Source organism: Hemibagrus wyckioides, linkage group LG08, assembly GCF_019097595.1.
Source record: "Hemibagrus wyckioides isolate EC202008001 linkage group LG08, SWU_Hwy_1.0, whole genome shotgun sequence".
In the NCBI taxonomy this organism is placed as follows: Eukaryota; Metazoa; Chordata; class Actinopteri; order Siluriformes; family Bagridae; genus Hemibagrus; species Hemibagrus wyckioides.
Window position 1 is genome coordinate 4,169,033 of NC_080717.1, and position 140,963 is coordinate 4,309,995.

General features: G+C 39.3%; 15 protein-coding genes, 1 non-coding gene and 1 gene segment (V, D, J or C); 6 read left to right on the forward strand and 11 right to left on the reverse strand.

Annotated features, from left to right (window-relative positions):
- LOC131357740 (immunoglobulin kappa light chain-like) overlaps positions 1–1,461 on the forward strand; it is a 3,456-nt gene extending 1,995 nt beyond the window's left edge. The window contains exons 4-6 of the mRNA XM_058397002.1: positions 1–88; positions 964–1,007; positions 1,098–1,461. The exon at positions 1–88 is cut by the window's left edge and continues 29 nt beyond it. Coding sequence (XP_058252985.1) covers positions 1–88; positions 964–1,007; positions 1,098–1,220 — 255 coding nt within the window. The 3' untranslated portion in view covers positions 1,221–1,461. The remainder of the gene's footprint in view (positions 89–963; positions 1,008–1,097) is intronic.
- A 9,082-nt stretch (positions 1,462–10,543) lies between these two features.
- On the reverse strand, positions 10,544–12,462 carry LOC131357748 (uncharacterized). Of its 6 annotated transcripts, none has more exons than XM_058397015.1 (6): positions 12,316–12,462; positions 11,812–12,192; positions 11,508–11,567; positions 11,277–11,399; positions 11,147–11,184; positions 10,544–10,910 (listed from the first exon to the last, which is right to left on the reverse strand). In XM_058397015.1, the coding sequence occupies exons 1-6, from the start codon at positions 12,356–12,358 to the stop codon at positions 10,776–10,778; spliced, it is 780 nt and encodes a 259-aa protein (XP_058252998.1). In that variant the 5' UTR covers positions 12,359–12,462; the 3' UTR covers positions 10,544–10,775. The 6 variants fall into 6 exon arrangements, with proteins under 6 accessions (XP_058252998.1, XP_058252997.1, XP_058252996.1 ...); XM_058397014.1 differs by having other exon boundaries at positions 11,277–11,402; XM_058397013.1 differs by having other exon boundaries at positions 11,508–11,624.
- A 12,309-nt stretch (positions 12,463–24,771) lies between these two features.
- On the forward strand, positions 24,772–35,076 carry LOC131357738 (uncharacterized). Of its 2 annotated transcripts, XM_058396999.1 has the most exons (6): positions 24,772–24,888; positions 25,621–25,962; positions 27,094–27,429; positions 27,806–27,925; positions 34,164–34,207; positions 34,329–35,076. In XM_058396999.1, the coding sequence occupies exons 1-6, from the start codon at positions 24,813–24,815 to the stop codon at positions 34,455–34,457; spliced, it is 1,047 nt and encodes a 348-aa protein (XP_058252982.1). In that variant the 5' UTR covers positions 24,772–24,812; the 3' UTR covers positions 34,458–35,076. The 2 variants fall into 2 exon arrangements, with proteins under 2 accessions (XP_058252982.1, XP_058252983.1); XM_058397000.1 differs by lacking the exons at positions 34,164–34,207; positions 34,329–35,076 and adding an exon at positions 29,200–30,631.
- A 1,146-nt stretch (positions 35,077–36,222) lies between these two features.
- LOC131357741 (uncharacterized) lies at positions 36,223–40,875 on the forward strand. The gene is made up of 6 exons (XM_058397003.1): positions 36,223–36,283; positions 36,423–36,770; positions 37,425–37,778; positions 37,981–38,097; positions 40,484–40,527; positions 40,609–40,875. The coding sequence occupies exons 1-6, from the start codon at positions 36,241–36,243 to the stop codon at positions 40,729–40,731; spliced, it is 1,029 nt and encodes a 342-aa protein (XP_058252986.1). The 5' UTR covers positions 36,223–36,240; the 3' UTR covers positions 40,732–40,875.
- Positions 40,876–42,693: 1,818 nt separating this feature from the next.
- LOC131357746 (uncharacterized) lies at positions 42,694–44,774 on the reverse strand. The gene is made up of 6 exons (XM_058397011.1): positions 44,691–44,774; positions 44,158–44,535; positions 43,862–43,975; positions 43,627–43,755; positions 43,488–43,525; positions 42,694–43,106 (listed from the first exon to the last, which is right to left on the reverse strand). Exons 1-6 carry the CDS (start codon positions 44,731–44,733, stop codon positions 42,960–42,962), a joined length of 849 nt encoding a protein of 282 aa, XP_058252994.1. The 5' UTR covers positions 44,734–44,774; the 3' UTR covers positions 42,694–42,959.
- Positions 44,775–50,313: 5,539 nt separating this feature from the next.
- Positions 50,314–52,192, reverse strand: LOC131357744 (uncharacterized). Of its 2 annotated transcripts, XM_058397007.1 has the most exons (6): positions 52,061–52,192; positions 51,521–51,895; positions 51,267–51,383; positions 51,056–51,145; positions 50,937–50,974; positions 50,314–50,544 (listed from the first exon to the last, which is right to left on the reverse strand). In XM_058397007.1, the coding sequence occupies exons 1-6, from the start codon at positions 52,116–52,118 to the stop codon at positions 50,398–50,400; spliced, it is 825 nt and encodes a 274-aa protein (XP_058252990.1). In that variant the 5' UTR covers positions 52,119–52,192; the 3' UTR covers positions 50,314–50,397. The 2 variants fall into 2 exon arrangements, with proteins under 2 accessions (XP_058252990.1, XP_058252989.1); XM_058397006.1 differs by having other exon boundaries at positions 50,937–51,145.
- Positions 52,193–56,713: 4,521 nt separating this feature from the next.
- LOC131357749 (uncharacterized) lies at positions 56,714–58,802 on the reverse strand. The gene is made up of 6 exons (XM_058397020.1): positions 58,708–58,802; positions 58,152–58,529; positions 57,855–57,947; positions 57,649–57,741; positions 57,520–57,557; positions 56,714–57,300 (listed from the first exon to the last, which is right to left on the reverse strand). The coding sequence occupies exons 1-6, from the start codon at positions 58,748–58,750 to the stop codon at positions 57,154–57,156; spliced, it is 792 nt and encodes a 263-aa protein (XP_058253003.1). The 5' UTR covers positions 58,751–58,802; the 3' UTR covers positions 56,714–57,153.
- An 11,683-nt stretch (positions 58,803–70,485) lies between these two features.
- On the reverse strand, positions 70,486–72,570 carry LOC131358119 (T-cell receptor alpha chain V region RL-5-like). The segment is given in 5 exon segments: positions 70,486–71,075; positions 71,295–71,317; positions 71,630–71,722; positions 71,897–72,277; positions 72,476–72,570. Coding segments are annotated over 5 exon segments (687 nt in total).
- Positions 72,571–77,361: 4,791 nt separating this feature from the next.
- Positions 77,362–79,229, reverse strand: LOC131358170 (uncharacterized). 2 transcript variants are annotated; one of them, XM_058397736.1, is made up of 6 exons: positions 79,141–79,229; positions 78,596–78,976; positions 78,325–78,402; positions 78,088–78,216; positions 77,948–77,991; positions 77,362–77,860 (listed from the first exon to the last, which is right to left on the reverse strand). In XM_058397736.1, the coding sequence occupies exons 1-6, from the start codon at positions 79,181–79,183 to the stop codon at positions 77,732–77,734; spliced, it is 804 nt and encodes a 267-aa protein (XP_058253719.1). In that variant the 5' UTR covers positions 79,184–79,229; the 3' UTR covers positions 77,362–77,731. The 2 variants fall into 2 exon arrangements, with proteins under 2 accessions (XP_058253719.1, XP_058253717.1); XM_058397734.1 differs by having other exon boundaries at positions 78,325–78,426.
- A 7,391-nt stretch (positions 79,230–86,620) lies between these two features.
- On the reverse strand, positions 86,621–88,442 carry LOC131358282 (uncharacterized). The gene is made up of 6 exons (XM_058397933.1): positions 88,347–88,442; positions 87,811–88,191; positions 87,512–87,628; positions 87,287–87,403; positions 87,146–87,189; positions 86,621–87,024 (listed from the first exon to the last, which is right to left on the reverse strand). Exons 1-6 carry the CDS (start codon positions 88,387–88,389, stop codon positions 86,899–86,901), a joined length of 828 nt encoding a protein of 275 aa, XP_058253916.1. The 5' UTR covers positions 88,390–88,442; the 3' UTR covers positions 86,621–86,898.
- Positions 88,443–95,432: 6,990 nt separating this feature from the next.
- LOC131358279 (uncharacterized) lies at positions 95,433–96,995 on the reverse strand. The gene is made up of 5 exons (XM_058397930.1): positions 96,911–96,995; positions 96,383–96,757; positions 96,121–96,213; positions 95,889–95,984; positions 95,433–95,792 (listed from the first exon to the last, which is right to left on the reverse strand). Exons 1-5 carry the CDS (start codon positions 96,942–96,944, stop codon positions 95,713–95,715), a joined length of 678 nt encoding a protein of 225 aa, XP_058253913.1. The 5' UTR covers positions 96,945–96,995; the 3' UTR covers positions 95,433–95,712.
- An 8,895-nt stretch (positions 96,996–105,890) lies between these two features.
- trnah-gug (transfer RNA histidin (anticodon GUG)) lies at positions 105,891–105,962 on the forward strand. The gene has a single exon. It is a non-coding gene; the product is annotated as a tRNA-His (tRNA).
- Positions 105,963–107,910: 1,948 nt separating this feature from the next.
- Positions 107,911–115,934, forward strand: rufy1 (RUN and FYVE domain containing 1). Its single transcript, XM_058397179.1, has 17 exons — positions 107,911–108,201; positions 109,403–109,576; positions 109,667–109,784; positions 110,622–110,723; positions 111,077–111,200; positions 111,288–111,349; positions 111,730–111,865; positions 111,956–112,057; positions 112,144–112,260; positions 112,368–112,535; positions 113,392–113,489; positions 113,585–113,704; positions 113,852–113,981; positions 114,427–114,521; positions 114,606–114,654; positions 115,119–115,196; positions 115,275–115,934. The coding sequence occupies exons 1-17, from the start codon at positions 107,940–107,942 to the stop codon at positions 115,413–115,415; spliced, it is 2,076 nt and encodes a 691-aa protein (XP_058253162.1). The 5' UTR covers positions 107,911–107,939; the 3' UTR covers positions 115,416–115,934.
- Positions 115,935–117,935: 2,001 nt separating this feature from the next.
- hnrnph1 (heterogeneous nuclear ribonucleoprotein H1) lies at positions 117,936–129,132 on the reverse strand. Of its 5 annotated transcripts, none has more exons than XM_058397181.1 (11): positions 128,454–129,132; positions 123,268–123,353; positions 123,031–123,186; positions 122,809–122,952; positions 121,559–121,697; positions 120,187–120,362; positions 119,869–119,972; positions 119,567–119,702; positions 119,077–119,151; positions 118,866–118,964; positions 117,936–118,608 (listed from the first exon to the last, which is right to left on the reverse strand). In XM_058397181.1, exons 2-11 carry the CDS (start codon positions 123,350–123,352, stop codon positions 118,505–118,507), a joined length of 1,218 nt encoding a protein of 405 aa, XP_058253164.1. In that variant the 5' UTR covers position 123,353; positions 128,454–129,132; the 3' UTR covers positions 117,936–118,504. The 5 variants fall into 5 exon arrangements, with proteins under 5 accessions (XP_058253164.1, XP_058253166.1, XP_058253163.1 ...); XM_058397183.1 differs by lacking the exon at positions 128,454–129,132 and adding an exon at positions 123,991–124,595 and having other exon boundaries at positions 117,936–118,612; XM_058397180.1 differs by lacking the exon at positions 128,454–129,132 and adding an exon at positions 123,991–124,593.
- On the forward strand, positions 126,389–134,409 carry eif4ebp3l (eukaryotic translation initiation factor 4E binding protein 3, like). Its single transcript, XM_058397188.1, has 3 exons — positions 126,389–126,777; positions 130,140–130,313; positions 131,503–134,409. The coding sequence occupies exons 1-3, from the start codon at positions 126,645–126,647 to the stop codon at positions 131,532–131,534; spliced, it is 339 nt and encodes a 112-aa protein (XP_058253171.1). The 5' UTR covers positions 126,389–126,644; the 3' UTR covers positions 131,535–134,409.
- On the reverse strand, positions 134,243–138,771 carry hnrnpaba (heterogeneous nuclear ribonucleoprotein A/Ba). The gene is made up of 9 exons (XM_058397185.1): positions 138,621–138,771; positions 137,924–138,145; positions 136,821–136,989; positions 136,555–136,713; positions 136,304–136,459; positions 136,126–136,219; positions 135,609–135,770; positions 135,440–135,523; positions 134,243–134,969 (listed from the first exon to the last, which is right to left on the reverse strand). The coding sequence occupies exons 2-8, from the start codon at positions 138,127–138,129 to the stop codon at positions 135,453–135,455; spliced, it is 1,017 nt and encodes a 338-aa protein (XP_058253168.1). The 5' UTR covers positions 138,130–138,145; positions 138,621–138,771; the 3' UTR covers positions 134,243–134,969; positions 135,440–135,452.
- A 1,969-nt stretch (positions 138,772–140,740) lies between these two features.
- The window catches only part of nme5 (NME/NM23 family member 5), a 4,763-nt gene continuing 4,540 nt past the window's right edge, over positions 140,741–140,963 (reverse strand). Inside the window, exon 5 of the mRNA XM_058397186.1 lies at positions 140,741–140,927. Coding sequence (XP_058253169.1) covers positions 140,844–140,927 — 84 coding nt within the window. The 3' untranslated portion in view covers positions 140,741–140,843. The remainder of the gene's footprint in view (positions 140,928–140,963) is intronic.

The following is a 140,963-nucleotide window of genomic DNA, read 5'->3' on the forward strand; positions in this document are numbered from 1 at the left end:
CTCACAGTAGCTGTGGCTGTGTGTGTGGTTGTGATCTTCACTCAAGCTTTCATAATCTATAAAATAAGAAATTCTGACCAATCCACAGGTGAGTCCATAAAATTTGGAACTGTAAATAAGTATTGATTTTTTCCTCTACCTCAATTTTCTGGAATATTTTGTGTAGATTCATGACACACTGTATAATCCAAATTAAGTTCCCATAAAAGTGAGGGGAGTGAATACTTACTATAGTAACTATAGTTATAATAGTTACTATACCAGGTTTTTTTTTTTTTCAGATTTGCATACTTAAATGATATATATAATTATAATTTCATCTGGACAGTAACAAAGGTATCCAGCCCTAGATTTTGGTGCCCCGATCAAGCATTAAAAGTTTTTCCATTATTGTAGCAACTAATGATGCTGATATAAAAACTGCTCATACCAGTAGCTGATAAACTGTTAATTAGTTCATGATGTGAAATGTTAACAAAGTGATTATTTTCATGGACAATGAATATTAGAGGTAGTGCTAACAGATGTGTAAAACATTGCAAAAACAACAAAAGGTGAAAATTGCATGGAATTTTTTAAGCAAAAGAGGATAATTTTATTATAAGGAATATTTATTAAGATTTTTTTGTTGTTGTTGATTTCCTTACAGTGATGTTACCTTGTGGTTGATAACTTGTTTTAACACGACCTAAGCTGCATCATAATTATTATACAGTATATTGCTTCAAATTTCCTAAATATTTGGATTGTTGTCTACTGCTAACTAACAAACCTTTGAATTTGGAATTTTGGGGGTTTTGACTTCATCAGTATCAGTGAAAATTGGTCAAAATATATATATATATATAAAAAAAAAAGAACTTATTAAACATCCAACTCAAATAGTGTAATTAGTGATTAAATATTACCAAAGAAAGCACATATATTTGATATTTATGAATATGAATGTTTTTTCCTCAACAGTGAGACATCAACAAAATTCAATGGTAGAGAAGACACCCAATCAGGTAAATAATCACAGTGACAAAGAATTCACTCTCATGATTCAGAAAGCTTAAAGTTAATTTTGTTGTTCATTCTTATGTTCATTCATACAGGGACACGGTGCAGTGGAGCTGAATTACTCCAAAATAGTTCCAAAGAAGAATTCCGAAAGAGTGACAAGGAAGAGAGACCAAGCTGCAAACTGTGTTTATTCTGAAGTGTTGTGTACAACTTAGAGTACTATTAATGTCTGTCACACATCTTTAGTCCAGTTTCTCATGTTTATTACTAAAGCAGTGTTAAAGCTTTGCTTGTAATCAGATGTGTTTCTATGAAACAGTACATGTGATGTGAAAAAAATGAGTTAAAAATGAGTTAAAAATGAGTTAAAAATGAGTTTGCTCTGGGTAATCAGTAAGAAAACATTTAAGTGTAAGTTCACTGTTCACTGGTTCTTTCCCTAGGTTATTTTATGAATCTGCATTGTATCTTAATAAATTTTATCCATCCATTTGTGTTCAGGATTTCCTGAACCAAAAGGTGTTTCTCATTTGTACATTCACTCCAAATTCACTTCATTTCACTCCAAAAGTGAAAGCAAGAAAACTGCATTTAACAGATTTCATTCCAAATGCTACACAGACAGTTTAACTGCTGGTATCTGATTACAAACTGCATTGTTTAGGGTTTCATTGCAGCACCCATAGTAGCTATCCAACAACTTGATCAAAGCCTAGCAAACCTAAAGTCGTTTCTTGCTATAGGCAGGCCCCTTGTGGTGTGAAAAGAGAAGAAACTGTGAAACGTTTGATAATCTTAATATTAATGACAATATACGTGAAACTGGAATATAGAAGTAAATTGTGACAACTATCATAAGTTAATGAAGATAACTAGACAGACTTGCTAAACCTAAGCCAGAAAAATTATAAATCTCTTGGGTCTATTTTATATCTTTAATAGTCAAAAGGTGTCAAGGTGAAACATTTGTCTTTTCCACTCCATCAGAATCATTCATGCACTGCTGGGACTTCCTCACAGTCCTGGTACAATGGGAACAGAAGTGGTACCTTGAAAAACAGGTAACTATGTGAGTCAACATGAAGTACACTTGATTGGGGAGGTGACAATTAGGGCCACAGGGCTGAAGTTCCTGATGAATCTCCAATAATACTTTGTGTGAACCCAAGGAAGCACTGACATTTGTGTGATTTTGCATGGTACTCATGTTACCTTGCATCATGTTATCATATTCTTGCTATATACAGTATGGCTAAACCATATATAATCATCACTTAGTCATTGTGTCTCACTACTGTGGAGAAGATGTTGCCTGTCTTCCACTTATCCCTTTCTGGATGCACAAGATAATGTTAGAACTCCACAAGTCAAGTTTGGTGAGGACTTGGCCTCCATACAATAGTTCCATTGTTGTCTATACCAAAGGCAAGGGATAGTCAAATTTCTTAGTGACCTGGTTCAATATAGTAATCAATATATGGTACAAATCCTCTGTCCTTTTTGTCTACCGACATAGCTAACAGCTTAGGATAAATCTACCCCCTGTCTAAGGTGCTCCTTCACAGCAGCAGACACTTTAATAGACAGAATGAAAGATCAAGTGTGTAGGAGCAGGAGCCCCTGGCAGCAGGTGGATAGTACAAACCCGCTGCATGTTTAGTGGGATTTTGGCACATTCCATCCTAGATGATGGTACTCTGTTGACATATTCTCCAGTTCCTTTGCTATATAACACTTATTTTTAATGTTTATGAGTGTGTGTTGTCCACCCAAATATATTATATTTTGCTTTGTACTGCTTTATTTAGAAACAAAAATAATGAATCTTAATTTTTATTTGGTTTCAGCAAACATTTTATCTTTTTCCTTTAACTTTAATGATCACTTCCAGTGGCATGATAACTTTCAGGTTATGGTGCACCATTAAGAGACAAAGGTTGTTGAAGTTCCATGGAATAGCTTCACAAACACTAAGCTTATTTTGTATGGTGCATGAAATTTATGTAAAAGTCTACATCTTCAAAACTTTATGTAAAACTAAAAAATGCATGCATTCACGTTACATAACAGGGAAAATTAGAAGCCAGACTCATGCACTAAAGGAGACAGTGATAACTACAGAAAAATATAATTACCCATACGGTATATAATGGTATAAAATCAATCTGATATTTTCATGCACACATACCTGCCTCATTTCTAGACAGTTTTCTGTAGAAGCATTTACTATAAATAGAGAAACACACCTATGTTTTTTTTGTTTTTCAATCGAATAACAAAAGTACTTACATCTGTAATTGTCATTAATTATTCTCCTCAGTATGAAATAAGTGAGAGAAAATAAGACAAACCCAAAAGCCGTTCCCAAACCGATCACTGTCCAGTGTAGTATTCTGATCATTTCTGAAACAGTTATTTCACCACATTATGTTTATATTAGTGCAAATGATTTTCTATGTTAATTTTACATTACAGATTTAGGATAATTAATTAATGGTGACTTATAAACACATCTCACCTGTTTTGTCTTGTGTGTTCATGTTAGTGTTGTTCCCATGCAGTGTTTCTTCAGACATAACTGAATTATTACTCAAAGCTGGTTTAGATGTTTCTGATGGAATATTAACATGCTCACATGCTGTAATGAAGCACGCGAGGCTCGTGTAGTAGAATCCATTCGCAGATCTGGAAGTCGGCAGGCAAAAGACGGTATCGATATGGGATAGCTAAAAGGGTCAAAAACCGGAAAGCAAACAAACTGTAACCGAAACCAAAACACAAAACCGAACTCGTAGTCAATAAGCAAGGCAGGCAAGGCAGGCAAGGATCATACACAAGGTGCATTAACCCAGCAACGTTCCTCAGGACCGTAACCCTCCTAGTCCACCAAGTACTGGAGGCGGTTTCCTCAATGACGAGAGTTGAGAATGGCGTGAACCTGATAGGCGAGGGAACCGTCAATGTCCAGGGGAGGGGGTGGTTCATGGGCAGTGGAACTCGTGGTGTGGGAGTCATGGCAGGGCTTCAGCAGTGAAGCATGAAAGGTGGGTGAAATACGATACGATGCAGGTAGCTCTAGGCGATACGAGACAGGGTTAATCTGGCGAACGATTCTGAAAGGGCAAATGAATTTGGGGCTGAGTTTACAACTGGGTAATTTCAACTTCAGGTTGCGTGTGGATAGCCACACTTTCTGGCCCACCTGGTAGGCTGGGTGTGGGCGTCGCCGGCGGTTGGCCTGGATTTCCTGTCTCCGAATCTGAAGGCACACATGGGCCCTTTCCCAGACTTCTTGGCTTCGCCTATACCAGTCGTCTACTGTGGGAACGTCAGAGGGTTCCCCGGACCATGGAAATAGTGGGGGTTGATAGCCCAGCACACATTGAAAAGGTGTTAGACCCGTGGAGGAGTGGAGCAATGAGTTTTGGGCATACTGGGCCCAAGGGAGAAACTCACTCCAACGATGCTGTTCGCGGCTGCAATAAACCCTCAGGAATCTTCCCAACTCTTGATTCAAATGCTCGGCTTGACCATTAGATTGGGGGTGGTATCCGGAGCTAAGACTGACGTTAATACCGAGGTGCCTGCAGAACTCCACCCACACTCTAGAGGTAAATTGTGTGCCCCGATCTGAGACGATATCCTCTGGGAGGCCATAGTTTCGGAACACGTTCTGGAAGATGGCTTGGGTGGTCTCTTTCTTTACTGAAGACTTCTTGGAGATCACTATACTCTTTGGGGAGTGTTATTGAGGGGGATGACTCTGGACTCTCGACGGATGTAGATAAGCATTGGCGTGATAAGTGCATGTGAAAGCAGTTCTCTCGACGGAAGGTGGACCATTTTCTTAATTCCCCCTCTTTCCAGGAGATAACAGGGTCATGTAGCTGTAGCCAGGGAAGGCCTAAGATGATGGGGTTAGATGGTTAAGTGATGACAAAGAATCTTAGTTTTTCACGATGAAACAGTTCGATTTGGAAGTCCAAGAGTGGGGTTTGGTGAGTAAGGAGTCCTTCTCCAATGGGCTGATCGTTGATGGCGGTTACTTTCAGTGGTGGGGTGCATGGAATGGTGGGTAAGTGGAGTTCATGTACCAGGCTGCTGTCTATGAGGTTGACTGCTGAACCAGAGTCAATTAGCGCAGAGACTGAGAAACGAGAGTCATTCAGGAACATGAATGCTGGTAGGGAGACTTTAGAAGCCACTTTAACAATCTCTACCTGTGATGTGGTAGGTCTCACTGGGCATTGAAACACTCTGTGATCAGGCTGTCCGCAGTAGAAATATAACTGGAGCTGTGTACGACGCTCACGCTCATCTTTAGAGACACATGACCTCCCTAGTTGCATGGGCTCAGCTGTTTCTTCCCTGGGGCTGTGGAATTTCATGAGGGGCATGGCTTAGAGTGTGGCGTGAAGGCTGGAGGTCGGTGCTGACGTCGGAGGTTGTCAAGCCGAATGACAGTGGAAATGTACTGGGACAGTGTCACATTATTCTCCTTATCTCTCCTACTCGAAAACCTCCCTGATCAGACTGGTGAAATAATCAGCCGAAGTTCTGACTTGATCAGAATCCCAAACAGCTGAAGCCCAGTCTAGCACTTTGCCCATCAGTAGAAAAAGCATGAACGCACACCTGATGGTTTCGTTGCCGTAGATTTCCGGCTGCTGCGCGAATAAGTTATCACACTGGCGTAAGAATCCGCGGCAGCGATCGGTGGAGCCATCAAACTTCTCTGCTAGGGAAAATCAGGGTAATCCACTGTGTGATGGTGCCGCTGGTTCTGGTAAATCGGCAGCGGCTGGAGACTGTTGCTGGAACTGGGCATTGGCGGCTTGTAGCTCTGCCACCTGATCCTGATATACACGAATCATGTGTCCCTGGCAGACGATGGTGGCGCAGAGATCCGCTGGATTCTCGACTGGCGAAGTATCCTGTAATGAAGCATGTGAGGCTCTGTGTTCTGGCTCTGTGTGGGTTGTGACACATGCTCACATTTTCATGATTCACTTGAGAAAGCACACATGAAAACACATTTAGCATTTCACTTTATCTCTATTATTTGTCTTGCAGGCTGAACATGGAAATAAGGAAAATATCACTACATTAATCCAGAAGCTTAGTAAAAATTTTGTGGCAATCTTACCTTCAATTTTTAAATAAGTTTCATCTCTAAACACAGTGTTTAGGAATGTGATTGCACAGAAGTACACGGCTTCATCAGACTGAATGATGTTTAAAATGGTCATACTGAAGCAGTTTGAAAATCATTTTATTTGGAAACGAGACTTTCAGAATCCATTGTAAAATGTTTCTCCAGCAGTCTTAATCAACTATAAGTTTTCTTCCTTTTATTTGCTTAATCCACGCCATGTGACCAAAGTCTCTTTCAGAAATAGAACACCGCAGTAACTGAGTCTCTGATATCCACAATGAGCTCTTTATCAGGTTGATAAACTGATGATTCTGTAAGGGATTGTGCAGTAACCCAGCATCTACCAGGCTGGACTGTATCTAGAAAAAAAATACATTTATTAGGTGGAAAATGTAATTCAGATATTATTATACAAAATGTATTAAAATAGAAATAGTATTTGGAGCTCCTTCTACATAAAATTGCAAGATAGGAATAATTTGCTCATATTACATACACATGGTGCTAAAGGTCATAAAAAAGATCCAGAAGCCAGACATTTTCAATTTATTAGTAATTCCACTGTGTTCGTATCTCATTTATGAATATTATATGAATGCGCTTGAAGCGTGCTTTAAAATGTATATTTACGCTACAAGCAGGCTGCTTTGAACACACCCCAGAATTTGAAAGGACATATGAGAAGACATGCTAAGGATGCACAAGGTGTACTGATCTACCTACATTTACACCACATATTTACATATTTCTGTTTTGTTGCTGCATGTCATGACATGTCATGTGAAAATAGAAAATTCATGTACATTCATGTGTCCTACACACTCACATCTCATTGGTGTTTATTTTAACTGCACTCTTAAAGATATGATCATCTGGCTCAAAGGAGAGCAGAATACATTCAAATGTTGCCCTATTACAGGCAGTTGTATTACTAAAGTTTACAGGGTACTTGGATTTTTTAGTGACCTAGTTTTGTTCACAATTTTCAGTGCATTGCTGCAAACCCATCATCCCAATCCTCCATCCAACAATTGCAGGTCGAATGGACCCCTTCCTGAGGCCATTTGGAGGTTCTCTTCCATAGCAGAAGTCTGTCTGATTTACATAAGTTGAATGATGGATCCAGGAGGAGTTGCTTCTACACTCACAACAACATAAAAAGTGGCTTTCACGGTGATGCCGTAGAAGAACCATTTTTGGTTCCCCAAAGAGCCTTTCAATAATAGTGCCATAAACATTTGTGTAGACTAAAGAATCTTTTTCCACTACAAAGAACCTTTTCCACAATGGGAAATTTCCATAGATGTTAAAGGTACTTTATAGAACCGTACACAATAAGAAAGAACCATTTAAGAACCATTATTTTTAAAAGTGTACCAGCAGTTCAATATTCACTCTGTGGTTAATTCAGTGGCCAATTGTTTGTCAAAGACCTCTGCCCAGATGATGGATCTCAATGGGCCCGGTCTCCATTCCCATTACATCAGGGCTTTCCGTTGAGTTGGACCATCATGAAAACTCAAGACATCATCCCATCTATAGCATCACTGGAACATCACTAACACCCACATCAGGAATTTAACTCCAGCCCTGTAAAAGAGCATGCAGAGAAACTACACCAGGTTACTCATAGGCCTGGGTAATGAACTCTACTACCCAGTGTGCCAAGCACTGCTTGGAGACCAGATTGCCTTTGTTCCGGTTCCAAAAGCAGATGAAGAGGGAGGAGGACTTGTGCCACAAGCTCGAGCAGTGGACATAAGTTCTCAGGGCCCTTGCCAGGCAAAGCAAGTGCAGCCCCTCCTGTTCCACTGACTCATGGGGCGGAGGACAGAAGGCCTGTAAGATGACCAGATGACCAGCCATCCTGGGAAACTTGGTGACATATTACACCCTTGGGTGCCTGATAGCCTTGGACATGCCAGAGGCAAATTCTAAGCAGGTGGGAGTGACTGGTAGAGACTGCAGATCTCCTACCCTTCTTAGGCCAAGGCTAAGATCAGAGCCTTCTTTAGGGTCAGAAACTTCTCAAAGTTCTCAAAGTCTCAAAAAATCTTGATGGGAGACAAGGTCTGTGAACCAAACCGGAGTGGGACAGCAAGGAGTCACTAAAAGAAGGTGGACTCAATTGTGGCGCAGTCTGGCTAGGACTTCTGGTAGCAGAGCAACTGGGGAAAGGTGTACAGGCATAGCCTCAGCCATTTCTGTACCAGAGCAACCAGGCCCACAGGGACTGGGTGAGAAAAGGAATACCATAGTGGACAGTGGGTCGACTCCATGGAGGACCTCCTGTGGAGGGACGCCACTCCCTGGGCCTGCCTTAACAGGAACTCTGTCCATTTATGTGCCCTGGTACGAAAATCACTCTCAGCAAAAGAAACCTGGTCTCTGTCCAGTTCAGAATCTGCTGTGCCAATCTGAATAGAGGGCACGAATGCCCTGAAGATTAATAAAAGAAACTAGTGTAGTGCTGTCTGTGTGCAACAACACATGGTAGCCAATGAGGTGAGGGAAAAAGTGTTTCAATGCTAGAAACATGGCCCTCATCTCCATAAGAAGGGTATAAAGCCCATGGCGCGTAACCCTTCTGGCACTGAGGGGATGCCTTTGGGGATGAAAGCCCACACCCCTAAATCAGAGCTGGATGTGAAGCAGACCCAAAGGGATAACGTTGGCTGCTGCCGGCATGAGGCCTCAGCCACAGAGAGGCTTTGGTCTAGCTGAATAGCTTTCACAGCTGACAGTATGGAAGCCTCTTGAGCAGGAGACAGATATGCCTGCATCATGGTGGAATCCCAAACTACCCCCAAGAAGGTGGTTCTTTGAGAAGAACAAAAGACACATTTCTCTGAGTTCAACTTGAGTCCTAGAAACCTTATATGACACAAGTTAGATGTAGCCCCCTGTCTTTCTTGGAGGAACGTGGTTTGGTGTTTGGCAACAAAAGAGGCAACAACACTCCCTGAAACAGAGGAGTATGGGTGGCAAACTGGATCCTGTACACTTTTTCTATGATATCTAGGACCCACTGAGAGACACCTGACAGTTTTCATGCTGCCAGGTTATCTGAAAGAGGTGTCAACTTCATGCTGAAAACGGGGGTGGGGGGGGGCACGGATGCACACACCTCTTAAAATTCTTGCTCACCATAATATCTCTTTTTTTTCTCTTAGTCTTTTAAATATCTTTGTTTTTCCCTAGTCTGGACAGACAGAAGAAACAATAGACACACAAACAGAGTGCTTCCTAAAGACAAAGAAGTTGGAGTAATGTGATGTAGATTCCCTTATATGGACTTTAAATTGGCGTGTGTGCACACAGGGCTTCAGACACAAATTCCTCAATGAAGCGTTCCCATAGCGTCAGTCATGTCACAGCGCTGAGTTCCCTCAAACAGGAACTAAAGCTTCTATCCATCCTAAGCACGGTCAATTTAATTGGTATCATATGTTTATAATAATATGGTGGTCAGATAAATGGAAAGAATTCTATAATTAATAAATAAATGATTGTTGAATGCAGTGTGAATTGGAAACCCCAGACTTCACAATCATTTTTATAGCTAAGTTCCTGGGATTATTCATCTGTGTTGTCTGTTGATTCACTACAGTGAAGTGTTCAGGGCACCAGATTTATGGAAAGAAACTAAACTTAGAAAAACTGTAGAAGAAAGAAACATCAACAACAACCAAAAATCTTGGTTAAAAGAGGATGGAAGGAAGTTTTCTCACAGACAACATCAGGTGCCCTTGTTGTATTTTTACTGCTGATTTAATATACACTGTTAAACTTAATCTCCACCATGGGTGTCACTAGGCAATTTTTAGGGGGGTTTTAGCATTTTACATTTCAGATGAAAACGGCGGCAGACTTTGGCTCCTCCCCGTCTTTCAGTGCATTCTTCAATCAGCAGACCGCGGCATCGCAGAGTGAGGATCAGAGGACAAATGTGTGTGTGTGTGTGTGTGTGTAAGACTCGTATTTGGTTTGTTCAGTACTCAAATGTTATACACATCTATGCAATACAGTGGAATTCTGCAATAGGTTTACCATCCTACCCTGTTAGTCAAACCTTTATTTTATTTTATTTTATTTTATTTTATTTTATTTTATTTTTTTTTTTTTTATTTTTTTTTTTTTTTACTATTATAGCCTCATTGGGGGCTGAGTCCCCCTTAAATGAAAATCCTAGAATCATCCCTGATCTCAAATTTTATATTAATAAACTGTGATTTTTAGATTCCTTTCACTAGTGATATAATTGTGAGCATAGAGGTGGGTGAATAAAACAAGCCCCATCCTCAGTTAATGTAGATTACAGCACCTTTTTGGAAAATACACCATGAAAAATTGGAAAATTTCTTTTATTAAAATTCAGAATTTTGTTTATTTGCATTCACTGTGTCTATGAAAAAAGACAAAGTCATACAAATGAGGCCACAAAATCAGTCATACAAATAATAAATAGAAATAAATAGTAGTTGGGGAAAACATACAAAAACACACTAAAACAAAATATCCTGAACAGAATATATTTATATTTTGTGTGTATAGTCATGATATCTTCATTCTTCTGGCAGTATAATGGCATAGTACCACTTGTGTTATGAAACATCTATGTACATCTGACAGTTTTCTTCACATCGGAGTACACACACTCATCTGATGAGCCAGGTTTTCTTCTTTCAACTTTGGCTTTCCTCTTGGAGAATTGCAAAGCTGCATAATTCAGTGATTCAGCTTCAAATTCCTAAAAAATAATAATAATAATAATAATAATAATAATAACAATAATAGGAAGAAGAATAAGATGATAAAGAAGAAGAAGTCCAGATCTCAGTAATAACTATAAATAAATAATTACAATATGAGTAACTACATTATACACACTAACTACACAGAAAAAGGAAAGCATAGTGAAATCTATAGAAAGATATCTACAGAGTACATAATAGTGTAAAAATCAGTTTTTTTGTGTACACACACCTGCCTTGTTCCTGGAGAATCTTCAAAAGAAGCGTTTTCTATGAACACAGAAGCACATCTATTAGTGTTTTTCATTTAAAAATAATAATAAAAGAAACTATAATTATTATCTCATGACAAAAGCACTTACTTTTATCACGTTTTCTTCTCCTCAGTATGTAATAAGTAAGACAGAAATTCAGAAGTGCGCACAAACCTAAAGCCGTTCCCAAACTGATCACTGTCCAATGTAGAGATCTGATATTTTCTGATTCTGCTATTTCACCACATTATATTTATGTCAGTACAAATGATTTTCTATGCAAATTATGCTTTATAAATTAAGGATAGTTAATTAATATTGAATTATGAGGTATCTTACCGGATTTGTGTTGTGTGTTCAAGTTAGTGTTGTTTCCATGCGGTGTTGGTTCACACACCACTGAATTATTCCATAAAGCAGTTTTAGATGTTTCTGATACAATAGTAACATGCTCACCTATAAACATTTATCATGATTTACTTACTAAAAGTTTGTATCTCAGTGATTGTGTTTGGAAAGAAAACACAGTTGGCATTTCACTACTTCACTACTATTTGTCTTCCAGGTTGAACATGTTAATGATAATAAGGAAAATATCACTATATTAAACCAGGAGCTTAAACATTTTAACTCAGAATCCTACCTTTAATTTTTAAATAAGTTCCATCTCCGAACACAATGTTGGGTCTTGTGAGTGCACAGTAGTACATGGCTTCATCAGACTGAATGATGTTTAAAATGGTCAAATTGCAGCAGTTTGAAGATCTTTCTATTTGGAAACGAGACTTTTGGAATCCATTGTGAAACGCTTCTCCACTACTTTTAAATACTCTTACTATAATCTGAGGTTTTTTTCTGTTTGGTTGCTTAAACCAGACCATCAATCCAACTTCTTTTTCTAAAATACAACACTGCAGAGTAGCCGAGTCTCCGATATTCACACTGAGCTCTTTATCAGGCTGATAAACTGATGGGTCAGTGGGGGATTGTGCAGTTACCCAGTGTCTATCAATCTGAACTGTATCTAAAAAAACAGAAACATTAATTAGGTAATGAATGTAATTCAGATGACTTTACTTTAGAAAGGACATCTGCATATAGAGTAATATATCAAACAAGATGGGAATAATTTGATAAAATTACTTACACATGGTGCTGAAGATCAAAATTAATATCCATAATACAGTCATTTTTCATTTCTCATGAATTGTAAAGTGTTTGTTTGTTATTTATCAACAGAATATGAATGTGTGTGAAGCATGGTTTGAATTCATATTCATACTGCAAGAACTCTGTACTGAACACGCCCAGAATATGATGTGATTGGTTGTAAATATATAAAAAAAGGCCTGATATTCAGATGGTCTTCTGATCTGCCTACATCTACACCACATATTTCCATATGTGTATTGCTTCTGAGATATCACAAGAAAGGTGATATGACAATGGAAAATGTGGGTCTTACACTGAGACGTGCCTACACTAACATGCCCCCCTCTGAATTCATCTTCTTTATACAAAATCTTCCTTATTTAATAACATTTGGCCCAGAGTACTGTTTTTACATTAATCTGTCTGATACATAGATAGTACAGTATTATTGAGTAATGTATTCCAGTTTCAGTTTCTGAAATAAACTAAACAGCATGTCTGTGCTAGAAGATCTAAGGGACCAGGCAGCAGTTTGTGGAATGATAAGAGCTTTTACTTTGTGAAGCAGTCAACACATGCAGGTGATGTGGGAGTCTCAGATGTAACCCTGCCTAATGCCCTTTTGGCTCTACAGCAACAAAACACAATCCCAGAGTCTGTAGTGTGGGTGTTTGGTGGCACCTTGTTTGCTAGAGACTGCCCAGATGATGGATCTCTGTGTGCCCATTCTCCATTCCCATTGCTTCAAGGGTTTCTATGGAACTTTATCCAAATGGAAACTGGAGACTGAGCAGCTCAGCTGATTATGTTTGGGATAGCAGAATGTCTGGTTTAGTCAATGACCAAAAAGCTCATTTTAAGGCCAGAGGTCAACCATGCGCCATCCACGGCCTGGTCTCAGACAGGAAGGGAACTGGGTCTCTACAAAGCTGTCTATCGTCCTAGAGACAGTGTCTGCAAAATATATAAAAATGTTATCCCAAGTCAGTCACATTTTGCTAATACCAAGTCTTTCAAAGCAGCTAGAAAGCTAGCACCCAACATATGTGTCCAGCACAGACATAGACAAAGACATTTCTGTATTTATCTGACATGTTCCTATTGGGACAGATGTGTTTGGTCCACCAACCTAAAGTCCCTCGTGGAAGAATTTGTTTCAAATTTCAGTCAGTGAAGTGAATGAATGACACTTGCTCTCGTAGGAGATCATAGATCGTACATCAGATTGAGAGGAAAACAAGAGATATTTAAAACATTAAAACAAACACCCCCCTAGTTTTATTGGTGAATCACTAAAAGCCCTTATCATGAATCACAGGCACCGTAAAACAAGAGCATGTAGAATCATCACACTTTCTATCCATAGTAAGTCTCTTCTGCCTATTAGCATCTGGTAAGAGGTACTGCAACATTTCAGCCACAACCAACAGACTCTCTAACAGCTTCTTTTTCCAGGAAGTAACAGTCGTAGAGATGAAGCTTTCCAGTCTCAAAAGCAGATATACCACTTAACCGTTTTTATATGATGTCCTTACAGATAGATAGATAGATAGATAGATAGATAGATAGATAGATAGATAGATAGATAGATAGATAGATAGATAGATAGATAGATAGATAGATAGATAGATAGATATGCAAATTGCATAGCAAATTAAATTAAATAATAATAAAATAATATATTTTGTAGAGACAAAAGTAAATATTATTGCACTGGTGATTTTTTTTTCATTTATATTAGTTTTATTATTATTTATATTAGTTTTATATATTATTATTATTGCACATCCATTTGTTGCTTTCCATTTACTATAAGTACCATACAGTATTTTGGTTTTTTTATTTATTTATTGTTTCAATTATTAGAAAATGAACAACTAAGAAATCTAGTAAATAAATAAATTATGGAAATCCTGGACTGTCTGCTAAATGATTATGGCTCCATTTCTGAAACAATTTATCTTTGTTGTTTGATGCTTCACTTTGGTTCAAGTAAAATGTGTCTGAATAAGTTTTACTCGACCGTCAATGGTGAAGAAACTTCTCCGCAATTAGGAAAACAACATACACCTACAATATGAAATAAAACAAAAAATAATGACACTCTTAAAAGAGTTTGGAAGCCGATGCTGCACAAGCTCGGTAATAAGATCAATACATCAGTAACCTTTGTTATATTTTTATTGTTGATTTAATAATCCTCACTGCATTCACTGGATTTACTTATACACCAAAATAAAAAACTCCAAAATAAGTTAAGTTTCTGCGTTCTTAGCAGTGCTTAGTGCCAGAAAGACGAGCTCAGAGATAAGAGAATAAAACAAGGTTTAATAATAATGTTGACCCACATCCTTTTTAAAAATACACTAGCAATGAAACAATGCTATTTTAAGTCACAAAAAACATGTTTTCAATGGGATTGCTTTTTACATTTATTGTGTCATTACCAATAGTTACTCATACACATGAGGACATCAAATCTGTAGAGAGCACAATACAGATGTGTTACAAAAAATCACAGAACAAAAAACAAAAAATCCAAAAAGTTTTTTACAGCTTCACTGTGACTGAAAGTTAATACTTCAACACTTGAATAAAATAATAGATTACAAAGCATAAACATGAGTATGTCCTTTAACCATAAATTCTTTCTACATCTACATTTTACTAACAGCACTTGATGGGTTAGAATTTACTGCCACCTAGGGGATGATAGTGGTGTTTATTTAAATCATAATTTGGTCTGAAATGCTTTGTGTATGTTTGTTTCAATTGCTTTTTGTATATATACATACATATATATATATATATATATGTATATATTTATTTATTGATTTATATATATATTTATATGTATGTATGTATGTATGTATGTATGTATGTATGTATGTATATAAACCATTCAGGAACTGCATACATCTATGCCCCCACTACATTACAAGGGACAGCGCTTTGCGGCAGGCCAGCCATCGGTCATTTCCACATGGTGGTCCTGAAAGGAATCCTAACACCCAATGGCTAGGGCTTCTAGGGACATCCCTTTTGGACGTCTCCACTGCTGCCTATCCCACCACCTCGGTGCTTCAAGGTTCAGCCATGCCCACCCATGCTCCTGCTGCTTATGTGTTGCCACCTCCTGGGTTAGCCACTGCCAGCTCACTGTTTCAGGGCACCAGGAGAGGTGAAATTAGTGAAAGATTAACCACCTGGCAGGTGTGTACATGTAAACATGTCATAGGTGTCATAATCCAGAGATGCAATGGCAGAAAGTTGACTGATGCGGCGGATGAACTCATTGGTGGCCGTGGTCAGGTCCTGAAGGCATTGCTTGTGCGACACAGAGGTCTGGGACAGGAAGTCTAGAAGGGCTTGCATGCTTCGGGGGTCTGCTGGGTCCATAACTGGCCAGATGAAAAGAATAAGCAGTGCACAGTAACAGTAAAATCACAAGAGAAGGGTAACACAGCATGCAGTATAAAATGATCATCAACTGTGTGCACAGTTGACAATTCAAAGTCTTTGGTCATAGGGTCAGAGTAACAAACAGTAATCCAGAAAACAAGGTGAGCAAAAGCAGTGTCGACACAGAGTAATATACTGGATAGGAAAAAATATTGGAGTTCATAAAGAGTAATCCACTAGGCAGGTGAAACACAATAGCAAAGTTCACACAGCATAATCCAAGAGGCAAAATCCACCCACAGTCCAGGCAAAACTCATACAACAGGCTGAACTCAACATAGGGGAACAGGAATAGGCAAGGTCAAAAGCAGAGAAATAATCAAACAAAATGGCAGGATGACTTACAGGGCACAAGGCCAACTGAAAAGACCATCAGGTGAAGACACATAGCTAGTGGTGTGTCGTGTCATATGCATGAACATTAACCAGGTTCAGGCCTCATGTTTCATTGACAACTACTGAAATAAATCTTGTGTGTTTATGTTTATGAAATTCATAAAAACTGTAACAGTGTTATAATCAACAGAATAAAATATGTTCATTATTTACCCACAAAAATATTTTTTTGATTATGATGTAATTAGTTGTACTAAAAGAAATGGTATAATACACAAGCACATGGTTTTCTGATCTGCCCACATCTACACCACATTTTTCCATATTTGTGTTTTGGTGTTGCACAGAGATATGTTGAAAAAGATGTTATGACAGAATGGAAAATTTGGTTTACTTGTACACTAACATCTCACTGTTGTTCATTTTAATTGCTCACTATGTTCACAAACAACTCAACTTGTAAGATATACAACTAATCTGTTTTGGGCTTGTTTTATATATTTATATATGCTTTCAATTTTATAAAGACTTGTGCAGCAAAATAAAGGAAAGTAGTGATTAAGATCAGGTCACTGAGCAGACAGTAATTTATTTAGCTGAGAAAATCTACTAGGAAATGTAGGTTATGTTAATAGTTTCTTGTTGACTTGTTGAAATCAACAATTCTAACATTCTCAAAGAAATTCTGTGTGTAAAAGTAAGCATTAGAGACTGGAGATGCTGTGAATGTACTTTACAGTGGGTCAAAATCGTTGTTGGCTGTCAGTTGTGGTCAGAATTCAAACTGTTGCTATTGTTAGTCTTCCTGTATAAGCGCAGCAAAGCGGCAACAGGTACTTCTGCAAAACACTGTAGCTGCAACAAACAGGATGTACTAATACTTATAAGTGCGGATGTGCACTCTATCACAGTAATAATGTTTGAAATTGAGGTGATGGTGCACTCTATCACGATGTTTACATGGCACCACAATCAGGAAAATATTTTTATATACAGTTATAGCTCAGTTACCTTAATAAATACTACTGCATTCACTGGATGTGTGTGCCACAGTCCCTGATATTTAGGACCAACCCACATTCTTTCTAAAAATGCTCCTCTTTCTGTTTCCAGTAGAAAACTGTTCTTCATCCCTTTAAACAATGCCACACAAGCAGTAGCAGAGGATCAGCACCCTGGACAGCAGCGCTGTCAAAGTGCAGCAGAGGTACAGCACCACGCCACTAAATTAGAGGGAGTGGCCAATCAGGGGCGCCACTAAACTCCTCACCCCCTGAGAGGAGCTTCCAGCAGCTTTCCAGAAGCTTTCCCCTTCCCAGAGTGGACGACCTGGTGGACCTGTCAACCCTGGACCTTAAGAAAGGATACTGGCAAGTGGCCCTTTCAGCAGATGCTGATGCTAAAATGGCCTTTAGCACTACCAATGGCTACTGACATCACTGGGTCCTTCCCTTCAGCCTACACGGGGCACCTACCACATCCCAGCACCTCATGGACATCGTCCTTCGGCCACACATATCCTTTGTGGCGGCCTACTTGAAAGATGTGGGAGTACCCCCTGCTGACTGCAAAGAAACAGGTGTGTGCTTTTTGTTGGTGGGCCATCGAGGAACCACATTACGACACTTCACCCCGGTCATCATGCTATGGATGGCAAAAGAAACCAATGCACGGGTAACTCAGTGGTTTCTTTCATTGCAGAACTTCTCGTTTCAGGTCCAGCACAGAGCCGGGAGCCAAAACGGCAACGCCGACAGACTCTCTTGGGCCCATGCCCTCTGGTGACCATACCTGCCAGGTGCAAGCTCAGAGTTAAGGGGAAGGGCCCTGTGACAGCAGTGCATGCTCCACCGCATGTTTCCAGTATAAAACCACTCTTCACCCCTTCAAAACAATACCACACAAACGGCAGCTGATCAGCACCCTGGACAGCGGCACTGACAAAGTGCAGTGGAGGTCCCGCACCACCAATGCCACTAAATTAGAGGTTAAGGCAGGGTAGCCAAAAGACCACTAAAAATGCGCTGACCAATCAGGAGTGCCCCTAAACTCCTCACCCTCAGAGAGAAGCTTCCAGCAGAGAAAAGCTAAGGTGGGTTGTCTTAGGATAGGGCTAATGCCTGGTGTCTCTTTGTCTCTCTACCCACAGATTCATAAGGATAAGCCACCTTTCTTGCTGGACCGACGCCAGTCTGCCTCAGCTCCTGGGCCGTTGCCGCCTCCAACACCTGCAACCAATCCCTCCAGCACTTCTCCCAGCCCTGCAGCTTCGGCCCTCTCCCCGCCACTAGATCAGGCCTGAGCAGGCTCCCTACTCCGCAGACCTCAAAGCCAGCTAAGCTAAAGACTCAAGTTGCCATTTTCTTGCTGCCTTTTTTTTCTTCCTGAGTCACCTTTGCTCCCTGTGCTGGCCATACCATACAGCTTGTTTTTTTCTTGGGTTTAATGTTAGTGAAATATAAAATAAGGACATTTGAAAGAAGATATATATCTTTGTCACCATTTTTCTCAGTATATATATATCTAAAGGTGCTATTGACATGATATTTTCACCAGATTGACAACCCATGCAATCCAGATATGCAAAGAAATCAAACCATAGCTGTTCATTAAAGTTATGTGCAATAATGTGAAACAATATGGGAAAAAATATTGAACACATGAAGCAAGGGAGGTGCAAAAAGGCATGGAAAGCCAAGACTCCAGCTGAAATCAATCAGAACGCAATCCTGCCCCTTGTCAGTGGAAATTAATATCAGCTGTTTCAGTCCCAACCGATGGCCTATAGAAAGTTGTCTCTTTACCAAGGTGTCACAAAAGAAACAACTCATGATGGGTAAAAGCAAAGAGCTTTCTCAAAACCATTGCACCCTTATTGTTGCAAAACATACTGGGAGCATTGGATAGAGAAGGATTTAAAAACTTCTGAATGTTCCAGTGAGCACTGTTGGGGCCATAATCTGGAAGTGTAAAGAACATCATTTCACTATAAACTGGCCACAACCTTGTGCTCCTCACACAATTTCTGACAGAGGAGTGAAAAGAATTATCAGAAGAGTTGTCCAAGAGCCAATGACCACTTGCGAAGAGCTTCAGAAACAGCTGGAATTAGCAGGTACAATTGTTTGAAAGAAAACAATATGTAATGCACTCATTTAAAATTCCATGTCAAATACACTGTGAGAAATATATATATACAGCTCTGGAAAAAAAATAAGAGACCGCTGCCCAATCTCCAGATGTGAACCCTATTGAAAACCTCTGGAATGTCATCAAGAGGAAGATTTATGGTCACAAACCATCAAGCAAAGTTGAGCTTTTTGCTTTTTTGCAAAAAGAGTGGTATAAAGTTCCCCAACAGCAATGTGAAAAACTGGTGGAGAGCATGGAGCCAAAATGCATGCAAATCGGGGTTATTCCATCAAATACTGATTTCTTAATGTTATTTAGCCAAAGCATTAACACTATTTGTTTACACATTATTTGCATTTTCTTTTATTTGAGTTATTAAAGCTCTGCAAATACTGCAGGATCTTGGGTTATTTTGATGTGTTGTCATTTCCTTTAAATATACACTCTAAACAACAATAGTTATATTTTGAATTTAGGAGAAATATTGTCAGCAGTTCACAAAAATGAAACAAAACTGTTCATCTCTCCAATATATGAACCTGGAAGACAAAAAAACACATAAGAAACTGATTATTTGAATGTTTTTTTCTTAGATAAGTAGTCATTCTAGTCTGATTATTCGACAAAACTCGGAAACTTGCTACATTTGACAAAATGTTAAAAACATTCAAAAATGTTAATTTTGGTTATTTATATGCTTATACATTTTAAAAAAAAAACTTAAAGGGCTCGGTTAAATAAACATTTTGGAACATGATATAAAAATTTTTTAACACACTATATTTCAGCCTTTATTGTTTAACTAATAATTTAGTTAATAAATTCCTCACAGATTTAGCTTTCCTTGTTTAACTGTTATTGTTCAGCATGGTGTTGGTGTCTGGTCATAATAGTAATTACTCTAATAAAATATGAGAATCTCCACATATTTACTTTACGAGGTCTTTGCCTGTAGCGATGTTGCAAAACCAAGAAAATGAGTACTGTGTCACTAGATGGAGCCAGTGCAGTGTGACAGGGCTCATAGTTTAACAGTCTGACATACAAAGGGATAAAAAGGTCACATGTTTACGTGTAAAAAGAGTACTGAGATGAAGAAGATGAAGCATGCACTTACAGAAACACAGCACACTGAGGTCCATGAAGGGTTACTCTGGGTTTGGTGTGTGGTTACAGGGTGGTGCTGTGGCTTTAAGTCGTGTCAAGACAAATCCACATTACTTCTCAAGGAAACTGATTTTAGTATTTGAGTAAGATGAATTTTCATGCCTTGAGGACTACAGCACAAGACAATACATGTGTTCTAAAGATATAAATAACTGTGAAAACCACGCAACAAGTTTAAGACAAGAGTACACACACACACACACACACACACACACATGCAGGTGACATGTTACAGGAGTAAAATACTTCAAAGAATTTAACCATTATTAACCATTTATTGTTGTTTAAAGATAAACATAAGAGGAGACAAGTGTTCCTAATAAATGGCAGCTGCAGATGTTTATTGAGATCAGGAAAACTGAAGAACGGCTCTGTGGAGACTCAGCAGTTAAAGAGAGAAAAGGTTCCGCGTTTAATCTGGTGGATTATAAGAAGCTCCACCTACAAACCTCTCCTCAGGATGTTCAGTGCAGGTTGTGATGAGCTTCTGCTGGACCTCAGACTGATATGTGGAGGATGTGAAAACGTTAAGTGTCTGTTTTTCACTTAGACGTGAACAGACATGTTGGACATCAGGAGTGTATTTTTATATTTTAGTATGTTAGATACTGTTGTTACTCCCTAATATTCTTTGATGTGTGTGTGTGTGTGTGTGTTTGTGTTTGTGTGTGTGTTTGTGTGTGTGTGTGTGTGTGTGTGGTGAGAATGAGAGTGAGAGTGAGAGAGAGAGAGAGAGAGAGAGAGAGAGAGAGTCATACAGAGAAACGTACATCACACACTCACTCCCACACATACACATGAGCAAAACTGTTCAGTTATTCACCCTTGTGGACACATACACACACACACACACACACAAACACACACACACACACACACACACACACACACACACACACACACACACACTTCTATACTGTACACATATAATCTTACCAGTTATATGAGGAAAGACCTGACCCTGACTCACATGTCATTAATCTTCAGTTAAACAAATGTAGATTTTGTGTAACTACATAATTATTAAGAAAAATGACAAAATTACAAAGTACATTTTTAATGGGTTTAATATTGTATTAAGAAATAGAGAAAAACCCTGAATATCAGTTAAAAAGAAATTGCATTTTTTTTTTCAGAATGTGATAAATATTCTGTAATAACAGACATATCCAGTTTTGCTTTGAGAATCTTCTTATCCTCAGAACAGTTTTTATTTACAAAGATTTTGTCTAATATTTATTTATTTATTTAGTAATGTTGTATTTTTTTATACAATTTTTTTTCTATATTTAGAATTTACAAATATATTTACTTTGCCTTGATTTTTGTTTTTATTTATTTAGTTAGGCTTTTTAGTTTGTAAAAAGTGAAAAACAGTGTACCAGTGTAAAAACCTACGACCACGCTCTACACCATAAGCAGCTTGTTAAGTGTCACTGCTGCTCGTCAGATGCAGAATTCACACACAGGTCTGAGCTGGAAAGTTAAAGCTGAGAGCGGTGTGGAACATTTCAGTGTGGTTTTAGCTCGCTGTACCTTCCTGTTTCCCCGAGCAGAGAGCTTTACACTGCAGAGCAAACCAAATCACAAGCACACACTCATAATGCATTCACACATTTGATTAGAGTGCAAGCTGAAAGAACTATAAATAAACATGTTGTTAAGTCACTTTATTTGTTTGTTATATATCGGTTATATATATTTCAGAATAAAATCTCAGTTAAACTGATTTTGTATTTCCAAACTTTCCACATTTTAAAAAATGTTTTTGTAGCTTAATGCATTTTATGAGTATGTAAAAATGTGAGAAAATAAAGCAAACTAGTAAACTATGACAATAATTATTCAGTACAAACTAAATTAAAAAAAAAAAAAACACGAGTGAGAAATTTTCACCCATTAAGTCTGATTTATAAATGTTTTTTTACACAGTCTTTTGAAGAGTGTTAATAACTTTAGAGTTAATTGTATGAATTCAATGAGCATGATGATAAATTACTAGATTTGTGTACTTAGTAACTAGCTCAGTGTTTAGAGTACGGATAATGATCAATAATTCATAAATAAAATATAATCGAAAGCACAAGAACTTCCCTGAAGTTGTTTATTTTCCTGTAACAGCATGAGTTTGGTTACTCTTAGACATCAGGAATTAATTTTAATTTATTTCTATATAATTTGAATATACTGAAAACTTTCCCTGATGTCAGAAATTATCATCAAGCTGAACTAAAGCTGAGTGTAAATAAATATAAATATATCTGACAGCTAACAAAATAAGCAAACACGCTATTGTGTGTTTAAAGCAGATTAATTTTGCATTGTGTCTGAAAAAGACAAAGAAAAAAATAAAGGTGTGGCCTGAGACAAACAAGAATAGTTACACATCCTGTGGAAAGTTTTTGAGAGGTGAGAAACTTCTGAGTATCTGGGGTGGTCAGAGTGGCCTGCAGAGATGAAACACTCAGATCTGCAGTGTGTGAAGGGGCAAAGAGACAAACAGAAATACAAAACCACCAAACACACCACACACACACACACATGCACACACACTCCTACACACAAACACACCACACACATGCACATTCACACACATCTCCCACACACAAACAAACACACACACATGCACACACATCTCCTACACACAAACAAACACACACACGCACAGACACACACATCTCCCACACACAAACACACCACACACATGCACATGCACACACATCTCCTACACACAAACAAACACACACACGCACATGCACACACATCTCCTACACACAAACAAACACACACATGCACAGACACACATCTACATAATGAAATATTGTAAGAAAAGTACAGCATATTATATTTAATATATAATTATGTTTATTTAAACTGTATTCATTTAGATTGATGAGCATGATTTCTTGCAGCATAAATATTAAGTAATTTATTATATTTCTGTGTATTAAACACTGTTTAATTCCACTTTTTTCATTTTCCTCTTGTCACTGAAACTCATTTCCAGAAAAGGTTTGAAAAGTTAATCATGTTCTATCTTATGACACACCATTTTAATATTTCTGTTTTAAGTCTTTGTGTTAAGGCATGGTGTTTCTGAGTTGGGGGCGGAGAGAAAGAGAGAGAGAGAGAGAGAGAGAGAGAGAGAGAGAATGTGATTGGTTAGTGTCACACTGTAGTGAAGGAGGAGTCACATTAAGGCCTGAATAAAACTCCACCTACATCCACACAGACCTCACAGATATTCTCATGATCATGAATCAGAAAAGGAGGCATTAGATATTCTTTCCTTTCAGAGAGAGAGAGAGAGAGAGAGAGAGAGAGAGAGAGAGAGAATAATCATTTCAACATTGACAAAAAACAGAAATCCTGGGGACTTGGAATTTCTATTTTTTGCCAATGTTAAAATGATTATACTTGATTTTTTTCAGTATCTTGAGTAACACACTTTTTAGCTTTAATCATGCTCTAACCCAGTTGTGCTTCACCATAAACTCCACAAGTAGCTTTATGTCTCATTAAAATTCAGTAAAGGCTCTTGTCCTGCCATCGCTGCCTCCTAGCTTCATCTTCATATATCAGATTCAAGTAATTATTAACATACTAGTTATCCTGAAACCATTACACTATTAGTGAAAGAAAGAGGTCAGTTAGGAAAAAGGGAGCTTTGTAGTTCAATGGCTTGTAGTTAAAGAGTTCTTCAAGTGATCTTCCTAAAACAGACACTGTTTGAAACACTTTCTGCTTGTGGACACCTGACCATGTGGTTTTTCCCCCAAACTGATGTCTCAAACTTGGAGGAACACAATTGTATAGAACATCCTTGTATACCGTAGTATTGACATTTTCTCTCACTAGAAATAAGAGACCCAAGCTTATTCTTATTGTATAATAATGCCATTGTGTAGGCCAAACTGTGGAAAAACTCAAACAGCCTCCTCAGGGCCATAACCTCAACATCTTGGAGATGATTTGGAGGGTTTACTGTGCACCAGGTTTTCTCAGAAGACCACACTACCTGACCTCACTAATACTCCTGTGGAAATACCAACAGTGATGTTCCAAAAACCACAGAAAGCCTTCCTAGAAACGGGGAGAATAACTGCAATGTTCAAGAAATGCATATGGGTGTAATGGTCAAGTGCAACATGCTTTTGTATACACAGTGTACTACTTTCTATGTGGTAGCTCATCACCTCCTTACCTTCCTTTAGTTTTTTTTTTTTTCTTGTTGATGTTTCATTTCCTATTTGAAGTGGAAAAAGGTTTCTACAAAAAGGTATGAGGAGGAGCCACAGTCTCCTGACAGCTTTCTGGTATGTGTACTAATACACTGGAAGTCTGTGAGGTCACTATCAATTTTGCCACAAAGTGACATGTTGAGAAAGAGGAGACATGCTTTACCCAGACCACAGACTGAAGCTGCTGCTGCTGATGATCTGGATTATAGTGATACTTTTTAATAAAACTGGTAAGTGTCCTGGTTTTGTATGTTTTTGATTATAAATAGGTTTCCGTAATGACACAAATGACACAAATAATCTACAGTTCAAAGAAGGTTATTATAAGGGCATCAAAGTTTGACCTTCCATCTCGTAAAGATCTAAAATTCTGAGATTCTTTATGTATCCAGCAACTAAATAAATAAAGTTATTAGTAATTTTTAACAAAAGTCATACACAGATCAAATGTTTTTTATACTGTAAGATAAAATTCGGTTTGGTTTTATAAGTTCTACCAGATTTTTTGTTAAATCACTAATAAATCGGAACTATATAAGATTTTATTAAGGCCACTTTCTGATCCTAAGTTTTATTTCAAATCTAAAATCCAGGCTATTTAATTTCTATTTAATCTGAACTTAAACAAGTTATTTTAAATTTTATTGTTAAGTGTTTAACAATATTAACTTACATTAGAACGATATAGCTGATTTCAGTCCTGGTTATACTGGGAAGTTTAATGGTTATTAAGCACAATGCGTGTAGCTTGCTAATATTTCATTTAAATTTTATTTGATGTTAGCCACAATATTAGCGTTCCACCACGATGAAAACTTTCTAAAGTGCCAGAAAACATTTATACATTTAAAACCAGTGAGTGCACTAAACCTCTACTATTTTTTATTTATATCTATGATATTATAGTTTTAGTAAGTTTAGGTGCATTTGTTCATGTTTCTTTCTTAATTTCTTGATATTAGATTCTACAGAGAACAATGATATCTCTCAGCCTGACCCACTGATCGCTGCTGATGTTGGTGATAATGTGACTCTGCGCTGCTTTACACTGGAAAATGATATCTCTGGATACATCATTTGGTATCAGCAAAAAATCGGACACGAGCCTCGCATAATAGTTTCAGATCAACATGAATACATATATGAAAATGAGTTCAAGCCACCGAAATTCAACATCGAGAAAGAAAAAAGGAACTACCATTTAAAAATCGCTCACGTGGAACCATCAGATGAAGCCATGTATTACTGTGGATATAGAACATTTTTAACGAGGTTTGGAAATGGAACATTTTTAGCAGTCAGAGGTAAGAATTTTTCAATGTATATAGTCAGTTTCATTTATATTTAATTAAAGCCCTGAATCTCAAGATGAGACATAATGTCACAATGTTTTGACTTCAATTTCAACTTAATACCTTATTCTGTATATCCTGTATAATATATTATTCTGACTTGATTAGTTCTTGTTTCAAGATATTATGTTGCTGTTTCAAGATGTTTGACCAAATTTGGATGAATTTATGTGAAGTACCATCATTAGATACTGTAAACGAGCTAAAATGCTGTAAATGAGCTAAATTTCATTACAGCAACGTCTTACTTACTTACAGTCAGGGAAGCAGCATACAAAATGAAAATGATAAGCTGATATCCATAATTAAGTCCAAATTACACTGATTTGTGGAAATATTAAGTCAGAATTAAATCAAACTTAATGTTTAAAGTTCGGGGCTTCTGTATGATATAAATTTTCTTATTAATGAATTCGAGTGTTATATTATTATTCTATTCATACATTTAGATAAACCGTGTGTCCTACAATGCTGATGCGTATCAATATATACTATTATATATATATATATATATATATAATTTTATCAATATATAAATTATATATATATATATATATATATATATATATATATATATATATATATATATATATATATATTAATAATTTTATTATATTCAATTCCATACAATACAGTAAAACATCATGAATTCATCAATGCAGAATTTTTGTCTTAAGTTAATTTCCTTTGTTTTGTTAGAGATAAAAGACTTCCAGGCTTATTTCATCTTTATAAACTCAAACAATAAAGTATTTTGTTGTGATTTCAGTACAGTTTAAACAGCATTCTTATTTGTGTCTATGTACATATACAAACGTGTATTTGAATATTTTATTTATTTTTTAAATTATTATTATTATTATTATTAATAAAATTAATATTATTATTAGTTACGTATCACGGATCTAGAGTGCGATATTGAACTTGGTTCATCTAAGAGAGTCACATATTGTATTTTTGTATTTTTACTTATAGTTTCAAATCTTTATAATCATTGAAATATGAAATGGTGTGATATAATTCATGAACCTTTATTATAAAGTTTCAAACTAAGACTCACTCTGTCTATATCGCACTGACCAGGTAATGAAGATGTAAATGTCACAGTGAGGCAGCATAGAGTGTTAGACCCGGTTCCTGCAGGAGCCTCAGTGACTCTGCAGTGCTCGGTTCTCTCTGAGAGCAGAGCAGCAGAACTCCAAGTGCTCTGGTTCAGAGCTGCTCCACCACAATCCCATCCTCAAATCATTTACACTCATCACAACAGCAGCCATCAGTGTGAGAGCGGCTCTTCTACACACACCTGTGTGTACAACTTCACCAAGAACATCCTCAGCCTCAATGATACTGGAACTTACTACTGCGCTGTGGCCCTGTGTGGGAAGATCGTATTTGGGAACGGGACACAAGTACAGCTGGGTAAGAAGTATTTATTTATTTATTTATTTATTTTATTTATTTGTTTATTCCAGACTACATAACAGTTATTAATCTATAAATTCTGTGCCTTGTACTGGACCATGCAATAAGTTCTCAAATCATTGTTTGCTCACATTTCCGTTTTGAAGAAATGTGTTGGTGTAACATAGAACATCTGAATTCATAGGGAAACAGATTATAATATGAATGTTTATTAGTCAGGGCTGTGTATTAGTCAGGGCTGTGTATTAGAATTTGCTTGTTTTCTGATTTCTTTAACTACTTATGATAAGTTGAAGCTGTAAACGTGTAAAACATTACTAAAATAGTCACATATTGTAGCAGTGTTTATATTGTGATGTTTACTGTGTGACAGTGAGATCTCCGGATCCTGCAGTGATCTTCCTCACTGTAGCTTTGGCAGTGTCTGTGGTTGTGATCTTCGCTTTGATCGTTGCCCTAACCCGTAAAAGGAGCACAGGTGAACAACACAGTGGTAAGTCTGCATTACGACTATTATTGAGGTTATTAGATTATCAGAAATCTGTTATCATTTTAGATTATTTCTATTGTATACTCTGAGATACTAGGTCTCTATCTAATGTCATGAGAAAAGTAACTACAGAGTTACTGTTGATGACTATTTGTCTTATAAAACCACATCCTGGAGTGTTTGTCCTGCTTATACCACAGTAATTGGCAGAATTTTCATTATGTAAGTTACATCAGTTACAACACACACTTACATTGCATTAGCTATAACATTCATTCCCCATTCATTCCCTCCCAAGGATGTTATTACCTTTAATAAAGAAAAAAACTATTTTTTACTTCAAGAGCCCTGACTCTGACTCAACCCCACTGAACACCTTTGGGATGGAACACTGACTGCACCCCAGACCTCCTCACAATCCCAACATCAGTCTGATCTCACTAATGCTTTTGTTGATGTATGAACACAAATCCCCACAGCCATGTTCCAACATCTAGAGAAAAGCCTAGACCCCCCTGCCGTCTCTCCCTGCATGTGTGTGTGTGTGTGTGTGTGTGTGTGAAACGGTTAAATATCATATTTTTCTCAAAAATAAATTAAAAACTAGTCTGTGGTCAAATTTCTGCAATAACACTAATTTTGCTTCGTATTGGCCACCATCACACCAGACTATTGTGGATTTTTTTGTGTAATTATGTTTTACTCCTTACTTCTGGAAAATAGTATTTAAAAGTGTAATAATCGTACTCATAATGCTATGTTTAGTATTAATCTCATTAATTGCAAATATTAATTATTTAAAAAAAAAAAAGACCATTGACAATATATCATTGTGTAGGCTGAACAATTAATCTGCAGGCTCTTTATTGGTACCTAGAATAATGAAGACTTTTAAGAGTTTTTCTTACAAAATCACGCCATTATGAAACAGCTTTTTAGATATTTTAGGATCTAAGATTTTGGGCCTTGCTAGAAAATAACAGATTTGGCTTGAAAAACATATCTTGAATAAAACATTCATGTTCCTTATATATAAAAATAAATAGATGAATGAATTTCTTAAAAGCCTGCCACCAAAAACACACCTTCTCAGAAAAGGTTGTGCAGCTTATTTCCTTTTTTTCCTGTTGTTAAAAAGTTTAAATTCCTATTTAAAGGTTCAGAAAAGTGTGAGGAGGAGCCTCAGTCAGTTATTTACTGCTCTTAGCTTGGTAGTCTAGATGGTATGTGGAACATTCTGTGACATCAGAGTTTCACGTCATAAATCTTTGCCACAGAATGAGATGTGCTCAGTTTGACCTTAACAAAAGGTTTAGCAAGAGAGGAGACATGCTGTACACAGACCTCAGGCTGAGGATGCTGATGCTGATATGGATTACAGTCGTGCTTTATAATAAACTTGGTAAGTGTGGATGGTTTTCATGGTTGTTAATCATGGTATCACATAGGATCACAGACATAAATACACATATTATAACTGATTGATTGTTTTATTGTTATTATTATTTTAAATCTTGCTGATATCTAAGTTAGATGTTTTGTTCTATAACTTTTAACAGCAGATTCTGCACAGACAAACCTCATCAATCAGCCAAACCCAATTATCACTGCCCATGTTGGTGAAAACGTGACTCTGCACTGCTTTCGACTGGGAGAGTGTTACGACTCTGGCTGAAATTAGGTCTAGGAATTTAAAAGTAGTAACACTGAGGTGACCATAAGAAAAAAACCTAAGGTAGAGGGTGGCAAGGGAAACGCAAGACACCAATTAGCACCAACAAAGATTTATTTCTCCTAACGAATATTTACAAATGTATAAGTATGCACAAAAATAATGAAACACTAATACAACCAAGAAAAAAGGGAGAAGGAACTTAAAGTGGTGCTAAAATCAAAGAAAGAAATATAACAAAAACATCCCACTAACTCCTCCCAATTCTCTAACTAAAAAAAAAAGAAAAGGAAAAAGTCTTCAGCGCAAATGCGCCCTGAACTTACGCTACCTAACAAAACAGAAATACAGAATCAGCACACACCACTACCCTAGTGTGTCTAATACAAGATATATCCTGTGTGTGTGTATGTATGGCACGTGCCCTACTAGGCTGTTCCTGGTCTCCCTCTGCTTGTTACCACGCTGTTCCATACATACATCGGCATCAGATGCTAACTGTGAGTTTTTCAATCCACACCAAATCGTGACAGGACTTCAAAGCTCAGCCCCCCCCCCCCAGCTCTCTTTAGCCGCTTTCATTTTTAAAGCTTCCCACGGAAACATGATTGGAGGAGAAAGGGGACGTCATCGTTAGATAAATGATGAGTGACAGCCGCGTATCCAGTAAGAGTCGTTGGTGGGTGGTACCTAAAATCAAAAGGAATTGGAAGAGAAGACAGAACGAAGCAGTGGTTCCACTGTCCGTAACAGAGAAAAAAATACAGAAGCCGTTTATTGGTTTGAGCAAAAAATCAGACATGAGCCTTGGGTAATTGTCAAAGCCAATCATGACCTTACGAAGATGAGTTCAAGCCACCAAAATTCATTATTGAAAAAGAAAAAACAAGTGGGCATTTAAAAATTGTGAATGTGGAATCATCAGATGAAGCCATGTATTATTGTGGCATTTTAAGCTATGTAAAAGAATTTGGAAAAGGAACATTTCTATCAGTGAAAAGTAAGAATTTTAAGGTATACAGATAATTTAATTAGTTTAATTTATTGTTATAGTTGAATATATATTTTTCATTTTATTAAAGTCAACAAATTTATTAATAAGTGGCAGGGTGGCTTAGTGTTTAGCACATTTCATTAGCGGTTTCCTCCCACAGTCCAAAGACTGATTGGAGTCTCTAAATTGCCCGTAGATCATACTTGGGAAAGGGACATGAATACAGATGGGTAAGGATTATGAGGTTTTATCAATAATCCAAAGGACATAATATATATATATATATATATATATATATATATATATATATATATATATATATATATATATATATTTATGTACTTCATATCTATTAATTTGTTTAATAATTTCACTTTTTGTTTATTAGAGCATATTAAATTTTTACAGTTTCTTTCATGTCTACATGTATAGAAGTCTTTATATTGTAAAGACTTGTTTAATGTTTAGCAGTCTATGTAGGGATGCCCAGACACTTCCTCCAACTCTTCTGGGGGGATTCCGAGGTGTTCCTCTTCCCAGTGGGGCATGCCCGGAACACTTTCCCAGGGAGATGTCCAGGAGACATCCAAAACAGATGCCTGAGCCACCACAAGTGGCCCCTTTTGATGTGGAGGAGCTGCGGTTCTACTCTGAGCTCCTCCCAGGTGACAGATCTCCTTACCCTATCTCTACCCCACCCTATGGAGGAAAATCATTTCGGTCACTTGTATCCGGGATCTCGTCCGTTCAGGCATGACCCAAAGCTCATGACCATAGGTGAGTGTAGAAATGTAGGTTGACTAGTAAATCAAGAGCTTCGCCTTTCGGCGAAGACCACATAGACCACTTTACTGCTGCCACTACACCAATCCATCTGTCAATCTCATGCTCCATTCATCCTTCCCTCACTCATGAACAAGACCACAAGATACTTAAACTCCTCCGCTTGAGGGAGGAACACCCCACCAACCTGGAGGGGACAAGCCACCTTTTTCCGGGTAAGAACCATGGCCATGGATTTAGAGGTGCTGATCCTCATCCCAGCTGTTTCAGCTTCAAACTGCCCCAGTGCATGCTGTAGGTCCTGGCTGGAAGGAGCCAACAGGACAACATCATCTGCAAAAATAAGGAATTTCCCCCTGGGAATTAATAAAGTTCTTTGAATCTTGAATCTTGAAAAAGCAGAGATGAAATCCTCTGATCCCCAAACTGGACTCCCTCCAGCCCCTGGCTGTGCCTAGAAATTCTGTCCATAAAAATAATGAACAGACCCGGTGACAAAGGACAGCCCTGCTGGAGTCCAACATGCACTGAGAACAGGTCTGTCTTATGGCGGGCAATGCGATCCAAGCTCCTGCTCCAGTCATACAGAGACCGAACAGCTCTTAACAGAGGGCCACAGACCCCATTCTCCCAGAGTACCTCCCACAGAATGCCATGAGGGATGCGGTCGAATGCTGAAAACACATGTGGACTCCCACGAACCCTCAAGCACCCTGTGGAGGGTATAGAGCTGGTCCAGTGTTCCACGACTAGGACAAAAACCGCATAGTTTCTCCTAAACTAAACTAAAACCGCATAGTTCCTCCTCCGGACTCTCCTCTCCAGTACCCTGGAATAGACTTTGTCTGGGAGACTGAGGAGTGTGATCCTCCTATAGTTGGAACACACCCTCCGATCCCCCTTCCTAAAAAGAGGGACCACCAACCCGGTCGACCAGTCCAGTGGCACTGTACCTTACCGCCACGCTATGTTGCAGAGACATGTCAGTCAAGACAGCCCCACAACATTCAGAGACTTAAGGTACTCAGGGCAAATCTCATCCACCCTGGTGCCTTGCCACTGAGGAGCTGCTGAACTACCTCAGTGACTTCAGCTTGGGTGATGGATGAATCTACCACTGAGTCCTCAGCCTCTGCTTCCTCTACGGAAGGCGTGTCAATGGGATTGAGAAGATGCTCGAAGTATTCCTTCCAATGTCTGACAATATTCCCAGTCGAGGTCAGCAACTCTCCACCTCCACTGTAAACAGTGTTGGCAGAGAACTGCTTGCCCCTTCTGAGGTCCCAAACAGTCTGCCAGAATTTCCAAGAGGCCGACCAATAATCCTTCTCCATGGCCTCACTGAATTTCTCCCAGACCCAAATTTTTCTGCAACCACCCTGGCTGCAGCACACTTGGCCTGAAGGTATGCAACAGCTGCCTCCGGGGTCAAATGAGCCAACCACGCTAGATAGGACATCTTCAGCTTGACTGCATACCTTACTTCCAGTGTCCACCACTGGATTCAGGGACTGCCGTGACGACAGGCACCAGAGCCCTTATGGCCACAGCTCTGGATAGCTGCATTAACAATGGAGGAGGAGAACATGGGCCACTCAGACTCAATGTCCCCAACCTCCCTTGGAAGCTGGTTGAAATTGTTCTGGAGGTGGGAGTTGAAGACCCCCCTAACAGAGGCAAGATGTTCACAACAGACCCCCAACTCACCAGGTGAGAATCGGTTGACAGCTCAGCCCCTCTCTTCACCCAAGTTTCCAAGACATATGACCAAAAGTCAGATGACACGACCACAAGGTTGATCATTGACCTCTGGCCTAGGGTGTCCTGGTACCATGTTTACTGATGGGCACCCTTATGCTTGAACATGGTGTTCATTATGGACAAACCATGACTAGCACAGAAGTCCAACAACAGAACACCACTCAAGTTCAAATCAGGGGTTGGGGGGGTACATTCCTCCCAATCACGCCCTTCCAGGTATCACTGTTTTTGCCCACATGGGCATTGAAGTCCCCCAGTAAAACATTGGAGTCCCCAGTCGGAGCAACTTCCAGCACCCCTCTCAGGGTCTCCAAGAAGGTCAGGTACTCCACACTGCTGTTCGGCCCATAAGCCGAAAAACAACAGTGAGACACCTATTCCCGGCAGGGAAACAAACCTCTCATTTACAGAGGAAAACTCCAACACATGGCGGCTGAGCTGGGGGGCTAAAAGCAAGCCCACCCCAGACCCACCGCCTCTCACCATGGGGCACTCCACAGTAGTAGAGGGTCCAACTTCTCTCAAGGATTTGGGTTCCAGAGCCCATGCTGTGCATGGAGGCAAGCCCGACTATCTCTAACCAGTACCGCTCAACCTCCCCCACCAGCTCAGGCTCCTTCCCCCCCAGTGAGGTGACATTCCATGTCTCAAGAGCCAGATACTCCTTATAGGCAAAGACTCGGCCACCAGGCACTCGCCTGCGCACCCCAACCCCAGGCCTGGCTCCAGGGTGGGGTCCCGGTAACGCCAATTTTCTTACTCATGAGGGGATTTGAACTACTCTTAGTCTGACTTTAATGTCCAAAAAAAGAAGTTAATCTGTTTTATCAATTATATTATAGCAGCTTATAAAAACAAGCCCTCCTAAACATGGGTGTTTTTTTGTTTGTTTGTTTTTTAAAAAAAAGGGTTTTTTTTCTTTAATTAAGTTAATGATACCTTCTAAAAATAACAACTAACAAATTAACTGCAGATGAAAAGTCTCACCATGCAGATTCCATTAAAAAAAATGTCAATTTTCTTCTCTACAGTGAGATTAAAACCAGGTTCTGTGACAGACAAGACTCTCAATCAGGTAAATATTCAGGATATGTAAATGCATGATGTTTTCCATTAATAAGCAATTAGGTTTTGCAATAAAAGTCAAAATTCAGATATCAAATATGTCATTTGTAATCTCAGATCTGTTCCTACAGGACTGTGACACTGTGGAGGTGAATTACGCTGCCATATGTTTCAATGAGAGGAGAGCCAAAAGAGGAAGAGTCAAGAAACAAACTCAAGATATCATATATTCTGATGTACGAGGTCTTTCAGTAACTTAGATTTGATCTCTAAACTGATTCAGTGTCATTATTTCTGTTATCAGATTTAATTATTACTGTAGAAATATCATTTTATAATGACTGTACAGGCGTGTAATCTGACATAGTATGTAAGGAATAAAACACATGGTGTTGAAGTGCTGAAGTATGATGCAGCCTGATAGTAAAAGATCAGACATTTGGGGTCACACAGGTGACAAATGAAGCAGTATGAGGTAACTGTCAAGAAAAATGCATCCATTAATACATTTTATTGTCTGGTGGTGACACGATGATGTGATTTACACAATAATAGCTGCATTTTAATAAAGAAATATAATTGCACATTTTTTTCAATCTTAAGAAAAAAATTATTTTATCTATCTAATTGTCATTTTTCTTTGCTCACAATTTTGCTTTCAAATGAGCAACACTGAAGGAGACAACGTTGATCATTAAATTAGCAAATACACAAAATTTTGGTTAATCAGTCTCCAGTTAATAATTTACTTTCCATCTATACTTAGTGTAACCAGGTTGTACCTTATCAGTCAATATTACATTATTACTGAAAATAAAGAAAAAGAATGGGGCAGTTTTCTTCTTACCATTATCTACAGGAAATTTGCATATGATATGATGAATAATCCTCCATGACAAAACGAGGGCACAGATGCACACAACTCTTAAAATTCTTAGATGTCATACCTGTTTCTGTAGACAGACAATCGACACACATACAATAGAGCGCTTCCTGAAGGCAAAAAAAGCTGGAGTGATGTGACGTAGATGCCCTTTTATGGACATGCTGGCACGTATTCCTCAGTCAAGTGTCCTATCTGAGCTTCAGACACAACTTCCTTGACAAAGCATTCCCATAGCATCAGTCATGACACAGCGTTGAGTTCCCTCGAAAGGGAACATGATATTTTAAGCTGGAGTTACTGTTACAAACATAATGTATCTCTACTACTAATGAACTATGTACATTTCCTATAATCGCTCACATTATATTAGCTATAAATGGTCATTCCCTTACCAGACTCTTTTGAAAAAAAAATGTAGCTTGTCCTATTGAGAAACCACAAAGCTTAACGTCGTCAGTCATGAAGATTTTCACAGGTTGAAAGCTTTATCTCTGAATGTTCCAAAGTGCTGACACTCGAGAAAAATCTTACCATATCAACACTGAGATTTTTCTTTGTGAAATAACAACTTTTTTTTTTTTTTTAGATTTGGATTATGTTAAGTCTCTGCCATACGAGTCCCTCTACTGTCAGAGCTTCTGTTATAGAGAAGAAATCAACCAATCAGAATCGAGTATTACTATTCAGCAATGAAAAATATCCGGAAAAGACTTAGCACACATTTCTGCTTTCTGTAGTACATTTTAGCACAGTATAATTAGTTAAGTAAAAAGCAAAGGAGGTTTTTAGGTTGACTTTTCCACATAATTTTATTTTAGCCCAATTTAGTTCTATTTACACTATTTTGTCATATATAAGATTGTTTTTCCTAAACTACATTAAAATACAATTTTTTACAAAGATAAAAGGCAAAGGCAAAAGGTTCTGTGTAAAGTAACAACACGTCTACTTGAATTTTTTTTTTTTTTTTTTTACATTTTTTTTTCTTTTTCCACCACGGTCTCTTCAAACAAGTTCTAAAAATAGAAACGTACAATTGAATGGAAATGTACATGTGACTTATTTCAGCGAATCAGATGAAAGTCTACAGTATAAACTAGCTCATCATTCAATTTTTTTTCTAACAACTCACTCCAAGCATCACTTCACCTCTGAGCATGACTCCAGTCTGGACAATTATTTTATTTCTCAACACAATACGTAAGTTTTATAGACTTTTTTTAAACAGTCTATAGATACTCTTCTGATTCCTATAGACACGTGATTCCTACTAACTGTTTGAAATTTCATCCTGTGTTTATGTTTCTTATTGTATTATATCTAATTGAATATTTTTCAGCTCCAGCTCAAACTGTGGAATTTTCCAGACCATCATTTCTCTCAGTGACGTCTGGAGAACGTGTTACTCTTAACTGCCCATTTGGAGACATTCGTAAGACTGATAGTGTTGTTTGGTACAAACAAATCTTTGGAGAAATGCCTCAGAAAGTGGGAGAAAAATTATTGTATAAGGATATTAACATGTCTCCTGAGTTCAAGACTTCAGGATATAAAATGGAGATGACTGATCATGGCATGTCTCTGACAATTTCCAGTATAAAAAAAGAATATAGAGGATTTTACTACTGTGGAAGATTTATGTTGGAGAATGTTACACTATCAAATGGAACTTTCTTGGAGGTAGCAGGTAATTAAATAATTAAATATGTTTGTAGAAAAGTTTAAATATATATTAAACTCACTGATTCTGGAATTTTTATAAAATTAGCTGTTTTGTGAACCTACAAATTAAAGAGCAGTTCGAATCAGGCAAAGAAAAATTGTTATTTTGTGATTGGCGCAGATGTATTAGTTAACAAGAAGTACTGCTTTTAGAAATTGCAATCACAATCTTTAAAAATGCTGGATGGACAGACCCTGATATATAATAACTTGATACCAAAATTAGGGTTGGTAGAAAAAAAAACTTTTTTACTGTACATTATTATGCTTTTAGGTAGAAATCATATCAAATTAAATAAGTACATTTATTTCAAATGGTAAGAAATCAGACTCAGTTTCGGTAAGTTAAACCGTATTCAAGTTTAATTAAAGTGGACAGCCTGTGTATTAGCACAGATGTAGACATTGATACCAGAATTCATCATCTCTGACTCCTGTGTTAATCCTTACAGATTTTCAATCATTTCTCGACTTTTCTTAAACACATTTTCTGCATGTTTGCTTTTTACATGTACTACATGTGGAGAAAGTAAAAATGTTTGCTCTTGTCCAAAACACTTATTAGTACAAGCTGATAAAGTGACCCATGATCTTACACTATCTATATCACACTGACCAGGTAATGAAGATGTAAATGTCACAGTGAGGCAGCATAGAGTGTTAGACCCGGTTCCTGCAGGAGCCTCAGTGACTCTGCAGTGCTCGGTTCTCTCTGAGAGCAGAGCAGCAGAACTCCAGGTGCTCTGGTTCAGAGCTGCTCCACCACAATCCCATCCTCAAATCATTTACACTCATCACAACAGCAGCCATCAGTGTGAGAGCGGCTCTTCTACACACACCTGTGTGTACACCTTCACCAAGAACATCCTCAGCCTCAATGATACTGGAACTTACTACTGCGCTGTGGCCCTGTGTGGGAAGATCATATTTGGAAATGGGACACAAGTACAGCTGGAGAACTTTTCAGAATATGGTCAGTAAAAAAAAAAAAAAAAAATTTCAAGTCACTTGTAATTTTTCTCTTTAGCTGTTTATTTTTAAATTGTTGACATGATCAGTTGTTATAAATACGTAAATCATTGCTTAGAGCATTGATCATTTTTATTCCTACATTAATAACCATTGTATCATTTGTTCTGTACATATTCATTGTTATGATATTTGCTCTACTTCAGTAAGAACTTTGAGTCCTGCAGTGATCTACCTCACAGTAGCTGTGGCTGTGTGTGTGGTTGTGATCTTCACTCAAGCTTTCATAATCTATAAAATAAGAAATTCTGACCAATCCACAGGTGAGTTCATAAGATTCAGAACTGTAAATAATTTATCAAAGTATATTGATTTTTCCCTCTACCTCAATTTTCTGGAATATTTTGTGTAGATTCATGACACACTGTATAATCCAAATTAAGTTCCCATAAAAGTGAAGAGAGTGAATACTTACTGTAGTTACTGCAGTTATAATAGTTACTGTACCAGGTTGTTGTTTTTTTTTCTTTTTTTTTTGCACGCTTAAATTATGTATAATTTTATCCGGACACTAACAAAAGTATCCAGCCCTAAATTTTGGTGCCCCGATCAAGCATTAAAAGTTTTTCCATTATTGTAGCAACTAATGATGCTGATATAAAAACTGCTCATACCAGTAGCTGATAAACTGTTATTTATTTAGAATAAATATTTGAATGATGTGATGTGAAATGTTAACAAAGTGATTATTTTATACTTCCATGGACACTGTGAATATTACAAGGTAGTACTAAAAGACGTGTAAAACATATCGCAAAAACAACAAAGGATGAAAATTGTATGGAATGTTTTAAGGAAGAAGAAGATAATTTTATTATAAGGAATATTAATTAAGATTTTTTGTTGTTGTTGTTGATTTCCTTACAGTGATGTTACCTTGTGGTTGATAACTTGCTTTAACAACTGTTGAAAATCTTTCTGAAAAATTGTACTTTTCATAAATCTGATTCTTTCCCCTTTAATGTTTAAGGCAAGTCTAATTTACTTCAATCATTAAAATAAAAGTTAACAGTTAAAATGAAAATTTGAAAAAGTTACTATTTAATCCTTAAATTTACTCAGTTAAGCTAAATCAAATCTAGTCCATAATCAAGAGTTAGAACAGAGTGAGTCTTGAGCATAGGAGGGAAGAAGGCCATAACAGTCTGCAGAGATGACAACAATAAGATATGAGACTCATATGACAGCATGAGGGTGCAAAACCCCCGGATGTAAAATTAGAAGTAAAATTCATATACATTATACAAACATTATGCAGAAGTACGGTATAGGCAGACATACGGGTATAGGCCCGTAAGCTGTGTATAAAAAAAGAACCATTCTAGTGACTGGTAATAACTAAAACAAGTGAGGAACACACCAAAATACCGCATTTACTGTATAAAGATAGTGAGTGACAGTCAAGCACCGATGTGGTGAAACTAGGGCCTGATACATGATAGTGCATGAAGTAAAAACTGACAGAAAATAGCATGATAGTGTGAATGAGAGAGCCATAGCATAACAAGAAGGAGAGCAAATAAGTTTAAACAACTAAGTCACAAGTGACTAAGAAAATAAGGATAGCATCCTTTCCTTAAAGAATGGTGAAAATTGTGGCAACCACAATTAGCCTCACAAAAACAAGTGCACAGGTATATGGAATATTATATTGTAAGTTACTGTAGAAGTGTAATAAGAATAAATGTTTTTTGGTTTTAAATGAGTTTCTGAAGGTATATTTCTGAAGGTATATATATAGTTTCAGCAACTAGTAACACTTGTTAAATTAAAACCATAACACCTAGGCCTTGTACAGGCCTGCAGATAGCATGTCACATGATTTTCAGCTATAGATGAAGGTTAAAGAAAGGGGGGGTTGTTTTTGATAGGTGGAAAAATGAGTTACCATCAAAACAATCCCAAAATAGATGAAACCAGTAAGGTTGGGTAACTGGGCCAGAATGTATATATACTGGGGGATTTGTGCAGGGGGGTCGCACTTGACCACGTCGGGCCTGACGCTGTGTATTAGAGTGCCATTTGGTGCTATTTTTGTTAAGTTTTAACAAAAGTGCTAGTTTTGTTTTGATAAAAATAAGCCGGTTGCTTGTTCTCATCCAAGCCTGAGGAAAATTTCTTTATTTTGTTAAATTATTAATTTTATTATTGAAGTTTTTTAAGAATTTGGTAATAATAGGTAATTGGAGAAGACTTCAGAACCACCCTATATATCCACTCAGAGGGGGACTCTGAGTTCTGACACAACACATCCTAGGCTGCATTATAATTATTATAATTATTATACAGTATATTGCTTCAATCAGACAGTTATTGTCTACTGTATATGCTCAATACATAGGGTACAGTATTAGTACCCTATGTAGTATAGTAAGTAAATTGTAATATAACCATATAAACTAACAAAATATGTTTTGTCTTTTTGATTTGACTCAAATAAAAACCTGTTGGAAATCATTAATTAACATAAACGTTGGAATTTGGAATTTTTGGGGCTTTCACTTCATCAATATCAGTGAAAATTGGTCAAAAAATTATAATTTATTGAACACCCAAATCTAACAAATAGTGGAATTAGTGATTAAATATTACCAAAGAAAGCACATATATATTTGATATTTATGAATATGCATGTTTTTTTGTCAACAGTGAGACATCAACAAAATTCAATGGTAGAGAAAACACCCAATCAGGTAAATAATCACAATGACGAAGAATTCACTTTAATGATTTAGAAAGCTTTTGTTTGTTCATTCTTATGTTCATTCTTTCAGGGACACGGTGCAGCGGAGCTGAATTACTCTGCGTTACATTTTAATAAAAAATCCAAAAGAGTGACAAGGAAGAGAGACCAAGCTGCAAACTGTGTTTATTCTGAAGTGTTGTGTACAACTTAGAGTACTATTAATGTCTGTCACACATCTTTGGTCCAGTTTCTTGTGTTTCTTACTAAAGCAGTGTTAAAGTTTTGCTTGTAATCAGATGTGTTTCTGTGACACAGTACACTTGATGTGAAAAAAAAGAGTTAAAAATGAGTTTGCTCTGGGTAATCAGTAAGAAAACATTTATTTAAGTGTAAGTTCATTGTGACATTCTTATTTCATGGGTTATTTCATAAATCTGGATTGTATCTTAATAAATTTTATCCATCCATTTGTGTTCAGGATTTCCTGAACCGAAAGGTGTTTCTCGTTTGTACATATAAGAATTTAAATTCTAGCATTTTAAACTCGTTACCTCAAAAAGTGAAAAAGCAAGAAGCTTTTCTTTTTTAAAGCTGCCTTTAACAGATTTCATTCCAAATGCTACACAGACAGTTTAACTGCTGGTATCTGATTACAAACTGCATTGTTTAGGGTTTCATTGCAGCACCCATAGTAGCTATACAACAACTTCAAAGCCTAGCAAACACTGTTTCTTGCTATAGGCAGGCCCCCTGTGGTGTGAAAAGAGTAGAAACTGTGAAACGTTTGATAATCTTAATGCTAATGACAATATACGTGAAACTTGAATATAGAAGTAAATTGTGACATAACTATCATAATATAATAAAGATAACTAGCCAGACTTGCTAAACCTAAGCCAGAAAAAGTATAAAGGTCTATTTTATATCTTTAATAGTCGAAAGGTGTCAAGTTGAAACATTTGTCTCTTCCACACTTTACCACTCCATCAGAATCATTCATGCACTGCTGGGACTTCCTCACAGGCCTGGTACAATGGGAACAGAAGTGGTACCTCTTCCACAACAGGTAACTATGTGAGTCAACATGAAGTACACTTGATTGGGGAGGTGACAATTAGGGCCAATGGGCTGAAGTTCCTGATGAATCTCCAATAATACTTTGTGTGAACCCAAGGAAGCACTGACATTTGTGTGATTTTGCATGGTACTCATGTTACCTTGCATCATGTTATCATATTCTTGCTATATACAGTATGGCTAAACCATATATAATCATCACTTAGTCATTGTGCCTCACTACTGTAGTGACGATGTTGCCTGTCTTCCACTTATCCTTTTCTGGATGCACAAGATAATGTTAGAACTCCACAAGTCATGTTTGGTGAGGACTTGGTCTCCATACAATAGTTCCATTGTTGTCTATACCAAAGGCAAGGGATAGTCAAATTTCTTAGTCACTTGGTTCAATATAGTAATCAATATATGGCACCAATACTCTGTCCATTTTGTCTATCAAAGAGGCTAACAGCTTAGGGTCAAACTAGCCCATGTCTAAGTTCTTCTGGATGTACTCCTTCACAGCAGCAGACATCTTAATGCAAATAATGTAGGATCAAGGGTGTAGGAGCAGGAGCCCCTGGCAACAAGTTGAAAGTATAAACCCACTGCATGTTTAGTGGAAATTTGGTGGCACATTGCGTACAAGATGATGGTACTCTGTGGACATACCCTCCAGTTCCTTTGCTATAACATTTTTACTGCATGTTATGCCCCACCCAAATATGCTATATTTTGCTTTCTAGTGCTTTACTTAAAAACAAAATTATTAATCTGAATCTATGATATTTTTTTATTCGATTTTAACTAACGTTTTAGTTGAACATCTTTTCCCTTTTAATTTAATAATCACTTCCAGTAGCAGGTGATGGTGCACCATTAAGAAATAAAGGTTGTAGAAGTTGCATGGAATAGCTTCACACACACTAAGCTTATTATGTTTGGTGCATGAAATTTATTTAATAGTCTACAATGGCAAAATTTAAAAGTTTTAAAAAAAAAAATGCATGATATAGTATTGTATGCATTCACTTATAGTGAGAATAAGTCAATAAATACGTGATAAATAAGTAACTAAACTGCACAAATTTATATATATAAATTATTATATCTCTGTTTCTGAAAGAATTCATCTTTCCTGTTTGGGTAATGTAAAATATGTTTGAAACGTGATTCAAAAGCTTTAGATTAATGTTTTAGAGAAAGGTTTGATAAATCTTTAATGAAATGGCATCTATATGTCTTCAGCAAAAGTAAATCATACAAATGAGGCCACAAAAAAAACAACAGTTAAAAAATAGTGAATGTTTTGTTGCAATTCAATTTGAATCATTTTAATCTCATTGAAAAAATCAATCCTATAATTAAGAAATATACCACTTGTTATGAAGCATTTACATTATATTTTATAGCTTTGTTCACATCGGAGTACACACACAGGGTATCCAGTGAAGTATCCTTTCTTCCAGCTTTGGCTTTCTTCTTAGAGAATTGTAAAGCTGCATAATTCAGTGTTTCCGTTTCAGATTCCTGGAAAAACAACAACAATAATAATAATAATAATAATAATAAATTCCAGCCCAAAGAATTAAGAACACAATATGGGTAACTGCAACACCGTACATTCAAAGTACACACAACAAGAACATCATTAAAATAAAAGTTTGGGATTATTGTGTAAAACTGAATAACCTGACTATACAAATTATATAGTGAGCTTAATATCATCATGTGAACTTAATATCATCAATAGTGTATGAATGTAGCAGCATTTCACATACATAACAGGTAAAAAAAAATATTAGCCAGACTCATGCACTAAAGGAGACATAACTACAGAAAAATATAATTACCCTTACAGTATACTGTATAATGGTATAAAATCAATCCTATATGTTCATGCACACGTACCTGCCTCATTTCCACACAGTTTTCTGTAGAAGCATTTACTACAAATACAGGAACACACCTATTAGTCTTTTTTGACAGAAATACAGTTAAATGTCTTTTGTTTTGTTTTGTTTTTTAATCAAATGGCAAAAGTACTTACATCTACAATTGTCATTTATTATTCTCCTCAGTATGTAATAAGTGAGACAGAAAATCAGAAGTGCGCACAAACCCAAAGCCGTTCCCAAACCGAACACTGTCCAATGTAGAGATCTGTTCATTTCTGATACTGTTATTTTACCAAATTATATTTATATTAGTACAAAATTTTTCTAGGCAAATAATTCTTATAAATTAATGGTAATTGCTTAATATTGTATTATGAGGCATCTTACCTGTTTTGTCTTGTGTGTTCATGTTAGTGTCGTTAGCAGTGGTTGGTTCACACACCACTGAATTATCACTCACAGCTGGTTTAGATGTTTCTGATTCTATAGTAAAATTCTCACCTATAAACATTTATCATGAATCATGTATTAAAATTCTGTGTCTCTGTTGTTGAAGAAAACACAGTTGGCATTTAACTATTTCATTATTATTTTTTATTGCAGGTTGAACATGGTAAACGGTAATCAGACAAATGTCACTAAATTAAACCAGCAGCTTAATCATTTTTTAATGGAAATCCTACCTTTAATCTTTAAATAAGTTCCATCTGCAAACACAAGGTTGGGTCTCGTCACTGCACAGTAGTACATGGCTTCATCAGACTGAATGACGCTTAAAATTATCATTTTGCAGCAGTTTGAAGAACGTTCTATCCAATACCGAGACTTTTGGAATCCAGTGTGAAACACTGCTCCACCACTTTTAAATACTGATACTATAATCTGAGGTTTTTTTCTGTATGTTTGCTTAAACCAGACCATCAACCCAACTTCTTTATCTATAATACAACATCGTAGAATAGCCGAGTCTCTGATATTCACACTGAGCTCTTTATCAGGCTGATAAACTGATGGGTCAGTGGATTGTGCAGTAACCCAGCGTCTACCAGGTTGGACTGAATCTAAAAATACAAATACATTAATGAGGTAATTAATGTAATTCGGATAACTTTACTATAAAAATAATAGAAAGGACTTCTGCATACAGAGTAATCATTTCCATAAACCTTTAAAAATAAATCAAATAAGATGGGAATAATTTGCTTAACATACTTACATATGGTGCTGAAGATCAAAATTAAAATCCATAAATCAGTCATTTTTCATTTCTCATAAAATGTTAAGTGTATGTTTGTTATTTATCAACAGAATATGAATGTGCATGAAGCATGGTTTGAATTTATATTCATACTGCAGGCAGTCTGTACTGAACACGCCCAGAATATGATGTGATTGGTTGTAATAATAAAACAAAAAAGACAAGATATTCACATGGTCTTCTGATCTGCCTTCATCTACACCACATATTTCCATATATGGGTTTTGCACTTGAGATTATGTGTGTAGTGAAGTTATGACAGAATGGAAAATGTGGGTTACTTTTAACCTGACATGGGCCTACACTCAGATGGTGTTGTTTATTTTAACTGTCCTTTGAATTCATCCTGTTTATCTGTCTGATACATAGATACCAACGTATTATGGAGTAATGCATGCTAGTTTATTTGAAAATAAACTAATAGTAGCATAACCAAAATGTAGATTATATATTAAATCACAGATTGTGGCCCCTCCTTGGACCCCCTCCCTCAGACGCCTAAAATATACTTCAAGACATCATCATGTGTGGACCATGTCACCAAGCACCATCTGAACAAATTACTCAAACACATTTGGTGCATTTATCAAAACACAATATCACTCTTAGTATTCGCAAAACCCAGTGGCTGTAGAGAAGACAATCTTAAACTCATCCTTTTCCCAAATGTTCTGCCGTATGCTTATTCAATCTATAATGGCAATAGATGGCCTCAGACCCATGACCTTTCATGTTTACAGTTACAGTTATGTCTGCCTGAGACCCTCTGGGTGTACCCTTCCATGGCAGAAGTCTGTTTTTTGGACATAAGTTAGATGATGAGTGTAGGAGGAGTTGTTTCTACACTTACAACAACACAAAAAGTGGTTTTCATGGTGATGCCATAAAAAAAACCTTCCCCAAAGAACCTTTTAGTAAAGGGTTGTTTAAAGAACCCAATTTTTCTTAGTGCCACAAAGGACATTTTTACAGACTAAAAAACTTTTTTCCACTACAAAGAACCTTTTGCACAATGAAAACTTTCTATGGATGTTATAGGTACTTCACAGAATGCTTCATTGAGGAAGTTGTGTCTGAAGCACACCAATTTAAAGGCTCGGATAGGACACGTGACAAAGGGATTACGTGCCAATATGGTAAGTCCATATAAGGGTATCTACATCACATTAGTACTGTAATGCTCATAGCGGTGGTTCGAGGACTCAAAAAACTCAGTGATAACACCAGAAGTGAAAAGCAGCCTGAACACAGGAGACAGAGGTTAGTGGAGGATTTTGGAATGTGGCTGAGACTCTCTCAAACAAATGATACTCACTCACCAGTTTCTTGGAGAATGAACCCAGAAACGGTATTGACAGCAGTTTGGGGCTGAGAACCGGAGAGTGAGAGCTGAGGGAATCCAAGATGGTGAACAGATGAGGACACCCAAAATGGCAGACAGGAGAGATAAGTAAACTGATGGCTAGGGTAACAGATAGGCAGGCAGAATACAGGAAGACAGATTTGGGCAGGCAGACAGGCAGACAGAATCCAGGTCTAATAATATGGGCAGGGGTCAGAACCAGGTATCAGACAGAACAGGCTTTCAGATAATAAACAGGGTCCAAGGCTTAATCCAGGAACCGTTCCAGAGTCAAATCAGGTTGTACTCATGGCTGGCAGAGATCAGGCAGAAGATAGATCAGAAATATAGCAGGATTCAGAAGCTCACAAGATAACAGGTCAGGTTCAGGTAGTTGGAAGGTGTTGGCTCTCAGGCACAAAACACAATCTGGCAGAGAAACAGGCCCAGAGTAGCTGCTTATATAGGACACAGCAAAGGCTGATTCCATGGGCTCAAAGGGAGCTTCTAGCAGCCCCTCTAGGACCACAGAGAGGTCCCAGGATGGAAGCCATGGTCTGCAAGATGGCCTCAGCCACCTGGCACTGCACAGAACACAAGAGACCAGATGGTGCCAAACAAAGGAGGCACCGAGGACAAGTTCATGGTTCACGGCAATGGTGGCCACATACACTTTTAAAGTAGATGGGGACAGGCCCTGAAAAAGGCAAGGCTGCAAGAACTCCAGCACTGTACTGACTGGGTAATGATCTGGGTCCTGACTGCGCTGACTGCACAAGAGGCAAAAAAGCCTCCACTTCACAGCATACAGCTTTCTAGTGAAAGGACCCCTAGCATTCAACAGAGTCTTCACTACCTCCAGTGAGAGGCCTGAGTCTAGGAACTGGTTCCCCTCAGGGGCCAGACCCAGAGCTTCCACATCAGAGAGGAACTCTTTCCTGACAGGAATCTCCTAAAGAGCACCATCTAGAAGGGAGACAAGGTCTGTGAACCAAACTCAAGTGGGCCAGTGAGGAGTCACTAAAAGAAGGTGGACTCAACTGTGGCACACTCTGGCTAGGACTTCTGTGAGGAGAGCAACTGGGGGAAAGGTGTACAGGCATAGCCTCAGCTACATCTGTACCAAAGCATCCAGGCTCAGAGGGGCTGGGAGAGAAAGGGATTACCACAGAGGACAGTGGGTCGACTCCTTGGAGGCAAACAGACACATTTCTGCACAGCCGAAAATCTGCCAGATGCTCCCCACCACCTGTGGAGGGAGACACCACTCCCTGGGCCTCAGCACCTGCCTCAACAGGAAGTCTGCCCATGTATGTGCCCTTGTACGAAAATCGCTCTCAGCAAAAGAAACCTGGTCTCTGCCCCAAACAAAATCTGCTGCGCCAATCTGAACAGAGGGCACGAATGCCCTAATGATTAATAAAAGAAACTACTATAGTGCTGTCTGTGTGCACCAACACATAGTAGCCCCTGAGGTGAGGGAGAAAGTTTTTGAATGCTAGAAACATGGCCCTCATCTCCAGGCAATTTATTTGCCATGAGAGATGAGGGCCCTCCTAGAGACCCTGGGCAAAAGCAAGGTGTCTGTCGAAAGAGTCTTGCGATGATGACCCAAGGTCAGAAACCGAGGTTTTTTTCACATGAGTACAAAGCCCATGGCGCATAACCCTTCTGGCACTGAGGGGATGCCTGTGGGCATGAAAGCCCGCACCCCTGAACCCGAGATGGGACCACCATGAGGCCTCAGCCACAGAGAGGCTTTGGTCTAGTCAAATAGCTTTCACTGCTGACAGTATGGAAGCCACTTGAGCAGGATACAGACATGCCTGCATCATGGTGGAATCCCAAGAAGGTGGTTCTTTGAGAAGGAAGTTTGGGCCTATATGGGCAAGCACAGCATGTCGATGACTGGACCAGGATGAGCTAGTTGTCCACATAATTCAGTACACGGATGCCCTGAAGATGGCGACAGGGCTAGACGAAAAGGAAGAATACAATACTGGTATGCTTCACCCTTGAAGACAAACCTGAGGAACTTCCTGTGTTCTGGCAGAATACCTACATAAAAATAGGCATCTTTGAGGTCTATCATCACAAAACAGTCCTTAGACCTAATTTGGGACACAATAAGTGAACATCTTTAGTGCACAGTTCAGAGCCTGCAGGTCCAAAATTAGATGCAGATTGGATGCAGCTCCCTGTCTTTCTTAGGAATGACAAAATACCGGCTATAAAACCTGAGTCTCAATCTGGTATGAGAACATGTTCTATGGCCTCTTTCCTCAGAAGTGAGAGAAGGTTCTCTTGGAAGAACATGGTTTAGTGTTTGCCAACAACAGTGCACAACACTCCCTAAAACAGAGGAGGATGGGTGGCAAACTGGATCCTGTACACTTTTTCTATGATATCTACTGTAGGACTCACTGAGAGACACCTGGCAGTTTCCATGCTGCAGGGTTGTCTAAAAGAGGTGTCAACGTCATGCTGAACTCCCTGGTGCCCTGAAACACTGACTTTGGCAGGCGCAGACCCGGGCAGGAACAGGGAGTGAGGGCGGACCCTATTGACCCCAGAGATGCCAGAGATGGCGGAGGTAGAGGAAACCGTCCTAGGAAGGATGCTTCTAGGAACCCTAGCCCATCAGGATTCCTTTTTGGCCCGCCTGGCAGAGATGACAGACCTAAGGTCCTGTCTCTCCTGATGGGCCTGGGCCTGAGCATGCTGGCTGGCCTCCCTAGACTTTGACTGGGGGCATGGGCCCCCACACTAGCCCTTCTTGTTGCTCTGAGTAAGCTGGGGGGGCAGGCGCAGCTGGAAGATGGCCCAGGACACTCACTGCAGCAAAGGATAAATTCCCTGTTCTGCCACCTCAACCTGTGAACCCCATGATCTAAGCTCCCATGCCACTTCAGTGGACCTGAGCCACAGAAGCAGAAGCGCAGAAGCTTGGCCGGAAAATACATCCAAGCGGGATCAGAGCGGAAACCTCTTGCAATGCACACAGCCGGCTCCCTCATGCTCTTCTCCCAAACAAACAATGCAAAAAGCATGTGTGTCATCCTCCGTGATAAAACAGGGGCACAGATGCACACACCTCTTAAAATTCTTACTCACCATAATATCTCTTTTTTTCTCTTAGTCTTTTAAATATCTTCTTTTTTCCTAGTCTAGACAGACAGAACAAACAATTGACACACATAAACAGAGCGCTTCCTGAAGCCAAAGAAGCTAGAGTAATATGATGTAGATGCCCTTATATGGACTTATTGGTGCGTATTCCCTTTACCACGTGTCCTATCTGAGCCTTTAAATTGGCGTGTGTGCACACAGGGCTTCAGACACAAATTCCTCAATGAAGCGTTCCCATAGTGTCATTCATGACACAGCATTGAGGTCCCTCAAAAGGAAACTAAAGCTTCTATCCATACGTCTCTTCTGCCTACTAGCATCTGTTGAGTGGTACTGCAGCATGTGAGCCACAACCAACAGACTCTCTAACAGTTTCTTCTTCACCCACCACCACCACTTATTTTTAAATGCTTTTTTAAACCTGTCTATGGAATAATTTTTATATACTACACTTATTTTATAATATATAACTTCATTTAATTGGTATCATATATTTATAATAATATGGTGGTCAGATAAATTGTATGATCAAAGTTTTCATATGTGTATAGTGAGAAACCACCAAAAAAATTCTATAATTGATAAATAAATGTTTATTGAATGCAGTGTGAATTAGAAACCCCGGACTTCACAATCATTTTTATAGCTAAGTTGCTGGAATTATTCTTCTTTGTTGTCTGATGATTCACTACGGTGAAGTGTTCAGGGCACCAGATTCATGGAAAGAAACTAAACTGTAGAAGAAAGACAACAACAACAACCAAAAATCTTGATTAAAAGAGGATGGAAGGAAGTTTTCTCACAGACAACATCAGGTGCCCTTGTTGTATTTTTAGTGCTGATTTTAAAATCCACTGCTAAATTTAATCTCCACTGGTAAATTTTATATTTATAAACCATGATTTTTAGATTTCTTTCATTAGTGATGTAAATGTGAGCACAGAGGTGGGTGAAGAAAAACGAGCCCCATCCAGCTGTAGATTACAGCACCTTTTTTGAAAATACACCACGAAAATGGAAAATTACTTTTATTTAAATTCAGAAATATATTTATTTACATTTATTGTGTCTTTGGAAAAACAGAGTCATACAAATAAGGCCACAAAAAAGTCATACAAAAAATGGGTTTATTATGACACTTAAAATAAATTGTAGTGGGTGGGCATACAAAAACACATTAAAACACCACTTGTGTTATGAAACATCTATGTTACATCTTACAGTTTTCTTCACATCGGAGTACACACACTCATCTGATGAGCCAGGTTTTCTTTTTTCAGCTTTGGCTTTCCTCTTGGAGAATTGCAAAGCTGCATAATTCAGTGATTCAGCTTCAAATTCCTAAATAATAATAATAATAATAATAATAATAATAATAATAATAATAATAATAATAATAATAATAATAATAATAATAATAGAAAGAAGAAGTCCAGATCTCAGTAATAACTATACAATGTGGGTAACTACATTATACACACTAACTACACAGAACAAGAAAACCATCAATAAAAGCTTGGGATTGTTGTGCAAATCTTCACAAACTCACTGTATAAATTATATCCAGAACATTATTAAAAAAAAGTATCTGAATGCATTTCAGCATTTCACATATAGGAATATTAGTAATGAGATTCATAATAAATTTAGAAAACATAGTGATATCTATTGAAAGATATCTACAGAGTACATAATAGTGTAAAAGTCTGGGGGGTTTTTTGGGGTCCACATACCTGCCTTGTTCCTGGAGAATCTTCTAAAGAGGTGTTTTCTATGAACACAGAAGCACGTTTATTAGTGTTTTTCATAATAACAGTAACTATTATAATTATCTCATGACAAAACCACTTACTTTTATCACGTTTTCTTCTCCTCAGTATGTAATAAGTGAGACAGAAAATCAGAAGTGCGCACAAACCCAAAGCCGTTCCCAAACTGATCACTGTCCAATGTAGAGATCTGATCATTTCTGATACTGTTATTTCACCACATTATATTTATATTCATAAATATCATGCTTTATGAATTAAGGATACTTAAGACTGCATTATGTGGCAGCTTACCTGATTTGTGTTGTGTGTTCGAGTTAGTGTTGTTTCCATGCGGTGTTGGTTCACACACCACTGAGTTATTCCACAAAGCAGTTTTAGATGTTTCTGATACAATAGTAACATGCTCACCTATAAAAATTTATCATGATTTACTTACAAAAAGTTGTTTAAATGAAAATGAAAGTGAAAAATGAACGTTAATGATAATAAAGGAAAATATCACTACATAAAACCAGGAGCTTAAACATTTTAACTCAGAATCCTACCTTTAATTTTTAAATAAGTTCCATCTCCAAACACAATGTTGGGTCTTGTGAGTGCACAGTAGTACATGGCTTCATCGGACTGAATGATGTTTAAAATGATCATATTGAAGCAGTTTGAAGATCTTTCTATTTGGAAACGAGAGTTTTGGAATCCATTGTGAAACGCTTCTCCACTACTTTTAAATACTGTTACTATAATCTGAGGTTTTTTTCTGTTTGGTTGCTTAAACCAGACCATCAATCCAACTTCTTTTTCTAAAATACAACACTGCAGAGTAGCCGAGTCTCCGATATTCACACTGAGCTCTTTATCAGGCTGATAAACTGATGGGTCAGTGGCGGATTGTGCAGTAACCCAGTGTCTATCGGGTTGGACTGTAAGTAAAAAAACAAACAAAAAAAAAAAAACATTAATTTGGTAAAGAAAGTAATACAGATAACTTTACTGTAAAAATAATAGAAAGGACTTTTGCATGCAGTGTAATAATTGCCATAGACCTTTAAAAATACATCAAACTATAATTTGTTGAAAATACTTACACATGGTGCTGAATATCAAAATTAAAATCCATAAATCAGACATTTTCCATTTTCTCATTGTAAAGTGTTTGTTTGTTATTTATCAACAGTATATGAATGTGTGTAAAGCATGGTTTGAATTTATATTCATACTGCAGGTGGTCTGTACTGAACACGCCCAGAATATGATGTGATTGGTTGTAATCAAAGAACAAACAAGACAAGATGTTCACATGGTATTCTGATCTGCCTACATCTACACCACATATTTCCATATATGTGTATTGTTTTTGAGATATTATGACAAAGGTGATATGACAATGGAAAATGTGGGTTATTTTTACACTGACTTGTGCCTACACTAACATGCTGTTTATTTTAACTGCCCTCTGAAGTCACCTTGTCTGTACAAAATCTTCCTTATTTAATAACAGTCATTTGGGTCAGAGTACTGCATTTACATTAATCTTTCTGATACATAGATAGTACAGTATTATGGAGTAATGTATTTCAGTTTCAGTTTCTGAAATGCAACCTCATTTGCACAACATCATTAAAAATACCAACTGTGTTCCAGTGTTTAAAGAATCACCAAAATATAGGTTATACTCTTAATCACTCCAGATTGTGGCCCATCCTTGGACACCCTCCGTCCCCCAAACTCCTAAAAGATTCCTCAAGACATCACCATGTGTGGAGCAAGGTCACTGAGCATCTGAATGAATTACTAAAACACACTTGATGCACTCATCCAAGCACACAGCATCACCAAATATTCATAAACCCTAGTGGCTGTTAGAAGACATTCCTTAGTTCATCCTTTTCCCAAATGTTCTGCTGTTTGCTTATTCAATCGAACATGACAATAAATGGCCTGTCATTTAAAGTCAGTCATGCTAGAACATAGAAGAGTCTAGATGTCTCCTACCTTGTATCCTAAGAGATGGTGGGACCAGTCAAGCAGTGCTAGAAGATCTAAGGGAGTGGGCTGCAGTGTAAGAATGACAAGAGCTTTTACTTTATGAATGAAGAAGTAGTCAACAGATGCAAGTGATGTTTGAGTTTTAGAAGTACCCCTGACTAATGTTCTCCTAGTTCTACAGCAACAGAACACAATCCCAGGGTCTGTATTGTGGGTGTTTGGTGGCACCTTGCTTGCTAAAGACCTCTGTCCAGATGATGGATCTCTGTTTGCCCGTTCTTCATTCCCATTGCTTCAGGGCTTTCTATGAAAATTTATCCAAATGGAAACTGGAGACTGAGCAGCTCACTTGATTATCTTTGGGATAGCAGAATGTCTGGTTTAGTCAATGACAAAAACGCTCATTTTGAGGCTAGAGGTCAACCATCCAGCATCCACAGCCTGCTCTCAGACAGGAGGGGGACTGGGTCTCTATATATCTGCCCATGGTCCTTGTGTCTGCAAAATATGTAAAGATGTTATCCCAAGTCAGTCACATTTTGCTGTTAAATAAGTTAGCTATATCATGTTTAGAGATGTCACTTCCCAGTTGAATATGAGTACCAGGTCTTTCCAGCAGCTAGGAAGCTAGCATGTGTCCAACATACTCACACAGACATAGAAAAAGACATTTCTGTATTTCTCTGACATGTTCCTATTGGGACAGATCGGTGTGGTCCACCAACCTAGACTCTGGCGTGGATGATTTTTTTCAAATTTCAGTCAGTGAAGTGTGTAATCGGTATGGAAATCATCAGTGGTGGGCCGTCAGGGCCAGCAAGGTCTTCTCTGCTGGCCTAAACACCAGTGATCTGAATCACTGACTTGCATTTTAATATATTTAATATATTTTTCCATGAATGTGTATTAAATTATTCCCAATAGTCTATTCTCTACATTTCATAGCTTTTCTCTTGGTTGCGCTGCTTCCAGTAGTGTATATTTATGATAAGAGTATTTATCCAATCATATTTCAGCCAGTGGCTGACATCATGTGTCACCAGGGTGAAAAAAATCTGCCATAAGGCCTTCAGAATCAATAGTGCAGGCGCCCGTGGCTTAAAATAAGTGGCAATGAAATTGTTCCATTAACCAATCAGATTTCGAGTTGGCGTCACTGAGGCCATCTAGCAGGCGTACGATTACGTCAGCAATTTCCCGTCCTTTGATTGGATAATTGGAGTAGTCAGAGGCAGCGACCCGCCCATATACAGTGTTTCTATATTCGCTGTGTCTCATTTCGGATACTGCGTCCTCTGGAGATTGCAGTTTGCTGCATACGGCATCAAGAATGTTTTTGTTTTTTTTTTGAGAAAAGTAACCGTAATAAAATTGACTACTCCATCTAATGCTGTGGCATCATTTAAGGGGGGTTCAGCCCCAAATGAGGGAATAATAGTAAAAAATAAATAAATAAATAAAATAAAATAAAATAAAGGTTTGACTAACAGGGTAGGATGGTAAACTTATCACAGCATTCCACTGTATTGCATAGATGTGTATAACATTTGAGTACTGAACAAGCCAAATACGAGACTTTCTGATCACACACACACACACACACACACACACATGTCCTCTGATCCTCGCTCTGCGACGCCACGGTCTGTGGATTGAAGAATGCAGTGAAAGATGGGGAGGAGCCGAAGTCTGCCGCCGTTTTCATATGAAATGTAAAGGGGACTGAGGCGATCACCAATTTTGTGTACAGAATCGCAGAATTTTAGGGAGGCTGAGTAGAAAATGGCCTAGCGACGCCCATGGTGGTGTCATAATGATATAGAGGTGGATTAATTCAGGAAGGACACCAGTGAAGGCCTAGGTGTGAAATGCACAGTCCGCCACTGGAAATTATGTTCATTACATTTATGTAGAATTACACAAAAAATGTTCAGATATGTACCTGATATGCCTGTGTGTGCACCTTAAATTTCTGACTGCAATGTTGTTTTTAATTTCCTGTCTTTACACCTCCTATTCCCTTCCTGCACTGTCTCTACATGGGAGAGGTGGGTTTCCAATGAGCTCTGATTAATCCAATTGCGTCTTTTTCTTTTTAAATTACTTTTGTGCTTAAATCTGTCATCTAAATCATATGTGACATTATTTTTCATGTATATTTGATTTTTGTATTTTTATCAAGTTTGGTCACTTTTCTGTCCTCTGTGAACTTGAAGCACGTGTTAATTGCATTGCATTTCATTTTACAGGAATGAAAAAGGGCGAATACACACTCTAAATTATTTCTGTGTTTTATCAGGTATGCTGTTTGTTACAAATGTTAAATTAATTTCATTGCTTCAATATCTTCTTTTTTTGCTCCACTTTCTGCACTGTCTCTGTATAGGAGAGGAACGAAAAGGCCGAATACAAACTATTTCTGTGTTTTATCAGAAATTAAAAGAAGAATCGAACAGTCAGCTGATGTCCGCATGGTTATTCTGTTATCCAACGAAAAACACAACGCAGACAACACCGGGTACAAGTGAATGAATGACACTTGCTCTCTTAAGAGATCATAGCTATTACATCAGATCAAGAGGAAACAGTGAAACAAGGGAAATTTAAAACATTAAAACAAACACCCCCATAGTTTTGTTGGTGAATCACTGAAAGCCCTTATCATGAATCCCAGGCACCGTAAAACAAGAGCATGCAGAATTAGGAAACACTCTATCCATCCTAAGTACAGTCTCTTCTGCCTACTAGCATCTGGTAAGAGGTACTGCAACATTTCAGCCACAACCAACAGACTCTCTAACAGCCTTCTTTTTCCCGGAAGTAAAAGTCATACATGTTTCCAGTCTCAAAAGCAGATATAATACTTAACCATTTTATAGGATGTCCTCACAGATATTATTTTAGTTATGAGATAGATAGATAGATAGATAGATAGATAGATAGATAGATAGATAGATAGATAGATAGATAGATAGATAGATAGATAGATAGATAGATAGATAGATAAAATCTGGTATGAATCTATCTATATTTTTATTTGAGTTTACAAAATTATTTATTGCTTTTTTTCTTCTAATGACTGATTCTAGCAGTCACCAACTAAGCAAGTTTTTTTGGCTACATAAACTTTATTATATGGTTTTCGTTGTTAATGTATGTTTAAAATGATCTGATTCTTAAAACCAAGTGAGAAAGCATGAAAAGTACACACTCAATAAATAAATAAAAAAAATAATGAAAATCCTGGACTGCATGCTAAATGATTATGGCTCGATTTCTGAAACAATTTATCTTTGTTGTTTGATGCTTCACTTTGGTTCGAGTAAAAGTTTTACTTGACCCTCAATGGTGAAGAAACTTCTCCGCAATTAGGAAAACAACATTCACCTACAATATTAAATAAAACAAAAAATAATGACACTCTTAAAAGAGTTTGGAAGCCGATGCTGCACAAGCTCGGTATTAAGATCAATACATCAGTAACCTTTGTTATATTTGTATTGTTGATTTAATAATCCTCACTGCATTCACTGGATTTACTTATACACCAAAATAAAGAATTCCAAAATAAAATTTATAACACAAGGAGTTCTTTATCCTTAGCAGTGCCTAGTGCCAGAAACACGAGCTCGGAGATGAGAGATTAAAACAAGGTTCAATAATAATGTTGACCCACACCCATTTTTAAAATACACTAGCAATGAAACAATGCTATTGTTAAAATAAAAAAAAAGAACAGGTTTTTAATGGGATTGCTTTTTACATTTATTGTTTAATTAACAATAAATAGTCATAAACATGAAGACATAAAATCTGTAGACAGCACAATACAGATGCATTACAAAAAATCACAAAACAAAAAAATCATACAAGTTGGATTTTTTTAGAACTTCCCTGTGACTGAAAGTTCATACTTCAACACTTCAAAGAAATAATAAAATCAAATAAAATACATAAACATGAGTATTTCCTTTAACCATGAGCACAGAAATAAATCCTGAAGCATTGAAATGTCTATAAACTGCAAAATAACATCTTAAATATATGCAGCTTATATAATTCCTATTATGAGATTAGTGTAAACAAAAGATTTCTAGAATTTTCTACTTTTTTTTCATTGAAGTTAAATATATGAAGTGCATTTGCCTATGGTCAAAATATTTTCATGTATTTTTGGTAAAATACTGTCTGGTTATGAATCAACTATGTTATATCTAACAGTTGTAGTCACATCGGAGTACACACACTCATCTGATGAGCCAGGTTTCCTTTTTCCAGCTTTGGCTTTCTTCTTGGAGAACTGCAAAGCTGCATAATTCAGTGATTCCGCTTCAGATTCCTGAAGGTGAAGAAGTCCATATCAAATTAATAACCATATAATATGTGTAACTGCTCTATAGACACTAAGTACACAGAACAAGAGGAGCATCAAAATAAACGTTTGGGACTTTGCTGCAAATCTGAGCAAACTGACTGTGTACATTGTATCTAGAATATTGTAATGATTAATTAATATGAATGTAGTAATATTTCACCTACATACTGTAAGTACACATACCTGACTCTTTCCTGTGGAATGTCCTATAGGAGATTTCACTATCAATACAGAAACACACTTATTACTAAAACTAAAGTTAAATATATGTATTTTAATAAATATTATTTTTGTGATGACAAAAGCACTTACATCTAGAGTTTTCAGATTTTCTCCTCAGTATGAAATAAGTGAGACAGAAAATCAGAAGTGCGCACAAACCCAATGCCGTTCCCAAACCGATCACTGTCCAATGTAGAGATCTGATCATTTCTGATACTGTTATTTCACCACATTATATTTATACTACTACAAAAGATTTTCTAAGCAAATTATGCATATAAATTAAGACATCGTACCTGTGTTTTCCTGTGTGTTCATGTTAGTGTTGTTTCCATGCAGTGTTGGTTCACACACCACTGAATTATCACTCAGAGCAGGTTTAGGTGTTTCTGAAAGAATATTAACATGCTCACATATAAACATTTATCATGATTCACTTAGAAAAAGTCTGTATCTCAGTGTTGTTGAAGAAAACACAGTCAGTATTTTACTACTTCGCTATTATTTGTCTTCCAGGATGAACATGTTAATGGTAATAAGGGAAAGATTCGCACAACAATAGATTCATCAATTTTAGTGTGAGTCTTTTTTACCTTTAATTTTTAAATAAGTTCCATCTCCAAACACAAGGTTGGGTATCGTCACTGCACAGTAGTACATGGCTTCATCAGACTGAATGATGTTTAAAATGGTCATATTGCAGCAGTTTGAAGATCTCTCTATTTGAAAACGAGACTTTTGGAATCTAGAGTAAAACACTTCTCCACCACTTTTATACACTCTGACCATAAGCTGAGGTTTTTCTCTGTTTATTTGCTTAAACCATGTAATTATTCCAACTGCATTTTCAGCAATACAACACCGTAGAGTAGCCGAGTCTCCAATATTCACGCTGAGCTCTTTATCAGGCTGATAAACTGACTCTGTGAGGGACTGTGCAGTAACCCAGCGTCTACCAGGTTGAACTTTATCTAGAAAAACAAATTAGATAGTGAATGTAATTCAGATATTATTATACATAAAGAGTTATCAAAAACTAAAATAATGATATGTGATAAATGTTCCTTCTACATATAGTTTGAAAAAAGTAGTTTAGAATAATAGATTAATCGATTTAAAAAATAATAATAATTTGCTCAAATTACTTACACATGGTGATGAAGATCAAAATTAAAATCCAGAAACAGGTCATTGTTCATTTCTAATAAATTCTACAGAGCTTGTATTTCATTTATCAACAGAATATGAATGCACTTGAAGCATGGTTTGAAATTATATTTATACTTCAGGCAGTCTGTACTGAGAACGCCCAGAATATGACGTGATTGGTTGTATTAAAACAAAGCTATGATACGCAAGCAGATGGTGTTCTGATCTGCCTACATCTACACCACATTTTCCATATTTGTGTTTTGGTGTTGCACAGAGATATCATGATATAGATGTTATGATAGAATGGAAAATGTGGTTTACTCGTACACTGACCTGTGTCTACACTAACACTTCACTGTTGCAATTTTAATTGCTCACTTTGCTGAAAAACAATTCAACTTGTTTGTGCTGTAGATTTGTCCCTATACATTCCTGAAGTCAACGTCCTGGAACGTGTTTTCAGCTGTACTCTGAATTGTAGTGAAGTGTACGATATACGTAACTGTATGTCTTCATATATACAGCCTTGTTATATAATGATCAAAAAATAGCCAATAAATTCAAGGGCCTGCTCTGAGAATTGAAACAGATCAGTCTAAGTCACAATATTTCTTTTTGTCACAATATAAAATATATAACAGTGTAAAACTGTCAGTACATTTAAATACATCAGTTACTATAAATACAGCAACATTTCCTCAAGTGTTTATTGTAACTTAATTCTTTCTACACCTACATTTTACTAACAGAGCTTGAGGGGTGAGAATTTACTGCCACCCAGAGGATGATAGTGGTGTTTATTTAAATCATAATTCATTTGTTCATACTGGGTTCTCTTTCAAGGGAACTCAAAGCTGCATCATGGCTGATGTAAGCTCACTAGCAAGTAAGCTCCATTAACAGAGATAAAATAAAGGGACAAAACCTTTCTTTTAGACACAAGCACCTAGGGCTATCAACCAGTAGCCACTGGGCCCAGCCTGGCCTGTTAAGGCAATTTTAGCATTGCAGGCCAAGCCAGGGCTTAGGGCTCTGGCTCAAGAGCAGACATTTTTCATCCCTGCAGATACCTTTTTCAGGGTCACAAGGGTTATGCGTCATGAGCTTCATACCCCAGTTTCTCATCATGGGTCTCAATCTTAGGGCGTGTCTTCATTGCAAGGCTCTTTCAGCAAGTGCCTCTTTCTCAGGTTGGGGAGCAGACCAAGATGGCCACCCTGCCCATGGTATTTGGGAGGGCTAGTGTCTCTTATCACATATTGCCTGAAGAGTAGTTTCTACTGCAGTAACACTTCCTCTCAAAACTCAGGGGCTTCCTTTAGTGGTACCTTACATCAATTATTAGGGCAGTATATGTCTGTGCCCTCTGTTCAGATTGGCGCACCAGATCTTGCCCTAGGTACAGACCAGATATCTCTTGCTGAGTGTGATTTACAGTCCAGGGCATGTGATCATGAGCCAGACTTTCTTCTGAGGCAGAGGCTAATATCTGGGGAATGGCATGTCTACCTGTAGGTGGTGTTATGCATTTGACAATTTTTGGTAGGGCAGAAGTGGCTTTTTTCACCCCTGAGGTGTCGTCTCACTCTCCCCTGTGCCTTTCTCTTATGGTGCAAATATAGCTCTTACTGTACACTTTCCCTGATAGCTCTGTCATGGGAGCTCTAGCCAGAGTATGCCACAACCAAGTCTGCCTGTTGCTGGTGGCTTCTCATTGGCCCACCTGAATCTAGCTTGTGGACCTAAATTCCTTTCTGGACTGTGCTCATTGAGGGATTCCTGTCAGGTGGAACCTCCTCTCTCAGGCACAGGGGGCAAATCTTCACCCCACCTGGAGTTTGGAACCTCCTAGACTTCAGTCTCCCAAGCAAGGTTGTGGAGACTACAGACCGCTTCCCTCCTTTGAAGATCTTCCTATCCAAAACCGAGACTTCGGTTTTTGGAATCTAGTGTGAAACACTTCTCCACCACTTTTAAATACTGATACTATAAACAGGTTTTTTCTGTTTGGTTCCTTAAACCAGGCCATCATCCCAAATTCTTTATCTAAAACACAACATTGTAGAGTAGCTGAATCTCCGATATGCACACTGAGCTCTTTATCAGGACGATCACCTGGTAACTCTGTGAGGAATTGCACAGTAACTCAGCGTCTACCAGGGCAGACTGTATCTATAAAAACACATTAATTAGGTAATGAATGTAATTCAGATAACTTTACTTCTGCATACAGAGTAATAATTGCCATAGACTTTTAAAAATACATCAAACAAGAAGGGAATAATCTGTACAAATTACATACACATGGTGTTGAAGATCAAAATTAAAATCCATAAATCAGTCATTTTTTATTTCTTATGAACTGTAAAGTGTATGTTTGTTATTTATCAACTGAATATGAATGTGCATGAGGCATCATTTGAATTCATATTCATACTGCAGGCGGTCTGTACTGAACACACCTAGAATATGATGTGATTTGTTGTAATACATAAAAAAGGCATGATATACACATGGTCTTCTGATCTGCCAACATCTACACCACATACTGTATTTCCATATGTGTATTGCTTTTGAGATATCATGACAAATGTGATATGACAATGGAAAATGTGGGTTTTACACTGACATGTGCCTATATTAGCATGCTCCCCTCTGAATTCATCTTCTTTGTACAAAATCTTCCTTATTTAATAACATTTGGGCCAGAATACTGCTTTTACATTAATTTGTCTGATACATAGATAGTACAGTATTATGGAGTAATTTACAGTAATACCTCACAGATCCGCATCCCACAATTCGTGACTTCACTGATCCACGAAATTTTCATTGAAACCTAACTAATTTGCATTTGCAAATTTTTTGCAGACCCACGAAATCCTCACAAAATCCTGCAAAGTGTTTACGGCTAATTTCGTGACTACTTATACATTTTCATGCTTTTTAATGCAAAATTATTAAGAAAAATTTACTCTATTAATTTAGTAATATAAATATAAAAGTAAAATCAACAAAATATCAATATAAATAAAATATAAATATTATTTTAATTATATCAAACGTCACCGATATCACATACGTACAGTACAGCCATTACGTGTCATGATTTTACCCTGCACTCTCTCCGTCTCGCCTCGTGCTTCCAGGGCGGTGGCCACCTGGGATCACCTGCTTCCGGGTTACCTCCATTTTATACTCACCTGCGCTATTTAAGGACGTGGCTTTCACGCTCTCCCTGCTGGATGATCTCTCCAGTTTGCCTCACGCTCGACAGAACCGGCTTGCTGTCACCTGTCGCAGTTCCTTCCTACTTCTGACTTCTTCACATTTTTTGTTCCTGGTTTTCGCCGTGAGTTTTCTGTTTCTTTTTTTCCGGCTCAGTTTGGTTTGGTTTTGCCGGGTCCTCTGCCTCTCTGTTTTCCGTGGCATTTTGTGTTTCCTGTTTTTGCTTCGGCTGTTTTTTTCCTCCGTTCCTTTCTTGTGGATTATTTCTAGCGGATTTTTTGGTTTTCCTTCTCTCTAGAGGCGGCTCCTTTTTTCCGCCTGTGGATTATTTCTTTGTGGGTTTTCTTATATTATTATGGATTCTGACATTTTTCCCGGGGATTTACTTTGTGGATTATTGATTTTTGTCGTCGCTGATTACTGACTCTGTTTCCGCTGTGGATTATATTGGGTGGAGTTTGGTTTATGTTTTTTTTTTCACATTGAACCTCCTCTATGGACTGCCCTTGCTATCATTGAACTGTGTTCTCCTTTTCTCTTCGTGTATGTTTTTTCTGATTCCCTCTACTGTGTGTGGATTTGGGCTTCATATTAAATATACTATTGTTCACACTACCTGACGTCCTGCATTTGGGTCCACCGTGTGTTTCTTGACAGCATCATCCGGCCAGACATGGACCCAACAGATGCTCAGAGTTTTCAGGCCCAATTGGAGGCCCTGTCTCAGGCCTCTACTACTCAGGAGCCCTACTTGCAGGACTTATCAGGAGCTATGCAGGACCTCGTTCACAGAATGAACCAGCTTTCCAGTTCTCAGGGCTCTCCTGCACCACCAGTTACCATTTTGTTGCCTAACCTGCCCCATCCAGAGCATTTCTCAGGGGAACCTGGTTCTTGCTGGGCATTCTTGATGCAGTGTTCTGTCATTTTCAGCCGTCCTCCTTTTCCTCAGAATGAGCAAAGGTGGCCTACGTCATCTCTCGGGAGTGGGAGCATCAGTCTGCTATCTGCACCTCCTTTGATGCTTTCTCACAAGAGATCCGTAAAGTCTTCGATACCACTACCCCTCAGCGGGATGCCGCTCGGGCCCTGTTCAACACCTCACAGGGGGCGTCCACTGTCTCAGAGTATGCAGTAAGTTTTCGTACAGTGGTGGCTGACTTGGGGTGGAATGCTACTGCCCTCTATGATGCCTTCTTTGGAGGACTCGCTGATGAAGTGGAGGACGAACTCGCTGTCCGGGAACTCCCACTTGAGCTGGACGACCTGATCTCCCTGGCCATCCTTATTGATTGTCAGATCAGAGAGCGTCGCAGCAAGAAGGGAACGCCGCGCAGTTGGCGAACCAAACCAGGGTGGGCCCCACCAGGAACCCCACCCTCACAAAGGTCCTTAGCAGCGCAATCTTCGACCTTACATCCTTCTCAGCCCCAACTCATGGAGATTGGATGACATCGTTTGACTGACTCTGAGAATGATAGACGCTTGAATGGACTTTGCCTCTACTGTGGTAACCCGGGTCATTTCACAAGCTCCTGCCAGCAAAAGGACAGGATCGTCCCTGAAAGGGGAGCCAGCGGCAAGCCCACCAGTTCCAGCCTCCTCCAAACCATTGCTCAAGGCCCACATCACTGTGAACTCCGTTAACCAAAAGCTGGCGGTCTTCCTGGACTCAGGTGCGGACTCAGAGTTTATGGATCAGGAACTGGCACAGCAACTAGGGGTCGATACTGAGCCACTACCAGCCCTGCTTCAAGTTCGGGCCCTGGATGGCCATATCCTCCACAATGTTCATCATAGGACGAAGCCCCTACTGGTTACCATGGCTGAGTACCACCAGAAGTGGCTGTTGTTTCTCATCATCTCCTCTCCTCAAGCCCCCATCATGTTTGGGTTTTCCTGGTTAAAGAAACATAATCCCCACATAGACTAAATTAGCAGTCGAGTTCTCAGCTGGAGTACCTTCTGCTATTCCTATTGCCTCCGTCCAAGCCCTCCCCATCCACCCCTCACAGCCAATGTAACCCTTCTTGACCTCAGTACCGTACCTTCCGTTTACCATGACATCAGGGCAGTTTTCTGCAAGGCCAGGGCTTCATCCCTGCCCCCTCACCGGGCCTACGACTGTGCCATTGACATTCTGCTAGGCACCATGCCCCCCAGGGGGTGTCTCTACCATCTTTCGGGACCTGAAAGGGAGGCTATGGACACATACATTCAGGGCTCCCTCGCCGCGGGTATCATATGGCCATCCTCTTCCCCCGCAGGAGCAGGGTTCTTCTTTGTCGAGAAAAAGGACAAGTCCTTGCGTCCCTGCATTGATTACCGAGGGCTCAACGAGACCACCATTAAGAATCGCTACCCTTTACCGCTCATGTCTTCTGCTTTTGAGCTCCTCCAGGGGGCCACCATCTTCACCAAAGCTTGATCTACGCAATGCGTATCACCTTGTCTGAATCCACGAGGGCAACAAGTGGAAGACGTCCTTTAACACGCCCTCAGGCCATTATGAGTATTTGGTAATGCCGTTTGGCCTGACCAACGCCCCTGCTGTTTTTCAAGCTCTCATAAATGATGTCTTCCGAGACATGATCAACTGATTTGTCTTTGTTTACTTTGATGACATCCTTGTCTACTCTTCCTCCCTGGAGGAACACATCCATCATGTCCATGCCATTCTCCAGCGCCTGCTCCAGAACCAACTGTATGTGAAGGCTGAGAAGTGTGAGTTTCATGTTTCCCGCACTACCTTTTTGGGACTTGTACTCTCAGCCAGAAACATACAGATGGACCCTGATCGTGTCAAGGCTGTCAAGGACTGGCCCCATCCTGAATTCCGAAAGCAGCTGCAGCAGTTCCTTGGCTTTGCTAATTTCTATCGCAAGTTCATCCATGGCTATAGCTCTGTCACCGCCCCCCTTCATCATCTCACCTCCTCCCTCATGAACTATTCTTGGTCTCCAGAAGCAGAACGGGCTTTCCTCTAGCTCAAAAATTTGTTTACCACTGCCCCTATCTTGTCCTTACTGGACCCCTTTCAACAATTTATCGTGGAGGTGGATGCCACTGATCTAGTATAGGGGTGGACCTGTCCCAACATCATCCTGGAGAAAACCGCCTGCACCCCTGTGCATTCTTCTCTCGGCGATTGAGCTCAGCAGAATGGAATTATGTGGTGGGAGAATTGCTGGCCAGCAAAATGGCGCTCGAGGAGTGGCGTCATTGGATGGAAGGTACGGAGGAGCCTTTTATTGTATGGACCAATCACAAGAATCTAGAGTACCTCCAGACTGCAAAGTGGCTAAACCCTTGTCAGGTCCGATGGGCACTCTTCTTTGGGAGGTTCCGGTTCTCCCTCTCCTACCACCCAGGGTCCAAGAATGGCAAACCTGATGCCCTTTCTCATCAGTTCACCCCAACAGAAGGGGAGCCTGTGGCGGAACGCCCCCTCCCCTCTGCTGTAGTCATCTGGGCCTTGCACCTAGATATCGAGAGGAGGGTTCAACGGGCCGTTGCTAATCAACTCATCCCTGAACGCTGCCTCGAAGGGAAACTCTTTGTCCCGGCACCCTTACGCTCCCAAGATCTCCAGTGGTGCCACAGCTCTTGCCTGTTCTGTCATCCAGGCTCCACCCGCACTCTCGCCCTGTTGCTTCAGCGCTTCTGGTGGCCCTCTCTTAGGAGGGATGTACGTGAATTTGTGGGGGCATGCCAGGTATGCTGCCAGCAGAAGAGTTCCAGGACTCCACCCACTGGCTTTCTCCGCCCACTCCCTATACCCAAGCGACCATAGTCCCATATATTCATTGACTTTGTCACTGGCCTTCCTTTGTTTTCTGGCAACACCTCAATCTTCACAGTGGTCGACCGATTTTCTAAGGTGGCCCATTTCATCCCATTACCTAAACTTCCCTCCGCCAAGGAGATGGCCCAACACCTTCTCCAGCACATTTTTCGATTGCATGGTCTGCCTCACGATATTGTCTCGGACCTGGGCCCCCAGTTCACTGCTAACTTTTGGAAGGAGTTTTGCCAGCTCCTGGGAATAACTACCAGTCTTTCTTCTGGCTTTCATTCTCAGACCAATGGTCAAACTGAACGATTTAACCAGGACCTTGAGACCGGTCTTCAGATCCTTTGCATGGAAAATCCCTTGTCCTGGTCTTCCAACCTGGTGTGGGTCGAGTATGCTCACAATTCCCTTTTGTCTGCTGCCACTGGACTGTCCTCGTTTGAAGCCGCATATGGCTACCAACCCCCACTGTTTTCTTCGCAGGAGTTGGAGGCCTCAGTTCCCTCTGCTCTTGCTCTGGTCCAACGTTGTAGGCGTGTCTGTAGAAGGGTCCAGGTCACACTACTCAAGTCATCCAGAAACAATGCTCACTGGGCCAATCGTAAACGCCGTCCTGCACCTCCCTACAGCAAAAGGTTTGGCTCTCCACCCAGGACCTTCCACTCAAGGTTGCCTGCCGGAAACTGGCACCTCACTTTGTCAGGCCATTCCCCATATCCAAGGTTATCAACCCTGTTGCCATTCATCTCAAGATCCCCAGAGCCCTTAGGATCCACCCTACTTTTCATGTCTCCCACCTCAAGCCGGTACGAGCCTGTTTGCTGATGATTTTTTCCTTGGTTTTTATACAGGCGATAATGTATTCTATTTTTACATCAAACATTTATTTCTTTTTCAATGGTAATGTATTAAGCTAACTTTTAAATGAAATGAAAGTGTTTTGGGAGCTTGATCGAGGTCATATTTAGGGTTTAAACTCTAAAAATAAACATTTACAATACAATATTAGCATTTTTAGCATTTTTAGTGACTCCACCGCACATCCTCAAAACCTTGTCAGGTATTACCGTATTCCAGTTTCAGTTTCTGAAATGAAATAAACAGCATATCTGCAGCTGCCTGTGCACAATATTGAACATCATTGAAAATACCAAATGTGTTCCAGAGTTTATGCTAAAAAGCATCGCCAAAATGTAGATTATATATACATAATCACTCCAAATTGTGGCCGATTTTTGGACCCCTCAATCCCCAAAACTCCTACAAGATACCTCAAGACATCATCATGTGTGGAAAGTGTTACTGAGCATCATCTGAAAGAATTACTAGAACACATTTGGTGCATTCATCAAACCAAACAGCATCACCAAATTAATACCAAATATTAATAAAACCCACTGGCTGCAGAGAACACATTCTTTAGTTCATCCTTTTCCCAAATGTTCTGCAGTATGCTTATTCAATCTATCATGCAATATATGGCCTCTCATTTGTTGACAGTCAATGACTCAGCTGCTAGGGGACATCTAGGGGAAGTCTAGTGTGTCCTAAATTTTACTCTAAGACAGGGGTCCCCAACCACTGGGCCTGGGCACTGGGCCATGGACCATTTGGTACCGGGCCGCAAAGAAACCATAAGCTTATAATTTTATTTATATAACTTGAAATTATATGTATTTATTTTAAAAACTTGCCACTGCCACCCATGCCTCACTCCCACATTTGACGAAGCCACAGGTTTTTCCATACATCAGTAATGCTGAGTTCACCCTGCATGGTTTAAGCCCTGATTTTCAGTTGCCAACAGGTTTTGCGAAATCGCTGACAAATGCCAGAAATTGGAGGCAAATCAGAGCTCCTGCACACGAAACAATCGCGCAGTGTGAATTACCAATGACATGATCTGACCTAGTCACAGATGAGTCGCCGATGTCCGTGAAATATTTGCCATGCTAAATATCTGGACCTGTCAGTGACTCAAAATCATGCAGTGTGAAAGGAGTTCTGACCGAAACATACCTTGGTAATGACCTACAACTAAAGATACAGGGCAGCAGGAAGTTCAGGGAGGAGTTATAGACCAAAATATCAGCAAGAACGGCTTCAATTAAAGCACAATATTATAGTTTAATAGAATTTATAGGTTTTTATAAAAAGAAATGTCTTAAATATAATTATGTCAGAATAAATACGCTTTACAATTACATCAAACAGAAATAAAGCAAAAACATTTGCTTTACCAGCCACATCAGCTCATTGCAAAATTATTCATTTGGTCAATTCTGCAAAACACACAATCCTTTTTCCGCGCACTAACCATTTGGATTGCGGTTGATTCTCCCTATTGTGAAGTCATGCAGTGTGAAACCTCTTGTCGCCGATCAATCGTGCAGTGTGAACACAGCACCGACTGAATGCTACCGCAGATAGTCGCGCAGTGTGAATGCAAAAGTGATCCGACCACTCAGATCGGGCCACCGAAAAATTGTCTGGTATCAAACCGGTCTGTGGTACAAAAAAGGTTAGGGAACCCTGCCCCAAGAGATGGTGGAACCAGTCGAGCAATGCTAGAAGATCTAAGGGAGTGGGCTGCAGTGTAAGAATGATAAGAGTTTTTACTTTATGAATGTACTCAACAGATGCAGGTGATGCAGGATTGTCAGAAGTACCCCTGACTAATGCCATCCTGGTTCTACAGCAACAGAACAAAATCCCAGGGTCTGTATTTTGGGTGTTTGGTGGCACCTTGCTAGCTAAAGACTTCTGCCTAGATGATGGATCTCTGTGTGCTTGTTCTCCATTCCCATTGCTTCAGGGCTTTCCATATATCCACATGGAAAGTGGAGACTGAGCAGCTCAGTTGATTATCTTTGGGACAGCAAAATGTCTGGTTTAGTCAATGACAAAAAAGCTCATTTTGAGGCCAGAGGTCAACCAACCAGCATCCACAGCCTGGTCTCAGACAGGAGGGGGACTGGATCTCTATAAATCTACCCATGGTCCTAGAAACAGTGTGTGGAAAATATATAGAAATGTTATCCTAAGTCAGTCACATTTTGCTGTTAAATAAGTTATATCATGTTTAGAGATGGGCAGCACGGCGGCTTAGTGGTTAGCACTGTTGCCTCACAGCAAGAAGGTCCTGGGTTTGAATCCTGGGGTCGAACAGGCTGGGGCCTTTCTGTGTGGAGTTGGTATGTTCTCCCCGTGCCTGTGTGGGTTTACTCCGGGTACTTCGGTTTCCTCCCACAGTCCAAAGACATGTACATTAGGTTGATTGGTAATTCTAAATTGTCCATAGGAGTGAGTGTGTGGTTGTTTGTCTATGTGTGGCCCTGCGATGGACTGGTGACCTGTCCAGGGTGTACCCCTGCCTTTCACCCTATGTGCGCTGGGATCCAGCAGACCCCCGTGACCCTAGGAGTCCTAGGAATAAGCGACATAAGAATGAATGTTTAGAGATGTCACTTCCCAGTTACTATCTGAGGACCAGGTCTTTCAAAGCAGCTGGGAAGCTAGCATGTGTCCAGCACACACACAGACATTGCTGTATTTTTCTGACATGTTCCTATTGGGACAGATGTGTTTGGTCCACCAACCTATACTCTAGAGTGGATTAATTTTTTTTTTCAAATTTCAGTCAATGATGTGAATTAAAGACACTTGCTTTCTTAGGAGATCATAGATCATACATCAGATTGAGAGGAAACTAAAATCACTAAAAACACCCTTATGATGAATCCCAGGAACAGTAAAACAAGAGCATGCAGAATCATCAAACTCTCTATCCATCCTAAGCACAATCTCTTCTGCCTACTAGAATCTGGTAAGAGGTACTGCAACATTTCAGCCACAACTGACAGACATTCTAACAGCTTCTTTTTCCAGGAAGTAACAGTCGTAGATCTAAAGCTTTTCAGTTTCAAAAGCAGATATACCACTTAACCATTTTTATATAATGTCTCTACAGATATTATTTCAGTTAACAGATTTAGATATTTTTTAATTCATTATTAGGAAATCAACACTTAATGAAGTCTAGTCTGAATCTATTCACTATCTTTTTCTATCTTTTTCTTTTTTTCATTTAATGACCAATTCCTGTGGTGTCATCAATTAAGTTTTTTTGCTACTTGGTAATTGGTAATATATGCTTTTTGACCATTATCTGATGGTCAAAATCGTATGAGAAAGCATGAAAAATCCACACTCGATGAATAAATAATGAAAATACTGAACCGGATGATAAATGATTATGACTCGATTTCTGAAACAATTTATCTTTGTTGTTTGATGCTTCACTTTGGTTCAAGTAAAATGTGTGTGAAAAAGTTTTACTTGACCCTCAATGGTGAAGAAACTTCTCCACATTTAAGAAAACAACATTCACCAACAATATTAAATAAAAATAAAAATTAATTTCACTCTAAAAAGAGTTTGGAAGCCGATGCTGCACAAGCTCGGTATTAAGATTAATACATCAGTAACCTTTGTTATATTTTTATAGCTGATTTAATAATCCTCACTGCATTCACTGGCCTCACTTATACTCCAAAATAAAAAAACTCCAAAATAAAATTAATAACGCAAGGAGTTCTTTATCCTTAGCAGTGCCTATTGCCAGAAATACGAGCTCAGAGGTGAGAGAATAAAACAAAGTTTAATAATAATGTTGACCCACATCCCTTTTAAAAATACACTAGCAATGAAACAATGCTACTCTTAAAAATAAAGAACAGGTTTTTAATGGGATTGATTTTTACATTTATTCCGTCATTACCAATAATTAGTCATACAAATGAGGACATAAAATCTGTACAGCACAAAATACAGATGCATTACAAAAAATCACAGAACAAAAAATAATACAAGTTGGATTTTTTAGAATTTCACTGTGACTGAAAGTTCATACTTCAACACTTCAAAGAAATAATAGTTTAAAATACATAAACATGAGTATTTCCTTTAACCATGAGCACAGAAATAAATCCTGAAGCATAGCAATGTCTCTAAACTGAAAAAAAATGAAAAACATCTTAAATACATGCAACTTTAATATATTTTTTGTTATGAGATTAGTGTAAAAAAAAAGGATTATTTCTAGAATTATTTTCTGCCTTTTTCTGTTTGCATAACATATGTCATATCACTGAAATTAAATATATGAAGTGCATTTACTTTACATGTATTGGTCGGGTTATAAATCAACTATGTTATATCTTACAGTTTTCTTCACATCGGAGTACACACACTCATCTGATGAGCCACGTTTCCTTTTTTCAGCTTTGGCTTTCTTCTTGGAGAACTGCAAAGCTGCATAATTCAGTGATTCAGCTTCAGATTCCTGAAGGTGAAGAAGTCCATATCAAATCAATAACCATATAATATGTGTAACTGCTCTATAGACACTAAGTACACAGAACAAGAGGAGCATCAAAATAAACGTTTGGGACTTTGCTGCAAATCTGAGCAAACTGACTGTGTACATTGTATCTAGAATATTGTAATGATTAATTAATATGAATGTAGTAATATTTCACCTACATACTGTAAGTACACATACCTGACTCTGTTCTGCGGAATGTCCTATAGAAGATTTCACTATCAATACAGAAACACACTTATTACTAAAACTAAAGTTAAATATATGTATTTTAATAAATATTATTTTTGTGATGACAAAAGCACTTACATCTAGAGTTTTCAGATTTTCTCCTCAGTATGAAATAAGTGAGACAGAAAATCAGAAGTGCACACAAACCCAAAGCCGTTCCCAAACCGATCACTGTCCAATGTAGAGAGCTGATCATTTCTGATACTGTTATTTCACCACATTATATTTATACTACTACAAAAGATTTTCGGAGCAAATTATGCATATAAATTAAGACATCGTACCTGTGTTTTCCTGTGTGTTCATGTTAGTGTTGTTTCCATGCAGTGTTGGTTCACACACCACTGAATTATCACTCAGAGCAGGTTTAGATGTTTCTAATAGAATATTAACATGCTCACATATAAACATTTATCATGATTCACTTAGAAAAAGTCTGTATCTCAGTGTTGTCAAAGAAAACACAGTCAGCATTTCATTATTTTCTATTATTTGTCATCCCACTACCATAAAACAATAGATTCATCAATTTCCGTGCGAATCTTTTTTACCTTTAATTTTAAAATAAGTTCCATCTCCAAACACAAGGTTGACTCTCGTCAGTGCACAGTAGTACATGGCTTCATCAGACTGAATGATGTTTGAAATGGTCATATTGAAGCAGTTAGAAGATCTTTCTATTCGAAAACGAGACTTTTGGAATCCAGTGTAAAACACTTCTCCACCATTTTTATACACTGTGACTATAATCTGAGGTTTTTCTCTGTTTGTTTGCTTAAACCACGTAATTATTCCAAATGTGTTTTCTGGAACGCAACACCGCAGAGTGGCCGAGTGGCCAATAGTCACACTGAGCTCTTTATCAGGCTGATAAACTGGTGACTCTGTAGTGGATTGTGCAGTAACCCAGCGTCTACCAGGTTGAACTGTATCTAGAAAAACAAATTAGGTAGTCAAAGTAATTCAGATATTATTATGCATAAAGTGTTATTGAAAATCACTACAAAGGAATGATATTTGATAAATGTTCCTTCTACATACAACTTAATAGTTTTTATGTACATTTTATTGTAGATGTAGATAAGTAGAGTAGATTTAAAAACTAACAATAATTTGCTCAAATTACTTACACATGGTGCTGGAGATCAAAATTAAAATCCAGAAATTGGTCATCGTTCATTTCTTATAAATTCTACAGTGCTTGTATCACATCTATAAACAGAATATGAATACACCTGAAGCATGGTTTGAAATTATATTTATACTTCAGGCAGTCTGTACTGAGAACGCCCAGAATATGATGTGATTGGTTGCATTAAAACAAAGCTATGATACGCAAGCAGATGTTTTTCTGATCTGCCTACATCTGCCCCAAATTTTCCATTTGTGCTTTGGTGATGCACAGAGAAATCATGACATAGATGTTCTGACAGAATGGAAAATGTGGTTTACTCATATACTCACCTGTATCTACACTAACGTCTCACTGTTGTTCATTTTAATTGCCTACTTTGCTCACAAACAAATCAAATTGCATGTACTGTAGACTTGTCCCTATACATTCCTGATGTCACCATCCTGGAACGTGGGAGTCAGTGCTGTGTTCAGCTGTACTGTGAATTGTATTGAAGTGTATGATATAACTGAACTTCTTCAGATATATAATGTTCAAAAAATAGCCAATACATTCAAGGCCTGCTCTGAGACCTGAAACAAATCACATTTGTTTGTGTCACAATATAAAATATATAACTGTACAACTGTCAGTACATTTAAATACACTGGTTACTATAAATACACCAACATTTCTTCAAGTGTTTAATGTAGCTTAATACTTTCTACACTTACATTTTACTAACAGAGCTTGATAGATGAGAATTTACTGCCACCTAGAGAGTGATAGTGGTGTTTATTTAAATCATAATTTGTTTGTGCATTTTTTGTGCCCTCAACTCAACGGAGGGAACTCAACACTGCATCATTGCTGAGTCTATAGAAATGCTTCTTTGCGTTAATTGTGTCTGAAATCACAGCAATTCATCAGCTTGGGTAGGTCATGTGACGAAGTGGAACATGCCAGCAAGACCATAAAAGGACATCTACATCACATTACTCCAGATTCTTTGTCTTCATTAAACACCCTGTGTATGTTTGTTTCAATTGTTTGTCCCAACTGTCTAGATAATAGAAAAAGAAGCTCCAGCTCCAACTCCTGATTATGTCGCTCAGTCTGGTCTGTGGGTGAAAGACGGAACTCTCTCCAAAAATTAGAGGTGAATTGGGGACCGCTGTCAGAGACAATATTCCGAGGGATGCCTTGCAGGCGGAAAACATGCCGGAGAATGAGTTGGACAGTTTCTTTGGTGGTAGGGAGTTTGGGCAGAGGAACAAAGAGGGCCATCTTAGAGAAGCAATCTACTATGGAAAGGATGGTGGTATGGCCGGCGGAGGTGGTAGACAGGAAGTCCAGGACTATGTGCGACCATGGTCATCTGGGGCTGGGAGGAGTGTGAAGGAGGCCAGCAGACAGAGTCTTAGAGCTCAGGTAGGACATGCTGCTATGAATCCACAAACGTCCCTACTCATCAACGGCCACCAGAAGCGCTGCTGAAAGACCGGCAGGGTGCGAGGGGCACCTGGATGGCAGAACAGTCGGGAACCATGGCACCATTGGAGAATCTGGGAGTGCTGGTGGTCCTGAATGAAGAGCCTCTCCTCCAGATAGTTATTAGGAACTGGTCATCCAGAAACCACTGGCTGGACTTTGCACTCGATGTTAAGGTGTTGTAAGGCTCGCACTGAAATGGAAGGGGGAAGGAGAAGTTTAGAAGTGGGTTCTCCTTTGTCAGAGACATGTAGTCATGAGAGAGCATATAGCGTCCCATTCATAGATCCCGGGTGATAGGACAGAGAAAAATTGAGCCACCCGAAAAAAGAGTGCCCAGCGGGCTTGGCTAGGATTTAAACATTTGGTTATCTGGAGGTACTCCAAATTCTGGTGGTCAGTCCAAACTAGAAGGGTTGCTCTGCACCCTCCAGCCAGTGATGCCACTTCTCCTGTGCAAGCTAGATGGCCAAGAGCTCTCATTCCCTGATGGCATAGTTCTGTTCAGTGAGGTCAGATGGCAAGAAAAGAAGGCACATGGATCAGAAGCATCTACCTCTACAGTGAACTGGCATGAGGGTTCCAGTAAGGTAAGGACTGGTGCAGAGGTAAAGAGATCCATAAGTTTGCTGAACGCAGGTTTGGCTTTAGTCCAGAAAAATGTCAAAGAATGGGGGTGAGGCGGTGTGGCCAGACCCTCACCGCCTTGATCCTGGCAGGACCTGGATCTGTATGCTACCAGCCAAGAGTATTAATTCCAGGAAGGTAGCGCTGGTGACATGGAACTCACACTTCCCAGTCTTCACATACAGACGGTTCTGAAGCAGACACCTGAGCACAGACTGAAGACATCCTGGTGATGATCAGTAGTGGTCACCCACAGGGGTTTAGTGCGGTGTGATGTCTGGTTAAGGGTGTGACCATCTAGTGCCCTGACCTGGACAGTCGAATATCTAACTGACGAGTTAGTTTGATGTCCAGGAACTCTGAATCCGGCCCGGAGTCCACAAAGGCCTCCAACTCATGAATCTGGTTACCGATGGTGACGCAGACCTTGAGAAGAGGTTTGAAGGGGATTGGAAGGGGTAGCCGCTGTCCCTTAATTCAACGACAAGCCCAACCTTTTGCTAGACAGGAGTAAGCCCAGCCTTTCCACAGTATAGGCAGGGTCCATTGGCCCAGCACCACTTCTTCTCGGTGGAGGATAACTGCCTTCGGCGACCACCATGGGCTGGGTAGATGGCCAGGTACCTGATGAAGGGGCTGCAGAATAAGGTGCTGAAGAAGCTGCAGGTGAGGGTCTAGGTTGCCAGGAGCATCATTAGATGTTCTCTCAACTCTCCCAGGTGGCCAGGGAAATAAGATCATCCAGCTTAGTTGGCAGTTCATGAACATCGAGCTCATCCTTGATGTCAGCAGTGAGAGCTTGATTGAAGGTGTTGTAAGGTGCAGTCAGATTCCAGCCACTATCAGCAGTGGCCGTGCGGAAGTCCACTGCAAATTCGGCCACTGATTGGCGCCCCTGAGCGGTCTTGAATAAATACCTACCAGCATCCTTCTAAGGTCAGGAGGTGTCGAAAACCTTCCAAAATTCTCCAGAAAAGTTGACAATGGAAGAGCAGATGGCCAACTGATATTCCCATTCCATGGTGGCCCAAAGCTTGGCTTTACTGGTGAGCAGGGAGAAGACATATGCCACCTTGGAGCATTCTGAAAGAAATAAGGAAGGTTGTTCAAAGACTACAGCACACTGCGTCAAGAAGGTGACACAGATGCCTCCTTCTCTGGTTTGGGAGCGGTCCTAGATGGCCACCCCACTTATTGCATTTGGGAGGGCTGTACACTTTCCCCAATAGCTCGGCTCACAGGGGACCTAGCCAGGGTATGCCATAACCAAGTTCGCCTGTTACTGGTGGCTCCTCATTGGCCCACCTGAATCTGGCTTCTGGACCTAAATTCCTTTCTGGATGGTGCTCATTGGGTGATTCCTCTCAATGACCTCCTGACCTCCTCTCTCAATTCTTCACCCCACCTAGATTTTGGAACTACTTGTTCTGGTCCTGGACCAGCTCCTAGACTCTGGTCTCCCACATGAGTTTGTGGAGACTATGTTGAACTTTTGCCTCTGGTGTAATCAGCATCATTAGGTTCTAATTCACTGCCTTGTTAGTACAGTGCCCTTTCACACCATCAAGGACAGACATCTCCTGGTGTGTAGTGGCAATGGTATTGGTGTTCCCATAGCATCAGCCATCACAGGAAAACTACACCATGTAACCTTACCTATGTTTTGGTTTGGTTTGGTTTGGTTTAAGATAATTACTTTAGTTTGTCGCTGTCCTTGGTGTTGAAACTCTTTGTGAAGTGGTGCACATCAGTTACCATAGAAACATTAACCACAGGGTAAAAATGAAGCCTTCCTGCAAGGTTTCTGTAATGCTGTCTCCTCCACAACTCCTTATCAGCTGATCCAGTTCTGTTTAGTATTTATGGTTTTATATTACACACAACATATTACAGAATGATCATTTATAAAAGTACTTTTAAAATAAAATAAAATATGAATTTTATAAATAATAGAGCAGCAAAGTAAAGGAAAGTAGTGATGAAGATCAGGGCACTGAGCAGACAATAAATGATTTACCTGAGAAAATCTACTAGGAAATGTTATGTTAATAGTTGACTTAATTGTCAATTGTTAATTGTTGACTTGTTGAATTCAATAACTCTGACATTCTTACAGACATTCTGTGTGTGAAAGTCAGCATTAGAGACAGGTGATGCTGAATGTACTTCACGAAATCTGTTGCTGGGTGTCAGTTGTGGTCAGAATTTTTCTGATGAACTATTGCTATTGTTAGTCTTCCTGTATAAGAACAGCAAAGTGTTAAATGATACTTGTGCAAAACACTGTAGCTGCAACAAGCAGGATGTACTAATACTTTTAAGTGCACATATTTGCATGATCAGCTTTTTGCACTCACTCATAGTGAGAAACCAGCAAAAAGAGCTCCAAGTTCAGTAACTGAATGAAGGATGTAAGTTACATACAGTGTGAATTTAAAAGCCTGGCTTATGTCAGGTTTATGGCACCACAATTAGAAAAATTAAGTAAATCTAGAAAAACTATTTTAAAAAAAATGAAAACAAAAAAACATTATTAGAAGTGATTGGCAGTCAGATTTACCAACACGTTATACAGATATAGCTCAGTTGCATTGGTTGTTTGTTACTGGTGAGTTAATAATCCTCACTGCATTCACTGGATGTGTGTGTCACAGTCCCTGACTTGTATATAGAACCAACCCACAACTATTTTTAACATACACCAGTATTATTATTTGAACTAGAAATTTTTTAAATAATGTAAAAGAACACATTTTACTGAAATTGCTCTTTTTTTGCATTTATTGTCAGGTAATCAGTCAGAAAAAGGAGGCCACAAAATCTGTATAAAGTAAAACACTAAAATCGTACAACAATGTAAAAAATATATTTTTTCATACATTTTGTTTTACAGTTAGTGGAATGGAATACCAGGACACTTGATAGAAATCATGGTGGGAAAATACATCAGTTACTTTACTTTAATGTTACTTCACTGTACAAAGTTACTTTAAACAATATCTTGTCAAAGACAATTTCAAGCTTGTAGAATTGTAATTGTCGAAATGTAGAATTTTAACTCATAATGATAAGTAAGGAATATACTTTACTATATGTTTTTTTTGCTAAAATCTTATCACTGTGTAATATTACCATGTGTTATGAGACATTTATGTTATCTTACAGTTTTCTTCACATCGGAGTACACACACTCCTCTGATGAGACAGTTTTTCTTTTTTCAGCTTTGGCTTTCCTCTTGGAGAATTGCAAAGCTGCGTAATTCAGTCCTTCAGCTTCAGATTCCTGTATAATAAATAATAATAATAATAATAATAATAATAATAATAATAATAATTGTAATAACATTTTAGCGGAAAAAAAATTCTTCACCTGTGCCTGCCTTGTTCCTGGAGAATATTCTATAGAGGTGTTAGCTATTAATACAGAAACACATGTATTAGTCATTTTAATAGAACTAAACTTTACTGCATTCATAAACCTTTTATTTATGTGATGAGAAAAGCACTTACATCTAGAGTTTCTATATTTTCTTCTCCTCAGTATGAAATAAGTGAGACAGAAAATCAGAAGTGCGCACAAACCCAAAGCCGTTCCCAATCCGAGCACTTTCAAATGTAGAGATCTGATCATTTCTGATTCTGTTATTTCACCACAACATATTTATATTAGTACAAATTATTTTCTGAGCAAATTATGCTTTATGAATTAAGAATACTTAATTAATACTGAATTATGAGGTATCTTACCTGTTTTGTCTAGTGTGTTTATGTTAGTGTTGTTTCCATGCAGTTTTGTTTCACACACCACTGACGGTTTAGATGTTTCTGATGCAATAGTAACATGTTCACCTATTAACATTTATCATATTTCACTTTGTAAACATCTGTAACTCTGTTATTGAAGAAAACACAGTTAGTATTTTACTACTTCATTATTATGTGACTTCCAGGTTAAACATGGTACAAGGGGAAAGGCCACTAAATTAAGAAGCTTAATCAATTTCAGTAGAAATCCTACCTTTAATTTTTAAGTAAGTTCCATCTCCAAACACAAGATTGAGTCTCGTCACTGCACAGTAGTACATGGCTTCATCAGACTGAGTGATATTTAAAATGGTCATATTGCAGCAGTTTGAAGCTCGTTCTATTCGGAAACAAGGCTTTCGGAATCCATTGTGAAACACTGCTCCACTACTTTTAAATACCGATACTATAATCTGAGGTTTTTTTCTGTTTGGTTGCTTAAACCAGGCAATTATCCCAACTTCTTTATCTAGAACACAACACTGTAGAGTAGCCGAGTCTCCAATATTCACACTGAGCTCTTTATGAGGCTGATCAACTGGTGACTCTGTGAGGGATTGTGCAGTAACCCAGCATCTACCATTTTGGACTGTACCTAAAAAAGCAAATACATTAACTGAGTAATGAATGTAATTCAGATGACTTTACTTTAAACAATAACAGTCTTTATTTTTTTTAAAAACTGCATACAGATTAATATTTGCCATAGACTTTTAAAAATACATCAAACAATAGGAATAATTTGCTCATATTACTTACACATATTGCTGAAGATCAAAATTAAAATCCATAAATCAGTCATTTTTCATTTCTCATAAAATGGAAAGTGTTTGTTATTTATCAACAGAATATAAATGCACATGAAGCGTGGTTTGAATTTATATTTATACTGCAGGCGGTCTGTACTGAACACACCCAGAATATGACATGATTGGTTGTAATAAAAAAAAGCCATGATATGTAAGCAGATGGTATTCTGATCTGCCTACATCTACACCACATTTTCCATATTTGTGCTTTGGTGCTGCACAGAGAAATGACCTTCTCACCTGTGTCTACACTAACATCTCACTGTTGTTCATTTTAAATACTCACTTTGCTCACAAACAATTCAACTTCAGTGTTGTGTTCAGCTTTACTGTGAATTGTATTTGAAGTGTATGGGATAACTGAACGTCTTCAGATATATAGTATTTTTATATAATGTTAAACAAATAGCTAATAAATTCAAGGCCTGCTCTGAGTCCTGAAACAAATTGGTCTTAGCATGAGATTTGTTTTTGTCACAATATAAAATATATAACAGCGTAAAACTGTCAGTACATTTAAATACATCAGTTACTATAAATACAGCAACATTTCCTCAAGTGTTTAATGTAACTTAATTCTTTTTACACCTACATTTTACTAACAGAGCTTGATGGATGAGAATTTACTGCCACCTAGAGTGTGATAGTGGTGTTTATTTAAATTACAATTCATTTGTTCATATTGGCTTCTCTTTCAAGGGAACTCCAAGCTGAATCATGGCTGATGCTATGGGAATGCTTCTTTTCCGAAGATGTGTCTTAAATCACAGTAATTCATCGGCTTAGGTAGGTCATGTGACAAAATGGAATGTGAAATGGAATGCAAACAGAATCCCAAAAACAGAAGAGGCACACAATAACAACGAGGACTCGTGTGCAAACAGGTGTGCAAAGATGGGAAGGGGCTAAGAATTAGGCAGGGCAAACACGTGAAAACACGGAACAAAACAAACCACCTGACAAAACCCTGCTGCCGGAAAGCTCACTAGTGTTCTGGCAGGGAAATGTCCAACCATCCTGACAATGTGAAAGAAGTTTGTTTGAAATCTTTTTAAAAATAAAAAATCACATGTACATAAGTATTCACAGCCTTTGCCATTACACTCAATATTGAGCTCAGGTGTATGCTGTTTCCACTGATCATCCTTGAGATGTTTCTAAAACTTGATTGGAGATCACCTATGGTAAATTTAGTTGATTGGACATGATTTGGAAAGACATGAACAAAACAAAATTCTCTGGCCTGAGGAAGCAAAGATTGAACTCTTTGGACTGAATGGCAAGTGTCAACCAGGCACCACTCTATCACCTGGCCATACCATCCTTACAGTGAAGCATGGTGGTGGCAGCATTGTGCTGTGGGGATGTTTTTCAGTGGCAGGAACTGGTAGACTAGTCAGGATTAAGGGAAAGATGAATGCAGCAATGTACAGAGACATCCTTGATGAAAACCTGCTCCAGAGCGCTCTGGACCTCAGACTGGTTCAATGGTTTATGACCCTATGCACGCAGCCAAGATAACAAAGAAGTGGCTACAGGGCAACTCTGTGAATGTCCTTGAGTCGCCCAGCCAGAGCAGACCTAACCCCGATTGAACATCTCTGGAGAGATCTAAAAATGGCTGGGCACTGATGCTCCCCATCCAACCTGATGGAGCTTGAGAGGTCCTTCAAAGAAGAATAGGAGAAACTGCCCAAATATGAGTGTCCCAAACTTGTAGCATCATACTCAAAACGACTTGAGGCTGTAACTGGTGCCAAACGTGCTTCCAAAAACTATTAAGCAAAGGCTGTAAATACTTAAGTACATGTGAATTTTCTTGTTTTTTATTTTTTATAAATTTGCAAAGATTCCATACAAACTTCTTTCACATTGTCATTATGGGGTATTGTTTGTAGAATTTTGAGGGAAATAATATATTTAATCCATTTTGTAATAAGGTTGTAACATAACAAAATGTTAAAAAGTGAAGTGCCATGGCTACTTTCCAGAAGCACTGTACTGTAGATTTGCCTCTATACATTACCTGGAACGTGGGAGTGTCAGTGTTGTTTTCAGCTGAACTGTGAATTGTATTTGAAGTGTATGATATCACTCAACATCTTCAGATTTACAGTTTTTGTATATAATGATCAAAAAATAGCCAATAAACTCAACACCTGCTCTGAGACCAGAAACAGATCCGTCTTATCACAAGACTTGTTTTGGTCACAATATAAAATATATAACAGTATAAAACTGTCAGTACATTTAAGTACATCAGTTACTATAAATACAGTAACATTTCCGCAAGTGTTTAATGTAACATTTAATGTAACTCTTTCTACACCTAACTTTTACTAACAGAGTTTAATGGATGAGAATTTACTGCCTTTGCTGTGTCTGAAGTCACAGCAATTAATTGGCTTGGGTAGGTCATGTAACAAAGTGGAATGTGCCAGCAAGATAAAATCACATTACTCCCGATTCTTTGCTTTTGTGTATGTTTGTTTTGATTGTTTGTCCTGACTCTCTACACAATGGAAAAATAAGATGTATATATGTATTTTTGTATAAAAGATTAGAAAAGATGATGAGCCAACGTCTCTGCGTTATTTGTTTGGTAGCGGAACATGCATGTGCAGCTCTCAAGGGAGCCAGCTCCGTTCTATGGGAAACATTTTCTCTTCATAAGGTCCATTGACAGATATAGACAACCCAATTTCTCCTAAGGGCCTTTTAGCTAGGGCTATCAACTAGTAGCCACCAGCCCCAGCCTTAGCCCCTGTCTGCCAGCTGTTTCAGGGCACCAGGCAAGGTGAAAAAAGTGACAGGCTAACACCTCTCTCAGACCACCTGGTAGCATGGAAGTTTCTGCCAGGTGTGTTGCAGTGGGTTCTGAATACTTCCCATGCCTCCCATCCTGCTTCTATTAAGGTCTGTTCCCACTGTTTTTGGCACAGACCAAACTTCATTTACACAGGAAAAACTTCTTTTGCATCTTTTGGGGAGAGGTTCTAGATGTCCAGCCCACCCATGGCATTTGCAAGGGTTACTGTCTCTCATTACATAAGAGTAAACTCAGGGGCTACCTTTGGTGGTACTCTACATCAATTATTTGGGTAATCTTTCTTTGCGCCCTCAGGTTGTTCAGGTTGGCGCACAAGATCTTGCCCTAGGCACAGACCAGATTTCTCACTCTTAGGGTGATTTACACACCAGAGTGCATGACCACAACCCAGGCTTCATTCTGAGCTAGGGGCTGAACTCCAGGGAATGGCATGTCTACCCGTAAATGGTGGAATGCATATGGCAATGTTTGGCTGTGCGGAAGTGGCTTTTGTCACCCCTGAGGAGTCGTTCCACTCTCCCCTGTGGCTTTCTCTTTTCACCAGCCCCTCTGAGACAGGATGCCATAGTGCAAATGTAGATGAGGCGCTGTCTGTACACCTTCCCCGAAAGCTCTGCTCACTGCACTGTTAGAACAGTGCTAGATTTCCTGCAGACACGCCTCTTTGAGGGCCTATCACCCTCTAAATTGAGGTATCCGAAGAAGGACGGGGGCTGTGCTCAATTTTGTACCTGTGTGCTCTAAATTGTACACTTAAATGTACATGTTTGAGATGTTAATGCTCAAGGTCATTGTGTTGCAGATCAGGATTGCGGTGATAATCCTGAAGGATGCCTGTCTTCACATAGCCATCTTGCCAGAACACAGGAGACTCCCCAGGTTCGTTTTCGGGAGTGAAGTATACCAGTGGCTGGTTCTCCCTTTTGGTCTAGTCTTATCACTTACTTTCACAAAGTGCTTGGAGGATGCTCTGGCAACATTGCACCACAGGGCATCCATGTTCTCAATTATTCAGACAACTGGCACATCTTGGCTCACTTGAGGCATTGAGACGCCATGCTTGCCCCCATGAGGTCCCTAGGCCTCAGGCTCAATCCAGGGAAGTATGTGATTTCTCCCTCTCAGAGAACCACCTTCTTGGCGATAGTTTTGGATTCAGCCACAATGTGAGCCTGTCTGTCCCCCTTTTAGGGGGATTCCATCCTTTCTGCCATAAAGGACATCTAGTTAGGCCAATGCCTCTCTTCCAACCAGGCACAGAGGGTGCTCAGCTCATGGCAGTTGTGGTTGAAACTATTCCTTTGGATCTGCTGGACATGAGACTGTTTCAACTCTGGCTCAGGAGCAGAAGTTTTTCATCCCTGCAGATATCCTTTTCAGGGTCACAAGGGTTATGCCTCACAAACTGCATACCCTTCTTATGTGGACAGGCCCCAGTTTCTCACCTAGGGTCTTACTCTAAGGGCATGTCATCATTGCAAGGCTCTTTCAACAGATGCCTCTCTCTAGGGTTGGGGAGCAGACCTAGATGGCCACCCCGTCCATGGCATTTGGGAGGGCTAGTGTCTCTCATCACAGATTGCCTGAAGAGTAATTTTTACTGCTGCAACACTTCCTCCCAAAACTCAGGGGCTACCTTTAGTGGTAATCTACATAAATTATTATGAAAATCTATGTCGGTGCCCTCTGTTGAGATTAGCACACCAGATCTTGCCATAGGAGCAGACCAGATATCTTTCGCTGAAAGTGATTTACACTCCAGAGTGCATGATTGTGAACCAGGCTTTCTTCTGAGGCAGGGGCTAATCTATGGGGAATGGCATGTCTACCTGTAGGTGGTGGAAGGCATATGGCAATTTTTGGCAAATTGCAATTGGCTTTTTTCATCCCTTTTTTCACTCTCCCCTGTAGCTTTCTCTTATGGTGCAAATATAGCTGAGGCTCTGCCTGTACACTTTCCCCAATAGTTCTGCTCATGGGGGTACGCCATAACCAAGTCCACCTGTTACTGGTGGCTCCTCATTGGCCATTGGCCAACCTGAATTGGGTGGACCCAAATTCCTTTCTGGATGGTGCTCATTGGGTGATTCCTGTCATGAGGAACCTCCTGTTGAACTTTTGCCTCTAGTCTAATCAGCATCGTCAGGTTCTAATTCACTGCCCTGTTAGTACAGTGCTAGATTTGCTGCAGACACACCTCTTTAAGGGCCTATCACCCTATACATGGCAGCCATTGCTGAAAGTCACTTGCCTGTTCTCTGATCTCTCACTTCTCACAATTATTAGCTTTGGCTTCCCTAAGAATGGTAGGCCCTGTCAATCACCCCCTTCTGCCTAGATTCTGCTCCTGGCACGATCAAGGCTGCTCTGCATCTCAGGGTGCGATACGGCTGGTTATCAGTCTCTCTGCAGGCGAGACTGCACCTGCCCACTTCAGGTTCTCAGCACTTACACCTTTCACTCTAGCACATGGTGTAAAACCTCTCCCTTTTCATCTGCTTTGATGGCTGCAACAAAAACAATCTGGTCTCCAAGAAGCACCTTGTGCTGCATAGTGGTGAGTTCCTAGGCTTATGACGTGCACTGTGTGGCTTCACCTCTGGAGATTTAGGCTCATTCCACTAGGTGTATTGCCTTGTCCAACAATCTGGCTAGGGGAGTCCCCTTCAGGAGATTTGTGCTGCAGCTTGTTGGTACTTTCTGCACACCCATATCAGGTTCTATAAACTGGACCTAGACCCCACTTCTAGGTCCTGGGTCTTACAGGGCTAATAGTGCTTTGCTCCCGGCTTGTTTGTGCCCTTTCACAACCTCAGTTTGTCGCTGTCCTTAGTGTTGAAACTCTGGGTGAAGCAGTGCACATCGTTTACTATGGCAACATTAACCACAGGACAATGAATTCAGTGTTAATGTACATCGATAACCTTTGATGAATGAGTGAGCCAGATGCTGAATCAGTGAATAAATGAATCCATGACTCAGCAGCTGAAATAAGCCATTATTTAAAGATAAAAAAGGCAATCAAATAAATTCTGTGTCATATGCATGAACATTAAACCAGGTTCAGGCCTCACGCCTCATTGACAACTACTGAAATAAATCTTGTGTGTTTATGTTTATGAAAATCATAAACACTGAAAGGCAATGGTTTAATCATCAGAATAAAACATGTTCATTATTTACCGACAAAAATATTTTTATATAACAGATATTAAACTCACAGATGTACTCACTTGTCCCTGGGAGAACAGGTTTTTCTCCCATAGCTAATTTTGCATTACTGTTAAAGAAACACTACCTCTACATTTAAATAAAATGTTTAATGTTGTTCAGGGCAGGGTAAAAATGAAGCGTGCAGAAAGTGATGTAATACCTGCAGCCTTTCTGTAAAGCTGTGTCTGTATTGTTATAAGAAAACTCCAAAACTCCACAAATCAACTGATCCAGTTCTGTTTAGTATGCATGGTTGTAGTTTTATATAACAATATAACATACAACATTTTACAGAATGATCATAATAAAATAAAATAAAATAATTTCTTTTTTTAATTTAAAAAACTCAAATAAAATAGGAATTTTATAAAGACTACAACAGCAAAATAAATCAAAGTACTGATGAAATCAGGGCACTTAACAGTTAATACTTCTAACTTGTTGAAATCAATAACTCTGAGAAACTCAGCATTAGAGACAGGAGATGCTGAATACACTTCACACTTCTGTTGCTGGACAAAGCTGTTGCTGGGTGTCAGTTGTGGTCAGAATTTATCTGATGAACTATTGCTATTGTTAGTCTTCCTGTATAAGCACCACAAAGTGTCAAGTGGTACTTGTGCAAAACACTGTAGCTTCAACAAACAGGATGTATTAATACTTTTAAGTGCACATGTTTGTATTTGCATGATCAGCGTTTTGCACTCACTCATAGTGAGAAACCAACAAAAAGAGCTCCAAGTTCAGTAACTGAATGAAGGATGTAAGTTATATGCATTGTGAATATAAAAGCCTAAACTGCAGCATAAATGATTATGGTTCCATTTCTAGAAGGAATCAACTTTGTTGTTTACCACTTGACTTTGGTTAATGTAAGATGATTTTGAAGGGGTTTTAAATTGACCATCTTTACCAGAGAATATTACTGCCAGGTTTATGGCACCACAATTAGGAAAATAAAGTAAATCTAGAAAAAATATTTTTAAAAAAGAAAAACAACAAACATCATTAGAAGTGATTGGCAGTCAGATTTAGCAACAGGTTATACAGTTATAGCTCAGTTGCATTGGTTTATTGTTTCTGGTGAGTTAATAATCCCGTGTCACAGTAATAATGTGCGTGTCTTTGACTTATATTAAGAACCAAACCACAACCATTTTTAAACATATACCAGTAATGGATCAATATTATTATTTAGACTAGAAATTTTAGAATAATGTATAAAAAAAACACAAACATGTTTTACCGAAATTGCTTATTTTTGCATTTATTGTCACGTAATCAGTCAGAAAAAGGAGGTCAACAAAATCTGTATAAAAGTAAAACACTAAAGTCATACAACAATGTAAAAAAATATCTTTTCATACATTTTGTTTTTTTCTTGGGTTTACAGTTAGTGGAATGTAATACCAGGACACTTGTTAGAAATCATGGTGGGAAAATACAGTTACTTTAATGTTACTTCACTGTACAAAGTTACTTTAAACAATATCTTGTCAAAGACAGTTTCAAGCTTGTAGAATTGTAATTGTAGAAATGTAGAATTTTTTATGATAGGGAAGATAGCAAGAAATATGTTTTACTATGGTCAAGATTTTTTTTTTGATAAAAGGTTATCACTGTGTAATTGTGTTATGCGTTTATGTGTGTTATGAGGCATAGATGTTATCTTACAGTTTTCTTCACATCGGAGTACACACACTCTGATGAGACGGTTTTTCTTTTTTCACCTTTGGCTTTCCTCTTGGAGAATTGCAAAGCTGCATAATTCAGTCCTTCAGCTTCAAATTCCTGTATAATAATTATTATTATTATTATTATTATTATTATTATTATTATTATTATTATTATTATTATTATTATGATAACAGTACAATTATTGATAACACTTTAGGGGGCAAAATATCTTCACCTGTGCCTGCCTCGTTCCTGGAGAATCTTCTATAGAAGTGTTTGCTATAAATACAGAAACACATCTATTAGTCATTTATTAATACAAATAAACTTAACTGTATTATTAACTTTTAATTTATCAGAAGAGAAAAGCACTTACATCTAGAGGTTTCACATTTTCTTCTCCTCAGTATGTAATAAGTGAGACAGAAAATCAGAAGTGCGCACAAACCCAAACCGATCACTGTCCAATGTAGAGATCTGATCTTTTCTGATTCTGTTATTTCACCACATTATATTTATATTAGTACTAATTATTTTCTGAGTAAATTATGCTTTATGAATTAAGGATGCTTAATTAATACTGAATTATAAGGCATCTTACCTGTGTTTTCCTGTGTGTTCATGTTAGTGTCGTTTCCATGCAGTGTTGATTCACACACCACTGAATTATCTCTCAGAGCTGGTTTAGATGTTTCTGATGAAATAGTAACATGCTCACCTGTAAACATTTATCATAATTCTCTTAGTAAACGTCTGTAACTCAGAGTTGTTGAAGAAAACACAGTTGGCATTTCACTACTTCACTATTATTTGTCTTCCAGGATGAACATGTTCATGGTAATAAGCGAAATTGTCACTGCATTAAATCAGCATCTTAATCAATTTCAGGGGAATTTCTACCTTTCATTTTTAAATAAGTTCCATCTCCAAACCCAAGGTAGGGTCTTGTTGGTGTACAGTAGTACATGGCTTCATCAGACTGAGTGATGTCTAAAATAATAATGTTGACGCAGTCTGAAGATCTTTTTATTTGAAAACGAGACTTTTGGAATCCAGTGTAAAATGTCTCTCCAAAGGTTCTATATACTGTGACTATAGCCTGAGGTTTTTTTCTGTTTGGTTGCTTAAACCAGTCTATTATTCCAATTTGTGTTCCAGAAGCACAGCACCGCAGGGTAGCCGAGTCTCCAATATCCACAATGAGCTCTTTATCAGGCTGATAAACTGGTGACTCTGTGGGAGATTGGGCAGTAACCCAGCATCTACCAGGTTGGACTGTATCTAGAAAAACAAATGCAATAATTGTATAGTGAATGGAAAAGAACAACGGAGTTCCTTCTACATAAAACTTAAACAAAGTCATTTAGAGTAGTAGATTCAATGATTATTTAAAAAAAAAAAAATTATAATAATAATAACTTGCTCCTATTACTTACACATGGTGCTGAAGATCAAAATAAAAATCCAGAGACTGGTCATTTTTTATTCCTTAAAAATTCTAGAGTGCTTGTATCTCATTTATTAACTGAATATGAATGCACTTCAAACATGGACTGAGTTTATATTCATATTACAGGTGGTCTGTACTGAGCACGCCCAGAATAAGATGTGATTGGTTGTATTTAAAAAAAGGTCTGATACACAAGCACGGTACATGCCTACATCTACACCACATTTTCCATATTTGTGCTTTGGTGTTGAACAGAGATATCATGATATAGATGTTATGACAGAATGGAAAATGTGGTTTACTCGTACACTGACCTGTGTCCACACTAACATCTCACTTTGTTGCTGTTTATTTTAATTGCTCACTTTGCTCACAAACAATTCTTGTTCAAATCTTGTTTGTACTGTAGATTTGTCCCTATACATTCCTGTAGTCACCATCCTGGAGTCCATGTTGGGTTTAGCTGAACTGTGAATTGTATTAACGTGATGTAACTGAACGTCTTTAGATATACAGTATTTGTATATAATGATCAATAAATTGCTGAAAACACCTGAAACAGATCATTTTTAGCATGAGATCTGTTTTTGTCACAATAGAAGATAAATAACCATGCATAACTTCAGTAAATAAATAACTATAAATACAGCAACATTTCATCAAGTGTTTAACGTAACATAATTTTTTCTACACTTACATTTTACAAGCAGAGCTTAATGGGTGAGAATTTACTGCCACCTAGAGGGTGTTAGCGGTGTTTATTTAAATCTTAATTCATTTGTTTAAACAGCTGTTCCCTTCTGAGGGAACTCGATGCTGCATCACGGCTGACACTATGTGAACGCTCCTTGCTGAAACGGTGTCTGAAGTTCTATGTAAAATCACGGCAATCTACTGGTGAAGGAGATAGATAGATAGATAGATAGATAGATAGATAGATAGATAGATAGATAGATAGATAGATAGATAGATAGATAGATAGATAGATAGATAGATAGATAGATAGATAGATAGATAGATAGTCACTTTACTGTCATTGTGAAGTACAGGGACATAGCAACGAAATGCCATTTACTATCTACCAGAAGTGCAAATAGTAGAAATTGTGCATATGAACAAGTGCAGATAAATAAGGCTATGTTAGTATGTGCAAAGAGAAGTATGTGTATGTTGTATTTACAGCAGATAAAGTGTTAAGTGTAATTAGTGATTTCTTTTCATACCCTGTGGAGCTGCCATACCACACTGTGATGGAGCTTGTCAAGATGCTGATGCAGTGGTAAAAGTTGGTCAGGATCTAGGAGAATAGGTAAACTTTTTTTAATCCTCTCAGGAAGTAAAGATGCTGTTGCACCTTCCTAACCAGAGTTGAGGTGTTCTGATGCCAAGACAGATCATAAGAAATGTGGACGCCCAGGAACTTAAAGCTGGAGACACGCTCTATTTCAGACCCATTGATGTAGATAGGGGAGTGTCTGCTGCTGTTAGATTTCCGGAGGTCCACAATGAGCTCTTTGGCCTTTGTGGCATTGAGGGTGAGGTTGTTAATGGAACACCATGCTGACAGGCTATGGAGCTCCTCCCTGTAGGCCGATTCATCATTGTTGCTGATTCAACAAACAACTGTGGTATCATCTGCATATTTGAAGAAGATGTTGGAGTTATGTCGCTGAACACAGTCATGGGTGAACAGGGAGTAGAGCAGTGGGCTCAGCACACAGCCTTGTGGGATGCCGGTGTTCAGGATGAGGGTTGAGGATATGTGATTACCCAACCTTACAGACTGAGGTCTATTTGTTAGGAAGCCCATAAATTGCATATGGATGTGGAGATACCCAGGTAACTGAACTTAGTGATCAGTTTACTAGGGATGACTATTAAAAACAGAGCTGAAGTCAATGAACAACATCCAAAAGTATGTATTGTTATTGTCCAGGTGGGTGAGAGCTAGATGAATAGCAGTGGTTGGTGGGGGTGCAGTCATGTGTGAAGAGGGTGTAGAGCAGGGGGCTCAGTGCACAGCCCTGTGGGGTGAGAACCGTAGATGTATGACAACCCACTCTAACTCTCTGGCTGCAACCAGTCAGGAAGCTATTGATCCACATGCAGGTGGAGTGTGGAAGTCCCAGGTCCCCCAGTTTGTCCATCAGTTTGTGGGGGAGAATGGTGTTAAATGCAGAGCTGAAATCAACAAAGAGTACTCTTGTAGCTACTCACATGTAGCTCCCCTGCTGCTCCAGGTGGGACAGTGCAGCATGAAGGGCTGTGGCTACGGCATCCTCTGTAGACCTATTTGATCTATAAGCAAACTGGTGGGGGTCAAAACTCTGGGGCAGAAGTGACGTGATGTGACCCCAAACCAGTTTTTCAAAGTCTTTCATCACCACTGGAGTGAGTGCAACTGGCCGGTAATCATTGAGGCTGGAGATGTGGGGTTTCTTGGGCAGAGGGATCATGGACTTCAGACAGAGAGGGAGAGTGGACTGGGACTGAATATCCTTGAATATCCTGGTGAAGTCTCCAGCCTGGTCCTCACAGTCCTTCAGCACATGTCCTGGGATGTCGCATCCCGCAGCCTTCCTCTGGTTGACAGCCCGCAGCATGCGCCTGACCGGATGTTTCATTGTCTTTTCATTGACAGGCCTCATGTTTCTTTGACAACCACAGAAATAAATCTTGTGTTTTTTTGTTTATGAAAATCATTTAAAAAAATGAAAGGCAGTTGTATAATCATACGTAATCCCATGGCTAATTTTGCATTACTGTAAAAAAAAAAAAAACACAACCTTTATATTTAAATAAAATGTTGTTCAAGGGCAGGGTAAAAATGAAGCGTGCAGAAAGTGATGTAATACCTGCAGCCTTTCTGTAATGCTGTGCCTGTATGTTTACAGGAGCAGCTCCTCCAAAACTCCTTATCAGCTGATCCAGTTCTGTTTAGTAAGTGCATCGGGCGAGTACCACGTCATGCCACATGGACTCTCCAATGCCCCGCCGGTGTTTCAAAATTTCATGAACGAAATTTTCCGTGACATGCTCCACCGGTTCGTCATCGTATATATATCGATGACATCTCAAGGCCTGGTCACACTACAAGACTTTAACCATCCGCAGATCGCTTTGCTGTTCAGACTACATGACTTCACTGTATGTCTTTTTGTCCTTGTGGTGTTCACACTATGCGACGCTTCGTAAATGATCCACAAGAGGGGGTCGTACACCACACCATCTGACAACAACTCGTCACTCAACGCCGTCCCCAAACCACATTTTGTCCCGAAAACACACACGACAGGTGGATCCGGAAATGACGCAAGACTTTCGGTAGAGGTTTGTTTTGAAAATGGACGTCGGCAGGAGTCTCGCTCTAAATACATGTTAATTTATTAAAATAAATGTTGTGTCCACACTATTTTTGAAGCCATGTTGCTGCTGCTGCTTTTCTTCCAGTGACCTCATCTCTGTTGACTTGCTCTCTCATTGGCTGGAGGTTCTAGCTACAATTGACACCACATGATGTCGAGTCGGCCGACCGTCCCAGATATTTAACATGTCAGATATCTGTTTTTTGTCTGCGAGGTGTCAGCGACACGTCAGCGAGCCTCTTTGAATGCTTCGTTGCCGAGCGCTGATCACCCGCTGATTTTCCCACGATCACAGACCGATCTGTCGGCGAGCTCGTTAATTTGCAAATCAGGTTTAAATCGGGCTTAAAATCCTGTAGTGTGAACTAGGCTTTAATCTACTCCTCAAACAATTTGGAGCACATTCACCACATCCGGCAGGTACTCGAGCATCTCCGCCATCACCACCTCTACCTGAAACTCGAGAAGTGTGAGTTCCACCAACCCATCATTCAATTCCTTGGCTACGTCATCTCCTTGGAGGGCATCAAAATGGACCAGTCCAAGGAAGCGGTGAAGAGCTGGCCGCAACCCCAAACCATCAAAGATCTTCAACGCCTTCTGGGGTGCGCAAACTTTTACCGCCGCTTCATTGCCGGCTACAGTAAACACACTGCGCCTCTCACCTCACTGTTGCGCAATCAACCCAAGGCACTAAGCTGGATGACTTCCGCGGTCGAAGCGTTCCAGAAGCTGAAAGCCGCCTTCTGCTCCGCACCTACCCTGCTACATCCCGATCCCAGCCGACCTTTCATGGTGGAAGTGGACGCTTCTGCTGTAGGAGTAGGAGCGGTGCTGTCCCAACAGTGAGGTGAGCCCCTGGCACTCCGTCCGGGTGCTTTCTTTTCCAAAAAGCTAACCCCGGCAGAGCAAAACTATGACCTTGGCAACCGGGAGTTACTAGCCATTAAGCTGGCTTTAGAAGAGTGGCGGCATTGGTTGGAGGGAGCTGTCCATCCCTTCGAGGTAATTACTGACCACAAGAACTTCCAGTACCTCAGGGAAGCTAAATGTCTGAATCCTAGACAAGCTCACTGGGCGCTCTTCTTCACTCGCTTCCGGGTCACTGTCACCTACCGTCCCGGGCATAAAAACACAAAAGCAAATGCACTGTCCCGGATTCATTCACCAGATCCCCTACCAGAAGAATGCGAGCCAATACTCCCTCCAAATCTCTTCGTCTGTCCTCTCCTCTGGGCTATTGACAAGGACATCTGTGCTGCCACTACGGAAGAGCCTGCTCCACTGGGAGGTCCAGAAGGGAAAATCTATGTCCCCACCTCACTGCACCTCACCCTTCTGGACTCAGTGCACTCAGGCTCTGGACATCCGGGCAGTCAACGATCCCTCTCACTCATCCGGAATAAGTACTGGTGGCCCAACATGACTAAGGAAGTGTTCCAGTTCGTGAAAGGATGCCCCGTCTGCGCTGTTATTTCCACATCACGCCATCTGCCGGAGGGTAAGCTCATGCCGCTTCCAATTCCCCACCGACCCTGGTCCCACCTGGGGATTGATTTCGCTACTGATCTGCCCACGTCAGACAGGTTCACCACCATTCACGTTGTGGTCGATCGGTTCTCTAAAGCGCATAAACTATGGAAACAGCTGAGGCTCTCTTTAACCACGTCTTCTGACACTTTGGCATCCCCAAAGACAGCGTGTCTGACAGAGGGCCCCAGTTCGTGTCCCGAGTGTGGCGTGGGTTCTTTAAACAACTAGGCATATCAGTAAGCCTGTCCTCCAGATATCATCCCCAGCCTACTGCCATGACCACCAGCACGAATGGAGCAAATATCTTCCCTGGGCCGAGTATGCACAGAACTCGCTCCGCCAAGAAGCCACGGTACTCACTCCTTTCCAGTGCATGCTCGGTTACCAGCCGCCTCTGTTTCCATGGTCGAGCGAGCCGTCCAAAGTACTATCTGTCGACCACTGGTTCAGAGAGAGTGAGAGGGTTTGGGAGTCGGCGCACGTCCACCTGCGCCGCACGTTTCGCCAGCAGAAGAGTCACACTGACGCGTGCCGACGAGACGGCCGCCTGTAGTATCTGGTCGACTGGGAAGGTATGGTTCTGAGGAAAGATCATGGGTGGACCGAGACGACATCCTCAATCCTGCGCTACTCGCAGAGTTCCACCAGCGCCGCCCGGATTGACCCATTCGCAGAAGCCGCAGCCGCCCCCGTCTTCGCTCCTGGATGTCAGGAGCTGCCCTTGGGGGTGGGGTGGGGCGTACTGTCATGGGCATGCCAGCCCCAATAGCACTTCCCTGTTCTCAGTCTCCTGATTACTAATTATACCACCTGCACCCAATCTCCCGACGTGCATTTAAAGTGCTCACTCGCCAGTGACAGTGGCAAGTATTAAGACTGTAAGGCTTATATGCCTGCCTATATTACCTTTTGCCTGACTTATGTTTTACCTACTACCTGCCTGGAATTATTAAAGTGGCATTTGACTCTCTCTCTGCCTCTTGAGTCATCTCGTTACAGTAAGTATGTATCTTACAGCATGATCATAATGAAATAAAATAAAATAAAATAATTTTGTATTAATAAAATAAAATAAAATTAAATTAAATATGAATTTTATAAAGACTACAAGCAGCAAAATAAACCAAAGTACTGATGAAAATCAGGTCACTTAACAGACTGTAAATGATGCAGCCGAGAAAATCTACTAGGATATTTATTGTTAATTGTTTCTAATTTGTTGAAATCAATAACTCTGACATTCTTACAGACATTCTATGTGTGAAAGTCAGCTTTAGACAGGAGATGCTGAATGCATTTCTGTTGCTGGACAAAGCTGTTGCTGGGTGTCAGTTGTGGTCTGAATTTATCTGATGAACTATTGCTATTGTTAGTCTTCCTGTATAAGCACCACAAAGTGTCAAGTGGTACTTGTGCAAAACACTGTAGCTGCAACAAACAGGATGTATTAATACTTTTAAGTGCACATGTTTGTATTTGCATGATCAGCGTTTTGCACTCACTCATAGTGAGAAACCAACAAAAAGAGCTCCAAGTTCAGTAACTGAATGAAGGATGTAAGTTACATGCATTGTGAATATAAAAGCCTAAACTGCACCATAAATGATTATGGTTCCATTTCTAGAAAGAATCAACTTTGTTGTTTAGCGCTTGACTTTGGTTAATGTAAGATGATTCTGAAGGAGTTTTAATTGACACTCGGTGCCGGAGAATATTACTGCCAGGTTTATAGCACCACAAATAGGAAAATATAAATAAAAAATATATATATTTAAAAAAAGAAAAACAACAAATATCATTAGAAGTGATTGGAAGTCAGTTTTACCAACATGTTGTACAGTTATAGCTCAGTTGCGTTGGTTGTTTGTTACTGATGAGTTAATAATCCCCACTGCATTCACTGGATGTGTGTCACAGTCTCTGACATATTTAGAACCAACCCACAACCATTTTTAAACATATGCCAGTAACAGATCAATATTATTATTTGAACTAGAAATTTTTAGAATAATGTAAAAAACACATATACACATTTTACTGAAATTGCTCATTTTTGCATTTATTGTCAGGTAATCAGTCAGAAAAAGGAGGCCACAAATCTGTATAAAAGTAAAACACTAAAATCATACAACAACATAAAAAATATCTTTTCATACATTTTGTTTTTTTCTTGGGTTTACAGTTAGTGGAATGTAATACCAGGATACTTGATAGAAATCATGTTGGGAAAATACATCAGTTGCGTTACTTTAATGTTACTTCACTGTACAAAGTTACTTTATACAATATCTTGTCAAAGACAATTTCAAGCTTGTAGAATTGTAGCATTTTAATTCATGATGATAGGGAAGATAGCAAGAAATATGTTTTACTATTGTCAAGATTTTTTTTTTGATAAAAGGTTATCACTGTGTAATTGTGTTATGCGTTTATGTGTGTTATGAGGCATAGATGTTATCTTACAGTTTTCTTCACATTGGAGTACACACACTCTGATGAGACGGATTGATGAGAATCTTCAATAGATGTGTTGGCTATTAATACAGAAACATACTTATTAGTCATTTTTATACAAAATACATTTAACTGCATTGTTAATTTTTAATTTATGTGATGACAAAAGCTCTTACATCTAGAGGTGTCACAGTTTCTTCTCCTCAGTATGAAATAAGTGAAACAGAAAATCAGAAGTGAGCACAAACCCAAAGCCGTTCCCAAACCGATCACTGTCCAATGTAGAGATCATTTTTGATTCTGTTATTTCATCACATTATATTCATATTAGTACAAATAATTTTCTAAGTAAATTATGCTTTATGAATTTAGAACAATTTATTAATACTGAATTATGAGGCATCTTACATGTTTTGTCTTGTGTGTTCGTGTTAGTGTCGTTTCCACGCATTGCTGGTTCACACACCACTGAATTATCTCTCAGAGCTGGTTTAGATGTTTCTGATGGAATATTATCAAAAGTCTGTTACCCAGAGTTGTTGAAGAAAACACAGTGAGCATTTCACTACTACACTATTATTTGTCTTCCAGGTTGAACATGTTAATGATAATAAAGAACAATATCACTACATAAAACCAGCAGCTTAATCAATTTAACTCAGAATCTTACCTTTAATTTTTAAATAAGTTCCATCTCCAAACCCAAGGTATGGTGTTGTCACTGCACAGTAGTACATGGCTTCATCAGACTGAATGATCTTGAAAATGGTCAAATTGATGCAGTTTGAAGATCTTTCTATTTGGAAACGAGACTTTTGGAATCCAGTGTGAAAGGTTTCTTTACTATCTTTATACACTGTGACTAAAATCTGAGGTTTTTCTCTGTTTGGTTGCTTATACCAGACTATTGTTTGTTTTTTAGAAGCACAGCAACGCAGGGTAGCCGAGTCTCCGATATCCACACTGAGCTCTTTATCAGGCTGATGAACTGGTGACTCTGTGGGAGATTGGGCAGTAACCCAGCGTCTACCAGTTTGGACTGTATCTAGAAAAATAAATGCAATAATTGTATAGTGAATGGAAAAGAGCAACGTGTAGAGTTCCTTCTAAATAAAATTTAACAAAGTAGTTTAGATTAAATGATCATTTTAAAAAGAAATTATAATAATAATAATAATAACTTGCTCCTGTTACTTACACATGGTCAAAATAAAAATCCAGAAACTGGTCATTTTTTATTCCTTAGAAACTCTACAGTGCTTGTATCTCATTTATTAACTGAATATGAATGCACTTCAAACATGGACTGAGTTTATATTCATATTACAGGTGGTCTGTACTGAGCACGCCCAGAATAAGATGTGATTGGTTGTATTTAAAAAAAGGTCTGATACGCAAGCACGGTACATGCCTACATCTACACCACATTTTCCATATTTGTGCTTTGGTGTTGAACAGAGATATCATGATATAGATGTTATGACAGAATGGAAAATGTGGTTTACTCGTACACTGACCTGTGTCCACACTAACATCTCACTTTGTTGCTGTTTATTTTAATTGCTCACTTTGCTCACAAACAATTCTTGTTCAAATCTTGTTTGTACTGTAGATTTGTCCCTATACATTCCTGTAGTCACCATCCTGGAGTCCATGTTGGGTTTAGCTGAACTGTGAATTGTATTAACGTGATGTAACTGAACGTCTTTAGATATACAGTATTTGTATATAATGATCAATAAATTGCTGAAAACACCTGAAACAGATAATTCTTGGCATAAGATCTGTTTTTGTCACAATAGAAGATAAATAACAATGTATAACTTCATTACATAAATAACTATAAATACAGCAACATTTCATCAAGTGTTTAATGTAACTTAATTATTACACCTACATTTTACCAGCAGAGCTTAATGCGTGAGAATTTACTGCCACCTAGAGGGTGTTAGCGGTGTTTATTTAAATCTTAATTCGTCTGCTTAAACAGCTGTTCCCTTCTGAGGGAACTCGATGCTGCATCACGGCTGACGTATGTGAACGCTCCTTGCTGAAACGGTGTCTGAAGTTCTGTGTGAAATCCTGCCAATCTATTGGTGAAGGACATCATGTAATGAAGCAGAGCATGCCAGCAAGACCTAAATTCTTGCCTAAAAGGGCATGTACGTCACATTACTCCAGCTTTTTTGTGTTCAGTAAGCACTCTGTGTATGTTGTTGTCAATTGTCTGTCTGTCTAATACTAGGGCAATAGATGACATACACTATATTGCCAAAAGTATTCGCTCACCCATCCAAATAATCAGAATCAGGTGTTCCAATCACTTCCATGGCCACAGGTGTATAAAATCAAGCACCTAGGCATGCAAAATGTAAAATGTTTTTACAAACATTTGTGAAAGAATGGGTCGCTCTCAGGAGCTCGGTGAATTCCAGCGTGGAACTGTGATAGGATGCCACCTGTGCAACAAATCCAGTCGTGAAATTTCCTCAATCCTAAATATTCCACAGTCAACTGTCAGCTGTATTATAAGAACGTGGAAGTGTTTGGGAACGACAGCAACTGAGCCACGAAGTGGTAGGCCACGTAAACTGACGGAGCGGGGTCAGCGGATGCTGAGGCGCATAGTGCAAAGAGGTCGTCAACTTTCTGCAGAGTCAATCGCTACAGACCTCCAAACTTCATGTGGCCTTCAGATTAGCTCAAGAACAGTGCGCAGATAGCTTCATGGAATGGGTTTCCATGGCCGAGCAGCTGCATCCAAGCCATACATCACCAAGTGCAATGCAAAGCGTCGGATGCAGTGGTGTAAAGCACGCCGCCACTGGACTCTAGAGCAGTGGAGACGCGCTCTCTGGAGTGACGAATCGCGCTTCTCCATCTGGCGATCTGATGGACGAGTCTGGGTTTGGCGGTTGCCAGGAGAACGGTACTTGTCTGACTGCATTGTGCCAAGTGTAAAGTTTGGTGGAGGGGGGATTATGGTGTGGGGTTGTTTTTCAGGAGCTGGGCTTGGCCCCTTAGTTCCAGTGAAAGGAACTCTGAATGCTTCAGCATACCAAGACATTTTGGACAATTCCATCCTCCCAACTTTGTGGGAACAGTTTGGAGCTGGCCCCTTCCTGTTCCAACATGACTGTGCACCAGTGCACAAAGCAAGGTCCATAAAGACTTGGATGACAGAGTCTGGTGTGGATGAACTTGACTGGCCTGCACAGAGTCCTGACCTCAACCCGATAGAACACCTTTGGGATGAATTAGAGCGGAGACTGAGAGCCAGGCCTTCTCGTCCAACATCAGTGTGTGACCTCACAAATGCGCTTCTGGAAGAATGGTCAAAAATTCCCATAAACACACTCCTAAACCTTGTGGACAGCCTTCCCAGAAGAGTTGAAGCTGTTATAGCTGCAAAGGGTGGACCAACGTCATATTGAACCCTATGGATTAGGAATGGGATGTCACTTAAGTTCATATGCGAGTCAAGGCAGGTGAGCGAATACTTTTGGCAATATAGTGTATAAAGATGGAATTAGAGATGAATGAGTCGCTTCTCTAATCATCTCTGCTAACACTAATCCCTCCGCTTCAGCACTGGAAGCTCGCTTTGTGATTTTTCCTGACCCAAATGAGGAATTATTATTGTCTACATCAGACTCTAATGAGCTTTATGGTTGGCAACAAGATGCAAGCAGCAGTTGAACTCCTGCCGCATTCTGTGGTGTTCAGAAAGCTCCTGGATGTGATTACACGTGCTTGTTGCTAAGCTTAGCTTAGATTGGCCTGATGAAAGGTTAGCATCGTCAGCTCTGAGTTTGATGACCGCTACCTAACTTTATGCTGCCTTCCACCTCCATGCAGCTGTCTTCCATGCCCACCCATACTCCTGCTGCTTATGTGTTGCTGCCAGCTTGCTGTTTCAGGGTACCAGGCAAGGTGAGAACAGAGCGAGAATAACTTCTTTCTGCTAGGTCTGTTACAGTGGGTTCTGAATACTGTGGGAAAAGGCTACAGAATCCATTTTGTTTCCCCTACTCCTTCTTTTAAAGTCTGTGCCCAAGTGTTGTTGCCAGAGACCAAACTTCATTTCTCTAGGAGCAACATCTCTTACATCAGAGAAGGGGGCAGTGGAGCATATTCCCCTTCTGGCATATTCCAGATCAAGCCTCTGGCTTCTCAGCCGGCATTTCTTGGTTCCCAAGAAGGACGGGGGCTATGCCCAATTTTGGACCTATGTGCTCTGAATTCTACGTAAAACATACAAGTTTGAGATGTTAAAGCTCAAGCTCATTATGTTGCAGATCAGGTCCGAGGACTGGTTTGCGATGATAGTCCTGAAGGATGCCTATCTTCACATAGGCATCTTGCCAGATCACAGGAGAATCCCCAGGTTCGCTTTCAGGAGTGAAGCGCACCAGTGCCGGGTTCTCCCTTATGGTCTAGTCTTATCACTCACGCTCACAAAGTGCTTGGAGGCTGCTCTGGCACCTTACGGCATCCATGTACCTAATTATTCAGACGACTGGCTCATCTTGGCTTATTTTGCATTACTGTTAAAGAAACAGAACCTCTATGGTTAAGTCAAATGTTTCTTCTTCTTCTTCTTTCAGCTTTTCCCTTCAGGGGTCGCCACAGCGAATCATCTCTCTCCACCTATCCCTATCTTCTGCATCCTCAACACATACACCCACTAGCTTCATATCCTCATTTATTACATCCATATACCTCCTCTTTGGCCTTCCTCTTTTCCTCCTGCCTGGCAGCTCCATGTCCAACATTCTCCTACCAATATACTCACTCTCCCTCCTCTGAACATGTCCAAACCATCTTAACCTGGCCTCTCTAACTTTGTCCCCCAAACGTCCAACTTGAGCTGTCCCTCTGATGTACTTGTTCTTAAACCTGTCCAACCTTGTCACTCCCAAAGAGAACCTCAGCATCTTCAGCTCTGCTACCTCCAGCTCTGACTCCTGTCTCTGTCTCAGTGATACTGTCACTAAACAATACAGCATGGCTGGTCTCACCACTGTCCTGTACACCTTCCCCTTGATTCTCGCTGAAATTTTTCTATCACACAGAACTCCCGACACCTTTCTCCACCTGCCTGCACTCGCTTCTTTACCTCTTTCCCACACTCTCCATTACTCTGGACTGTTGACCCCAAGTACTTAAACTCCTGTACCTTCTTCACCTCCTCACCCTGTAATCTTACTGTTCCACTTCCCTCCCTGTCATTCACACACATGTACTCAGTCTTACTATGACTGACTTTCATTCCTCTTCTCTCTAGCGCAAACCTCCACCTCTCCAGGTTTTCCTCCACCTGCTCCCTGCTCTCACTACATGTCATCTGCAAACATCATTGTCCAAGGAGACTCCTGTCTGACCTCCTCTGAAAACTGGGCCATCACCATAGCAAACAGGAAGGGGCTCAGAGCCGATCCCTGATGCAGTCCCACCTCCACTTTGAACTCCTCTGTCTGCCCTACAGCACACCTCACCACTGTCCTGCTCCTCTCATACATGTCCTGCACCACTCTGACATACTTCTCTGCTACTCCTGACTTCCTCATACAGTACCACAGCTCTTCTCTTGGCACCCTGTCATACGCTTTCTCCAAGTCTACAAACACACAGTGCAGCTCTCTCTGACCATCCCTATACTTCTCCATCAACATTCTCAGAGCAAAAATTGCATCTGTTGTGCTCTTTCTGGGCATGAAGCCATACTGCTGCTCACAAATTTCCACTACCTTCCTTAACCTAGCTTCCACTACTCTTTCCCATAGCTTCATTGTATGGCTCATCAACTTTATCCCCCAATAGTTGCTCCAACTCTGCACGTCACCCTTATTCTTAAAGATCAGCACTAATACACTTCTTCTCCATTCCTCAGGCATCTTCTCACTTTCTAAAACTCTGTTAAACAGACTAGTTAAAAATTCCACTGCCGCCTCTCCTAGACACTTCCAGACCTCCACTGGGATGTCATCAGGACCAACTGCCTTTCCACTTTTCATCCTCTTCAAAGCCTTCCTGACTTCATCCTTTCTAATCTTATCTACTTCCTGTTCCACAGAGTTCACCCCTTCTACTCTTTCTTCCCTCTCATTTTCCTCATTCATCAGCTCTTCAAAGTACTCCTTCCATCTCCTCTGTACACTATCCTCACTTGTGAGCACCTTTCCATCTCTATCCTTAATAACTCTAACTTGCCGCACATCCCTCCCATCTTGATCCCTCTGCCTAGCTAACCTGTACAAGTCCTTCTCTCCATCTCTAGTGTCTAACCTAGTGTACAACTCGTCATACACCTTCTGCTTGGCCTTAGACACCTCCCTCTTCACTCTGCACTGTAACTCCTTGTATTCCTGTCTATTCTCTTCAGTCCTGTCCTTGTCCCACTTCTTCTTGGCTAACCTCTTCCTCTGAATACTATCCTGAACTTCCTCATTCCACCACCAAGTCTCCTTATCTTCCTTCCTCCTTCCAGATGACACACCCAGCACCTTTCTTCCTGTCTCCATAATCACTTCTGCTGTAGTTTCCCAGTCATCTGGCAGCACTACCTGACCACCCAGAGCCTGCCTCAACTTCTGTCTAAATTCCTCACAACATTCCTCCTTTTTCAGCTTCCACCACTTGGTTTTCTTCTCCATCTCTATCTTTGACCTCTACCTGTGTGCTCCTACCGCCACTCTTGTAAGTCACTATATGCTCCTCCCTCTTCTGAAAATAAGTGTTAACCACAGCCATGTCCATCCTCCTAGCAAAGTCCACTACCATCTGTCCTTCAAGGTTCCTTTCCTTAACTCCAAACTTGCCCATCACCTCCTCATTACCTGTGTTCCCCTCACCAACATGTCCATTAAAATCTGCTCCTATCACCACTCTCTCACCCATGGGAATACTCTCTATCACCTCATCTAATTCACTCCAGAATCTCTCTTTCTCCTCTAACTCACAACCTACCTGTGGGGCATAACCACTAACAACATTCAACATCACCCCTTCAATCTCCAACTTCAGACTCATCACCCTGTCTGACACTCTCATCACCTCCAGAACATTCCTCACAAACTCCTCCTTCAGGACCACACCTACCCCATTTCTCTGACTATCCACACCATAATAAAACAGCTTGAATCCAGCTCCTATACTACGAGCCTTGCTACCCTTCCACCTGGTCTCCTGTACACACAGTATATCCACCTTCCTTCTGTCCATCATATCAGCCAGCTCTCTACCTTTCCCTGTCATAGTACCAACATTTAGAGTTCCTATTTTCAGTCCTACACTCTTACCGTTCCTCTTCTCTCTCTGTCTGCACATTCTCCTTCCTCCTCTACTTCTTCAACCAACAGTAGCCCAATTTCCACCAGCGCCCTGTAGGTCAATGGCGCCAGTGGCGGTCGTTGTTAACCCGGGCCTCGGCCGATCCGGTATGAAATTTGGAGTACTGACGATTCACACGGTTAAATTTGGCAATGTTTTACGCCAGATGCCCTTCCTGATGCCCTTCCTTCCGGGCTTGGGACCGGCACAGAAGTCACTGGACTGTGACCCCCATGGCTAGATTGGTTAAGTCAAATGTTTAATAAAATAAATTAAATTATATATTAATTTAATTTAATTTAATTTAATTTAATTTAATTTAATTTAATTTAATTTAATTTAATTTAATTTAATTTAATTTAAAAATAAAATCTGATTTTTTTTTTTAAATACTGTAGCAGCAAAATAAACCAAAGTAATGATGGAGAATAATGTAGCTGAGATCATCTACTAGGAATTTTTTTGTTAACAGTTTCTTACTTGTTGAAATCAATAACTCTAGAAGAAAGAAGTGTGTAAAAGTCAGCATTAGAGAATGGAGATGCTATGAATGTATTTTACAGTGGGTCAGAGCTGTTGCTGGGTGCCAGCTGTAGTCAGAATTTTCTGATGAACTATTGCTATTGTTAGTCTTCCTGTATAAGCACAGCAAAGCTGCAACAGGTACTTGTGCAAAACACTGTAGCTGCAACAAACAGGATGTACTATTACTTTTAAATGATGTTTAAACATGAGGTGATGGTGCACTCTATCACTGTAATAATGTTTGAAATATGAGGTGATGGTACACTCCATCACAATTATCTTTACTGAAGTATTTTGATTCTAAAACTTTATTGGATAATCTCAGTTGGAATCACATCATAATCAGATGGTCAAAAAAAAATTCCATTGCACTCAGTCATAGTTAGAAACCATTTAACAAAAGATAATAACTTTATTCAATAATCGAATAAAGGATATAAGTTGCATGCAGTGTGAATTTAGAAGCCAAACTGCACCATAAATGATTATGGTTCCATTTCTAGAAGAAATCAATTTTGCTGTTTGCTGCTTGTCTTTGATTAATGTAAAATGTGTTTTACTCGAAACTCAGTACCAGAGAATATTACTGCCAGGTTCATGGCACTATAACTGGGAAAATGTAAATCTACAAAAACTATCAAAGATGGAAAAACAACAACAAAACATTCAGTTTCAACCTAATTTTTTCTACACCTACATTTTACTAATAGAGTTTGATGAGTGAGAATTTACTGCCAGATGGTAATTATAGATGGTAATAGCGATGTTAATTTAAATCATAATTCATTCACACTATAAACAAAACCTCAGCATTTACAGTAACACTGAATTACAGCATTGAGTTTAAATGCTCGGCTTTATATTTCAATTATGACACAGTTTCATTTTACACAGAGTTCCTCATTCACTCTCCATACATTATGTAATTAATAGGAAAATATTAATAGGAAAATATTATAAATTGATAGTATTACAGGCTGCACAATTAAATGGCACTTTTGAGTAGCATTCTATTGTGTATTTTCATGTGATAGGATGTCTTCACTTGAGTTTCAATACCATGGACAGCAGCAAAATCCTGCCAGGTGCCAAAATAGAAGCATGTAGTCCTAAGGCTGTGTCCCATTCCTCATACCAAATAGTGTACCAGAATGTGGGTTTACTTTCTTAATTTTCTTCAGTCCGTCCTGGGTGAGTGTTGCCCTGGATTTGATGATATTCTAAGTATTGTAGGCAGTGGGTTGCTAGCCCAACATGCTAGCCCAATGTGCATCCCTCCTTCTTTCTCATCCTGGGCTTGGGACCAGGTAATTGGCAGAGTTAAGTTGTGTGTTACTTAGTACTAAGAAGTTTGCCCTTTGTGGTAATAGGAGTCCGTCATTTTGACAGATTGCTTTTAGGTGCAGAAGATGTAGAACCACAGCCTGAGGTATTAGTGGATAAAGAAGGCTTTCCTCTTAGATCTCATAGTCTGTGGATGTTCCCTGAATCTCATACAGAGAGAATATACAACTATCAGCTTTCCAGTGCAGGAATGATCGTGGAGAACACATTCGGTATTCTCTCTGCAAAGTGGCACATGTATACAGTAGATGTGCCATCAAGACAAATTACATACTGTATATATATACCAATAAAAATTGTTCACTTTATAAATAATTAGTAACTAGTAACTTAACTAACTAGTATAGATAGTACATAAAAATACAATAATCAATTCTTAATCCACATATAGTAATATCACTACTATCATCTTTCTATTATGTTAACTTTTTAAACATTTAGGTGAGGTCTCCTGACAGAAAGAACAAATAAATGGCGTCCACCTTTACTGCTTTAGTCCATACATACAAGTTTATTGAACAAACTTTACAGCAGAAAATAAAATATTCTGAAACATGATTATAGAAGCACACGTTTCTATTGTTGTAGTAAAGAGCTCAGCAGAAACGATTACATTAAAAGAAATAAAATAGATTAGGCCAATCAGCTGAGAAGGTGAATTTGGGTCCAAATCGCCAGTTCAGTGTATAATATATTATATAATATATATTATATTAGGATTTTCTCTCCGTTTATTTACAAAATACAATTAACAATCATGTTCAACTGAAGACTGAGAGAAATTAGAAAGGATAAAACGGAGAGTTATAATAACACAATCTGGCAACCTCGCCCGGGCCGCTCGATGGCTAGTGCTTGTTGTTAAGACTGACGAGTTGATTATTAAACTCGTTCAATAAAAGAACTAACAAACTTTGAATTAGGTATCGACAGATACTCACTGATCCCAGGAGTCGTTACTATCTCCGCGGTGGACAGCCGTGATCGTATAGTGGTCAGTACTCTGCGTTGTGGCCGCAGCAACCCCGGTTCGAATCCGGGTCACGGCAGGAGTTTTTAAAAAAAATAATCAAGACATCGACAGCTCTAATCCAACAGCCTTCAGGAAGAACATTGAAACTAGTTTAATGAAAGAAGATAAGTTAAAATGTGCCTGAATTGAATGCCTCTGAACTACTTATTTATTTACTTTACTATAATATACAGATCTACTGCATGCACACTGCTCAGGGTGATTTTTTATGTTAAGTTTTTATGTCTTGGGAATTTACAAAATGATAAATTTATGTCTGAATGGGGGAAAAAAGGGTTTTCAGTGATGTTCGCACCGCAAATATTTTAATTATCTGCAAGATTTTTCATTTGCTTTTTATTCAAAGGAGGCTTTTCAACATCACACATATATAGACATAAATACATATAGGATTTATACCTGGAAATGACATCGGTTTGCAATAACTATTTATATACAGCAGGTAAAATAAATATCCGTCACCGTTTTTCTCTGTAAATGTATTTTTAAAGGTGCTACTGACATGGCATTTTCACCAGATGTAATCCACAGGCAATACACACATACAAAGAAATCAAACCACAGATGTCCATAAATTATGTGTAATAATGTGAAATGACACAGGGAAAAAGTATTGTAACACATGAAGAAATGGAGGTGCAAAAAGGCATGGACACCAACTGAAATCAATCAGTAATTAGAACGCAATCCTGCCCCTCGTCAGTGCAAATTATTACCTGCTGGTTCAGTCCCTAACTGACGGCCTATAAAAGGGTGTCTCATTACCAAGATGTCACACAAGAAACATCTCATGATGGGTAAAAGCAAAGAGCCTTCACAACCTTATCGGTGTAAAAATTGGTTTGCATGGGTTGCTGCCAACATCTGGTGATGTCAGTAGCACCTTTAGAAATATATTTACTGGGAAATATGGTGACATGTTCAATACTTATTTTACAAGCTGTATATGTTTATTCTGAAATGTCTTACATTTGATAAATGCATTGCATAAAACAAATGTTCATTCTGACTGTCTTGGCATTTATACAATATTTGTCAGACATATTGGGTTGAGCTACATTAACATACATTATTATATCATTGCACACTGAAGAATTGTACAGCCTACAAAATCATTATGAATATCTTGTTTCTTACATGGGAGCAAGAGGATGATCAGGATAAAATCTGGAAAGAATAAAACAGGTTGGTATCTGTATTCAAAGACAATGTGTTTGGACTCACTCTGGAAGATGTTACTGAAACAAAGAGTAGTGTAATATGAAGGCCGTGAAACACTCACCGTCCTCATCATTACGGTAGAACAATAAGAATGAATTTACACAAAACTTCAAAAAGCAAATGATTAATACAAAACATAAGTATGCCACAAACTGATCCTAATTACAGATCCATCAGGTGTTTATTAATATTCTATAACAGCACCTCTGATGACTGGATTATATTAATGTGCATAGGGACTTGTACGCTGTATGATTTATATAACCTAAGGATATTAAGAAACAGATGTGAGGATTAAAATGTGGTGTTATTGATATGGTAAAGCTTTTTGGTTATGAAATGTTTATGTAACATTTCTGGAAGGAGTCTCCAGTACCAGAGTTTTCAGAAACAGAAAAGTATTCAGGACAGTGGAGTTTTGCACTTTTAATATTTCTTTTTAACATGATTTTTTTGTGTCATTTACTTTAAGAGAGTGAGAAAAGAAACGATTTGAGAAGGTTTATAGCTGCTATAACATTAGTGATAACAGGAACTAACTTGTCTTGATAGGTTCAGTGTGATTAGTCAGGAATTAAATAAATAGATTAAAATGTATGTAATGTAAATGTATAATCATTTTGGCAAATAAATCACTTCTAAACGCGACCGTATTGGAAAATAATCCGTTTTAGTTTGTCCACTTCTCTTGTCGCTGATTGTTGAGCGATTATTTTAGCCTGACGCCACTCGATTATTCCTGCCTAGCGTCATGTGATTAGACTCAGTGAAAATGGCGGACGAGGATCCGAACAGGGAAGTTCAAAACAATGCTGTCAAAGACGAAGAAACAGGGACGACATCAGCTGAACAGGACAGCATGGCGAGCGAAGCGCATGGAGAACGCAAGGATAAAACAGTCGATAGTTCGTGGTCGGCGCCGATTTTGTCGTTTGCCCGAAAAGCGTCGGAAACGATCAGCAGCGCTGGATTGCGGAACCCCTTATCCGTGTCTGAGGCTCCTAACCCGGACACCTCTGACTCCACTAAACCGGGTAGGACATCTGTTTAAACAACACACAAAACTCTACAATTACAGCATAAAAAAATATCTAAAAATTCAAGTTTATTTACTAGCTAAACAAACAGAGTGCTAATAGTGTACTTGATATTATGCAACTTGCACCGAGATCCCGATCTGTCTAGTGTGTTTACTTTAAAAACTTTAACATCTACGAGTCTCTCCTCAATCCAGACCACTTAGTACACTATATTGCCAAAAGTTTTGGGACGTCTGCCTTTACATGCACATGAATGTAATATGGAGTTGTCCCGCCCTTTGCAGCTATAACAGCGTCAACTCTTCTGGGATCCACAAGGTTTAGGAGTGTGTTTATGGGAATTTTTCCTCTAGAAGTACATTTGTGAGGTCAGACACTGATGTTGGACGAGAAGGTCTGGCTCACAGTCTCCTCTCTAATTCATCCCAAAGGTGTTCTATCAGGTTGAGGTCAGGACTCTGTGAAGTTCCTCCACACCAAACTCACTCATCCATGTCTTTATGGACCTTGCTTTGTGCAGTCATGTTTTAACAGGAAGGGGTCATCCCCAAACTGTTCCCACAAAGTTGGGAGCATGAAATTGTCCAAAATGTCTTGGTATGAAGCTGAAGCATTAAGAGTTCCTTTCACTGGAACTGAGGGTCCGAGCCCAACCCCTGAAAAACAACACCTGAACTCAGTGATCTGGAGAGGTGTCCCAAAACTTTTGGCAATATCGTGTATGTTTAGATCTGAACATGTCGACTGTTTTCTTCGTTTTTATACACAGGTTTTCTAAATATTAAAAATTAACAGTTGACATATTTACACAAAGACAAGTACCCCCATCTGCCCAAATTGCATCTATGACATGTAAATCACACATGCACTATATGGCCAAAAGTTTGTGGACACCTGGCCATCACACTGATGCACAGCTGTGTAGTAAATTTCTTTATGCTGTAGCGTTACACTTTCCTTAAACAGACTTGAACAGTGTTCCAGCATGACCATGCCCCTGGGCACAAAGCACAGAGCTCCATAAGACATGGTGTGGAAGTTAAGGTTGGAGAGGAAGAACTCAAGTGTCCTGCACAGACCCCTGATAATAGTATCAGGCATAACATTATGACCACCTGCCTAATGTTGTGTTGGTCCCCCTGTAGTAAGTGCTACAGTGCAAGAGTAGAAGTTGACCAGCAAGTTGTTTTTGCAGCTATGAAAGATCCAATGTCGGTGGAGAGGTCCAATCTGTTATCCATGATGAAGCTCAGTATAAAGGTTCTGATCCAGTCCTCACTCAGCCTGGGCCGGACGCTCGACTCGGAGTATCCGCCTCTCCAGCAGTTCTTCATCGTGCTGGAACACTGCCTTAAACACGGACTAAAAGGTAAAAGTTTTAAAAAAGAAGTCGTCCTTTGTATAATTTCTGTGTGGACTTTATTTACACTTTCTGTACTTTATGATGAACGTGGTGCAGTGAGGAAGTCGTTCATTGGGCAGAATAAATCGATCTGGGCTCCTCTGGAGCTGATGGAGAAGCTGTGCCCTGAGTCAGCTGACCTCGCCATGAGCGTCCGAGACATGCCAGGACTCAAGTGAGTCTCCACCTGTGTGTATAGCCTTCATCCTTGAGGCAAGACACTACAGGTGAATAGGATCATTAAATAAATAAATAAATAAATAATCACAGTCAATCTTCACCAATTGATTTCTGACATTCAGGCACATTTTTTTCTTTATGAGAATTAGTCCAATAAAATTAGACCTCATTTGCATATTTAATAAGACCAAAAATCTAATCTAGCAATGATGTTTAAATGAAAATATTAATTTCAGTACAAAGAGAATGACTTTTACAGTACGTTGTTTAATTTTAACGTCTAATCGTGTAAGAAAACATCAGTATAATCAAATGTTTTTAAATTGAAATGTGTTCCTATTCTAGTCTGGTAATATATATCATAAGAACACAAAGTGTTGTACATACAAAATGTCAGGAACATAAAATTCACAAAAACACGATACAGCAGAAGAGAAAATTTGTGAGCACATACAAAAGTCAGTATTTTTCGTTTTATGCTTATTACTCCCTGATTTTTTAGAAATCCTTATCTGGATATCCAGAAACGAGTGTTTCATTGATAAATGATGATGTGATGAGGAAAAGAGGGCGGAGCTACAGCCTTCATGCTGGTCATGATTGGACAAAAACAGTAAACATAACCGTTTTCTCTGCTGATATTTTTATTACCAGCATTTAACCAAACACATGATGAAGATTATCAGCTTATCCAAATATCTGAAAAATGACTGACGTGACACATTTCTATGTGACATTTCCGCGTGTAGCGTCTTGCCTCAAGACTTGTGTGTTTTTCCTGATACTTTGTTAAGTAACAGAGACTTTAAACCCTTTATGTTTGTCTTTACAGGACGGGACTGGGCCGAGCTCGAGCCTGGCTGCATTTGGCTCTCATGCAGAAGAAAGTGGCGGATTACATGAAGGTTCTTATAAACAGGAAAGACCTTCTGGGGTGAGCTGCTTACCAAAAATACAGCGTGTACTGTTCCTACTGTTTATCTTTTAGTCACAGCTCTGTGTTGTTCACACTGAAGAGGTAAATAAATTCAATTTCAGTCTAAATTGACTGCTCCAGAATTATTGGCACCCTTGGTAAAGGTAAAAGGTGAAGGAAAAAAAAAATATGCTCCACATAGCACTTACTAAATGCCGGGGTGCCAATACTTATGATCTGCCCTCATAGTAAATGCATCAAGGTCTCCTGAATGACTTGATAACTCAACAGCACTGAGCTGTAAATGAATGATATTTGTGTTATGTACGAGCGTGGAGATGTGTAAAGATCTTGATGTTGTTATGTAACAGGGAGTTTTATGAGCCTGGAGCTTTGGTAATGGAGGAAGAAGGATCCGTGATCGTCGGGATGCTGGTGGGGCTGAACGTCATCGATGCTAACCTGTGTGTGAAAGGGGAAGACCTGGATTCTCAGGTGACACACACACACACACAGTTTCTGTTTCTGGGGCTGTTTTCCATGCAGGAGTGTGATTTGTTGTGTGTTTTCTGGATGCTGCAGGTGGGTGTCATTGATTTCTCACTGTACCTAAAGGACCCTCAGACAACCGAGAGCCCACAAGAGTGAGTGACGCCTCCTTAAATCAAAGTTTGATATTATTTCTATTGCATCTTTATATATAAATATGACTCATTTTAGTATATGAATAAGATTAATCATACATCCAGATTTGCCCTGTTGTTGGCGCTAGAGTGCTTGAGAGGGAAATAGGGAATAAGCTGAGACTTTCTGCTATCACTTCTGTATATCGTACAAATTATACAAAGCATTTTATGGGCTGACGAAGACTTCCATGTGGAAATATTAGAAGAAAAAGAAGAGCCACATTTGGTGCTTGGCCCCATAACAACACTCCATTTTGCTTGATTCTGGTCTGTTATTATTATTATCACGTTATTTTTAAAAAGTGATCATTTGTTTTTATTGCTGTTTTGCTGGTCAGTGACTCAAAAATGACCGTGATTCTGGACCAGAAGCACTACATAGAAGAACTAAACCGCCACCTGAGCGGCACAGTGACGGACCTTCAGTCCAAGATGGACTCTCTGGAGAAGACCAACTCTAAACTCATCGAGGAGGTCAGAGAGCAGGACTGTAAAAAATTGTCTGTAATGCATTATTTTTAATTAGCAAAAAAGATGATGTGTGTGTGTGTGTGTGATGTGTAGCTCTCGGCAGCTACAGACCGGATCAATTCCCTGAGGGAGGAGCAGGAACATCTCCGAGAGGAGAACGCCTCCATCCTCCAGAGCAGCCAGAGGAAAGAAGAGGTAAGATTAAGATGCAGATAGAACAATGATTCCAGCAGTGCATTGTGGGTATTGTATTGTTCTTCATGCTCTTCCTGGTCTGCCAGGTTACGCTGCAGGACAGCCAGGTGGAGCTGGAGACCTACAAGCAGACCAGGCAAGGTCTGGATGAAATGTACAATGTGGTGTGGAAACAGTACAAAGAGGAGAGGCGCATTCGGCAGGTCAGACGCTTAATTATTCCAGATTTTTTTAAAATATCATACAGATATAAATCGTTTCTTATTTGAGCAAGTTGCCCTGACTCAGCTGTAGTGTGTTGGTGGTGCAGGAGCTGCAGAAGGAGCTGGAGCTGCAGGTGGGTCTGAAGCAGGAGATGGAAGTGGCCATGAAGCTGCTAGAGAAGGACATTCACGAGAAACATGACACACTGGCGGCTCTGCGACAACAACTGGACCAGGTCAAATCTCTCAACCTGCAGATGTTCAACAAGGCACAGGTGTGTTTTGGGTTTATATCTAAACACTGATTTGTTTATATCTAAACACTGATTTGTTTATATCTAAACACAGAGTCTCAGGTTCTCTGGCATTTAAAAAAGGCACATTATGCAGCTGATCTATGATTACTAGCAAATATACAGAAACAAAAAAAATCTTTGTATAACCACTACCATTCAAAAGTTTGGACACACCTTGTAATTCAGTGTTTTTTGTTTAGGGATTTATTTTCTACATTCTAGAACAATCCTGGAGATTTCAAAACTATGAAATAACACACATGGACTTCAGTAATCCATATGTAACGACAACAAAAAACAGTCAGTTGTTATTTTAAGACACGAAGGTCAGGTGTTCTGGAATAGTTCTTGCAAGAACAGTATTGTCAAGTGCATTTGCAAAACCCATCAAGCACCATGATGAAACTGGCTCACATGAAGACCATCCCAGTAAAGCAAGACCAAAACTGACCTCTGCTGCAGAGGAGAAGTTCATTTAGAGTCACCAGCCTCAGAAATCACCAATGAACAGCACCTCAGATTAGAGGCGTTATGAAGGCTTTACAGAGCATCAGTAGCAGACATATCTCAATATCAACTGTTCAAAGGACATTATTGTGGATTTCAGCCGCCTTCAGCATTGTTTTACAATGTAGAAAGAAATAAACCTCGGAAAGACCATATATATATTAAATTAGTTTATATAATGATTTCATAATGAGAAATATTACATCACTCTTTTTTTTTTATTCAAGATATTTGATGAGTGTCTCTCTCTCTCTCATTCACTTACTCACTCATTCACAAACTCTCTGTCTCTCTCTCTCTCTCTCTCCCTCCCCCTCTGTCTATGAAGGATGCCGACAGCATGATGCAGAGGAAAGATGAGGAGGCTGTAAGACTGGAGGAGAAGATGAAAGAGATGGAAACAGCCATGAAAGAGCTGGAACTGAGGTAAAGCTCGTGTCACAGATTCATTAGGCATGTAAAATAGCGAGGATGCCGGCGTGACGTTACTGTAAAGTGAAATGTCTGTTGGGACGCTGCAGGTTACAGAACTCTGAGAACGGAAGGAAGAACACCGAGGACAGTCAGAAAGAGCTGTGCTCAGAAATGAAAGGGAGAGTGGAAGCGCTGCAGAAACGTCTCAGTGACCTCGACACGCTGAGGTATCACAAGCCTGTTTTAGATAAAAAATAATAAAAAAACAACAACCAGCAACAAGTTTAACATTTTGTATTTTGAAAAGTCATTTTAAAAGGCTGGCTATGGTGTGTGTGTGTGTGTGTGTGTGTGTGTGTGTGCGCGCTCCTTAGGGCGAGGCTGGAGGCGGAGGTAAGCAAGGAGAAGGAGCAGAGGCAGAGTCTGCAGAGAGATCTGCAGCGTGAGCAGGACAACAGCGCTGAACTGCGCACACAGCTGCAACAGCTGCAAGGTCTTCAGATGGTCAGTGTCTCTCACACACACACATTCCTTATCCACAATCTTAAGAATCACATTGTGTAACGCAAACTGCAGCTGCAGCATCATTTTATCTGAATATTTAAATTATGTAAGCGTTTCTATAGCAACAGCTCATTCACTTGTGCAGCTTTGCAACATTTATGGAAATCGTCTCCAGTGTCAGTTTTCCACCATCTTCAGCACAGCTTCCAGGTCAAGCTTCTTTCCTTCCTTCCTCCTTTCTTTGCTTCCTTCTTTTCCTTTCCTTCTTTCTTTTTTTGCTTGCTTCCTTCTTTCTTCGCTTCCTTGTCTTTTTTTTAAAATTGGTTAATTATAAAATTATTTAATTAACACAGCGAATATCTTCAAAAAGCAGCAGGTTGTAGTGAGATGTATTTGCTGTGCCTTTGTTGGGTCCATAAACCCTAAGTGAAATGTGATACAACAGGAAATGCTGAACCTGCAGCAGGAGAAGAAACAGCTGCAGCAGGTGTGTCAGGAACAGGAGCAGGCGCTGCAGGAGATGGGCCTTCACCTCAGCCAGTAAGACAGGATATACGAGACTGCCTTTACAGTTCACATTCTGTTAATCATTCTGTGTCATGTACACGCTGTTCTTGCCTTCAGGTCCAAACTGAAGATGGAGGACTTTAAAGAAGTCAATAAAGCATTAAAGGTATGCAGCTTCTTTAAAGATCAAGGTTTAGGAGTGTTGGCACTGATGTTGGACGAGAAGGTCTGGCTCACAGTCTCCGCTCTAATTCATCCCAAAGGTGTTCTATCAGGTTGAGGTCAGGACTCTGTGAAGTTCCTCCACACCAAACTCACTCATCCATGTCTTTATGGACCTTGCTTTGTGCACTGGTGCGCGGTCATGTTGGAACAGGAAGGGGTCATCCCCAAAAGTTGGGAGCATGAAATTGTCCAAAATGTCTTGGTATGAAGCTGAAGCATTAAGAGTTCCTTTCACTGGAACTAAGGGGCCGAGCCCAACCCCTGAAAAACAACACCTGAATTCAGTGATTTGGAGGGGTGTCCCAATAGTGTGTATTTTAGACACATTTGACATAGACCTAGGTTCACTGACTTGTCTTCCTCATCATGTTCTTTTCACATTGATGTTTTTTTCCCCTCGTTTAGGGTCAAGCCTGGCTGAAAGACGACGAAGCCACGCAGTGTAAGCAGTGCCAAAAGGAATTCTCCATCTCTCGCCGAAAAGTAAGCCCGAGTCCATGTTCTCGTCTGGATCCGTTTCGTTGTTCCGCATCTAACATCTCTCTTATGTCGTCTTCTCAGCACCACTGTAGGAACTGTGGAGACATTTACTGCAGCAGCTGTTCCAGCAACGAGTTACCGCTGCCGTCGTACCCCAAACCGGTGCGAGTCTGCGACGTCTGTCACTCCCTCCTGCTCCAGAGAAGCTCCAGCGGCTCCTGACGCTCCTCCGCGTCTCAAACACCAAACGTGACCAATCACACGCTGACACTTCGAGGCTAATTGGATTAACACACATGCATTGCCGTTTTTTTTAAGAGGCTTCGGTTCGTCTGAAACCTTTTTAGCCAGCATGTGATAGAATAAATCGATGAATTATATGCAAAGTCATTTTGTAATTTCTTCTACAGGGAGAATGTGATCATTTTTTAAGAGGACTAATACAGTAAAATGAAACGTATAATGGTACTAATGCTAATGAACGATTGTATTTTTCTCTCTTGCTGATAATCTCCATTTTAGGGAGAAAAACTTTAACACATTAAAAAATAAACACTTTTCATAATAACCTTTTGCGCACTTCCCAAAAAAAAAGAGACGTGTGTAAGATTTTTTTTTTTCAATTATGTGCTCTTTTTCTAAATGTGATTGTAGGGAATAAGAATAAAACAATGCTTTTCTTAAAGCTGTGTTGTGTAAGATCTGAAACACTGCCTGCTGTGTGCGATAATATTACAAATAAATATAATATTTAAAAATAATAATAATGTTATAATGCTGTTTTTGAGTTTGGGGTGAATATAAACACAACAGATGACTAAGATCTCACAGCTTTGTTCAGAGCATCTGATGGCGTGAAGACTACACAGACACTGGGGTTGATTCTTCAAGCTGGATACGAACGGATTTCTGGGTAAATCATCACAAGATATGCGGTATTCATGAAAATCCTTTTTAATTCACAACAATGTTCATATTTTCGCTTCTCATACTACTGAGTGTGTGTACATTTACGTACAAGAAGACACTAATGTGAATCTCGACCTGATCATCTTCAAATCATATTATCTGCATAACCTGAGTCTTCCACTTTCGTATCTGGAATATTTTGTGGAGTTTAGATTGCTTATTTTTATTATTTTCATTTGTTTAGCAGAAGCCCTTCTCCAGAATGACTCACAGAAGAGCTTTAAGAGTAAGTCTCTATTAAAATCACATCCACGTGCTAGTTCACGGAACTAAAAAATGTATTATTGGCATTAAATAAATAATATTTTATTAAACAATGAAAGCAAGCTAACATACACCATCTACAAGACAAATTCTGTCTGTCGTTCAGAGCCTTAAACAAATGCCTCATCTGACAATTTCTCCCTTACTAATTATTTATAAAAATCAATTATTAAAAAGTCATTATAAAAGGTCTAAAAAGTCAAAATAACTTCCACTTCTGGCTTTTAAGCCTTTACCTTGATTCTTCATTTCTTGCTCTCAGCTGTCTGTGGACTTTACCTTTTATGGAGTATTGTGGGCGTCACTATATGCAAATGAGCTTTGTACTTTATAGATGATGAACATACACACACAAGTAGGCAGAAAAGCACCGTGTCTGAAACTTTTGTAAATCTGGTGGTATTTTTAGTTCAGTTAGGCAAACATTTAACACACAGCTCTATTAACAGATAATACCATATTATATAGATTATAAAAGCCAATTTATACTTTCTAGAAAGTGCTGCATACACTGCCCAGGCATAACATTATGACCACCTGCCTAATATTGGTGTTGGTCCCACTTTTGCTGCCAAAACAGCCCTGACCCGTCCTGCACTGTGTATTCTGACCCCTTTCTATCAGAACCAGCATTAACTTCTTCAGCAATTTGAGCAACAGTAGCTCGTCTGTTGGTTCGGATCACACGGGCCAGCCTTCGCTCCCCATGTGCATCAATGAGCCTTGACCACCCATGACCCGGTCACCGGTTCACCACTGTTCCTTCCTTGGACCACTTTTGATAGATACTGACCACTGCAGACCGGGAACACCCCACAAGATCTGCAGTTTTGGAGATGCTCTGATCCAGTGGTCTAGCCATCACAATTTGGCCCTTGTTCACTCAAACTCACTCAAATCCTTAAGCTTGCCCAATTTTCCTGCTTCTAACATCAACTTTGAGGACAAAATGTTCACTTGCTGCCTGATATATCCCACCCACTAACAGGTGCCATGATGAGGAGATCATCAGTCTTATTCACTTCACCTCTCACTGCTCATAATGTTATGCCTGATCAGTGTATATTATCTTTGGACTAGTCATACAAAATTTGTGGCTTCAAATCTCAAAAACTTTTGTGTGCAATACGCAATGCCTTGTTTCACAGTCAGAGTGGATTAGACATGTTTTTGTGATTATGAATTATTTCTTTGTCGAGTCGGATAAAGCGTTTGTGTGTGATTTAGGTCTGTGGCTGTAATCAGCTCAACAAATAATGCAGTGCCAAAACTACAACACCAAATCTATTGGGATAATCACCACTTGTAGGAATCGATGCAGGACCTTTTTTTGCTCGCTTTTTGACTCTGACCAGTCTGCAGTTTTATTTGCGTCATCATCTCAAAGCTTTTTTTTTTTTTAATTTGATGGAAAGTAATAAAGGAAATATAAAGTGTGATATAGAGATGATTATAACTGTGACACTGATCTAACTTTACAAACAGAGACAAAAGTTCCAGCTACACACGTTCATAGAACGATACATATTTTAATAAACACATCCCCAGCAAAAATATCAGCTCGTCTGTGCAAAAATGAAAACTGGACCTCAAATCCGTTCCTCGTGTCACACTACAAAACAATTACAGTTAGAGAGAGGCTCACACTATCAAAACACTATCACTGCATGCATCTGTTTAACATTAGAGTTACTACGGCGACGACTCCCTCTGGACTTCTGCAACACATGCTTTACAACAGTACAACATTTTCAGCTTCTCACTGGAAACCAGAATACTTCCCCCCCACTCCAGACATTCGGGAGAGAAACGTGGTCAAATCTTTGTGCAATTAAATACATTTCAACTAACTGATAAGCAACTTTGCCATTGCTAAAGAAACTTCCAGAAACGTACTTCACTTTTAATACAAAAACAAGAGCGAAAATAAAACTGTAATAATCCAGTTTGGACAAAAGTTTTCACTTCGTAAGGTAAAAATAGCAATTAAAAAAAAAAAAAAAAAGTTGCACTAGGAAAGCAAATGAAATCATGGAGAAACATTAAATCGGGGAGGTCAGTGGAGGTCGGAGTGTTAGTTACATTCCCCAGCCTCCGCCCATGCTGCTGTTCAGGCCATTCATCCCCATCGAGCCTCGGCTTCCCCCGCCGTAGTAACTACTCCCCATTCCGCCCTGATTACCTGACAGGAGGGACAAATACACACTTTAGGACCTGTGAGCTCTCACTCCTACACACCCAGACATTAACTCAAAACACCAAACACGTTATTGTTAATGACAAAAATAGTAGGCCCTGTTTACACCTGACCTGGGTGATCTGATAAGTGGACAGATGTAAACAGGGTCCAGTGGGTCTAGGACGAATATCATGAATGTGACAGCAATGGAGGATCGACTAACAGTGTGTGTGTGTGTGTGAAGCAGAGCTGACACTCACTGTAATCACTGTATCCTCCCATGCTGCTCTGGTTGCTGTAGCCACCGCTGTATCCGGAGCTCATCTGCTGACCGCCGTGCCCGTAGGACGACTGGTTTCCTGTGATAAAGGGACAGATACGTGCAAAGCCGTTGCGAGTTAAAGCAACCGCGTGATTCACTACCTTACCAACCAACATGGGCAAAAAATAAAACCCATGCTAGAGACTAACCCATCATCTGACCTCCATATCCACCGCTGCCGCCTCCTGCTGTCGAGTTCAGGAACAGCTCGACGTAGCGATGCTCTACAAGACAAAACATGAGGGATTTTTTTTTGGTGTGTCCATAATTTAAATGCAAGAACACAACTTTTTCAAACAAGAAAATTAAGTGATTATTAATGAGAGATAAGTGAGAAGTGGGCGGAGCCTCCAGGGGTGTCAAGTGTCAGTCATCCCAAATTCATGTCACTTGGTTTATTTTTTAAATATTTAATCAAGCTTCACATCAGTGATGAGATAACAGTGTATGAACTAACGATGCCGCAATATTAGCTTCGTGGTTTACTTACCATTTATTTAGTGACAGTACAGTGACTATGCAATTTAGTAATATTTAAACGCAAATACAAAATTATTTAAGTTAACATGCTAAAATAAAAAAAAAATGTTCAATTCAATTAAATTGCCACCGCAATTTTTAAAACATTCCTGTACTTACGCATGTTGGCTTTGTCCTTCGACATGGCGGCCACTGCGTCCTCATGTGTAGCGAACTCGACGTCGGCTTCACCCGTGACTCTCCCGTCAGGTCCGATCTCCATGTGCACACGCACCGGGTTCAGGGGAGAGAAAAACTGGATGTGGATTACAAATAAAAAAAATAGCACTTAAAAATTAAAAATATAGCTCTATATTCATATTTTTGCATTAAGATTAATCAGTAAGCATTTATTTCATTACTGGAAATATTTTGGACTCTTTAAGGCACACAAACGATCAAAGTGTGAAGCAGGAACTCACGTTGTAGATGTCAGTTTCTGTGGCTCTGTACGGAAGGCCTCTCATATGCACACAGTGACCAGTTGTGCTCTGAAAAGAGGAACCGCCGTCTCCGTAACGGCCATCTGAGGCGTGAAATAAGAGTACGCATGATCGATGGAGTGGGTGTATTTCTGAAACCTGACTAGTCTAGAGGTGTTTCTAGTCAATAACGATAATATACTGATTAACACACTGTGAATATTATAAGTATCAATAATTATCATTAAAAAAATTTGACAAAAGCAAATTTATACCTTAATAATAATCAGTTTTAAAGGTAGTAGCCTAGGTACGCACCTCCTCCATATCCTCCGCGGCGAACGCGCTCAAACGAGACCCCGCGGCTCATGCTGTTGTAGCCGCGGCCACCCGGACGGTCATAAGGTCCCGGTCTCTGCATTCCCATCACCTTCCTCTGCGGCTCGTAGTGCGTACGCACCTCTGCACGGCTGCTCTTGAAAATCTCTATGTACCTACGAGGGCCAAAGCACACCGTTGGAACCGCAGTACACAGTCCTGAGGATACAGAGCATTGCTGCGTGCACAGGAAATAATAAACCCTAAGAACTGCAGCACTGAATAACTGGCAATGACTCCGCTTAGTGATTGATTGTGAAAATTAAATGGAAACTTCTCAGTCAAACCCTCATTCAGCTTTTCTTATGGACACTTTTTATTACTACTATACATTTTATTATTACTTAATTATGCAAAAGGTGTTACACTGTCAGAGTACAGAGAACATGGTAGAAAGAGACTTCAGTCCGTCATGTCTGACTCAGTATTACCTGTGGTACCGGGTCCTCATGATCTGAAGTCTTCATTGTAGCTTTGTTTTTTGTTTTAATTGTGAGAAATCCCTACAGCATCAAACTTAGTGCTGAGTGAACATCCTCGTCATCAGGATCCTTCAGATCCTGAATCTGCCATTATACACACATCACATATACATTAACATACACTGTGCTTGTGTGTAATGGCTTGCTTAAGGTTTCTGCCATACGACTGGCTATTTACAGACATCTGGGGAATCTGCTTTAGGGAGCTTTCACACCTATTACTTCGTCCCAATCAGAGCAATGAACTTTTTATATGAACACAGTCATATTGCTTAATAAAATGATTAAATTATATTTAACCCTAGGCTTAATACATTTTGAGTGTCGCATATACTGTGTCACTCTTTAATCAGTCCAAATCCATACAAACACACACAATTTCTATAGCACTACATCTATCCCTTGGCTCATTTTGTGACTCATGAATCAACTGAATTGAATCAAATCAAACGAGTCACTTCCTCACAGCATTCGATTCACTCGGATGCTCTCAGTCAGGTTGTTTTGTTTCACAACTGTGTGCAACGGGTTTGTGTTCTCGAGTCTAAATTTAGACTAAACGCTGTGTATGCGAAAGCACCCATGAAGTGATTAACAAATGATTCGCGAGTTGATTCGATGACTCACTCAGCACTGATGCTACGGAACAACATGAGCACAGTGTGCGTGCTTTCATATGAACCGGGCCTCATCTTTTAAAAAGCTATGTGTGGTTGTTAATGCTAACAGTTTGAGAGAAGGTCTTGCCATTTCTGCAGTGCATGAAATTGTTGAGAGGTGTACACCATAAGAAAAGCAACTTATCCAGCCAACCAACCAACCATCCCCACCTGTGCCCTATTCTTTCCTTGTGTTTCTTTAGAGCCTTTTCAGCTATATCCTGTGAAGCAAACTGCACGAAGGCCTCCCCCGTACTCCTCCCCTGGAAGTCCACCGGCAATGTTATCCCATTTGGCACGATTTCCAACCCTTCAACCCAAGGACAGATAACCCCAGTGGGGGACATATTAAATCACAAGCCCATTGACAAAGATTTATAGTTGCTAAGGGAACTTTTCTACTTAAGAAATGAGGTTACATGGAAATACTAGATGGGGTGCAATGTACTATGTCTGATAATGTTATATCAATTATAATATTATGGTATGAGAAAGTATCATCAGGTACCCAGAAGATATCTGTAGGCTGCTTTCCACTGCACAAATTACAGGTACCTTTGATAATTTGCCCTTGTTTTAGATAAAGTACCAAGTAAAAAGTACCTGCTAAAGTGTGATGCCAACAGAAACTTACGGTACCTAGGGTGAGGAGCTAGCAGTTCTGGAGAAGGGAGTCTGCTAAATGTTGTCAACATAAAAATAAAACAATTTAAATTGTAAAATTGTAATCAGTAAGGTTGAGACTTACTTTAGTTACAAAATTTTTGACACACAGGAGTATTTTCCGGAATGACAAATTTCTTGAGTAAACGCTCGTACAAATTATTTACATATAAATCTGTTTGTATTGAACTTGATAAATGAGACCCAGCGTTTTTCTGTTCCATTTTATATATATATATATATATATATATATATATATATAAATATATATATATATATATATATATATATATATATATTTATATATATATATATATATATATATATATATATATCTCTCCATCTCAACTGGAAGCAACAATGTTATGTTATTTTATGTACGTTTATACCTGGGTGTTTAATGTATCTGTATTATTATTATGCTTAAATCTGAACTGAATCTTTGCCTGAAACTGAACAATGATGATTCTGTTGGTATCTTTTTTTTGTGGGCCAGGTCTTGTTTATGAGTGTGCAGTGGAAAAACACCCTATGACTCCAAATCATGCAAAGGTCTTAATATGAGGCACATAAGCAACCATTCAGTTATGAGATAAGAATATAATAGTGACATCTTGGTCTTTACGGCTTTCTATATATTACAGCTAGCATAAGGTCACAATCATAACCTAGAAGCATTCTGAAACATTGACTTATATACTGAGAGTTTGTGATTGATGAGGTGTGGGATTAAAACCCCTAAGTTTTGGATGACATACCTGCAAAAAACTGAACAATCTCCTCTTTGCTGCAGCCAAAGGGCAGACCTCGAAGCCTGACCAGGCCGTCCCCTGCTGTGTCTGGACAGTTAGGACCGGTGTGCTTTAAGACCCAGTCCATCTCCACATTGTTGGATTTGAAGACTGAAACAATACACCAATCACTCAGTCCCTGTTCAGATCACTCCCATATGATTTCACCTTCCATTCCCCAATCCTCACCTTCTACATAACGATGTCCCATGGTTTCTCTGTCCTTCTTCACGGCAATCTTCAGATCTTCCTCACTTTCGAACTCCACAAATGCCTCTCCGCTCGGCCGCCCTTCCCTTGTGTAGGTGAAGTGTATGCTCGTGCCGTTGTTTGCGATCTTACATTCTGCAGTACAAGTGAGGCAGGACGTTTACATCTGGCTCGAAATGAGATATCAGATAGTGAAGTGAGGTTGTTTGATTTTACCTGAGAAGAATCTCTGGACTTCATCTGCTGAACAGGACCAAGGCAATCCTCTCACTCGCACCACAAAACCCTCTCCATCTGCCATGCTTAATGTAAAGGAAATAATACAGATATGTTAAGTGTTGCAACACAAGCTGGATTTAACAGCTTATTCATCTAAACTAGCGTTTTCTAATTAGGTGAGCTCATTGTCTGAATTAACCCCGCCCATAGCCACGCCCTCAGAACCTTAATTGACCTATACAGTGTCTAGAACATTGCAAAGGTTTAGCCATTGTTTTCTTTCTGTTGTTTTTTAATCACCAGGTTATTTGTAAAAAAAAAATTAAGGAATGTTAATATCAACTATTGAACCTTCAAAGCAAACCGTTCGGCCAAATTCATTAAGAATTTATGCCTGCACCTAAACAAGGTTAATAACAGCCGGTTCATAGCGCTGTACATCCAAAATAAAGTGGTTTGGGATGCAGAATGATTACTGAAACCATGGAAAAGCCAAAGCAAACCCGAACAAAGCGGCTTAATGCGTGTATGAGACAAAAAGTCAATTCAATTGTGGGCTAGTTACTACCGTTAGCTTGCTAAGCTAACTACAACCAGCACCCTTTTTGACTTAACATATTATATTAAGCGCTCTTTAAACAAAGGTGTTTAGCATGTAACCATTTGCAAATATGTAACATACCACCTGACCCATATTATTTGATCTAATAGCAGAACTACCTTTACTAGCCGACTCGCTGTCCACCGGCGGCCAATTGGTGTAAAAAATGGTGAATTTCTAGCGGAATAGCAATACGCGTGCGTGAACAAATACTGCGCATGCGCGATCAAGACTAACCGAAACTATGGAGTCGACCCCGTGTGATTGAATAGATTCTGAGAACCGAATCTACACAACACATTTCCCCATGGCGGACAATATGAACGAGCTGAATCAAGACCATCGTGTGGAACCGGTTCCAGAAACCTTGGAGTCGACAATCTACTATGACAATCGATTAAATCGATTCTAAATGTTGATTCCGCGCGATATTGTTCTCGATGACTTGAAGCATGGGTTAAATGAATCAGTGTAAAGAATCAGCTCCTGACATTCGATTCTCGCCTTGTTTTGACATTTAACCGAGTCGATTCTGAGAATCGATTCTGAGAATCGACTCCACACAAAAATTCTCAATGACGGATAGTACAGACGAGCTGAATCAGAATCAAAGTATAGAGTCGGCTCCAAAGATTCAGGTGTCGGCTTTCCATTCCGCAATGTATGGAATCAGAGAGTCGACTCGTTTTTAGATCATGTCTCTGTAAACTAGATATATCACACATCTTGTCCGAAATATGTCTTTCCTTAGAGTTTTATAATATATTTATATTTATATATTATAATAAGGAAAGTTAATATAAGGTCTAAAATGTGTCTATAATCAATAACTATATATATATATATATATATATATATGTGTGTGTGTGTATATGTATATATATATATATATATATATATATATATATATATATATATATATATATATATATACATATATATATATATATATATATATATATATATATATATATATATATATATATACATATACACACACACACACATATATATATATATATATATATATATATATATATATATATATATATATACATACATATATATGGAATGTAAGATTGTATAATATCTTACATTCCCAACAACTATTGTGATTTGAAAATTCGGATAAACTGACACCTCAATTCTGTACAAGTCTATGTAACTTTCATGTGTAATAAATCTCCACTAAAATAGTTCATGTTTACTGTTTTGACTGATTTTGGACATACAAGACATCTGTTAAAAACATAAACAAACTAAAAAAATAACGACGTCTCAACACTCTGTAATCTCATAACAGTGTAATGTCGCTTAACTAACACAGGCCAATATAAACAAGTGCAAACATGTCTAAAAGCCCCTTCTGGGAAGGGGAAGTCCCGTCCCCCCCCCAAAAAAGCACGCGCATTATTGTCATTTAAGCACATGAAAATAAATGCGCTTAAATTCTATGGAGCGCGCCTCGTGCCAGGGTTAGTTTGGAACGCTGCAGCAATGGCGGACAAGCTTTTAAGCACGTGCTCAGCGTTCCCTATTTAGAGCACGTGGTGAATTCTGTTTTTACTTTTGCCCAAGAGCTTCCCCCCCGTCACATGATCCCGGTCACGTATTCAGGGTTGCCAGATTGCACCGAGTGTTTTCATCCCGTGCAACTTTATTAAATTTAATACACAAACATCTCACAGTGCATTAATGAATACAGTTAATTACTTGCATTATCACTGATGAAACAAGAAGGTTGTGAGAAGATAGCAAACAGAATGGTTTCTTGCATCCTCTGCAAACAAACTGTTCACAGGAAAAAATAAATGTCATACACCACACACACACACACACACACACACACATACGGCTAATCTGAGATAAATCTGATAGAAGTCTGGTAGATAATGACATCACATGGGTTTTTAAGATCTCCCTTTACAAAACAAGCCTCTAATGTGATTAGCATGAAGCAAATATTGCAGGATTTGTGATACGAGACACATCATATATCTTTTTTAGGTAGTGTATTTACACAAGAAGCTTAGCAAGGTATAGCTACATACCCTAAATATTCAATAGAACCTGATCAGAGAGTTACTTGTGATTTACTTGAATGCTTAAAGATTTGTTAACTCAAAATAACGTGACTAGCTCTGCAACTAGTTAGCGATATACAAGACGACGAGTTTGACGGCAGTATTAGCAGAAAGGTTGATGTTTTGTAAGCTGATCAGACCGATCATAGTGTACAAATGAGAAATTGAGGGACTAAAGTACTAAAGCGCCGCTGCATCGCTTTCTGAAGATAGAGATGAAGGTATCAGAATCTAACGAAGAGTAAAAACAGACCAACATTGCAACCATAGAGAAGTTAAAAAGAACTTAACATCACTGAAGCTCGTGTGTTAGCTATAAAGATTAATACGTAAACTGTTTAAGGTGGCCTTTTTCTTTTACCATGAAATCTTGCAATCTGGCAACCTTGTTCAGCACGTCCTATCTGTTGGTGTTAAATATCCACACACACCCTGCACCCACTACTGTAGTTCCTGCTGTGGAAAAATACAACTGCTCTTGTAAATTGTGTGCTTCTGCAACAATGCACTTTTAGAGAGCTTAGTTAGTTAATTCAGCTGAGGAAGACCAATCAGAGAGGACAAAAAGAAAAGAAAAGAAAAGAAAAGAAAAGAGGAGTAAGGAAGTGTGGTAAATAGAATAATAGGCAGCAGTGGGAGGGCTTTATTGTTTGCTTCTTCAACTGAACTTTCAAGCTTAGAAATCCACAATGTCAGCAAACACACAGAAGACCAGGAGCTGTCCCATCCCGACCCGTGTGATCCAGCTGAAGGATTGGTCTCAGCTCCCAGACTGTTACAGCCAGACGCCTGGAGGAACCTTGTTCTCCACCACGCCAGGAGGTGAGCACATGCTTCTTCCCAAAATGGGGCACAGAATGTGTGAGGGTTTATTTCTCTGAGCAGGATTGCAATTTGCATGGTATAAACAAGCTACCCACATCCAGTTCACATACTGCATCCACTGACCATCTTGTATCATGACTTGCAATTGCCTTTTATTTCATACACTTATTCTAATTCATAATTCTTATTCTAATTTCATAATTCAATTTATGTAGACAAAAATCTGAACGATCGTCCTTCCACACTGGCAAGACACTGTTTTGTATGGTTTATTTCTGTTCAGCGCTTGTTTGTGGTCTTCAGTAGTCATAGCAGTGATCCAGCTCGGCTTTAAACCAACCACAAACACAACAAATGGTGGCCATCTGTAAACCAGCATGTTGGCTCGAAAACACTTACAGCAGCTCGGCTACTTTTGCAAACCTTCCGTGAGAAAGAAACAGAAAAAATGAAACCTAACATCCATAACTCTTCATAGCGAGTTACACATCCTACATTAATTAATCAGTTGAGCGCTGGTTCCTTATCAGACCCAACAGCTGGTTCCTTACATAACACTTTGATATGTTATCTATTCTTATAGGTTGTTTGTCCGACAGATACCGTACTCCTGAGCTGTCACGAAAACAAATACAGTTCTCATTGTTCCTCTTTTTAGAAGAAGGTCTTTGTTAAATGGTCATACCAGCAGCCTGTGCCAAGTAGGAGGGATTTTTCTTGGAAAGCAACCCTTCCCTACTTCCACAGCTGTTGCATTTCAGGAATAACCCAGAACTTTCTGTCCTGGCCAAAAATGTCTTCGCCTGGGGACGTTACAGAGGACTGTGCACAGCAAAAGTTTTACCTGCAGAAATGTTAAACCATTTCATCTGAAATCTAATCATTTGTGTCAAAATTTGTGCCACAAAGGTGTGAGGAAATCTAACTGGTTGGTTGAGTACTGAATGTTACCATGGTGTAATAATAAGAAGGATGTGGCACAATGTAGGTATGATGCATACACACACACACACTTAAAGCCAGATAGAAACTACATTTGGGATTTCGTAATGCTCTACCACGTTTCCGGCAACATACTAAACCACAAAAATCACTAAACCTACACTCCTTCGTACATTTTTTGTCACTTTGATTGGACGATATTTGTTCAGGCTTTCTTTCAAGCTTGTTCTCCGAATAGGTTTTGTGAAGGAAAAAAAACTGTATTTCTCAATCACTGCTGATGTTACGGATGTGTCTGAAAAAACACCCAAAAGGAAGATGGAATCTGTTTCACTTTGTGGAACTTTCACCACGACAGCCTACCACTTTCGGCTGCATGAATCTCCAGTTTGAGCTGGAAAGAAATCAGCCCCAACTTGCCTTCATGCATAGTTTCTTGATTTCTTTTCTTTAATCTAAGCTCAAAATAAACACAATTTGACCTGTTTATAAAGAGCAAATAATAATGAAAGCTTGGAATTATACTGATGGATAAAGCATGTGTTTATATCAGTTTTCTGTTATTACAAACAACCTGAGCTGCACATAATGTATAAAAATAGCATATTTTGAAGAGAATGCTAACGAGAATGGTCAGATTAACACGATCTATTAAGCAGTTGCGAAAGATTAAACCGATCTAAATGAATAGATGCAGTGTTAGGTAGCTAGTTTCATCATCTGGCTCATACTCGCACTATTCGGTGTCACCCAGAAGAGGACGTGTTCCCTTCCGAGGTTTCTTCCGAGTGCCATTTCTGGGAAATGTTCCTTGCCATCGTCGCCTTTGGCTCGATCAAAATATACAAATCCGAATTTCTGTGCTTTGAGATGATGTCCGTTGTTGAAAGTGCTATAGAAATAAAATCAAATTGCATACTCCAGAAAAGTATCAATGCAGTATGTGTAGAAGCAAAGGTGTTTGTTTATGAGTCTCCATTTCCCCCTCCCTGCTCTTTCACCCCTTTTTTGTTAAGAACACAGTGCACAAAATAGACAAGGTTGCATAACATGTTTTTCTGCCTCTTGATAGAGAGCATGGATACGGTACAGCTCTGACAGTAGCACCACCCCTCGTACCGGTTAAACTTCAACCAACAGCAGATCTGTTCACCGCTCCTTACAGCATGCTGAGTGTTATCTCTGCTCCAACCTTCTAACTTGACCCTAAAGATGAAATAAGGGAGCCTGCCTTGTGCCTCGTTTGTACACATTCAGATCTTACGTAACCTCCATGTGGTCTTGCCTGCCTCAAAATGGCTCCCTCCGACTCGAACATGTGCTCAGATTTCCTAGAACTCCAACACAGATGCCAAGCCTGGAATCATTGGGTTCCTCTCATTCAGATTCCTACCAGCACTTCTGTCTTAACGCCACAGACAAAAAGCCCAGTGTGAGTCGATTTAAAGCCTTTTGGAGCTATTCAACATGACAGAGCTATGTTAAACAGGAGGAGTGTATGGAAATCCTTACGCTGGTTGAACTGTTTAAACCTAATTCTGGGTCAAATGATGTCAATTAAAATAAATTGGTCAGTTTCGACTCAGTAAAATGATGTAAACATTGTATACATCCTCAAGCTTAAAGTATTTTCAGGGCTGTAAAAATATTTCAGATTCATTAACAAATGCCCGAGGGTCAGTCTGTGTGTTCTGGGTTTTTTATGATTTACGTCTATTTTTATTTCTTTTTCTTTCTTTTTTTTAGAAAAGCTCCCTTTCACAACACACCACCATTCGACAGACTAAAAAAACCATCAAAATAAACCACATGATAAATTAAAGCAATATTTAATAGACTTAGAAGCATTGGTGATTTTAATTAATATTATTTTTAGTAAAAAAAACAAACAAAAAAAAAAATCCTTAAAGCTAAAGATGTAAAATAGTTAAAGAGATGAATTATTAGATTATGCATTCATAATCACTCTCAGGAACACAGCTGAAATAAAAAATAAAGGTAAAAATGACACATTGATCATCTTTAAAAAGTTTATTTGATGATATAAATTAAAAGCTGAATAATTTCAAGTCTTGCAGTTTCCTATAATGTAGTGCAAAAGTTTAGGCCCCCCCCATGGCTTTTGAATCAAGGGGGGGGGGTGTTAATTTTTTACAGCTAGATGTCAGAAATGCAGTGTAGGTTTATCCGACAAAACTATCTGAAAACCTAAAACTGTGCAAAAAAATTTGTTAAACTATACATATTTTTATTTTTGTAGCTTGAAGGAAGAGCGGTGAAACACAAATTATTTTCATGTCAGTTAAGTCTATTTTCTTAATTCTGTCAACCCTTACCACATTCATCTGAACCGGTGAACTGTTTTCTTCCCTCTAGGTGCACCCTGATGAATATTCATGAGTCTTTTCTCCCTGCAGGCACTCGTATCATTTACGACAGAAAGTTCCTGCTGGAGTGCAGGAACTCGCCGATCGCTCGGACCCCGCCCTGCTGCCTGCCGCAGATTCCCGGGGTGACGGTTCCTTCTAATCATCCTCTGGGCAAACTTGAGGAACTGAAAGAAGAGCTGGAGGAGGAGAAGGACGCAGCAGGTAAAGAAAAATCTGCTTTATTATTACAATACAGAGGAGTAGCACAAATTAAGCCTTATTCAGTCTAAATAAAAGGTTTTTTAGATCGTTAAGACATCTTCGTAGGAAAAGTACAAACCGACAAAGTGATGCAGTCTGGATTGAAGTCTTTTAGATATGATATGAAGTCCTGAAGTCTTGTTCCTGTTCTATGACACCACTTTTACACCAACGATTTAATTTATTTAACAACACAGCATGCTTTTTAATACATTTATGATTGTGAAATGTCCTCCAGGCAAGTGTTATCGCTTTCTTTATAGCAGCTGTAAACAGAAAAACAGCTGGACAACAACCTCCTCGCTTCGCTAGCAATATTTCTTCCTACTCACTGACCAATCTCATCACTCCTGCAGTGACCTTTGTGGGTTGTTTGTGTACCTCATTCAGCTTTTCTTAAATAAATATGTATGTATATCATATTAGTAATTAAATCCACCACCATTCTGAACAGGATTAACTGAAGAAGACTGAATCCCTGTGGTGCCTCCATGGTGGAAAAAATTAACCAGATATAGATATAGATTTTTCAAATCTATCTATCTATCTATCTATCTATCTATCTATCTATCTATCTATCTATCTATCTATCTATCTATCTATCTATCTATCTATCTATCTATCTATCTATCTATCTATCTATCTATCTATCTATCTATCTATCTATCTATCTATCTATCTATCTATCTATCTATCTATCATGTGAGGATGTGTCCTGTAAAATGCCTCAAACAGAAGGTTAAATGTAGGAAAATACCCTGTAGTTTGCCCTTACAGTGGAGAGAACACTTCAGACATGCCCTAATGGCTGCTTTTCGAATTCTACTGTGTGAGAAAACATCACAAAGTTTAAAAGCCTTTAATGGGTAAGATTCACTTGGAAAAACTTGATGACATGCCCTCTATGGTGCCCCTACGTCTGAGTAGATGTAGAGATACCCTCTACTGTGCCCCTACGTGCGGGTAAACATGATGACATGCCCTCTAGTGTGCACATATGCACGAGTAAACGTTATGAAGTTCCTTAATAGTAAAGAATACGGGATTATTGACTCCAGTACATGCAAGAAAATGACCTCTAGGTGTCGCTGCCTCTCAGCCAGTCCTTTTCTGCCCCATTTAACACGTATTTAAACGTTTCCTCCTGTAGCTGATGACAGCCAGTTCGAGATGGACATTTGAGCCTGTGATGTGCCTCCTGTGGAGAACGTATTTCTGCTGGGACGCTGCTACATTTCCCCATCGACCAGCTCTCACTGGATTCACTCGGTTCCGTTTGAAGGGTTTCTCTCTTGGTTTTTTTTATTTTAGGTAATGTATAGAAACGAACACCTCGGAGGGTGTTTTTCATCTGTTTACAACAATATTTCAGGTATTTTGTCATCAGCGGTATACAAAGAAAAGAGACTGTGGATGTCTGTGCATCCTTTAAATGATTGTACATATGGTACTTTGTACTTTTTTTAAGAAAGGGAAGTGATTAGATTTAATTAGGGGGGGGGGGTAATATGGTCAACACATCTACGTGCATTTTACAAAGCTGTCCCTTATAATATTTGAACAGATGTAATATGACAAATGTGCCAATCTGTAAGCGACAGAATTCACAGTTGAAACATTTATTTTTTCTTTCCTTTTCTCCAGATCAGATCAGTTTTTATTACTTTTATTAAACTGTGATATAAACAGATAAAAAGTGAGTCAAGTTGTTTTTGTTTTTCATCAATGCATTTATACATCCAGAGCAGGGTGAAATGTTCAGAAATGTAAACCCAATAAATAAAGATTAAATGATTCAAATCAATGCTGGGGGTAAAAACATGATGAAATGACCTCCTGGGTGCTCCTGTGTATGAGAAAACATGATGAAGTGCCCCAGTGGATGCAGGTGATGACAAAGGAGCTAGACAAAACAACAGAACATGATGTAAGGTCGAGCACACAGATACACATATCCTTCAGGGGATATTTAGTGATGTACACCGATCAGGCATAACATTATGACCACTGAGAGGTGCCATGAATAAGACTGATGATCTCCTCATCATGGCACCTGTTAGTGGGTGGGATATATTAGGCAGCAAGTGAACATTTTGTCCTCAAAGTTGATGTTAGAAGCAGGAAAAATGGACAAGCGTAAGGATTTGAGCGAGTTTGACGAAGGGCCAAATTGTGATGGCTAGACCACTGGATCAGAGCATCTCCAAAACTGCAGCTCTTGTGGGGTGTTCCCGGTCTGCAGTGGTCAGTATCTATCAAAAATGGCCCAAAGGAAGGAACAGTGGTGAACCGGTGACAGGGTCATGGGCGGTCAAGACTCATTAATACACGTGGGGAGTGAAGGCTGGCCCGTGTGATCCGATCCAACAGAAGAGCTACTTTTGCTCAGATTGCTGAAGAAGTTAATGCTGGTTCTGACAGAAAGGTGTCAGAATACACAGTGCATCACAGTTTCTCGCATTTTGGGAGCAGAAGGGGGACCAACCCAATATTAGGCAGGTGGTCATAATGTTATGCTTGGTCAGTGTACATAAGAATAATAGTTCATTACAATAATTCCAAGTAAACTGACATTATCTGACCGGCAGCAGAGTCAACAGGAATTCTTACTGTAAGGATTGTTCACAATAATGACACTATTTTAACAGGACTGCATATTATTATCTGTATATTACTAGGAATTTTGGTCCAAAATGAAGGTTTTTTTTATGCAGTGTTTCTGGATGATGTAAATAATACACTCTACTCCACTGAAGAGCTCTGGAAGTTTTTAGGTCTGGAGACATCTCGGATAAGGTGCAAGTGAAGCCTTTATCACCACACACACACACACACACACACACACACACACACTACAGCACAGTGGAATTCTTTTCTTTGCAGATCCCAGCTGAGGAAGTTAGCACAGAGGGAGCTATGATACAGAGCCCCTGGAGGAGAGAGGGTTATGGGCTTGGTGATGCTGGGGCTTGAACCCTAATCCTCTGATCAACCTTAACCACTTGAGCCACCACTGCCCCTAAAGTTGAGGTGCAAGTGTGAATGTAGAACTGTGGAACATTCTCCATGCTGCTCAATAAAGCTTAGGTCTAAACCAAAGGCAAGAATTGTATCCAGGACTTGAATGTTTCAAGCTCAAATCTGTCCCAAATTAATACCATGTATACGGTTTCTGTGTAAAAGGAAGCCAAACTGACACTATAAAACTTTTCAATGTTTATGAACATGGATGCTCTCAGAAGGTTTTCTTTGTCTGCATTTTTGTACCTAAAACACACCCTCTAATCTATAGAATGTTTACTGCAAAAAATGCTAACAGCCTTCATCACCACATGGGGGCGTGCTGTTCCAGGAAAATAATCAGACTACAGTCTGATGCCGTCAGCAAGCCCTTGTTACCAACGAAAAGTTTTATTTCTTTATCACACAATCAAAAAGTTTCATTCGAAAATTCTATTTCCATTTCCTGGGCTGCATTTTTATGTTGTACAAGGTGCTGAAAACAAGTCGGCTCTAGCGATGGCTCAGTGGTCAGCGATAAACGATCATTCCCTGTCCAGAAGAGGGTTTTTTTGGCCCTCCATGTTAAGAAACTCTTGCACTGAAAACATTCCTGTGTTGGAAAGCTTACTATTAAAGTGCCGACACTGGAGACTCCTTCCATAACCAAGAGAAAAGTAATTAAAAGTGCCATGTTAATTATTCATGCGTCTTATATAACGTTTTTATCCATTGATCGCGACACACGTCCACATGATCATGAGCTACACTATCAGAAGACTAATCAACTAAAAATTAACACAAATCTGTAACCCCAATTCCTCAACCTGCTAAGTTTTCTACATTTAGTTACAATTATCGTTGTAAACAGTATCAAAACATGCCACAGATATCTTAAAAACCAAGTTTATTTCCACCAAATTGTCCAAGACACTGCAGGAATGAGTTTCCAGTGAATCTTACAGATAAAGGTGTGTGTGCTGAGGTATAGTTTTACCACTACAAAAGCCACTTTTTTTTTTTTTTTTTTTTTTAAATTAAACCAACAAGATGGAAAGGGATCTCCTAAAAACTAAATATGGGGTTTTAAAAAAAAAAAAAAAAGAAAAAAAAAAGTAAAGATAATGGCTGTAAACAAACAAAAACAAAACCTTATCCCTTTTTGGATCACTGCAGACTTTGAGCCATGCATCGTCGCAACAGAGAGCACTACAGGAAGAGTAACAAAATTAAACAAATCAATTTATTATGAAAAGGATTTTGCTTTTTTTTTTTTCCAGAGCTCCAGGGCTAGGGGCGCGTGGTAAATGCAGCGGAGACGTAAAATACAACCATACAATACATTAGATTCAAAAAGGTACCAAAAAGTACAGTAAAAATAACACTTCCATCTCTGGAAATGTAAAATGGACGAGAAAAAAAAAAAAAAAAAAAAAAAAAAAAAAAAAGGTATAAAATGAAAACGTGAAAAGTGACATTTGCTTTCCCCGGTTCCTCAACTTGTGGTCTGTACAAAAATGGAGCAGAAGTCCAGATTCTGCCTACATCCAGTAAAAGTAAAAGACTGAAGCCCAGGGATCAGCTGGGATCAGGTCACAGGTTCCTATGCGGCACCATCTGAAAAATAAAAAGGAAAAGGTTTAGCCACATGCTGCAAGTTCGTTCATGCCAATCGTTAACTATTGTGGAATCAGACCATTAAGATAATTACAGTAATTTTAGATGACGATTTGTAACCCTTTTCCACAACAAAAATAAATAACTCTGCCCTTTTAATCTAGCGTTAATGTTTCATTTAGCAAACATGACCATTTCAGCCATGTCTTAAAAATAAGTGACTAATATTGCTGACCAATATTATACATTTACATACAAATCAAGGTTGTCAATCATTCCAGATTCATAGAAGTAACCACTGACTACTGCAATCATTCATTTCTTATCTAAAATCAATCCGTTTCCTTCTCCTCCTGTGTAACCTTGGCTCATGTTTGCACAGCCACACTGTTACATGTACACACACACACCATGTATCAAGCTCAGGGATGTCAAAACAGAAGTCAAATCAGTCACATCAGGTGACATACCTGCACAACACGATCAGTATGGTTTGTAGTTATTCTGGTGACCGCCACGTCTGGGAGCTTTACCATAGTTTGCATTGCCCTGGTCTGAAAATATAGGAGGAACAAAAAAATTTGATGAATTTAAGTCACTTACTGTTTAAGTAAACTGAAACAGACAGAGCGCTCTTACTGTAGTCATAGCCGCCATAACCATAGTAGCCTGCCGAGTAGTCATAGTTTCCGTAGCCTCCGTATCCGCTGTAGCCCTGCTGCCCTCCATAGCCGTAGCCCTGGTTACCGTAGCCCTGATTCCAGTAGTTATTTTGACCTTGGTTCCAGTTTTGACCCTGACCTGCAGGCATGGATATAAAGGTATTTAACGCGAGTTCTGGACAACGTTCTCGATCTTCACAGAAACGAATCGCTCGCATCACCACTAACATTTGTGAGGTTGTAAATGTGTCACAAGTTGTAATTACATAAGACTAATTTTCCATTTTTGCACATCAGTAACAGCAAAAGCAGGATCAGCCATGCCACAGGATGGAAAGCGTCAGTGATTACACAATAACCCATTTACATAAAACCTGGACTGAAATCATAGGTAAGGAAAACATCCAGCTATGTGACTGAACGAAGGATAAACGTGGGCAAGAATATGCACAGCAAATCTCGATTTCGAAGCGTGTATACAGCAAATCACTTACCGCCACGTCCCCTGCCTCTGCCCCCGCCTCCGAAGCGGCCGCCGTACTGCTGCTGCTGATACACCTCCTTCGGCTGGGCGATCTTAATCTCGCACTGACGGGAGAAAAAATATTTAGTCAACTAATCTGTTATAATTCAATATTAGATCACTGTTTTAACGCTGTAGTGCAAACTCACCAGGCTCTCTTTCCCGTTTGCATCCTTGGTTCCGCTGACGTTGTGAAATTTCTTCTCCATGATTTTCTTGACCGGTTCTTCCTCCTTAAAGGTTATGAAGACAAACCCTCTCCTTTTGTTCGTCTTTGGATCCATTGGAAGCTCAATGGTTTCAATCTGCGACAAAATGCAAGCCATTTCAGATAAAAATTCAGATTTTTTTTTTTAAAAAAAGCTTTAGTGTGTATTGATGTATAAAATGTTGAGACTACCTCTCCGAAGGCACCGAAGTACTCGCGGATCCTTTCTTCCGTCGTTTCCGGGTTCAGCCCACCAACAAAGATTTTCTTGACCGGCTCCTTCTTCATCGCCATGGCTTTCTTGGGGTCGATCTGCCGTCCGTCGAGCCTGTGTTCCTTCTGTGCAAGCACCTGGCGAAAAGATAAATCGGAAGCTTGGCAATCGGCTTTTAGTTGGAAAATTCAGAGTTAAGACTTGGAGTGGTTTTGACGGTCGCTCGGGAAAAAACAAAACTTACTTTTTCTACACTTGCCGATTCTTTGAACAGAATGAACCCAAATCCTCTTGATCGTCCAGTGTTTGGGTCCATTTTAATGGTGCAGTCTGTCACCTCACCAAATTTAGAGAAGTAATCTTTGAGATCCTTTTTACTAGTATCCCAGCTGAGTCCCCCAACAAACATTTTCCTAGAGGAATAAAGTATCGGTACTTCAACATAAAGATAAAAACAATAAGAGGGGAGGAGGAGGGTGTAGTAGCCTGATAGATGTATTAAAGGTAGAGGTGGCATTTTGGCATGATGTCATGTGGGACGAATCAATGAATGATGGCAAGCAAACAAGACTAGGGTGAAAAAAAAGGACCATAAAACAAGTTTGCTGCATAAAGTGTATTAAAATACTTTATTAGGAAATGGCTTACAATATGGGGTACCTCAAAGAATGAAATGAATCATGTTCATCAAAATCACGTTTAAAGGATGATGTAAAAAAGATGGATCTCAGGATCATTTCAGCACAAGGCATGCATGTGCACAAGTATACACATTCACCATGGGGGAAAGCTGAAGCAAAATATATATATATTGTGAAGCAATATATATTCAAGTTACCATTTGTGTTTGTGAAAATCAGACAAATGGAGTATGACCCACATATTATAGTAACAAATCAATGTTAAATCAGGATCTTCCCCCCAATTTTGTGTACTGTGGCCAGCCATCTAAAAGATGCTTCAGAACCAGTAATGTTTAAAGCATTGCTTATTTGCTGTAAGCTTTTAAAGCACACAACTCGACGTGTTCACTGCATAACTGAGCTGAGATTGAATATTTTGGCTTGGTACTCGTCATACTGTGGTCTGCACTTTAAAAAATCATGCACATTTTTCAAGAAATACAGAAACCCCCCCTTTGTGCGCAGATCTAATCCAAATCGATTCCGAACCGACTCTTCAGTCCCAATGCCTGGGAGAGAAGAATCGACTCTCTGTCGCGCGCGCGCTCGCCCATCCCCCTGTGAGAGCGACACACATGGCGCCAACAAAAGACGAAGAAAAGAACAAAAGAGTAACGGCTCCAAAATACTACCACTCAACTGCTTCGGTTTTAGCGTTACATACCCGGCATCTTCTTCACTTTTACTCGCTTCTATCCGGCATCCGTCTCCGTCCTGAGCTCCTTCTCCGGCTCCATTGTTCTCCCCATCTCCCGCTTCGGCCTGCAGCACTGCGCTCGCGCTGCCGTCGTCATAGCCCTCCGCTCCGTTCTCTTCACCTTCGTACCCGTTCTCCGCCGTCTCCATAAACTGCTGCTCTGCGTCCGCCATGGTGTCTGTTTACGATCTGAGGGAGAAGGGGGAAAAAAATGTCCAAGTTGTTACGGCGCAATATGTATTATCGCATTATATAACAAAACGACCGCGCGCGTGCGTGCGTGCGTGCACGCTGGCTCGCGCTACGATGGCCACCATTTTGCTTAGCCTAGCATCACCATGATAACAAAATAAAAAGAAAAACACTTTACCAGCTCGCCACAGCTGACACAATGCGCTACAACACAAGCTAGTAGAACGTCACAGAAATGCTCCGTCGATCAGAATTGAGTTTAACCCTTCACAAAAACCCCATTAATGTTGAAACTCTTCTCATCACCGCTCAAAAGATTAGCCGCGACGGCTAACAACCATGCACCCTCACTTTCAGTTATGTAACCGCGCTCGAGCTGCGCTTCCGATCACATTTTCAGTCAAAACAGTGAATCTGCCATCTACACAAACGACAATTTATCGGTAACAGGAACGTGGGTGGAAAACAGTACCTTAAAAGCGTTACGCTTTTCGGGGAGGGGAAAAAGAAAATCCGTCGGGTATTGAGATCCTCCGTAAAAAGGACTCTTCCTTATTGCGCCGACCTGTAGAGGGTGTTATATTACTGGACGGAAGAAAGGGCATCCGAATAAGGATACGTTTTATTGGATCAGTTGACCTGCCAATCATAGTGGACGGCCAATAAGATGCGTGTGTTTGACGTCACTGAGTACCGCCCCGAACGCGCTACAATCCGAACCCTTTTTTTAAAGCCGGACAGTGTTCATGGTTTATCAGCACTTTCTGCATGTTTGTTTTGTTTTCAGTGTTATTTGCATAAATACATACATAAATGTGCGAATAAATTTAACAGAAATGTTCAAAATCAATTTTTTTTTTCAACAAAGTGAATTATAGCATGTTTTGATTTAGGAAAGAAGCACGTGCCTGAGAGGACATGCTTTTACATGAAAACACACACACTTCATTAAGTTTCTGAAATAAATAAAATGGCTTTTAGGATTTAAAGCCATGAATTTCTTTACCTGCAAAACAAATGTTTCACGCCTTCAGCAACAGAATAAACTGATGAACATAACCCGACTATTTAAATATTACAATTCTGACAATTTATCGAGCCCTGGAGGTGTTTTTTATTCTGGATCTTCCCAACTACAAAACACAATTTTTTTTATTATTATTATTATTATTTATTTACAGACTTGTTTTTGAGGGTTTTTTTGTTTTGTGTCCAGTCAAACAGGCTAATGATACCAAAAGCAGAATAATTATATTTCATGTCGTTGATATTATTTTATTAAAAGCAAAACACAGAGCAATATGATATGTTTTACAGAAGATCTGATTTATATAACTTCCAGATTATATAACTTAATGCTTCAGCATACCAAGACATTTTGGACAATTTTGTGCTCCCGACTGCAGAGAGTCCTGACCTCAACCTGATAGAACACCTTTGGGATGAATTAGACCGGAGACTGAGTCAGACCTTCTCATCCAACATCAGTGCCTGACCTCACAAATGCTCTTCTAGAGGAATGGTCAAAAATTCCCCATAAACACACTCCTAAACCTTGTGGACAGCCTTCCCAGAAGAGATGAAGCTGTTATAGCTACAAAGGGTGGGACAACTCCATATTACATTCATGTGCATGTAAAGGCAGACGTCACAGTTTTGTTCTGGCTCACAGTCTCCACTCAGATTCATCCCAAAGGTGTTCTATGGGGTTGAGGTCAGGACTCTGTGCAGGCCAGTCAAGTTCCTCCACACCAAACTCACTCATCCATGTCTTTATGGACCTTGCTTTGTGGTGTGCAGTCATGTTGGAACAGGAAGGGGTCATCCCCAAACTGTTCCCACAAAGTTGGGAGCATGAAATTATCTTGGTATGCTGAAGCATTACGAGTTCCTTTCACTGGAACTAAGGGACTGAGCCCAACCCCTAATTTCAATGACTTGGAGGTGTATCATCAATGATGATTAAAAGGAAAAAAATTTATATCATTACTAAAAAAAATAAACTCACAATACTATAGAGTTTCATTCATTCATTTCCAGTAAGTATTTAATCCTGGTTAGGACCGTAATGTTGCTTTATCCTGGGAATACACGCTGTTATAGGATGCCAGTCCATCCTAGGGCATTATGCAAACTCATTACACACACATTCACACACTTATTCACACCTAGGGGCAATTTAAATTCACCCATTCACCAACAGGCGTGTTTTTTGGGAGTTGTGTGAAAACTCTGAAAAAACCCACACAGATAAATGCCATGAGAAATTCTGTAACCCTGGAGCTGTGAGGCAGCAAAGCGTTCGGCGAACCTCCTGCACCATCATGCCACGAGTTAGACTTTCATAAATGTTATAATCTGAAGTGCAGTGGTGTTTCAGGGATTAAGGTGCTGCACCAGTCATCAGAAGGCTGTGAATTCAAACTTTTATACCACCAATCTATCACTGCTGGTCCTTGAGCAAGTCCCTTAACCCTCATCAGCTCAGTGCAGTTGTAAGATTCACTGGATAAAAGTGAATAAATAAATGTAAATGAAATGAACCCAGACACTAAATGCACAGATTAGCTAATGAATGAACATAACCAGATATAATGTCACAAAAAAGTTCCATTTTAATACAAAATCATTTTCAGTACTACATGGAAAAGAAGGATTTCTATCAGAAAACTCATGAAGTCATTTTTAATTCTGTTCAAGATGCATTTTCAACTACAGTCCCTTCACTTATCTGGGGTTTGTTTGGGTTGTTTTGAATCAGCCAATCGGCCAGCCATGTCTAGAGAAAAATACAACAATTCAGCAACAAGGCTAC

Coding starts and splice junctions, on each gene's coding strand:
- LOC131357738 (XM_058396999.1), top strand. CDS start 24,813: ATGCTTTACCCAGACCACAGACTGAAGCTGCTGCTGCTGATGATCTGG. Junction 27,926..34,163: donor CACAGGTGAACAACACAGTG/GTAAGTCTGCAT, acceptor TCTTCTCTACAG/TGAGATTAAAACCAGGTTCT. Junction 34,208..34,328: donor CAGACAAGACTCTCAATCAG/GTAAATATTCAG, acceptor CTGTTCCTACAG/GACTGTGACACTGTGGAGGT.
- LOC131357741 (XM_058397003.1), top strand. CDS start 36,241: ATGACTCCAGTCTGGACAATTATTTTATTTCTCAACACAATAC. Junction 36,771..37,424: donor AACTTTCTTGGAGGTAGCAG/GTAATTAAATAA, acceptor CACACTGACCAG/GTAATGAAGATGTAAATGTC. Junction 37,779..37,980: donor GGAGAACTTTTCAGAATATG/GTCAGTAAAAAA, acceptor GCTCTACTTCAG/TAAGAACTTTGAGTCCTGCA.
- hnrnph1 (XM_058397181.1), bottom strand. CDS start 123,352: ATGGCAGATGGAGAGGGTTTTGTGGTGCGAGTGAGAGGATTGCCTTGG. Junction 119,973..120,186: donor CCGCGGAGGATATGGAGGAG/GTGCGTACCTAG, acceptor TTCACGCCTCAG/ATGGCCGTTACGGAGACGGC. Junction 119,152..119,566: donor GAAGGACAAAGCCAACATGC/GTAAGTACAGGA, acceptor TTTGTCTTGTAG/AGCATCGCTACGTCGAGCTG.
- rufy1 (XM_058397179.1), top strand. CDS start 107,940: ATGGCGGACGAGGATCCGAACAGGGAAGTTCAAAACAATGCTGTCAAA. Junction 108,202..109,402: donor CTCTGACTCCACTAAACCGG/GTAGGACATCTG, acceptor TTGTTTTTGCAG/CTATGAAAGATCCAATGTCG. Junction 109,577..109,666: donor CCTTAAACACGGACTAAAAG/GTAAAAGTTTTA, acceptor AACGTGGTGCAG/TGAGGAAGTCGTTCATTGGG.
- LOC131358282 (XM_058397933.1), bottom strand. CDS start 88,389: ATGACCAGTCTCTGGATTTTTATTTTGATCTTCAGCACCATGT. Junction 87,190..87,286: donor AAAATGTGAAACCTCTAGAT/GTAAGTGCTTTT, acceptor CTGTATTTATAG/CAAACACTTCTATAGAAGAT. Junction 87,025..87,145: donor CAGGAACGAGGCAGGCACAG/GTGAAGATATTT, acceptor ATTATTATACAG/GAATTTGAAGCTGAAGGACT.
- LOC131357748 (XM_058397012.1), bottom strand. CDS start 12,358: ATGACTGTATTATGGATATTAATTTTGATCTTCAGCACCATGT. Junction 12,193..12,315: donor TTTGATCTTCAGCACCATGT/GTAAGTAATTTT, acceptor CTGTTTTTTTAG/ATACAGTTCAGATTGATAGA. Junction 11,403..11,507: donor GAACACACAACACAAATCCG/GTAAGATACCTC, acceptor GTGGTGAAATAG/CAGAATCAGAAAATATCAGA.
- LOC131358170 (XM_058397734.1), bottom strand. CDS start 79,183: ATGACTGATTTATGGATTTTAATTTTGATCTTCAGCAATATGT. Junction 78,217..78,324: donor AAACACACTAGACAAAACAG/GTAAGATACCTC, acceptor GTGAAATAACAG/AATCAGAAATGATCAGATCT. Junction 77,861..77,947: donor CAGGAACAAGGCAGGCACAG/GTGAAGAATTTT, acceptor TTTATTATACAG/GAATCTGAAGCTGAAGGACT.
- LOC131357746 (XM_058397011.1), bottom strand. CDS start 44,733: ATGACTGATTTATGGATTTTAATTTTGATCTTCAGCACCATAT. Junction 44,536..44,690: donor TTTGATCTTCAGCACCATAT/GTAAGTATGTTA, acceptor TTGTATTTTTAG/ATTCAGTCCAACCTGGTAGA. Junction 43,526..43,626: donor AATAAATGACAATTGTAGAT/GTAAGTACTTTT, acceptor CTGTATTTGTAG/TAAATGCTTCTACAGAAAAC.
- LOC131357744 (XM_058397006.1), bottom strand. CDS start 52,118: ATGAGAAAATGGAAAATGTCTGATTTATGGATTTTAATTTTGATATTC. Junction 51,384..51,520: donor AACTTATTTAAAAATTAAAG/GTAGGATTCTGA, acceptor AAATTTTTATAG/GTGAGCATGTTACTATTGTA. Junction 50,545..50,936: donor ATTCTCCAGGAACAAGGCAG/GTATGTGGACCC, acceptor ATTATTATTTAG/GAATTTGAAGCTGAATCACT.
- LOC131358279 (XM_058397930.1), bottom strand. CDS start 96,944: ATGACCAGTTTCTGGATTTTTATTTTGACCATGT. Junction 95,985..96,120: donor GAACACACAAGACAAAACAT/GTAAGATGCCTC, acceptor TACATTGGACAG/TGATCGGTTTGGGAACGGCT. Junction 95,793..95,888: donor AAACTGTGACACCTCTAGAT/GTAAGAGCTTTT, acceptor CTGTATTAATAG/CCAACACATCTATTGAAGAT.
- hnrnpaba (XM_058397185.1), bottom strand. CDS start 138,129: ATGGCGGACGCAGAGCAGCAGTTTATGGAGACGGCGGAGAACGGGTAC. Junction 136,460..136,554: donor ACTTCGGTGCCTTCGGAGAG/GTAGTCTCAACA, acceptor ATTTTGTCGCAG/ATTGAAACCATTGAGCTTCC. Junction 135,524..135,608: donor TTATGGCGGCTATGACTACA/GTAAGAGCGCTC, acceptor CTATATTTTCAG/ACCAGGGCAATGCAAACTAT.
- eif4ebp3l (XM_058397188.1), top strand. CDS start 126,645: ATGTCAGCAAACACACAGAAGACCAGGAGCTGTCCCATCCCGACCCGT. Junction 126,778..130,139: donor GTTCTCCACCACGCCAGGAG/GTGAGCACATGC, acceptor TTCTCCCTGCAG/GCACTCGTATCATTTACGAC. Junction 130,314..131,502: donor GGAGGAGAAGGACGCAGCAG/GTAAAGAAAAAT, acceptor TTCCTCCTGTAG/CTGATGACAGCCAGTTCGAG.
- LOC131357749 (XM_058397020.1), bottom strand. CDS start 58,750: ATGACCTGTTTCTGGATTTTAATTTTGATCTTCATCACCATGT. Junction 57,742..57,854: donor GAACACACAGGAAAACACAG/GTACGATGTCTT, acceptor TACATTGGACAG/TGATCGGTTTGGGAACGGCA. Junction 57,558..57,648: donor AAAATCTGAAAACTCTAGAT/GTAAGTGCTTTT, acceptor CTGTATTGATAG/TGAAATCTCCTATAGGACAT.